Raw genomic sequence first — 122611 nt, forward strand, 5'->3', positions numbered from 1 at the left:
CATTGTCTGCAGCATTTCGGCCCTCTTTTATCCACAATTCTGCAAATGTGTGCGCAGGAAAGGATGCCACCTCTGGACCATTGACACCAATGAACAGTAGGCCATTCAAAGTGGAGACGTGCATTCTGTTTCGTTCTTCCGTGAGGATGTGGTTCATCGCACTAAAGCCACGCTCGCACTCAGCCGTTGACACAGGGAGCGTGGAGACAGTGATGAGCACTTTTTTCAAAGTCTCCCCAGTGACACCATTGCATTTCAGTTCATGAAATTCTTTGAGGAGTGTGGGCATATTTGTGTCTGCTATAGCAAGGCTTTTATGAATGGTCAGAAGTTTGTCATCCCCATAAAGCAACCGTTCATCTTCATCGGAGGGCCAATTTGAGGGGTTCAGCGCAGCCGCCGCAGAAAAAATGCCGTTGTCATCGAGCCTGCTCTGGATGTTATCGGCCAAGGAGATGAAAAAACGCTCACGAAAGGTCTCTGCCTTCCGCTGTTCTCCGTCACTCGGCTGAGACACATTAACCCCCTTAAATGTTTGCTTACTGCCCAATTCCTCCTTCAGACATCGTATGTTCACTCCATCGGCATTCCTCATAGCCCTCAGTGTCCGCACGGCAACGCCCACCTCAGCAGTAGCGGTGATTGCTGTGGCATCTCGTCTCTGAAGAAAGAGGGACAGGGCCTGCATCGTTTCGAGCGCGTCTTTTACGAATGCCATCTCCACCACGAAAAGCCACTGAGTCATCTTAGCATGCATTCCCTTACATTTGGCCCTGTCTTTGGTTGATCGTGATGTGTCTTCGGCCAGTGACGCGAAGAGTTTGACCAGGGCTGGATAGCTTTGCCAAAGAGCCGTCACAGATGTGCAAGACGAGGATAGCCAGCGCACGTCAAACACCCTTCCTATCCTGCGAGCTTGCATCTCCAAATTGGAAGCGACAAGCTCTAGCTCTCGCATGTTCTTTGGACTTTGAGAGAAGAAGGCGTACAGGGAGTCAGTGAACATCTGGAAATGACTTGCATCTGTAATTTGTTTGACAGTGTCATGGACGGCAAGTTCTAGTTTGTGATTCATGCAGTGAATGACAATCAGGTTGGGGTTAATCTCCTCACGTAGGAGTGTGGCGACCCCCTTGTATCGGCCCAACATAGCGGCGGCCCCATCCGTCGCGAACCCAATTAGTCGGGAGCGCAACATGTCTTTTGAGATACCCTGCTTCTCAAGGCACTGAAGCACAGTGTCACGGATCGCCGATCCAGTGCACGACTGCAACTCAGCAAGTTGGAAGAAGAAATTGCAACACTCCCCTTCAAATGGAATTCTAATGTAAATGATCAGACATGTTTTATTTGAAACTGTTGTGCTCTCATCAATGAGAATGCTGAACTTGTCGGGTGAGCTTTTAAGGAAGTCCACCAGACGCACTGTCATTTTCTCTGCAATAAACATCAGCATATTCCAACATGCCTTGTCAGAATGCAGCATGTTACCGAGGTTAACATCGTTGAGTTGTTGCAGTTCAACCAGGTGAGGCTGCATTTTGAATGACAGGTCAGTGAAGCAGATCATGTAAGCTGTGCAAATGCAGTACTCTGTGGTTTTTAAACTATGCTCATGATGCTTTCGCCACAGAGCTGCACTGTTCTCATTTGCCTTTTCAATTGCGGCGTCTTGTCTTTTTTGTACAATTTCAATACATTTGATATGGCTTTGACATTTTCCGTGCTTGCTGATTTTGTCATTTAATTTTTTTGCCGTTTTGGCTTTTATGCCTTTAATGAAGGCAGAGTCTATATGAAGCCTTTCCTGTGTGTGTGGGCCTAAATCCCTGACGTCGGAACAAGCTTGGCACTTGACTGACCCGTCTGTGCTGACAGCTAGCCACTCACGACCCTCTCTCCATTTAGCAAAGCGCCCCGGCTCAATGCACCCTCCTACCACATGCGTTTCAGAGTCATAGCCGTGGGAAGATGATTTGGGTTGGGGGTGCTGAAGACTGAGAGGTGTTCCGATAGGCTAAATAAAAGACAGGCATACGTGTGCGCAATATTTAAACACCACACGATGTATTTCATTGTAAACCAGATAGGCTACTGTGATGTGAACACTAAAACAAAAGGCTACTTATTTCAATAAAAAAATGTTTACAGCTTTAAAGACGGTATTGTAAATGAGCGACTTCCGAAAAAACATTAAACCAAACAAGCATCAACAGAAACCTGCAGTGTTCTCAGGGGCAGGGAAGAATGCACAATATGTCTATTAGTATCTGTTGAGCTGTGGTGCACTACTGTTGCACAGATAACGTTGCATTCGGAGGAAAAGCATACACGGAGAGTGAATTATCTTTAGCCGTACTTGGCGTATTTATTCGGTGTGCTCTGACACATCAGTCTCACGGTCAGAGCTACTACGGCATCAACTACTACTGAACAAGCATTTAGTTCAACCTTTTATAGGCTGTACCTTAGAATCGCACACAACTGAGAACAGTTATTATATCTCAACAATCTCAACTGACATGAAAAACAAAAAAGTCAGCGTCGAACTATTTACAGTACACTGCTCGGCGGCAGCTGAGCTGATCAAATCAAGCGCTTACCGTTGGGCCTTTCACAGTACTACTCCAAACACGGACTGACGCTCAGGCGTCATGGAAATAAAATCTCTCATGAGCGCATTCATGTCCACATCGTCCATAATGTCTTTGTCGACATTCATCAATGAAAGATGCGTCAGCCTCTTCTGTGTCATTGTGGACCTTAACCAAGTCTTTAACCTTCTCAAAGTGGAGAACGATCGTTCCGATGAGGCCACTGATATTGGCAGAGCCAGACATAACTGGATGACTTTCTCAACCTCAGAAAAGAGAGCTCTCGTCTGTGGATGGAGATTACAAAGACGTGCTGCTACATCTTTAACTGTGGTGCACCGAGACTCCTTGGTGACAGTGTTCAGCATTTTAAGCTGGAGATCAAGGCGGCAGTTGTCCAGCTCCATAGGAAGCTGAAGGCTGTCCAAGTCCACTGTTTCTCCCTGTGCTGCTGCTATAACTGCCCTCTCTCTTTTCCCCGCTAGCGTCAAAGTCTCTTGGTCGAACCTTCTTTGAAGCTCCCCTGAAACTAGATCGACAGCCTCATAGAATTCCCGTTTCCAAGAGGCTGTTGGTGCGCTGCGAGTGAGTGCTTCTGGCTCTGCAGTTTGCCTAAATCGTGCCGGGGTTCTGCTCTCTCTCGTTTCTGGCATTTTGAGATCCATTCTTGAGGAATGTTCTTCCACCTTCTGAAACATCTGCACAACATTTGGGTCGTCTCGAAGGGCCGCAATGCTGTTTTTCAGTACATTTGCGCACTCAAGTGTGCCAAGCGCACTCATTGTGGAGCTCTGCAGCTTCCGTGCCACAGCCTCACACGGTTCAAACAGTGCCTGGCAACAGAGCAGGCCGAAGAGAGTTCTGCCTTTACGGGCTTGCTTCCACAGCCCGACAATCTTTGCTCTGCTGTCACCTCTTGTGGTTTTGTCATCTTTCAACAACGTTAGTGTGGCCAGCAGAGTGTTGTAAGATGAACATATGCGCCTGATGGCTGTGGCCCGCACACACCACCTGGTTGGGCACAGGCCTAGGATGTTAACTGCAACCTCGTCGCAACTACTGAAAAGCGATTCATAAAGCTGTTTACGCTTTGACGACTCTCGTATCACACCAGCAACACCCCGCACAAAGTTTAATGTATCGGCCACTAGGCCAACTTCGCAGGCGACTTCTTGGAGAACTAAATCAAGTGCGTGGTTGTTGCAGTGAACGTACATGGACAGAGGGCACAGTTCTTTCAGACGGGCCTGGACTCCTGAGAAACAGCCGGACATATTACTAGCGCCATCAAAACAATAAGCAATAAGTCTTTCAATCGGAATGTTCAGTCTCAAAAACACATCCTTGATGCAAGAAAATAAAGTTTGTCCGGTAGAGTCAGGAGCATTATAAAAACCCAAAAACAAGCAATGCGCCTCCAGGCTGCTGTCAACAAACTGCAAACAACATGAGAACTGTTCTGTGGTGCTAATGTCAGTAGTGCCATCAGCAACTAGTCCATAAAACATGGATTCGGAAGAATTGGCGACAATGTTCCTCTGAATTGCATGCGCGAACTGTTGAATGATCTCGTTCTGTATGGTGTTTGACATCCAATTGTCTCGTCTCATAATCCACTCTCTTTCCTTCGGAAGATCATATGTTCGCTCCAGCATGTATCCAAACAGTATACCATCACGTGTAGTGTCTCCCCTGAACGGAATACCTTTGCTGCCCAAAAAACGAATACTTCTGAACAGTAGTTCCAAAACATGACGAGCAGTCGCCTGTTGTTTGCAAACCGCATCAGATAAGAGAGCGTTAATCGGTGTGCCTTCCAGTGCAGCAAGTCTCTGAATGGAGTCTGTGTGCAGTTTAGATTTTTCATGTTCGTTGAATTTTGAGGTAGCCTTACGCCAGTTTCCGAAACCACCCGACAGAAATGGGTTGTCTGCACGAACACTATCAGCATTGATCAGTCTTTTTTCTTTGGCTCTCAGGCAAGCAAAACACAAGACACGATCTATCTCTGGAACATAATGTAGCCACTTCCACCTGTTAAACCAGGATGGTGAAAATGTACGACTGTACGTTTCATTCCCACAACGTCGACCAGGAAAATTAAAGTTCAACGGTTGGAAAGGCTCAGTGGGTACACATCCACTGTCAGTGGCAGCAGCATTGTGCAGAGACGTGGCGGGCTTTGGAGGGCCGTTATTACCGTCATCATTTGTGTCAGTGATCTCTGCATCTTCTGAAACGGAGGATGAACTGCTGCTGCTAGCTGGATTTGTTTCCGTTTCTCCAATCTGGAGACACTCTGGTGGTGTAGACCTACTGGTTTTAGACACTGGTATTGGTAATCCACTGAAAAAATCTGAAATTCGTTTCTGTGCCATTTTAACGTTCAGGCTGCCATTTTAGCTTAAACAATCCCGTGGCTACTTCATATGACATCTGATATAACCAGAATGCACAGCGCTATCGAAAACGTTTTGAAGATTATTTTTGTAATAATTAAGAAACTGTATTAAACCATATTACACAACATAATTTTAAATTTTAGACATTTTATGCATTTAATAGTTTATGTATTTTATCGTTAGTTTTTTTTTGTCAACTGGCGGGGCTGCTACGATATTCCAACTGTCGGGACCAGACCTCCAGCAGCCCTACTTCCCACGGCTATGTTCAGAGTCGCTAGCAACATCGGCGTTTCTTTCATCAAGTGGCTGGGAATCGTCCTGCAGGCCTACATGAACGCCAACCTCCAGCGAATTTCTTGCGCTATCACTCTCAGGTGTTCATTTCGTTGTTTTATTATTTGGTCCCGTAAAGTAGGACGATATGCTGCTCTGAACGCGTTTCATGTTTGCATCAGCACTGTTTTTCCTGCAAAGTTCCCGCACTAAAATGTTACAATGTTTTTGTTTTCGATAACGTTCCGAAATATGCGCAGTCTGCCAGAAGGCTGCTGAATAGCCTACTCTGACACTGAAGATCGTTAGATTTCAAGAGTTTAAGTAGTCTAGCAGTTAAGTTGCATTCATCGCTATCAAGGGGGGGAAATCCTTGTCCCCACCGGAGATAAAAATAATTTAGCAGAGGTAGGGATAGGAAAACCAGAGGGGGGGAAATCCTCACCATCCCCCCCTACAAATCGCACCCTGGCTAGACGACTGGTGCCCCTTTCCCACCAAACCAGTTCCAGTACTGATGCCTGACTTTATAAAGTGAGTTTTTTTTACAGGTGTCGTTTTAGTAACTTTGCTCAGCGCTACTGCTTGTTACAACTTTTATGTGCCGTAACCCCACTGAACTGTTATCTCAGTTTAATCGGAGGTATTGTTTCCTGGTTCTTGTCGGGCAACCGAGTGGGTCCAGCTAGACCGGTTTTTGGTGCTTAGAGCCAGCCCCCGCTGCGGTGGAAACAGGAAGAGCCAGAGCTTATTCAGGCTCTAGCCTGGAACCGGCCCTGGAACCAATTTGATGGAAAAGGGGCATGGGTCAAAGCAGTTTTTATTTACAATAAACACAAAAAAACATTATATACCAAGAATCTTTAATTACTGAGCCTTTAAAGAGGTCAACATGAAATAAGTCAAAATGTGACAGCAAGTAATCAGGTTTTAACTGAAAACACTGACATCCAACAATGACTCATGATTTGTCCAAACGAAATAGCAAACAAGGAGTAATCATTTGGCCCACTTGATTGCTTTCAGTAGTGCTCAGCCCTCGTACGTTTTAGTCCACAAGAAAAGAAACCTCCAGTAAACAACCACGGTAACTCAAAGAAAAATAAAATGGTTTATACAAACGAATACATGCGTTGACCGAGCTAAAATGTGTGCAACTAAATAATGTCAGGTTGAAAGCAAATAAACAGCTTACCATTTAAATCCAGTGTGTGGTGTTCATTTGTGGTGTAGTTGAATGAGGTACAACTAATGGAGTTGAGAGTGCAGTGTGATTGAGTTACCATGTGTGGCTGTGGCTATTACAGTCAAAGTCACCCTGTCTTCATACCTTGGCATTCCAGACACCGGAACCAGAAACTGGACCTGAACTCCACATGTAGCACATCAACATCAACATCAACTGCACCTCCTCACTTGCATCCCTGTCTGATGGTTTCCCCCAGGGTTCAATGCTTAGTCCTCTCCTGTTCATCTTCTACTTCCTCCCACTTTGTAACATCATGGCCTCCACTTCCACTGCTACGCCGGTGATGTCCTGCTATACATTTCCACAGAACTCATCACCACTGCAAGGATTGAAACCGACTGTCTCACACTTAACTGTGATTAATCTAGTATGATTGGTGCGAAATTCCTCCAAAGAAACATTGCCTCACCATGAATACATTCTGTCTCAGTGCCCACACATCCGCAACCCAGAATGTATTATTTTTTTTTTCCATTTTATTTATGGTGATTTTAAACAGATATCAGATTACATTTTCACAGTTGTATAACGTATAGTTATGTATAACACTAAAAACAGACATCTCTCACGACACGCTACTAGACATACATAAGGGAAACAATAATAAAATAAATAAATAAACACAGATAAAAAAATAAAACACAAGACAAAACCAAACAAAATAAAAGTAAAAGGGCATCTCATATTCCAACATGAATAGGACAGATCCACAGCACATGGACAATGACAGCATATAACTACAGTTCCAGGCCAGGCAACATATTGAGTAAATTGATCCCATGTTTTATGAAATGTATTGATAGAGCCATTCAGGGTACATCTAATCTTTTACAGTTTTATATTTTGCATCATATCTCTGATCCATTGACTGTATGTTGGAGGCGTTGAATCCTTCCATTTAAAAAGAATGGCACGCCTAGCCAACAAAGAGGAGAAAGCAATGACCCGTTGCAGGTATGCTGGTGGATCTGAGTCATCTAGGCAAGGTGTAATACCAAAGATGGCCGTTAAAGGGGAAGGCTGGATATTGTAATTATACGTCTGGGAAATTGTATCAAAATAAGAGTTCCAGAACTCAGTAAGCTTTGAACAAGACCACAACATATGACCGATGGTCGCAGGGGCCTGTTTGCATCGGTCACATATAGGATCGATACTTGGGAATATCCTTGCAAGTCTCACTTTTGCATAGTGTAGGCGATGTAAGACTTTGAATTGTATTAGTGCATGTCTTGAGCAAATAGAGACCCATGCACCCTATAAAGGGCCATCTGCCATTCTTCATCAGAGAGTGGAATCCCAATATCATTGGTCCATGCTTCCCTTATATGAGAAACAGAGGGACTCAATGTGTTCATGATGTGTGCATAAATCATTGAGACTCTACCTCTATGTAGTAGATTAACCTTTAACAAAGAGTCTAAACAGGATAGTGGAGGACAGTCTGGAAAACTAGTGAATTTCTTACGCACAAAATCTCTGATTTGTAGGTAACGAAAAAAATTAGCATTTGTCAGTTGAAATTTTGTTGACAGCTGTTCAAACACACTATTCACTATTGTTGGTAAAGATGCACAGAGTAAGGCAGGGAGTGAGTGTGGCCTACTTGTGGCTAATTCAATCTGAAGCCATGCAGGGGTTGTGCCATTCCAGTCTTTTAGCCATAGAGAGATGGCATTTAAATTCGCAGCCCAGTAATATGAACGGAGGTTTGGTAGTGATAGTCCACCACAACTTTTTGGTCTCTCCATAAATTCTTTCCTTATACGCACAGATTTGTTGTTCCATATAGATGGAGAGATCGACTGGTTGAATGCCTTGAAAAATGACATTGATATGAATATAGATATGGCTTGAAATAAGTAAAGATATTTAGGTATTATGTTCATCTTTATTGAGTTTACTCTACCAATGAGGGATATTGGCAGAACTGACCATCGCTTAATATCCCTATTGGTCTGTTCCAGAAGAGGCGCAAAGTTGTTTTTAAATAAATGATGGTGGGACTTGGTAACTTTTACACCTAGATATGTAAATGAATCAGCTGAAAGCTTAAAAGGTAAGTTAGGATATCTTTCAGATTATGTATTAATGGGAAAATATTCACTTTTACTGTAATTAAGTTTGTACCCTGATCATTTTCCAAAATTGTCAAGGACAGCAAGGACTCTAGGAACACTTGTAATTGGGTTGGTGACATATAACAACAGGTCGTCTGCATATAGTGAAACCGTGTGTGTTATGCCCCCGCGCACAACACCCTCTATCCTACTGTCATTTCTTAAGGCAATTGAAAGTGGTTCTATAGCTAGAACAAAGAGTAGTGGGCTTAAGGGGTCACCTTGTTTTGTCCCTCTTTTTAGACTAAAGTATTCAGAGGAAACAGAATTGGTAAAAACTGAAGCGGTAGGGTCGGTGTATATTAATTTGATTAACCTGATAAATGTATGGCCAAAGTCAAATCTATATAGAGTATGAAAAAGATAGCCCCACTCCACTCTATCAAATGCCTTTTCGGCGTCAAGTGATATGACTGCTTGTGGGACTGATTCATCCGATTTGGTATAGATTATGTTAAACAGACGCCTCAAATTAAAAAAGGACTGTCTGTCTTGAACAAAACCTGTTTGATCATTTGAAAATTAAATAAGGTAAGACAGATTCAAGGTGGAGGGCAATTACTTTTGAAAACACTTTACCATCACTGTTTGTCAAACTGATAGGCCTGTAAGATGAGCAGTCTAGTGGATCTTTGTCTTTCTTAAGAAGCAGTGTAATAGATGCTTGCCGTAGTGTAGGCGGGAGGACATTACTTTTCAGTGCTTCCTTGTACACTGACAGAAGGAGAGGGGCAAGTTGGTCTTTACATTTTTTATTAAATTTGGTGGGTAGCCCGTCTGGGCCAGGGGCTTTACCACTTTGTAAAGACTTTGTTGCAGTGATCATTTCTTTCTGTGTGAGGGGCTGGTCTAATTTTGCCTTACAATCAGGGTCCACTGTTGGTATGTTTAGGTCAGAGAAAAAAACCCATCAAAATCTTCTTGATCTGGTTTGAATTCTGCCGAGTATCATTTTGAGTAAAATTCTTTAAACTGATTATTTATTGCTTGATGGTCTTCACTTAATGAGCCATCAGATAATCTAATTTGTGGGATAATTTGAGATGCTACTTTCTGACGAAGCTGGCTAGCCAGTAGTTTAGAAGATATCCCCCTCCTCATAGTATCGACTACGAGACTTGAATATTAATCTTTCAGCCTCAGTAGTAGATAGAAAATCAGCCTCCCAGAATGTATTTTAAAATGTATCACTATCGATTATAATTACATGAACACATCTCTACTTCTCAGTTAGTCTATTTATACCTTGAATAAACAGCAACATAATAGTGAGGTAGAAACTATACAAATTGGTCCTTGTTGTTGTGCACCAAGACAAAACAAATAATGGCAGTGTCATTTTTCTGGGTGAAATTTACCGTCTGCATCTCAGTCAATGATGTGATTAGGTAGAATTGTGTTTGTTATCTCCAATATCAAATGAAATCTGCTACTCTACACTGTAACAAATTTCTGTAATTTCTACAGTAAAAAATTACAGAAGCTTCCTGTCCTATCATTTTACAAGGCGTAACTGTATATTGCAATGCATTATGGGTAAAAAATAATTACAGTAATTTAAAGCTGTAACACATTTTAAAATTACAGCATGGTTATGTTTTCACTTGGTTCTGACTGTAATGATACATTACAGTTAAACACTGTAACGCTAATATTGGCGGTTTGTAAGAGGATAGGCAGGCATTTGATTGCGGAAGGAGGAGCGCAAACCCAACATTGAACATTCATCCACTCAATGAAGAGTATGTATTATGTTATTAGTCTAAACTAGGCAAGATTGTACGCGTGGTTATGCTACATTTTACATTTTAAAGAGAGTAATTATTTTAGTTTTTAACAATATGACTTTAGTAACCTTTTTTGAGGCTATGCCTTCACCTGGCATATCATGGCTGGAAACTAACCTAGCAAGTTTCTATCCCAAAATGTGATTCAAGTAGTAACATGCAATAAGATTTAATCGTGTGTCAGCCTGGTTTGCACAACTAAAAATAAAGTTAGCTCAAGAATATTTTTCAAACGAGTGTAATCCCAGGCTCTGCAGTTTAATGGTAGTCTAGGCTAAAATGTTAGGCTAACATGCCGCTAGCTAGTTATATGCTACTCGTTTGTCTAAACTCGGTGTGAGAAAGTTATGCGTGTCGCCGACAGGATCGAATCAACCTTGAAGGCAGGGCTGGACTGGCTATCTGGCGTACCGGGCAAATCCCGCCAGGCCCTCCAACGTTTTGGGCCTTCCCAGGGCCGGAAACAAAACATACATTATATATATTATATTTTTTATTGATTGCGACGGTAAAAACATGACACATCGTGGCCCATTGGATGCTTCTCTTGAGGCACATTTGGCTAGTCCAATGAAATTCCTTGGTTCTCGAAGGCCCGCCCCCCCCTAGAGGCCCTCACTTGACCCAAGTCATCACCTCAAATTTTGTAAGTGAATGGTGGAGGATAGAGAGGTCGCGAGATGGAGAAACAAAAGAGTGGCCATGAGAAGCGAATGGAAAAGAGAAAGCAAAAACTTAAAGACGACGCAGCAAAATGTGCAAAAATCACCGACTTATTCAAAAGCACAAGCTCGACTTCAGGTTCGGGTAGTGGGGCTGCTGCTGGGGCCGTGGGAGATGATGGGGAACCAGGCAGCTCAACCTCGGGTTCGGGCGGTGGGGCCGCCGGTACAACGACAACGAGCGCACAGGTGGTGGAGAAGGTAGAGGAGGAGGAGGCGGAGGAGATGGTGGTTCGAGCCGGGGAACCAGAGGAGGAGGAGACGGAGAGACGAGAGTCACGAGACGTGACCCAGCAGGGAGAGATTGAGGTTAGAATTCAGCTCAACACACCCGCTAGCTAGCCAATGCAGTGTAGCTATTCACCGCCTCGGCGTTTCGTTTCCCATAAATTTATTGCCTGAAACCGAGACCAAGTTGTCATCCTGACTTTATCAAATCAGTCACAAACATGTACCCATTTGATATATTTTCATGCACTTCTCTTGTAATGTTGCGCCAGCATATATAACTCTTCCATTTGTCGAGCTGTTACAAGGTCAAGTGATGTGTTTGAAGTTATGCTAGTGCCGTCCCGTCTAGAAATACCCTAGCTAGCTAGGCAGATTAGCTATTCACTGCTTCGGCGTTTTTCCCATTTATTGCCTGAAACTAAGACTAAATGTGTCGCCCCCACTCTCTCAAATCAGTCACAAATATGTACCGATTTATTTTCGTACACCTTTCTTGTATTGTTTTGACAGCTTATAGAAATCTTCCATTTGTCTTGAGCTGTCAGCTGTCACAAGGACGACATGTGCTGTGTCTTGTAATTGCTAGTGCGTGTTAGTTATGGCATCCCCCCTTTCACTTTCTCAAATCCAACAAATATCTTATTTCTACTCTACTGCTTGTCGTGTCTTGTACAACTGTGATTTTATACAAAATGTATTTTTGTAATATTTTCCTTCTGTAATGGCATGCCACGTCATTATCAAGACATCTCCTATTATCTTAAGTTTTCTGCCTATTTGCACGGTAGATGGATAGGTAAGAAGCTGACTAGCCGTGCTACTGTTTAGGAATAGCTGATAGCTGATAGCTACGCGCTCACTCCAATTTGCATGACATGTAAAAACATGGTATATTAGCTTTGTTGTTGGCAATGTGTATCTGATATTTTGTGTGTTAACATTCCATTCAGTAAGCTCACTAACAGTATGTGGATTGGAGCAATTTTAAGCTGAAAGTATAAAAACATTTAACCAAGGAAATTATTACTACAGGTTTAATTTTATTCAGTAAGACTTAAAACATACAGTAGTGTGTGTGTGTGTGTGTGTGTGTGTGTGGTGCCTTAGCTTTGGTGTCAAATATTGCTCTGACTAGATTTGGTTTCCAACTTATATTGTTGTGTTTAAAGCCAAATCAGAACGTTGAAATGGGAGTGGAAGATTTATATATATATATATATATTTTAAAAAATGGCTCTTGGCCCTTGGGTGATCAAAAGTGCCCGGGCCCTTTTCAGATGCCAGTCCAGCCCTGCTTGAAGGTGACGAGAGAAAGCTGCAAAAACAGCATTTTGGTAAGAATAATGTTTCCTTATTTATTTGTGTGACTAACAGCATTTGGCATCACTTTATTCGCCTTAGTTGCAATATACGGGGTGTGGGGCTCAAAATGTGATTCAAGTAGTAACATGCAATATGATTTAATCGTGTGTCAGCCTGGTTTGCACAACTAAAAATAAAGTTAGCTCAAGAATATTTTTTCAAACGACTGTAATCCCAGGCTCTGCAGTTTAATGATAGGCTAACATGCCGCCAGTTTAGGTATCCTAGGTGCTACTCGTACATTGTCTAAATGTATTTAACTACCTTAGCTAGCGGCATGTTGACCCGCGCATCACTAATGTGTGGTAATATGGTAGATGTGCACGAGTTCGACATTGCCACTCATGTTATTCTGTCCCTAGCTGCTATTTGTATGATTTTATTGTCACGAAATGGATGGACAAGAAGTGTATAGTTTTGTGTCTTTTACTGAAGGACCTCAACACAGTACATGTTACACATTGCTATAACTGAATAACGACAACCACGTCACTCACGCAGTGCGTGTGACGTATCCTACTATTGATTGAGACCTTATCACAATAAAAGCTATGTCTCATCACAGTTATCTCGAAGTCTCAAGGAGGATTAATTTTATGTTGGATGTATATTGAAAGAGTATGTTTTGTCATCAGTTGTAATAAGCTTCCTAATGCTTTAATGTTTTTTTTTTTTTAAAAACAATGGTTCCAAAATGTGGTTATTTTTTACACATTTGACTTTAACTACTGTAATTTGCAGCAACAATTCAAAGTTACACTGTGTGGCTGCAAGTCTTGTGCAGTCTGGTGTATGTTTATGTGAGTTTGAAAATATACACATCCGGTATACACTGTATTGAGTGTTAATAAATGTTTTGTATTGTTGCAGCACTGACTCTTGTTTTATTATTATTAATAGCTGAAAATAATTATAATTACAATAAATTACAGTGCTTGATTAGCAAAACATGACAAACAAACATATATTAGCTGTAAAAACATTCTACAATAAAATAATGAATTATAAACAAGTAACAGCTATTTACTGGCAAAAATAGTTGGCAGGTAACTCATGTAATTTGAATGGGATACAAGATAATATTGTAAATTAAAATACAATAAATTATTGTTTATCATATAAAACAATACATTGTTGTGTTTTATATACGGCAAAAAACTGTAAAACGTATCCAGTAATATGTTGTAATTAATGTTTACAGTAATTAACAACACTTTAACAGCACTTAATTGGCAACTTTTTTGCCTGTTCTTTACTGTAAATTCTACAGGAAATTTGTTACAGTGTACATATGTCATGCTGTAGTGGCTGTCTGCACCCAGTACTCCTATAGGGACAGAGTTCACATTAATACAAACCCCAATTCCAATGAAGTTGGGACATTGTGTAAAACGTAAATGAAAACAGAATACAATGATTTGCAAATCCTTTTTAGGAATGCAGACACCCCGGACTGTTGAGCAACTGAAGTTGTGCATCAAGCAAGAATGGGAAATAATTCCATCTACAATGCTTCAACAATGACTATCCTCAGTTCCCATACACGTATTGAGTCCTGTTAAAAGGAAACGTGATGTCACACAGTGGTAAACATGCTCCTGTCCCAGCTTTTTTGGAACTTGTTGAAGGCGTCAAATTCAAGATGAGTGAATATTTGCAAAAAAACATCAAATGCATCAGTTTGAACATCAAATATCTAGTCTTTGTAGATTATTCAGTTGAATACGGGTCGGAAAGGATTTGCAAATCATTGTATTCTGTTTTACACAATGTCACAACTTCATGCAAATTGGGGTTGTATCATATAAGCCAAACTTGAGAGTTATCTTTATTATTCCCAGTAATAACAGCGTAGCTGATCAAGGACTAAGGGGACTCCTTGGGCAGCAATGTGTCTGGCAGAAGAAATTAAACATAATGAATAACCAGAGTTATGGAATGAGAAAATCAAATGTTGATGAGAGCTCCATCTTTACCTGTCCTCCTTTCCACCGGTGGAAGGTCAGGGATGGTGGAGTATGTGGGCTCATTTAGGTTTGGATCATCTATTAAAACAGTTTACCAACAAGCAGTATTAACCAAATACAAGACTCTCTGATTTTCTAATAGGAAGGTGGTAACATGTGTTTATGTACCTGTAAAATCTGTCATACAGTATGCAGGTGTTGGTCCTTTCACGATTCCAAAACCTGCCAAAAAGGAACATATACATGCATGATGATATAAAATGGTGGTAAATAACATTCATTTATATCAGTACTCGTAGTGATAGAACTGTTGCTAAGCTGTCCTGTAGCACATTGAATACTATTCGAATCAAATGGACAAAAATATTACTGTACTAACATGAATGCAACCAAACATAAGTGTGAATAACTTAAAGAGGAAGTATTTAACTCATTTTCAGGTTCATATTTGTATTATGTTCCTCTACTGGGACATGTCTCCATGCTCTGATGTTCTAAAGCTCTTTATTTTTCTCATACTGCCTGTGCTGCAGCACCTGTTTTCACCCTCTGTCTGAAACCAGAGCCCAGTCTGCTCTCATTGGTTAGCTGGCCGGCTCTGTTGTGATTGGTCAACCACTTACAGATGACCCGCCCCTTAGTCTATCACGTACAATTTGTTTAAAGCAATGGCCAATAGAAACGTCAGTGTTACAAAGTGATGTCACTATGTTAAAGAAGTAAACAAAGGATTCCAATGGATGGGTTTCAGGCAGGGGGAGAGTGGGAGAGAAACCTCTCTCTGGGGGGGTAGCACAGGGATTTTAACCGTTGCAGACCATTTACATGCACCAACAACTACTGGAAAGGAGAAAACCCAAATACCAAAGTAGGGCGTCTTTCATATCATTTTACAAAGGGAACTTTTCTGACTTTATTTTATTTTAATGAACACTTATTTCTCACCGTTTGTGTTCTGAATGATGACTCCATCTTGTATCTCATCATAGACAGGGTGTGTTTCTTCATTTCCTGTGAAAAGATGTGTAAACGTCACTCGAAAAACTCCACTGAGTAATCACTGATTATATCTTAAAGCCTGACGACAAACACACAGATATTCTGAGTATAGCACAGTGACAATGATTTCTCTACAAAAAAGTACAAGTACACAGTTCTGTTATAAAAAGATCAGTTTTCATGCTGAAGGTTTAAAACTGCTTTTTTATTTATGAGCTGATCTTCTTAAATTTGCATTAACTAATTGTATACAGGCCAGGTTTTATTTACCTAATCTTTTAAACCTCCATCTCCAAGCAACGAAGGTGATGACGATGATGAGGAGGAAGAAGACAACTGTTCCTAAGACCAAACGAAGAATCTGTGGTTTGTCTTTAGAAGACACTGGAAAACAAAGTAAGAAGGAAAAACGTAAATTTTCCACAAGACTGAGGGTGTGGCACGCTGGAAAACAGAACCTCCATGTTTTCTTTGCTTTAAATGAAAACTAGCTACGTTTCCGATGCGTGCAGAGGATCTTATGGAGCAGGAAACACTTTGGCGTTTATTGCTGACCGATATTCAGCAGTGATACTTTCAGATTATACTAACAAAGAAATGCAGCTACTGCAGAGGATATGTTGGCATAGAAGGTTGCCGTGATTACTTATTTTTGTAGGTTAACCCAGAAGTTAGCATTGCAGTCTCCATCGACAGAAATCAATGGGATTTTTACATTGGAGTTTGGCAGGATAATCTCCACAAATGAACTCCAATTGTATTATTTATGAAGTGATGTTGCAATCACCAGAAGTACAAAGTAACGTCAGCTATAAATGAACTACAACTGGGTTGCATGGCTTACTTCACCACCACTAAGCTAAAGGCGGCTAATGTATGCCGTGATGACATTTAGTATTCTCATTTAGTCACTTGTTAGCAACCTCCATTTTAAGACCCATATTAGCATCAGATATTAACCAGTGAGTTATTAACTTCAGTATTTTATGTGGTAAATCCTTGACTCTGAGACAAAGGAACCAGAAGTGGGAAAGTGCTAACTCATTTGGGGGTTTTAGGACTCATTCCTGCAACACTTTACAGTATTAGTGCATTAGCTAGACTTCAATGCATCCTGCTAGCTAGCATAAATTGCATTGCATCTTGGTACTTGTAGGCACTTGAGGTGTGGCTCTGCAAGCATGAAGTCTCATTGTTCCCAGTCAATATAACGGGCGTTTAGAATTGCCTCATTTATCAAACACAGCTGAGTGTTATAAAGAAGAGTGTTATACATACACTGTATCTTAAAGCGTTGTAAATTTGGATGTTTGTACACATTTTCTGGCTTGAAAAGCTTTGAAAGTCTTAAGCCCTACCTGTTGTTGTTGTTGATGTTGTGGTTGTTGTTGTTGTTGTTGTTCTTTTTGGTTTCTTGTTACCTTCTAACCAGTGCAGAGGAACACTTAGTTAAGTATCTATTTTACCAGCTCTCTCAGATTGATCAGTTTTTCATCCATTGATTTTCATATTAAAATAATCTTACTGTTCTTGTGCTTTTTATTTCCTTCTTTCCTGCCTTTACTTTCTTCCTGTGTTGTAGTCGTATCTGTAGTAGTCGGAGGGGATGTTGAGGATTCAGGTGTTATTATCTCTGATGTTTGTCTTGATGTACTTGAAAGCAGGGGTGTTGACGTCAGTGTGGTTGGGGTGGGTGGTGCCTTGGTCGCTTCAGATGATACAGGGCACAAACAAGCATTTAGCCACAGAAAATCTACAGTTAATGCACTCATTTTACAACAGAGAACAAGCTTTGGTCTTATTTATGGCATTTGGCAAAAGTATTTTCACAACCTAAACCAGTTGAACCCAGACAATGTAATTCCAGTTGACTTAACAAGTTTAAAATACAATTAACCTGGCAAAAGTTTTATTTGGAGGTGGCGTGCCCACTTATGTTATTTTGATTCATTAAATCTCAAGATCTAAGATTAATACTGCTTTCTGTCTGTACTGGGAATATAAAGCTATGGCTGATTAGCTTTCTGTCTTCCTCTCTGACTCTCACCTTCAATCACTTGCAGAAAAACAGCTTTTCTACCACAGTAGTAGAGTCCAGAGTTACGTAGCTCCACGTCTGATATAGTCAATGTCCGGTCAACAGGAGAAACATAAAAGCCTTTCTGTTGATTCATCTCAACAGAGTCTCTGCTCATGTTGGATCGTGTGGTCCTCCATCATCCTGAGGGCAGTTCAGAGTGACGCTGGTCCTGTCTGTAGCATCGACTCTGATTGTTCCTGGACTCAGAAACATTCATGTTTTTATAACGTACACTCATTTTATTAAAACACATATTCAGGATAAAGTCAGAGAACATAAAAAGAGTTTTAGAGGTATTTTATTTTAAAATATGCTCTATGTACATGAAGTTCTAGTAGACGACTCATTTGGTGAGGTCTTTCCCATATGAAATAAACAACAGGCCTCTATTGTTGTTGCTACATGTTTATCCTTCATATAAAAATATACACATTTTTCCTGTGTGGTATGTGAGTTGGAATAAAACACACACGTAAAGCATGAATACACAATTTACAAAGACAACAACAAGTTACAACACGTTTTTTTTGTCTTTAAAGGAAATGAAAGTTGTTTGTAAATACAGAACCAGACGTAGTTTGCGGTTTCATTACTAAAGTGATAATCTGCCAAGCCCTGTGATTTATTCCCATGCTTTTGGATGGTAACACTTCCCTCATAAGGAAGTTGGAACTATATGTTTTAAATCGTAATGTGAAAACAACACGGGTGCAAAAAAAGAAAACCAATTGTAGTTTATCACTCGCGTTTTAACAACATGTTGATGTGTGTTTCTGAGGTAGGTCTTCAGATTTGTTCACACAAAATTACAGTTTCTCACGCCCTGATTAGTTGGTTCTGTAATCCTGCTCACTGACAACACAGAAGAACAGATCAAGCTGAAAACTCAACCTCCTTTGCATAATAATATTGTAGAAATGCATTTCTTTCCCACTGAATCTTTATATTACAAATAACAATGTGCTATTAACTTGGAATAAATACACAAAAAGAAGTACAGAAGTACACCAAAATGCTTTCTAACTGCATTAGCAGGAAATATGCAAAAATATGGAAATATATTCTTTAGATTTAAACACATTTTCATGAAAAACACCCAATTTCATTACAGTTAGAAAATATTATATTATCGAAGTTTAAAGAAAAATACACATTTATCTCAGAGACATACAGTATAGGAACAGTAATAGAGAGTTCATTAAAGTGTGCTCTTACCTGACGGGATCACTGTCAGCTCCACAGCTGCATCATTACAGAAATATCTCCCAGAGTCTGAGAGGGTTAATCTCTGAATGTACAGAGACTTATCTACCACTGAACTGTATCGTTTGCCCGGGTCATTGTGTCTTATCTCTCTGTCACCATCAGTTGTTAATATGTCCACTTTGTTTCCATTTCTCTCTCTGCTCCACGTCACTGTACCCTCCACAGAGTGAGGACAGCGCAGAGAGCCTGAGGTCCGTTCTTCAAACACTTCCTGGTGTAAAGCTTTAAAAGAAACAACATTTACAATAAACTCATCCAAGTTCAGGAAATCAGCATTCCTTATGTTGCAAAAAATACGAGGGGGTTTAGGCCTATATCAAAGACCAAAACACGTGAATTTGAACATACAGTACATTATACCCAACCCTGATATACAGAGGAGTGTTTTCAGTGATAATGGCAACCACATTTCATTCTAAACATCTACTGATCATTTTCACAACTCTCCTCAAAGTTTAGAAGCTAAGGTTCAGCTTAATGTTATCTTTGACATCTAAATGTGGTGCTGTCTTCTTGCTAAGGTATTTTTACAGAGGAAGTGAACATTCATCTAAATACCCATCTGAGAATAGGACTTCACGTCTTCCTGTTCTATGTGCATCGCATGTGTTCAAACAATATAGTGTGTAGCCATCTACAATGCTTTGACAGACAGGAAGTGAAAATTAAAATGAATAACAATCTGGTAATTCTGTTTTGTTTGCCCATGAGTTTAGAACATGTGTGCATTTCAAAATAAATTAAACTGAGTGTATTGAAAGACCGTGTTTCCTAAAGTAATGTGCTTTCAGGTAACCTCACAAGCCCCATGATCACGAACTGTGAAATGAAAACTATAACAAGCAGTGAGACAAAATGTAAATGTCTTACCTGAAATGGCTGTACAGCCCAGCATTAAGGCTAGAAGGCTGCAGATATTCATCCTCATGCTTATCCTCAAACAGAGCAATGACTGAGAGACCACGATTTCGTCTGACGCGAGAACAGGTCTGTCAAACTAAACTACTCCTCTGACTAAAACCAATGGATAACTAATCTTCTCTGTTCCCTCTGTGGTTAATGTTTCTTCTCATTGCATCCCACATCAAGAGTTCACTGAATGGTACATGCAGCAAGGAACGGACTAATATACTATAGTATGTTTTTATTATATACATTAATTATTTTCAATGATTTCAATTTCACTTATTAATGAATAATAAAGTTGATTTCTGGATCTAAATCAGTTAGATTTAATCATTTAGTAGAAAAAAATGATACCATTTGGAAATGAATTTCGAAGATGAACTGATTAATGAGTAACAGTAGCTCACAAAATTAAGACTTTTCTGACTGAAATGATTCACTTCATACATACAATTATTTCCGACCTCGTTTTCTCTTTGAGATGAGAACCAAAACTGTGTGGTTGCATACGTGCCTTTGAAAGAAAGACATATCCACAAAACCCTTTGGTGGTCGATCAACACTGGTGTTTGTTTTTTCTGAGAACACATGAGTACATGCATCGTGCAGGTTCACCCACTGCTGTTTTGTTTCACTGCTGCTAACCGCTAAGCTAACTGACCCCAACTTAGCTGTGAACAAACGTTAGCTCACAACACTAACCGCGCTGTGGCCAGAATATTTGCAACATGTTTCCTCTGTCTGAATGAATTGTCCTAATTGTGAGTTAGAACACTGAAACACTTTTGTATAGGACCGATTAGAATCAATGTAAGATTTACATTTATTTAAATAATAATTCAAAAGTCTCCTGTAGCAGGGGATTTTTGGATGAGCAGGATGTTTCAACTAACCCTTTTCTGAAACATTACGCTCCATCCCAAGACTTGACAGAAAAGGGTGGGGGATTGCATCTTAACCACAGGTTTTAAATAAAAGAAGTTCAAAATCACAGGAAGTAAAAGACTGATGGTGTTATTATTAAAGGTCTTTTTTCCCACAGCATTAATTAAAGACTCCAATTTTACTGTACAATTAAATCCATTGGTATAATTTAAAGTATATTTTAATGATATAAATGAAGTTAAATGAATTCAAAAAAGAGAACAGGACACAATATGGCAGTTATTATTTTATTTATTTAAAAAATACAAACTAATCTATTACTGGCCGCATTTGGAATGATGTAACTTGTACTAAACAGTATGTTTGTTCTTCATCAAAAGGCAAATGCAACCCAGGCCTGCGAGGAATCGATAATGGAGATCACTGTATGCCCCATGCCGATTTAATTAGCGAGCAATTTGATCTCGAGCTCATGCTCATGTGGGCCCCCCCTCACCAATAAGCATTAAAAGTACATAAACCAGCCCCTTTTCAGTTTCCAGTTCCTCAAAGTTGCCATGTCTTTAAGCTTTTGTTTTTCATCCATCAGAACCAAATGGCCAAGGCGTTCCCAGCGTTCCTTGCTTGGTCCTCTCCTTTTCATCCTCTACCTTCTACGACTTGGTAACATAATACGCTGCCATGGTCATATCCAGCAGTGGCTCAGTCAGTAGGGGCTTGGACTGGGAGTTGTAGGGTTGCCGGTTCAAGTCCCCGAACAGACTTGAGATATGGAAAGTGAACTGCCACTTGGAAAGGTCCCAGTTCACCTCCTGGGCCCTGCTGTGGTGCCCCTGAGCAACACACAGGACAACATCCTTCGATTCTAATTTCCTACAAACAAAATGCGCTGCCATGAGCTCCACCTACTGCTACATCATCCAGGTCCACATTTCCACAAAACTTCCCAAACAACAGAATCCTTCTTAAACCCAATTGTGATAAACTGACATGATTATTGTCCTCCCAGAAACCTGGATCAACTTCCACCTCAACACTGATTACTTCCGTCTGTCTACCTCCCCACCTAGTAACCCAGGTTTTTTTTTTTACCCTAACTCCAACCCTCCAGACCCTCTGCTGCTTTTCTGATCACACACACGTGCGGCTGTCCACAAGAACCTCCACTGACTCCCTTTTTGATGAAAGATCCACTTTAAGGTTCTTCAAAACCATTTGTTCTCATTTGGATCCAATTCCTATGCCAGAAACACAAGTATCTTTAAATGTACATGTAATAAATCTGTGCCCTCTTTTCTAAAAGCTGTTTGAATCCCGACTTTCAAAACCAATAACCTTTGTTCAACATAACTTGTTGTCTGTTTTTTTATCAACAACCAAAAACAGAAGCAAAATGCTGAGGAATAACTACAGATATTGGTCCCTGTTGTTTCCAGGTGCTTCAGGTGTCTCCAGTTTTAAATGTGTTGTCAGTCAGCTGTGACAACCCTGTGAAAGACAACATACCAGTCAACAGAATTTCTGTTTGAATTATCTGGGTGAAAATGACTAACTGTGTTTCCTACAGTATTTTAATAAAGTAAAATGTAGTTTTCTTTAAACCTTATTTTAGTTGAATCTGACACTTTGAGCCAGAATTACTTACTTAATTTAATATAATGAAAGTGTTGCTAATACATGAATAAGGAGACTCTTGGGAAATAATATTAAATAACCATAGATATTGAGTAAGAGAATGTGGTGAAAAGTTGTTGGGGCTCCATCTTTACCTGTCTTCTTCTCCAGGGATGTTGGAGTATCTAGGATCATTTTGGTTTGAGTCATCTATTAAAACATTTCACCAACAATTATTGATAACAGAATAAATAGTTTTCTGCTTTTCATAAAGGCAGGTAATAAAATATGTTAAGTTACCTGTAAAATCTGTCGTACAGTGTGCAGCTGTTGGTCCAGCCGAGCTTTCTACCAAAAAAGGACATATACAGGCATTTCTTGCATATGAAGATAGGAAATTATATTTCATGTCAGGCTCGATGATAATAGAAAAAGGAAGTGATCTATCTCCCACCATTATCAGCCTGAATGATGAATCCATCCTGTATGTCATCAACGACAGGGTGTGTTTCTTCATTTCCTGTGAAAAAGATTGTGAACGTCACTGGGTATCACTCAACTTTGGATTGATAAAACTGTAAAAAACTGCCAACACTATCTCTGATCCATCAATGCATTAAAGATGTTTAGTTGTATGTCACTAACCACGTGTTTCTGTTGATAAAGCGGCCAAACAACAGAACTTTTTCTGGAACTTCTTACATTGAATGCATTGTTTTTCTTTGAAGTGTATACACGCTGTTCCAATTACCTCGCTTTTTAAACCGGCGTTTCCTAGTGAAGTAGAGGATGATAATAATGATGATGATGAGGAGAAGAAGGACAGAGAAAACCATTCGAATCATCAAATTAAGAGTTTGTTGTTGATCTTTAGAAGCCACTGGAGACACAGTAAGAATGAACAACTTTTATTTTGGGTCGTGACACATTAGAAACACAACAGAGTGAAAAACTGACCTGTCATTAAAGGAACATGTTCCAGCTTGTATTGTGAAAAAGACCCTTTTTAAAAAATAGCATCGCAAAAGGGTTCATTTTGCAAGGTTTTATCATCTCAAAGGCCTCCCTCCACAAAAAGCAATGGGATTTTCTTTTAGATTTAGTAATTCAGACAAAAAGCCCTGTAGCAAATACACGTTTAAGATACGTACATGTTTTGTTCAGCAGGATAATCGCAACATATTATCACTACTCTGATTTTTTAAGCAGTAATGCTATCGGCAGACGTAAAAGCCCAACGCATCCTGGTATTTGTTATACTTATCATCAACACTGATAAAAGGAGGAACATGTTATATTTAACAAACAAAGCTGAGTGTTGCAACAAAGAGTGTTATTATATAAGTAGCTACAGGAAGTTAGTGCAAATGTAATCTCAAGACATTTTCAAACACTGCTCTGTATCTCAAAGCTTGTCTTGTTTTTGATTTACATACTTTAGTCCTACCTGTGCTTGCCACCATTTTTGTTGTTGTTGGTCCTGCTGCTGTTATTGTTGTTATCTTCTGAGCAGGGCAGAGAAATAAAGGTACAGTAACATTTTTTTTGTTATCAATGTATTTGCATATTAAACTAATCTTACTGTTGTTGTCCTTTTTATCTCCACCTTTCCTGCCTTTGCTTTCTTCCTGTGTCGGAGTCGTATCTGAAGCAGTCATAGGAGATGTTGAGGATTCAGGTGTTGCTGCTTCTGATGTCAGTGAGATTGGGGATGGGTGGTGCCTTGGTCGCTTCAAAGTGATTAAGAGGATATACGTAATACAGGGTAATAACATTTAACCATTAAAGTCATGAAATGATTGACTCATTTCAAAATAAAGAACAGCTGTGGCCTTTTTTGCTGTGTTGTTTTGTGTTTTTAACATCAAAACCACTGGAATGCAAAGGAAGATTGTACTTGACTTCATGTTTAAAATACAGTTAACATAGGACAAGTTTCATTTGAATTACCTCTTGTTTGATGTTATTTTTCTACATTTAATTAAAAAGATTATAGATTATTACTACTCTTATTTCTGTAAGGTAAATATGAAACTACAGCTGGTTAGCTTAGCTTAGCAAAAACACTAGAAATAGGGGAAACTGCTAGCTTGGCTCTGTCCCAAGGTGACAAAATCCACCTTCCAAAACCTCTAAAGATAAAAAATCAGCAAATATTAAATTAAAGGTTGTGGTGTAACAGGGAGTTGTTTGCATGACAAGCCTCTCAAAACTCACTGCTGCACTCTCCCCACTAATACCCATATTTCTCTGTTCCTCTCTGACTGTCACCTTCAATCACTTGCAGAAAAACAGCTTTTCTACCACAGTAGTAGAGTCCAGAGTTACGTAGCTTCACGTCTGTTATAGTCAATGTCCGGTCAACAGGAGAAACATAAAAGCCTTTCTGTCGATTCATCTCAACAGAGTCTCTGCTCCATGTTGGATCGTGTGGTCCTCCATCATCCTGAGGGCAGTTCAGAGTCACGCTGGTCCTGTCTGTAGCATCGACTCTGATTGTTCCTGGACTCAGAAACATTAATGTTTTTACAATTTATAGTTACATCATAAAATGATTGACTATTCAGGATAAGTTAGAAGTTTAAACCTAAACCTTACATTTTCTAAGTTAGGAAGGTGTTCCTTTTTAATGTGTTCTATAGCTTTAAGTTGTGACTTAGAAACACAAATATACGCTAGGAAAAAAAACGTATCGTAGTCTATTGCTGTTATAATAACTCGTAGGTTTCATTCAGATTTCATTTAGATAATTGAAGAGATTTTCAGTTTTTTTCTACGACACAAAATACATCAGTAAATATCCCTCTGGTGAGTGTCTGAAACTTTGATTTGTCATTAAAACAACAGTTCTTAACAAGCGACTAAATAAGACAATTAAACGCCATCAAGCTGAAAAATTAGCAACCTTTAGCTTCACTTTGGTGTTGTGAAGTCATGTGACCAAGATACAGTTTGTTTATAGCTTTATAATCGTTGTACTTCTAGCAATTGTATTTATGCTACAAAAATCATAAAAGATGTTAATATGTGGATATTTTCCTGCTGAACAAGTATAATAATGTGATTGCAAAATGTCTTATTTTCTGTAATATTCTGAAATGCCATGGAAAAATCCTCATTGTTTTTGGTTGAGAGAGTCCTAACGATGCTAATATTTGTCTCAGCCTACCAAAATACGCCACACTACCCCACTCATGCTCTTGATGTGGTTACACCAATGTTTTAAGCTTCTTTCTTCACCTGATCAACACCCTTCAAGTTTAATGAAAATCCAATACTTTTCTGTAATTTTGCTGATTGATAGACAGGTGGAGGTAAACTGTAGTAATGTATTTCATTTTGACTGAAGCATGTCGAAATCTTAAATAAAATACAATTACTAACTTTAAATACCCAGAAATGCAGAAGTACACTTTAAAAAGTAAGTCTAAAAATATAAAAGTACACATTTACACTATGAATACACCATTTCATAAATGTTTCAATTGTTTTCTGTCATGGATTCAAGAAAAGCAAAGAAAAAATAGAAAGAAGAAGAAGAAGTGTGCTCTGACCTGACGGGATCACTGTCAGCTCCACAGCTGAATCATTACAGAAATATCTCCCAGAGTCTGAGAGGGTTAATCTCTGAATGTACAGTGACTTATCTACCACTGAACTGTATCATGTATCATCATCGCCAACATTTCTTATATTGCAAAGAGAATAAAAGGGGTTTAATATCACAGTCAAAATCACACTGTAGGTGTTTGAGTGAACAAATTTGAACTGTCATTGTTAGGTTTTAATGTAGCCACATTTTTTGCAACATTTTCAGGACATAACTCAGAGTTTCGAAGATAAAGTTGAACTTAAACTTGAACCTACCTTGAAACTACAGGTGGAAATAGCCATGTGCTAAAACCATGTAGGCCTACATTAGGCCTACATCTCTTTCTGTTCTACGTACATTTTCAGTGTTCAAATAAAGAAACAAGCGACATCTTCACACAACAACATACAAGGCTACAAGCAAATATCTGTGCAAAAGAGGGTACGCTTATTAGAAAACCTTTGTTTCTTTATTATCTGATAGTAAATACAAATATATTTAGTGTACACTACATCAGAATCAGAAATACTTTTTTTTTTCTTTCATTGAAATAAAACTTTAAAACTAATAAGACAGAATTAAAAGTCCTAACCTGAAATGGAATTACAGCCCAGCATTAAGGCTAAAATGCGGAAGATATCCACCCTCATCTTCGTGCAGACTGAAATGATTCAGTTCACAGAATAACATCCGACCTCATCTCTAACGAGAACAGGAACCTTTTTTAAATTTATTTTTAGCAATGACATATTTTTGTGGTCGATGAACACTGATGTTATTTTAAAAAGTGAGAACATACTGTTTGCATCTTTCCATAAATGTAAATACTATGATGTAATTGGAAAGTAGTACATGTTTAGAAGGCCAACGCTTTATTCACTGACATTTAGAGTTAGAAAAGGACACATTATTTTAAACACGTCAGGAAGAATAAACATTGGTGAGAACTTGAGATGGCTATTCACGCTTTTATCTCGTCCCAGCTTGACTACTGCAACTCTCTGTTCTCCTGCCTCAACAGAACATTTATAAACCGGTTACAACAGGTCCACAATGCTGCAGTCAGATTACTCCAAAACAGTGACGTGCGGTGAAGTTCATGGCTGGTGAGGCACTGACGTCATCACAATCAGATTTGAACTGGACTCACTAGCACCCACTGCCATGAGGCAGGAGAACTGCGTGCCTCACCTAGTCTCTCTTCGCAGCGGTTTTGCTCAGCACAAGAGACACGTTACAGACATACAGTTGACAAAAAACACTGTATATTATATACACCAGCTAAAGTATGGAAATTAGTTAATATAGCCAGAGTGTTTGAACATTTTAATAGCGACATACAGACAGACAGCAGTTACAGTCTCACTGTATAGCATGTCAGCAGGTTGGTGCCTCACCGAGCAGCCGTTCTCAGTGTTTGAACGTGAATATGAAAATTCAGCGATTTTGGATCAAAATAATGTAAAACTGGTGAAATTAAAAGGAAAATAACTTTATAATACAAACAACTGGATAAATATGATCATTACATTTATTTCTTCATTTTACTTTTCATGATGACAGGTGAGGCACGGCCTCACCTGCCTCCCCTCACCGCATGTCACTGCTCCAAAACGGTCCAAAAAAACTTGCCACATCACTCCGATCCTTTCCGCCCTGCACTGGCTCCCGGTCCATCTCAGAATGCAGTTCAAAGTTCTGTTTTTTACATATAGAGCTGTCCATGGCCAAGCCCCTGCCTACATTCACGACCTGGTCCACATTTACAGGACAAACCGCATCTGAAGACTCACCTTTTCAGACAAGCTTTTGCGGTGTCGGGGGAGGTGGGTTTTTAGCTGCCCCTACACTGGTGTTATTTGTACTGTTGTGTTTTATGCCTTTTATTGTACATTTTACAGTTGTTATTTTGTATTTTACTGTGTACTGCCTGTAAAGCACTTTGTACATTCGTGTTGAGAAGGGTGCTATATAAATAAAATTGTACTTACTTACTTACTAACATTTTATATGATATTCTTCAAATAATATGATGTTGTTTGGCCGCTGTGGTTTGTCAATAATACGTTTTTCTGTGTTTGGAAAAGATAGTGGTCAGTAAAACTGACACTACTACTTCTAGTAATTTACGAGACATGACATGAACAGGGATGCCTGAGTTTAAGTCTTTTGGATAAATATGCAATATAGGCCAATGATGTGGGTTCATTTGGTGGCACCCAACCTGATAATATGTTCATCTGTGTTGCTTGAGGTTGCAAAAGCAGGCTATATAGCATGGTGATAAATTACAACAATTCAGAATTTTATTTCCTTTAATACAGTAAAAGAATGTTAAGAAGTTACATATTTCTTAAAGAACACAACATACCCTTGTTTTCTCACTTAAACAGACTAAAAGTAGGAGGTTTATTTAGGTTTTAAACTTTTGTTATGTGGTAGTTCGTCTTTGGGAAAATACACTAATGTGTCCTTATGTGCCCCTGACTGACAGGTACCGTGTGTTATAACTTCCCCTTCTTCGTCAATTAAGAATATAACATACTAGAGCCAGCAACATCCACAAACTCTAGCGCTTTAAAAAAGAAAACAAAGTTCATCTGTTGTAACGTGGTGTAGCTTTTATGTTTTTGTTGCAGTGATGAGATAAGCTGGACAGGCCTAGCGCTCATGTCGATTCAACGCGGACCCGGAATTCCCTCACGTCTATTGGTCTTTTTCTCCTGTCTATCAAAATGTACTGTTTCGATTCGGCCAAATCACCTTTAAACTCCTCTCTCTGCATCAACATCAACAATAGGCTGGCTGGCGTCCCAATTGCAGTCTTTGAATCACCTCATTGGTTGTTTGCCCAGTCAGTCAGACATTTCTTTGCCGTCATTGGCTGATCTGTCACTAGTAGGTGGTAACTTTCGGGAAAATGCATTTCCTTGTCTGTCATATGCGAAGCTAAGGGAACAAGAACCGATTTATCGTCAGGATAAAATAAATATACCACTTTTATAACGGAAGAAACACGACAGGCATTTGGATTATACATGATATACAGCCTCAATTTGACCCAGGTAGCTTAATGCTAAATTTAGCCGCCCTATCGCGTCAGTGTTTGTTAAGCTAGCTGTTATCACGTCGCTATCTGACTGCAGCCCCCTGCTCTCCAAACACACTGCCTTTGTGGCTATGAGTACGGATTTACTTTCTGATTTGGACAGTCGTTTCTTCGCTGATAACCTCCTGACAAGCGAAGACTGGGGTGAGTTTACGTTTAATCCCTTTTTTGATGCAACACATGTGTTAAAACCATACAAAGCTAGACGGGTGTGATAACGGGCGTTTGTGGATGCCCCACAGCAGTGCTCAGAAGCTGGGGAGTATAAACTGCGAACCTCCCTCCCCCACAGAAAATCTCCCTTGTGAAAATAAGGGTTTTATTTAACAACGAATGTATGAAACTATGCAAAAGATGCCCGGAGCTCGCGGTTGCAGTGTGTAAGTGTGCTTCCTCAGTCAGCAGACCCGGATATGCCTGTTTATCTTTAACACGGTGGGGGGAAACCAGATCACACATTTTTAGAAACACTTGTTTCTTCTGGTCTGTTTTCTTCCTTTAACTCTGAAAGACCCGCAGTTTATTGTCTTGTGTTGCTTGTTAAAACTCAGTCATTACACAAGCATGATTTCATGATCATAATAACGAAGTGGTTATTTTGAGATGCATGCGAAAATAACACAATCAAACTGAATGTGTTTGAAACATTACTCCACACTCAATGTAGATTCAGCAGGTTACTGCTTGTTTTAATATGAACCAACAAGGCATGGAGCTGATACTGTATGTCCATCATGTTTACATATTAGATACGATCCAACTGATTATCATTGCACAGAAGTACTGAGACAACCAGTGATGGAAGAAGTAATAATGAATTGCTTAAATAACAGTACAAAGGTATTGACATTAATTAAAACATACTTTACCAACAGTAAAGGTAGTTATTATGCTTAATGCTCTATTTTAGAATCATATTACATTACTGGATTATGGTGTGTTAGTGTGCAATTATGAACTAATTTATATTAATGTATATACTGTTGCTGGATTTCATAATTCATGATGATTTAATCATGTATTTATATCTGATATTAGCTAATAATCAAAATCTTTAAAGAAATTAGCAACTAAAATGTTTCAAATAAATGCAGCGGTGTAAAAGAGAACAATATTGGCTTCCAAAATGTAGTGGAGTAAAGCATAAAATAGCATAAAGGTAATGGTACCTTTTTAAAATTGTAGTCGGGTACAGTACTTCCAAGGAGGACACAGGAGACAACCAAAAGCAGTTAAGCATCTAACCAGGAGTGCACAACTATTTAGTGCAGGGTAAGAGTAAGAAATATATAAAAAATAAAGTGTGGAATCAAAAATAAAGACAGAAATACAGTACACAATATGAGCAATATTAACAGTGTGTATGGATACAAAGTAGGAAGTGGAACAAAAGTAATGAGCAATATGGAGAACACATCATTTTTGACCTAATACCTTAATGTATCATTGTTATTTTAGGGTCGATAAATGTTGCTTTCGCCAAATATTTACCCGAAGAGATTTTAAAAAGGTAATGTGGATTTACAGACCAAGTGGGTCAAGGAAAATAATACAACCGCCGGTTAAATTCAAGAAATGACATACAATTTCTGTAATGTGGGAGGTTTTTGAACGCCAAAAGATGCAATATTACAGTATTTTCAAACTCTTAAGACAAGATTTAGTCTCATATTATAATTTTACCGAACCTTAAGTGCAGGAATAAAGAATATAAAAGATTTTGTGCAGCGTATATAAGTAATGCTCATAAGTAGCCGGTAGGATAAACAGCTGGAGGTATGATAGGAATACTGTGTATGGACAGTCGTAGCTATTCTATAGGTTATACAGGATGGACGGTAGTACAAGTGTGTTTAGATGAGAGTGTTTTATGCATAGTAGTAGCTTTTGGTATTCAGAGTACATAATAGGAGACAAATCATAATGCTTCATTTTGTGCAAACCAATCAGAGACATACAGCAGTGAGAAATAACCACCAGCTGCTGTCACTGCTTTGTTTCTACATTTGGTGGGCGAACATTGAGATTTACAACCTCTGGTGTCTGTTTTACTGTTCGGTTGTTCTTTGAGGAGATTAGAAGAAACTTGAATGATTCCCGTGAGAGACGTGGGTCAATGCAGCAGCAATAGGGAAGGTACAGATGGAGGCCAAAACACAATGGATATTGACAGCAAAGAAGAACACTGAGGGTATTTGGGAGGAAGAAGAAACCTTTAAACAGGTTGCACTTGGCTAGGCTGTATCATGTCATTAATTATCAACAGATTTTATGACCTTAGAAAATTGACAGACATTTATTACCTTTTGGATTGTTTTGCCGGCAGCTTGTACGATTTTAATAATAATAATATTGGAAATGATTAGATTATAATGATCTGTTCTTCCCTTGGTGCTGTTGGTAAAGGTGGAGCTAATTGTATTTACTTTATAATACTGGATAGCTAACGTATGATGATTTAGTATAGCTTAGTTAAATATATTTAGTTTGAAATATCAATCTAAATCTGCAAAATGTCATTAAATAACAATATTATCTTCAGAGATGTGAAATAAAGTATCTTAAACATTGGAAACTCAGGTGAAGTACACATAGCTCAAATATTTTTCAAATTACTAAACTACTAACTACTTATTTTTAAATCAATAGATACATTTGTTCATGCAGTGTTGTGAAATTTGAATACTTGATATCTCGAGTACAGAGCTAATATTTGCTGCTACACCAGTGGTTCACACCTGCTCTCTTGGACAGGATGTGGGTTCAATAAAGGCCTCCCTGTTTGTCTCAGTCTCAAAGTCCGTATGTGTTTTTTCATCTCTGCATCATCAAATAAGGCAAAGCAGGACTGGAGTCAGACAGGGTCATGGTGAAGTCCTCTATACCGTACACTTCTTAGAAATACCTACATTTTTTATCTGTAATTTTGATGCCATATAGTATGATTTAACAAATGAACTAGGCATTTAACCCTTGTGTTTCTCCTGGTTCAGGTCCCATCTTGAATGCTGTGCGTTAAATTGAACCGTCACATTTTTTAATGTGATTTGTACTTTAAATGGGCTGAGCTACAAATAATAAAGTTTCAATTCAAATTTTAAATTAATATAATATACATATATTTAAAAAATATATATATTTATATTATATTTTGATTTAAAATATAAACTACACTATCAAAGTAGTAAAAAAACAAACATAAAATGTTCAAAAAGTAAAGCAACAAATGCAGGAGGAGAAGCTTCTGAGAAAGAGAGTCCTAAATGATACATTTATTACCAATGTACAAATGATTTATCCTTTATTTGATCACAAATACATTTTCAGTTTCTTGTTTATTAATAAAATAATTATTTGCAAACTTTAACAGTGTTTTAATACCTCCTGCAACATGCCTGAATGATCGATTGAGTTTAAAATACTAAAACTGGTCAATTGTTTGTCTGTTTTAACTTATCCTTTAAGTCTTCTCCCATACACTTTTATTTTTAAAAATGAAAAGCTGCTTTTGTAAGGAAAACCTTGAACAGTGATGAAGAACAGCAACCATTACTTATTCAACCTTCGAGTCAATTGTCCTAAACATTTTTTAATGTCTTCAGTGAAACATTAAAAAGGTCCGAACCTAAAAGGTAGTAAAGGCAGACTGCTCGTGAATCCTGTATGTGATTTGTAATTTATTTCTAAGTGTGTTTTATGAGTACTCACACACATCCTCAATGATCCAAACAATGTATTGTAATCCTGTAACAAAGGCTCGCTCAATGGAATGCGGTTGTAGCTTGGTTGTCCATCATGACACAAAATATGGCAAAAAAGAACAGTACAGTACTGAATCATTTTTTTAACTTGGGGTCATATTACCGTGTCTGTAAAGCAGTAACGTGTGCATTTGATTGTAAAGCTTTATCATTGTTGCATAAACCAAGCACCTCATAAACTTCAGATTTTAAAACAAAATAAGTTCCAACGCCATCAAAGATTGTTGGGCGTTTTACAGCCGCGGAAACAATTAAGAGACCACTTCAGCATTATCAGTTTCTCTTGTTTTATTTTGCATAGACATATCTTTGAGTTGGATGATTTAAAAACAAATGTTTTATTGTATTCTATAAACTACTGAATTGTTCTCTGTGTTGGAATTCAACAGACCCTGGACTGGCTGCCATACATGTAGAGATAAAGATTGAAATTTGGAGTGCTCTCTTATCTTTTTCCCGAGCTATGCCAAGTTATGCCATTTCCTGTTTGCTGGAGAGAGGAGAGATTGTCCCAAAACGTTCTGCTGTATTCACCCCCTCCACCTGAAAGAAGGGAGCCCCGTTCAGCTCCGTCATGGAGAGGGAGTGCGTCGGAGGTGGTTTGGAACGGGGCCTTAATCACAAACCCTCTTTGGTCCGACCAAACACCACACTTCCTTCTCCGATGTTATGTGATGAAGTGTATCCGTCTCATATGCCATACGTACTTCACTAAAAAGTATTTGCAAAATTCATAAGCGCTACCGGCCACTGCTTCTTCATGCACCACCATTGCCATAGCGACCTCTGTTTGGTGGCGTTTGACGTTAAAGAGTGGAAAGGGACAGAAGGAAAAATACAACTAATACTTAGAACCCTCTGGACACTTTCTCCATTAGATATCATTGTAGCTGGCTTCTCTCGTGCATATTGAAATGTTGAATAATAATAACTTTCCCTCTTCAGATGCCTGTCTGTACCAGTGTGAGAGCATGGAGGAGGGCGAGGACGCTGACTTCAGCAGAGGGGTGAAATACGAGTGGTCGGTACGTACAGAGACAAAAAGAAAGTGATACTGTTCAGAGCTCTGGTTTCTGTCCCGCACTGAGAGGGAAACCGATGCTCTGCCTCGGCTACAAACACTCCAGTCATTCAGTGACACAAATGAAACACTCTATCTTTGATTTTGGACTCTGAACTATGTTCTCTTGTGGATGTTTTTTCTCACCTTTGCATAAGGAACCTGCTGATAACAGTAGAGTAACAGGAACGTGTTATCTGCAAAAGAGCCCTTATACATGCTGCAGAATAACATTAATCTCATATCCAGGGCTATATTCTTCCTCTGTGCTCATCTTGAGGGTTTAATAATATTTGATAGTTTATGGGCCCCTCTTTTGGAAATATGATTATGATGAGGCCCTTCTAAAGCATTCAGCCACTTAAAAAAACACTCCTGTACTCTACCTCTGCTTGCATACTCCTACAGTACATACATTCTTTGAAGCGTTGTCCATCATTTAAAGTGAAACTTCATTTGTGTTTTTTTTGTTTTAACAAAAGGAACAAGTTGCTTCAAGAACGGAGTTGTTATAAGTGTCCCTCAGCATGCATCTTCAACATTTTTACTGTAACTACAGTCATTGCTTCCCATAGATAAAAAAAATCGCTTCTCTGCACAAACATGGCAAGTTAAGCCTGGCAACAATTAACCACACTTCTACTCACATCTCGGTATTTTAGACGTTATACAAACTTTTAAATGTAAAAAGTAACCTATTCAAAATAATGTAGTGAAAAATAATTACAATATTTTCCTCTGAAATGTAATGGAGTAGAAGTTTAAATCAGTATGAAATTGAAATACTTAAAGGGGCCCTATTCTGCTCATTTTCAGATTCATATTTGTATGTAGTGTCTCTCCTGGGACATGTCTCCATGCCTTAATGTTCAAAAAGCTCTTTATTGTTCTCATACTGTCTGTGCTGCAGCACCTCCCTTCACCCTCTGTCTGAAACCAGAGCCCGGTCTGCTCTGATTGGTTAGTTGCTCAAGCGCTTGAAATGTCCAGCCCCTTAGCCTATCACATACCATGTGATTGAGATCTAGCCAATATAAGCTCCCTTCGATATTTGCAGGCCAATTGAAGACCATTTACATGCACAAAAACCTACAGCAAAGACAAAAATACACTAAACGCGCTATGGGGCCTCTATACAGGAAACAATTATGAACAATTACTTTATTAAAAGTAAGCATTGAGTATCAATGCAGCATGAGTATTCCAAATATTTATATATTTATTTATATTATATATTATTGTGTAACAGCAGCCATTGCTTTTAACAGATTTTCCCAATGTCCTTTCTGCACAAAATTGGCAAGTTTAGCCTATTAATTAACAAGAACCGGAAAAATGTTTTGCAACAATTATTGTGCTCGTCACATTGCAGTATTTTACATAGTTTATACTAGATTAGTTACATTATTACAATTTTAGCCTCTGAAATGTAGCGGATTAGAATTATAAAGTAGAATGAAATTGAAATCCCCTTTTTTAAATTGTAATGATGGAATATTGGTCTGTCATTGACCTTGTGTTGGCAGCAGCATAAACACTGCAGTTAACCCCCCCCAGTTAGTTTAGATGAGGGGTCAAAGGATAATCAGGCTAACTCTGTGAGATGGGTTAAAGTTAAACACACACACACACACACACACATACACACACACACACACACACACACACACACACACACACACACACACACACACACACACACACACACACACACACACACACACACTGATTTATCCAGCGGTTGTTTTGCTACATTTTCCGCCTGACTCTCCCTCCTTCCTCCCCCCCTCACAGTTTGACAATGACCTCGTGCTCACCCTCGATCCTGACAACCCCACGTCGCCATGGCAACACCTTGACGACAACCTTCTCACAGGTAACAGACCGGCCTATCACAGGCCTTCAGTGGAAACCTGAAACTAGCTGCGTCAGTGTTTTGCTTTAGAGTCAAGCAGGAGATTTTTCCTCCTCACTGCTGACCCAGCAGTGAGGGTGGAACACATTTAATAAGATTAAAAGCAGCAGCAGTATTCTAAGACTACTACTAACTATATATTTTATTTTAAAAATGTTGTACCTGGATATATCAGAATGTTGTCAGATCCCATGGAAAGACCAAAACCAACACTTTCTCAATGTTATGCTACTTCCTGTCTGTCTCAATCAGTTCTAAGCCAATTGGCGTCTGCTCAAGATATTAAGAAACATCATTTTTTAATTTAAGGCACCTTACCAATCAAACAATCAAAAATGAGTTCCTTGTTTCAAAGTCCACAAATGTATTTTTTGTTAAACATCATTTATAAACGTGGATACAAGCGGCCGAAATGGGATTTCTCCGCAGGGTGGCTGGCATCTCCCTTAGGGATAAGGTGAGAAGTTCAGTCATCCGGGAGGGACTCTGAGTAGAACCGCTGCTCCTTCGCGTTGAAAGGAGACAGTTGAGGTGGTTCGGGCACCTAGTGCGGACGCCACGATGGATGGATGGATGGACCATTTATAAATATCTCATTATTCTTTGTGTAAATATAACCATTCAGTTATGTTTCAACTTAGATAACTGCACAATGAGAACCAACCCTTATATCCCTGTAGGGTTTTATCCAAGCATTTCATCATTTTATACTATATTTATTGTTTTTCACTGTCTTAAAGTGATACGGCTGAAAGTCAGACTGTTGCTTCCACAAACTTTTTGTTAGATGAGGTACTTATTTAATGAATTAGATTGTTTTAGTACCACACATTTTGGTGGGAAAATGTTGTTAAAATAGTTTTCGCAAATGAAAAGTCCCCATTCCTCACAAACACTCCATCTCCAACATTAATCTCGATAATGTTTATTTAATTGTAGACTGCTTCTCCTCGTGTTATGCCTTTGCAGATGTATTATTATTTTAGTAAGCCTTACACGCTTATATCTGAGCCTGGGTTTGGCAGTCAGAAATCATCTCTCTTTGTCATTTTTCTCTGAAGGGGAGGCTCCTGTGATAAAAAATGAAATGACCATCACTCAGCCGTTACCAGTGGAAATGTGTAAGTTTTCCGAGTTCTAATCTATTTAACAGAAACAGATGTGCTCACAGCCTCAGTGTTTCACTAGTTGATGTGTCTGGTTGTGTGTCCAGTGTTCCAGGTGAAGGCGGAGCCTCCCTCTCCTGCATCCTCACTCAGTTCAGACTGCTCTGCAGCGTCCCCAGACCCACAGGTGTGTGTTAAATAATAAGTTTCATATGTATTTGTCTCGTATTTCATCATAAACATTAATGAGTGAAGGTGTATTTACTCTCTGTAGGCTCATGCAGAACAGGGAAAAGTCAAACACGACTCGCATATTCTCAAATTTAAGTGACAAATCGCAAAACAACTGCAACTGTGATTAAATCAACCCAGACTATTCTCCTGTGTTGCACTCTTAAAGGATTTTAAACTACCAGAAAAACAACAAACATGTCTTTTCACATTTCAAATTTGATAATTGGAAAGCTTTAAGACTTTTAATGTGAAAAAGCTGGAGACAAATGTGAGGGAATCATATTGAATTTATCAAGAGATTTTAAAACGGTTTTAACATGCTGAAGTTTTTAAACCTGTATGAACTTGGGAAATAAATATGTATTTATAACAATATAAATAAGTGAATATGGATATTTACTGTAAATAATGTCTCTAATACAAGGGTCTGAAAAAACCCTACTACAATACCATCATTGATAAATGTCGTAGTATTTCTTTGCATGTAACCAAACATAAGACATCATAGTGTCGTCATAGAGATTAGGGTAATAAATCATCATTGTATAAAAATCTGATTGCGTCTCCACTTCCAGATCACAGTTAAAGGTGAAAACCCCCCCACTCCTCCCTACATGTACGGAGACGTCCTGTCCCCTCCACTGGGGACCTTGGAAGTCACCGTGGCAACTTCGGCTGTACCCAAACCACAGACCCAGCTGCAGGCGCCCTTAACAACACAGATCCCAGCAGTGCTCAGCGGGATCCAGACGCAGGCTTCAGGTAGCCTCACACACCCACATGTGGTCTGTTCTTCCTGAGCGTTATAGTTCAGGAGGGGAAGTTTCAGTTTGAGGTTCTGTTTGGAAACCAAGTTCTCAGTTCTGCCTTCCTGCTGCTTTAGCATTCTGCAAAATACAACACATTGTTTGTTGTAATAAAAAAGAAAGGAAATTAATATATATATATATATATATATATATATATATATAATAATTTATTAAAGATTCAAAACGAATACAAAAGGCACCCCAAAAAAGGTTATAAGTTTAGTTTACTAATAACACTCTTTCACATGGTCATAAAATGACTGTAAATCATTTTTAATTTAAGGTAACCAGGTCTGGAGATGGTGTGGAATAAACAGAATGTTTTGAATAAGTTTTAAATATAATTTGTTTTGCTCTTGTTTAGCATTTGTTCATAATAAGTCATGTTCTCTGTATTGTTACCATGCATCTGTTACGGCATAGAACGCTGATTTAAGAGCCTAATTATTGCACCTTTATAATATATATTTAGGCATATCTTTAGCCTATGGAAAAGTTGAATGGGTTCCATGGGAACCTTGCTTTTTAATGAAGTGAAAAATCTATAGGGCCTGGATAAATGTCAGAAAAGGAGTAAAGCAGCAGCAGTAGTAGAAAGTCTGCACAGGATAAATTAAAATAACAAATTGTCTAAACTAAAAAAACTTTGTGCACTCATCATATGAGAACTTGAATTTGCAAACCAAATCCTGTAAGTCCTGTAAACATGTCCACACACCGGGGATGCATCAGTCCTACGGCCAATACACATGACTAACCCATGCCAGAGTTTCACTAATAAGCTTCATGCTTCCCATTGTGAAAGTGACAGCCATCATTCATGTTTCCAAGGCAACATTAAGTCTGACATTTTCTTATGTTGTTAAACAAATTACAACCAATAAACAAAAAGATATACTTTTACTTAATTAATATCTGTGTTAAGCTAGCATTGGCACTCATTCTACCTCGTAACAGTATAAAAAAATGAGAAATAGTCTGATTGGGGCATCTTCAACACAAAGGCAGTGTGATTTATCTCAATATATCTTAATAAAGTGGCTCTGCTTCCTGATTTTAGGAAATATGTCCAAACAAACGTCTCTAAATTAAGGGATATTTTTGTTTCTGTCTCAAGTTCTGCCGGGTCCGGCCACGTTAAAGGCCAACTCCATCCTGAGCACCAAACATCCCATCCAGCCCAGACCGGTGTGTGTCTCCAACCACCCCGTCACCCAGACTCCCACAGCACCCAAGGCCCTCATCCTGCAGGGCCTCCCCTCCATGGACCAGAGCAGACCCGGTAAACCGTCTTTGTGTTTTATATAAATTCATTCAATTCAGATTCAAAGGCTTTACTGTCATATGCACAGTAGCTCCAGTGTAGTCAGCAGCGACGAATAACTTCCATTCAAATAAATCTCCGAGCATTCCTGACCCCCCCTCTTCCCTCTTCCAGTGGTCTTGTCTCAGTCCGTCTGCCTCGGTTCAACTCCGGCCATCGTCAAAATGGAGCCCGTGTCCCCCGGCATCCCACAGCACTGCCCCAGCCCCACAGCCCCGCCCTGCAGCAAACCCATCATCCCTGCGACCACAACGTTACCTGGCAACCACTGCAACGATATTGATGTGAGTAGTCTGGATGTTGAACCTCTATAGTCGAATAAGATTATTTTCTCATTATACCGGAGTGGAATTTACTTTGAACTGTGAATGCTGTGATTGCAAAGCATAGCTGCCGTGATAGTTTAAAGTCCTGTTACGTGTTCACATTTTAAATGAAGTCTGTAGCTGAAAGTAAACGGAAGCAGTAGCATTTAAATTAGAGAATTTAAAGATTGCTCTAGTTAGTGTCATTGTAAAACAAAAAGCTTAATATTTTAGAGAGTATACCATTTACAAGTAAAGTTTGATTATCCTTAAAGAGCTGATCCGTTGATAACGGTGATTACCCGGTCGATACCGGAATACGCCGCTACTTCCCATGATGCTCACTGAATTTTGTTGAAGCAATTTATGGCAGTTTTCTGGGATTTCAATAAAATTATGTTATCTTTGGTTTGATTAGTTCTAAAATAGAAGACTTAAATTGGTACTTAATTCAAATAAACACGTTTCTTGTTTTGGTGAAGAATGTTTAAAATAGTAAAAGAGTAAAATGCTTGCCTTGATTAAATAAAGTAATTGTTAAAGTCATTCAACGATGAACAATGAAATAAATCAAGGTAAACTAAATGTATTCAGCTTTGGAAAAAATAATCAGATCCTTTTCTCAACTAAAATTACTCATTAGCACAATTTTTCTAAAGGTGCGAGACAAAGTGATCTCAAAAGGCTTTCCTAGATCAATGCATGTTTTATCTTTTTTTAAAGGATTTATGTTCCTTTCTTTCTTTCTTTCTTTTTCTTTGTCTATAATGCCTTTAGTTCAATAGTATTTTATTTGTTGGATGTTTGTGTTGGAAGAGTTAAAAACGTTGACGCTCTCAACAACGCCGTGAACCATTATGATCTGGTTATGAACTGATCTGGTTTCCGGTAGGGATTGGGTAGTGACAATAAGTTCAATGGTTTCTGTGACTAAAAGAATGCAGAAAAACTTTATGGATTGTTTATATATATATATAGTTGAACTAGAATACGCAATTGAACTTTAAAGGTCTCCTATTATGCTATATTTTAACAATATATTGTAGGGCAATATCTATACAAAACTTGTGTTTTGCTCAAAATACCAAACAGATCCCCCATTGTAGCATGCCTCATCCCCCTCTATTTCAGCCCTGTTCCTGAAGTGCTGATTCTGTGACTGTCGCTTTAAATTTGAGCTGAGCTGAAGCTGGCCACGCCTCTTTAGAGCATCATGCAGCTCTCTGTCTGAAGAGAGAAGTTTCTAAGGAAGAAACTCAGCTAATTGCTGCCGTGATTAAACCCCATATTATGTTCCAAACCACATCCAGCATTATTTCTGAAACACTTCTCAGTGTTTACCACTAGAACAGAGACATTATATGTATTATATATACAACAACTCTAAGTCCCTCCTGCAGACATCCTGCACAGACACACAGAGGTGCTGCGGAGGGGATTCAGCTCGCGACTGTATATGGGGGACGATAGGTTGGGACGTGTCACGTGGGCTGGACGTTGCCAGGAGTTCAATGTAAAGCCAGCCCACATTTCGGTTGTGACGTCATATCAGCAGCAAATCTGGATCAGTTCGTTTGTACCCCTGTTTTTAGAGATGTGGGTAAGGAGGAAAAGAGAGAGGGACACTTTATGAGTCCTTACACCAGGGACACATATTGATGTATAAAAGACCGCAAAAAGTACATTTTGCATAATAGGGGACCTTTAAGGATAAAATTGTAAGGATGCACCACCGGTAGAACAAACTCATGGAATTCAGAAGTATTTAGCCCCAATCATGACAGAAGGACCAAATTGCTTTTGAGCTTGTCTTAATGTTCGCATTAGATCTCACCTACTATGACTCTCAGGAGTAAGAAGTGCGTTCACTGTAGGTACAGCAATGTTTCTTCTGTCAGTTCTGTGATTTAAAGAGAAACACAGTGGTATGTTCAGTGCAGCTGGTTCAGTAACATCCCCCTGAAGCCCTCAGTGTTTCACCTGACACCTCTCACACTGTGATATATGAGGACTCAGCGACCTCAGGGTGTAGCGTCACATAAATGCACCTGTAACCCTCTCTATTTGTGTTCCTCCCGTGTCTTTTCTTCTCTTCTATCCTTCCTTCCTCTATTCCAACATCCTGATCATCCTCCCTCCTCCTGTTCTTCCTCCTTCTTCTCTCCCCCGCCTGCCCCTGCTGCAGATGAAGGTAATGAAGCGGCAGCAGAGGATGATAAAGAACCGGGAGTCTGCGTGCCAGTCCAGGAAGAAGAAGAAGGAGTACCTGCAGAACCTGGAGGGCCAGCTGAGGGAGGCCCAGCAGGAGAACGAGCGCCTGCGCAGAGAGAACCAGGCGCTGAGGGAGAGGCTGGCAGGCAAAGAGGTGAGGGAGAAGAGCCAGGGAAACCGTGGTAACACTGTACATATACAGCGCCATGTACTTTCCACACTCGAGAAGTAGTCTTGACAAAAACTACACTTCAAAATAAATATTTCTTTGTGTACATGTAGGTGTTTACAGGCCTTTACCAACATATCTTGACGGACATTGTATTGGGAGAACAACTTTCACAACTCTTTGTACTTTTCTATAGATTGACGTGGCCGATAGAATGCCAATAGGATGCTTTTTGACCTTGAAGTTAATAATTGTTCAACAACTCTCTACCTGAGCTGCTGTTGTTTATGTTAGCCCTGTCTCCGGTTCTCTGCTGTCGGTGTTCTAGTCTAGTGTAACCGGAGTTTGAGCAGATAGTGCATGGCTGCAGTGGAAACATGAAAAACTAGTTTGAAATCAGGGACCTTTGTGGAAAAGTGCTAAAAAAACAGGGCTGAGATGATGGCTTTCTGTTCCTTTTGACATTGAAATGTCAGTATTTTCCTCACATTATTATAATAATAATAATAATACATTTATTTTATAAGCGCTTTTACCGGTGCTCAAAGTCGCTTTACAGAGGTTCATAAAAAAAAGACAACAAATAAATAAAGTAAAAGTCACATTAAAATCAGGCAATATAACAACAATCACACAATAAAAGCCAGTTTGAAGAGGTGAGTTCTTATGAGTTTCTTGAAGGTGGTGAGGTCAGTGTAGAAAATGACAACAAACATTAATCATGCCTAACCTCCCCGTCCTCTAACCGGTCTCACTGCTTATACCCAATGTTCCGCAAGAAATGCGTCTTTGTATTTTGAAAAATAGAAAAAACTTGATTTGAATATGCAGCATTGGTTAACATGCTGTTTTTGCTTTTCAGGGCAGTGACTCAGCAAGCAACAAGCGAGCCGTGTGTGTGATGGCCGTGCTGCTCTTCATGACCTTCAGCTTCGGACCCGTCAGGTATCCTGCACACTTTGTATCCAGCGTCTTAACCCCTTACTGCTTTTTCATGCCTTCTTAAGAGTTACTTTTGTGGTCAAGGAACAGCTACTGGCCATAAAGTGACTGAAAACATGCCAGAAGCATCTACATGTTGAAAGAGAATGTTCATTCATTCATGTACATACTCCCCCGCCAGGATATCAAAAGCTGTACAATGCTACAATGACTCAAACTATAATCCTCATCTCATTAAATCTTTCAATTCGAAGAGTAATTTGAGCTCTGTGTCTGCAGCATCACAGACAGGAAGCTGACGGGTCTACAGGACGGGGTGGTGTCGTATACAGGCCGGAGACTGCTGGAGTTTGAACAACAACAGAAACAACAACAACAGAAACCCCATCAGCAGCAGGCAGCCGCCCCCCCTCCCAGCAGAGTGGAGGACAGGACAGAGCTGGAGGAGGAGGCAGGGGACGAGGCTCCAGAGTCATATCAGTTCAGGTAAACATCTGATTAACAACACTTCATCTGTTCTGTGACAGTTAGTCCATTTAAGAATAAAAATAAAAGATATAAATGTGATGATAAACGTAAGAAGTGAAAGTAAGTGTGCAATAAAAAGATAAAATAAAGATATTCATACAAACCTCATCAGTTAAAGTAAAATATCCAATAATAGATCAAATAGAGTAAATATCTTTTAATAAGTAAAAGGGGTTTTAAAGGGATTTAGTTGCTGATGATGAAGAAAGTCCTGAGCCCAGTCACGAACTGATATTGTTCAGTTCATCTACTCTACTAACAGTCACAGTGTCTGAGTCAATAAAAAACATGCATTTTTACAACAAGCAGAACTCTTTCTATTTTAATAAACTCAATTCCATAATTTCAACTAGGGCTGGATTTAATTTAAAGTATATTATCTGTAGTGAATGAGAACGTTTTATGTTCAACAAGTTCAATAAAACAAAAGGGACAAAAGTAGGAAGTCCCAAACAAGATCAATCTAACAGTCCTTTCATATTAAATATCCGTCAGAGAGTCTGATAAAATACTTAATTTAGTCTGAATGACACAGCTGCACACTGAAAATAAAATAGGATAGAACTTAATTCCTCCCGAGATCATAAAATAATAATAATATGAAGATCTAAAATATTAGCTGTTTAATCTGAACAATTATGAGCTGCTTGATCAAACTTCTGAAGTTAAGAGTCCTAAATTACTGATCTGATTTTACGTGGTAGTTTTACTGGGGAATGATCCTCTAGAGCAGGGGTATTCAACTAAAATTCACAAGGTCCAGTTAGAGAAATTTCCTCTAGCAAAGGTCCGGAACATCAAAATGTCTAACTCGCATTATGAATGAGTGTGATATACATTAGCTGTGACCTAGTAGCTGTATCAACGTCTGCATATTATCAACAGCTGACTGTCTCATCAAACAAACAAAGTACAATTCAAAAACAACAATATTTATTGTCCCTTGAACTATACAGGTATACAGAATAATACTGTAGATATTTATAATGTTCCACTCGGGCTGCATTTAAAATAAAATAGAGAAAATAGCTTTTGAAAATGTGTGCATCTTAAAAGAGCTTACTTTTAGAAAGATTAAATAAAGAGCAGCAGCAGCAGCTTGAGTTCCCTTTCTTTGTTAATGTTTCACATAACACTTAACAGTTTCAGCCAATTATAGAACATATCAGTCCGAACACATCATAACAATTGAACAGTTTTAAGGTTTGTCTTTCTGTCCCTCTTATATTCCACTCCCTCACTGACTGTCTTTAGTTCAGTGAGAGGACTGAGCTCTAGCCTGTCCAGCCAGGATTTTAAATCGGGGCTGAAATGGTGTCAGCGTCTTCTCTCTCTCTCTGCCACTAACTCATCTCTCCCCTCACTCTTCTATCCGCCTTCTCTCTCTATCTGCCGCTAACTCGTCTCTCCCCTCACTCTTCTCTCTCGGTCTGCCGCTAACTCGTCTCTCCCATCACTCTTCTGTCTGTCTTCTCTCTCTGTCTCCCGCTAACTCATCTCTCCCCTCACTCTTCTCTCCGTGTTCTCTCTCTGTCTCCCGCTAACTCATCTCTCCCCTCACTCTTCTCTCTCGGTCTGCCGCTCACTCGTCTCTCCCATCACTCTTCTGTCTGTCTTCTCTCTCTGTCTCCCGCTAACTCATCTCTCCCCTCACTCTTCTCTCTGTGTTCTCTCTCTGTCTCCCGCTAACTCATCTCTCCCCTCACTCTTCTCACCGCCTTGTCTCTGTCTCCCGCTAACTCGTCTCTCCCCTCACTGTTCTCTCTGTGTTCTCTCTCTGTCTCCCGCTAACTCATCTCTCCCCTCACTCTTCTGTCCGTCTTCTCTCTCTGTCTGCCGCTAACTCCCCTCTCCCCTCACTCTTCTCCCGCTGTCGGCACCAGTTAAAATGGAATTGTCCCGTCAAAATGAAAATCCCTTATTAATGTATTGATTATAGGTCTGGGTCCGTATAAGTCGGCGTCAGGGTCCGGACACGGACTGCGGTCCACCTGTTAGTGAAATATACTGTATGTAGTTCATTACCCGCCGCCGCAGCCTTCAGGGCTGTTTTTCCTAGAAAGCAAAGAATGTAACTTCCCTGGGGCCCTCCCCTCTCACCGTAAACCCAGGTCCACCACACTCGCATTATAAATTGAACTGGAAAATAAGTAAAGCTGGCTTTTTAAGTTTTAGGTTTGAACACCTTTTAATTATTTGATATAACAGTGCTTTTTCCCAGTATAGGCGTACTAAATGATAAGAGGGGTAATAATGGAAACAATTTCACAAAATACCAGAACCAGAGGATAAAAATTTAATTTATGGGTTACTGTTTTTTATTTTTAAGCAATATTTTGACTGGCCCGGTTGCGTAAGTGGAAAGTACGATCTGCTGGCCCGCAATGTTTAAATAGTGCTGCCGGGCCAGTGAGCCATTATAATATCAAACCCAGTAATATATATTTAAATTAACAAAAGAAGTTAAAGTAAAAACTCCAATAAAAGATTAAATACAATAGAGTAAAATATTTGTATAAAGCTAAAAATGTAAGAATATCACAGTATGTACAGTGCTGTATCAGTATATGTGAATACATGATTATTGTGCACAGGGAGACAAACTTGGTAAATGGTAAACACACACACACACACACACACACACACACACACACACACACACACACACACACGAAGGTTGAGAAGTGTGCGATGTTGGCTAAATAATGCTGCTCTTCAAGCTGCACTTAATATTTAAAGTGATTAGTCATTAGTTAAGCTCATAAAATAAGAGAGCCTGGCTGAGCTCTTTACTAACTGCATCTTTTGTGTGTAAGAAACTCCCCATTGGTAAGGACGGCATGCGACGCACAGGGTGTTGTGACTTAGTCTGGTTTTTAAATCAATAGCAAAGTTCCTGTCTTCTCTTACTACATGAGCGGCCAGTGAGCCTGGGTTTCCATTGTACGCGGTCCTCAAACACACACTCAAAGGAAACTGTCCCTGAATGACTTTAAAACACATTGCAATATGACATTTCTGACATTTATTGACATTATATTAAAAACAAGAGACAAGTTGTTGTCAGGCCAGAGGCTGAAGCTGGTCGTAAACCATGTCTTCAATTGTCAAGGCAAGTGCAGCACACCAGTCTCTTCCAGAAAGAAGGCTGCCTGGCGTTCTCTTTCTCATTCTAGGAAAGTAATACACAAAGAGAATCAGTACAGGAAGATAAAAAAAAAAAAGTTATTACTTTTAAAATTCATGAAGGCTCTGGACCAAGAAGCCAGATATATAAATACAATATTTCTGATGCTTTGATATCCGAGAGAGAATCAAGGGAAGGAAAAGAAGGAAACAGAAGAGAAATTCAACATTGATAACACCTCTCTGCTGGTCTAAACCAACATCTTAAATCCTATCTGATCCGGTCATGTCCACTCTCTTCCTGGGTACTGTTTAACGTGTCTGACTAATCAGAATATAAGTGAATACCTACCTTTGAGAAGATACTGCGGAAGAAGTGGGAGAAGGGATTGCTGCTCCTCTTTGCCTTGTTCTCCTCCACATCGACTGTGTTTTTGCTGAGACGCTCAGAGTCAGGCTGACACTGCAGCACAGAGATCTGGCTGAGGGTTTCATCATCCTCATCATCAGAGTCGGTAAACTGATGAGCCGATGTTATAGAGCTGGTAGAAGACAGAGATGACTCACTACTGATAGCTCCTGGTGTCTGGTCCTCATCCTCCATGTCCACTAACACTAGCGGAATGGACCTACTAGCAGCACTGCAAGATGTGGTGGAGGTTGTTTCTTGAGAACAGAGAGAGCCCTGTTTGTCCTGTCCTCTGCTCCTACATGTCAAGCCAGCACTAGCCAAACTGACGGGCTCATCTAAATGTTCCTTTGGCTGAGTCTTTCTCCTGCGCCATATACTGAAACTTCTCTTCCACTGAGACCTTTGTTTCTTTCCTTTACCAGTATGTAGCCTCATGACCATTGTCTGGGTAGGCTCGGGGACCTCCAGTGCCTGGGTAGGCACAGGGACCTCCACTGTATTTGGATGCTCAGTGACCTCAGGTGTCTGGGTAGGCTCTGGGACCCCCAGTGCCTTAGTAGGCTCAAGAACTTCCAGTGCCTTAGTAGGCTCAGGGACTTCCAGTGCCTTAGTAGGTTCAGGAACCTCCAATGCCTTAGTAGGCTCAGGGACTTCCAGTGTCAGGGTAGGCTCAGGGACCTCCAGTGTCTTAGTAGGCTCAGGGACTTCCAGTGCCTTAGTAGGCTCAGGGACTTCCAGTGTGTTGGTAGGCTCAGGGACCTCCAGTGTCTTAGTAGGCTCAGGGAGCTCCAGTGTCTTGGGAGACTCAGTGACCTCCAGGATCTTGGTCGGTTCAGTGACCTCAAGTGCCTTAGTAGGTACAGGAACTTCCAGTGTCTTAATAGGCTCAGAGAATTCCAGTGCCTTAGTAGGCTCAGAGACCTCCAATGTCTTTGGAGACTCAGAGACCTCCACTGTGTTGCGAGGCTCAGGAAACTCCAGTATCTTGACAGGCTCAAGGACTTCCAATGAATTGGCGGTCTCTGTAACCTCACGTGTCTTGGGAGACTCAGAGACCTCCAGAATCTTGGTTGGCTCAGTGACCTCCCGTGTCTTAGTAGACTCAAGGACCTCCAGTGTCTTGTGAGACGTAGTGACCTCCCGTGTGTTGGGAGGCTCAGTGACTTCAAGTGTCTCGGTAGGCTCACTGACCTCCAGTGTCTCGGTAGGATCAAGAACTTTAAATTGCTTGGGAGGCTCAGGGACCTCCAGTGTCTTGGCAGCATCAGTGTACTGCAGAGGCTTGTCAGTTTCTTCAAAATCACCCAACTCTGTCTCCAGATCTTCTGGAAACAAGTAGCTGTGGCATACTTCAGAGATCACCTGGTTAAGATAATGATTTTCAGGGGCATTAACCTGCTTGGGAGACTCAGGGACCTCCAGTAACTTGGGAGAGTCTGGGACCTCCACTGTGTTGGCAGGCTCCACCATCTCTAATGTCTTGGGAGACTCAGTGACTTCCAGTATCTTGCTGTTGGTAGGCTCAGGAACCTCAACTTTCTTGGGGGGCTCAGTGACCTCCAGTGTCTTAGCATGATCAATGTACTGCGGTAGTTTGTCATTCCCCTCAAAATCATCTTCCTCTGTCTCTAGATCTTCTGGAAACAAGTAGCTGTGGCATACTGCAGAAATCACCTTGTTCAGGTCTTGATCAACTGGTGGGATCATTTCTGAGATCTCTGAATCACTGTCGTAACACCAAATGTCTCCATTGCTCTCCTCGCTCATGGTTGAATGGGACCATGGGCTGATGATAGGATAATCACAATTCATCAGATCACCAAGATACGCAAGACTCTGGTCAAGGGTTTCAGAGTCAGGAATGTGATCTGATGGGTCTGAGAACACAGGAGAGATGGAGAGTTCTTCCATGTTCTCCTCTTCGCTGCCCATGTTGTCTGAATGAGGAATCTGTGGAGATGTAAAACAGTGTTCTTGCTTGTTTTCATTTACTTATAAGCAGATGTGATTTTTGGACACACTAAAACTTTATACATGAACTCGTCGCTGCATGCATTTCCTTTGTTCTTTCTAATATTTAGACTAAGGGTGTGTGTCCAGCAAGGCGTTTTTTCCTGGGCCGGTGTTTTTTTTTTCAATGGGAGCGCGGCGTTAAAGAAACATATATAAACATATATATATTTATATATTTATCTCTCTCTCTCTTATCTATTTATTTCTATAGATAGATATAGATATAATATATAATAGTTAAAGAAAGTAACGAGTATAGCAATAATATATATAATATCCGCGAATTCTGAGAAAAAGTGCACCACACCTGACAGCGAAATCAGAACTGCGAAAATTCTGTATCATAGCAACAAAAATGCCGGGCGCTTTCAGAATAACGCCGGCGTTTAAACGCCTTGGTGGACACACGGCCTAAGTGCATTAAGTTTACTTGTTCTACAATCTGCTATATAAATACAATTAATTAAACCGTAAGATGTTTAGATCACTTTGTGATAAAAATGTCTTGAACAATGTAACTGCTGTAACTTCACCCTTTTATATTCAAAATGCCTTAGGCTACATCATCACATATTGATTTCCATCACTAATCATGTCTTCATCACTCTTTATAATCTTCTAACTGTGCCAAGTAACCTCTAAACCAGTTGAAGCCTCTTTAAGGTGCCTTTACTTACCTGCCTGTTTTCAGGCATTTTCAGTTTGGTTGACTTTGTCTTTCTGTTCTCTTATTCTGAGCTTTCTTTCTCTGGGGTTTCTCAGTGAGAAGGTTGTAATACAGTGTGTATAGGTTTGTGCAGATAATCTCTTTGAAATGTTCTCTGTGGAGAGTTAGTCTGAAGTGAACCTGTCTCAAGCTGCAGTGTGACTGTGATACACCTGAGATAGAACTCTCTCTGTTGTAGGACTTCTAGAACTACAGAATAGATTCATGATATTCCAATCCATAGTTACCAGTAGCAACATCACCTATAAATGCACAAAAACAACAAGACATATTTAGAACAATGAAAAAGTGTTAACAATACATGACGTTGGTTTAATTGCTACACTGCACAGATGAGTTTTCCTGTCATGTCTCCGGGGATATTCCAAAGCTTCATAGTCCAGGATGCAAAATAAATAACCTATCCTAACTTACCCATGATAATCTACTGTTATTCACTTTTTCTAAAGCTGGTCTTTTTTTCTCCAAATGAAGAATCTCCTGTTCTTAAATTCTCCATTTAGAAATATAAGTCAGAACAAAGCGACATAAAGAGGTTATGCTGAAGTCTTTCCTCAAATACACTCAGGTTTCTGCAGGTCCAGAAGTTCATTTAGAAGTACACTGAAACACTTTAAAAGTGATATATCTTCAGCAAACTTGAAGTTAGACATTAAAGAAAGCAATAATCCGACACATACACACACACACACACACAGACACAGACACAGACACACACACAGACACACACACAGACACACACAGACACACACACACACACACACACACACACAGACACAGACACACACACACACACACACAAACAATTATTTCTTGTTTTGCAGCTCAATGAGTCTCGAGGGGTTTACTCCCTCTTTGATAAGATATGATAAAATGATGGAATGACAGAAACAGAGAGTTCAGCAGTATTTATTCATAAGGAAGCAGGGTTTGTGTTAACTTTGGAAAGGTTATGCATTTATTTAACAAAAAAACGACAGTAGATTTCCCTGATTTTAAAATATGATTCAACAAATACGTTTTACCTTCATGTGCATCACATTTTGTTTCTGCACTTAGCCCTTAGCTCAGTTACATCTGGGTCAGTAATGTCTACAGAACTGAGTCCTGCTCATTATTTAAAGGATGTTTTACAGTTAGTGAGAGCAGACTCTGCTGGCTGCACTGCTATGAACCAGGTGATTGTCACACATGTGGGAAATGAAGCATTTTAAAACAGTTATGCAGTTAATAGTAGAGCTCACTGAGAATCAGAAGGTCTCTTGGCATTTTGAAGCTCACTAAGCAATATTTGCCAACCTGCGTATTTTAATTGGTACATTTAATGAGAGGGGACAAAATCCACACACATCTCATGCAAAGTGAGGACCACGCATGGAACTGTTCTGTTTGGAGCAGAGCTAGAGAATGTTGACGTTGCCGTCTTGGGGTAGGAATACCGTGAACATTGCTGAACACATGACAAGGAAAAAATACACTAACACTATCAGCATTGCTTCAACCGGAAGTGAAACTTTTACTGCCCATGTCCGTTTATCATGAGAATACAGGAAATGACTTTTAGTATAAGAATACAAAATATCAGAAGCATATCTTATAACTCAACACCTCCACTTATACTGTACAAATGATCAACTTAAATCAAACATAAAGATAAGACAAGATGGAACTTTATTTAGGAGTGGAAAACAGAACAGTACAGATTCACACAAGGTAAAAAAGAATATAATAATACAAAGATGACAATAAAATGATATAGTAACTGTTGAAACAAGATATCACAGTAAAACATTGATCATTGGAATGAACATGTGTACTTATTTGGATTGTTAGATATATTTACATAAGTATGCAGAGGTGAGTGCAGGTCAAAGTCATTTGTACAAACATTAAATCATAATTAATAACGTTTCCCTTTGTTGCAGGGTTAGTCATAATATCAGCAACCATATCAGCTGCAGGGCAATAGTCAATGGTTATGTTGTTATCACTCAGTACATAGTGATACCTGATATCCACATGTTTATATCTTTGACCACAGACTCGGTTCTTACACCCTGCTTATCCTTAGAGGTTTTCCCCGGAGTATATTGACCCTTACTGTCCATGCTCTCTATTAGCTGCACAAGATATAAGCTCTGTTGTGTTGTTGCAGCCAGCGCCATGTACTCTGCCTCACACGTTGACAAAGATACTGTTTGCTGTTTCTTTGATTTCCAAGAAATAACAGGCCCATTGCTAGTTAGGCAAAAACAGTCAGTGTTGGGTGTAACACGTTACGAAAGTAACAGAGTTACAGTCATGTTTTACTTTTTGCTGCAACGCAGTAATATAACGCATTCCTAATGAAATCTTGGTGATATTATACCCGTCATCGTGAGACATTCCGGCACCGGAGAAACAACTGTGTGGGTAGAATAGTAACTCAGTAAGCCTATTTACTATAGGTCAAGATGGTTTCAGAAACAGATTCCACTTTTGATAGATGGAGAGCTGCAGGCTCAGAGAAAGTTACTACTTAAAAGACAGTAATAAGTAATATGTACTGTATTACACTTTGGAAGTAACTTGCCCAACACTGAAAACAGTACCCTGTTATACTCCGTCTCTCATGTTGATCTGTTGGCCAATCTGCATCATGGTATGCAATACGTTTTTTAATTGTTTTCATCTTGATGTTTAAAACATAACTCCTGATTTATTGTGCCCTTTAAGTGACTTGTTTAGCAGTAAACCAGTGTTGTTCTTTTGGCTCTGAAAATACTGTGACAGTTCTCTGACTCTCCAGCTTAGATCAGGCCTCGTAGATGTCATCAAAGGTATTAAGCTGCCTACCACGTCACCATCTTGTGTTGCATCAGCTCACAGAACAGATCTTCCAGGTTCTGCAAAGCAAAACCGTGGACATTAAAAGTGCCAAGAACTGATCAAGAGCACACTCGGTGTTCTCAAAGCCATCAGATGAGGCATTCAGTGACATTTACAATCAAACAGTCTCTGTAGTCAGAGAACCTGTACCCCGGAGCGACCTGGAGCAGCGCGCTAACAAGCACCAAGAAGGAGATGAGGGCACGATTGTATCTCTCTGACGACTGTACTTCCAAAGTGTTGACGGTATCGTGCTGCACATGACCCAAACGTTTTTAGAATCAAACATTTCTAGCTAGGAATACGTATGATTTTATATGAAAATATTTTTAAAATAATTATAATAAAGTAGTTATGCGTCCACCTATCACTTTGTATATCATCATTAAAACATGTTTTAAAAAACTGAGAAATGTGGACTTTATTTGATCATTTGAGTAAAAAAGTAACGCTCATATTTCGCCTTTTGATAAATACAGAGTTGAACGTTCAAAACAAAGCACTTAAGAAAGTTACAGCATAAGTTTTAAATTGCTTAATAAATGATAAATGCATTTCATGAAAGTTATGGTACTTTCATGAAATGCATTTATCGTTCACGATCGGCTGTTTCCGTGAATGGCCAAATGTTGTGTTCAGGCAAATGTTGCGGCCGCAAGGCATTGTGGGACAGCATGTTCTCCTTTCCTTTCGTAAAGGAAAGTCCAGTGTTTCCTAAGCTAAAGCAGGTTATAAAGGAAGGTCTTCTCTATTACAACTCATAGCCTACAGGCAGGTTACTGCTGTATTCAGCTCAAGTTAATGTACTTCTACTATTACACTCATACTCACTTAACACAAAATACATTGCAAGTCTTACCTTTACGTTACCTTTTCTTATCTTTTTTCTTACCTGATCTTTACCTTTGTTTTTTATATAGATTATGTGACTATCTTTGTAGACACTGATGTTGTTGTAGAAGTCTTCTTTATTTGCTTTATTTGTCAAAGTCTCTCATTTGTTGCTAGCCCCAGCCAACAGGAGGGACAGCAAGTCCATTGTACGTGGGATTAAATTACGCTTGACTGTAATGTCATGCTGTCATGTCCTGATTCACTTGCATCCCAACGGCTGTTTCAGCAATCACTGGACAAACACAGGGGCGACCTCTGACCTCTGATTGTGCCTGTGCCCAGAGACAGAAGGCAGGAGGAGAAGAAGGACGTGACACCAGTGGCCCCAGCCTCAGTACCTATTCTCAGATCCTTAACAGTTTGCACACCAGCCAGAGCTGAGGATAGACACACAGCTCTGTGTAATTCACTTCTATTGCTCATCCTCTGTTATCTTTGCTAAACTCCAATAAACCTACAGCGTCAGGTTGGTCTCCTGCAGCTTCTTCAGTTCCAGTACTCGGCTCATAAAGATTCCCTTCACACTCTTATCCGTAGATAAAGGGTGCCACTCTGCTGGAGCATTCCTTCCATTCATTGAGGCTTTTCACGGTGGCGGGGTTATAGTATGAACTAGTACGGTTATTAGTAATGGTAATCAATAAAAATACAACTAATACTATTCATAAAATCATGAATAGAGGTTAATAACATGCACTAAAGTTTAGTGTTAGCATTAGCTTAAAAATACATTAAAATCTCATTAAACCGTATCATAAAGAGTACTACACGAGGAATTTAGAATGAATTTCTGAATCTTTTGCAGGTAGAGGTTGGCAAAACTCTTGTACAATTTAAACACACCAGCATATACGGTATCTCTTTCTAATACACAGAGGTGAGGGTCTGTACAGTATGTGTGTGTGATGGTGTGTACACCTCTCGGGGACAGAGACAAATGATAAGAGTTTTAGGTCTTTTTCAATATGTGTGATGTCACGTTTGTCCGGACCCGGACCACGGTCTGCCTGTTAGTGAACTATGCTCTAGAGAGAAGATGGCTCACTCTGTTTATAAAAACGTTGCAAAAAGAACCTCCATTCCAGGTCACAGATAATCATCTGTTCTTCTTCCATGAGAGAGAAATGCAGACACATGTTTTCAGCGTCTATCATGACAAGTTCCCCAACATCTGTCACTTTTACGTGTGAGCCAGATTGTTTTTCAGTTTTTTCTGTGTTTGTCAGTTCATTTTTCTTCAAATCCTGATGTGTGCTTTAAAACGTCTTTTTTTCTGTGATTTTATAAAATAATTGCTCTTTTCTTGCACAATTCCAATTTTTTTTTGGCAGAAAATGATCTTTTTCAGGAAAATGTGATTTTATAACTTTGTCTGCCAAATATATGGGCTTTTATCTAAAATGATATTTATTGATCTTTTATTTTACAAAATCATTTATAAACAGAATTTATTATGTTGTGCCCCGTGCGTGACAATAAATTATATATTTTATTTGAATATATTTTTCTCTAATGGTCTGAAGTTGCTTGATTTCTCACTTGCCGATTTTAGGAAATAAAGTCCAAATTGTCTCAGCCTCCGTGTGTATGCAGAGAGTTCCAAAAGTCCGTTTGTTCATTTCAGGAGACATTTAAGTTGTTAAAATAAAGATTAAATAAATGGCTAAATAAAACCAGTAGACAACGTATAAAATAAAAGTGTGTGCGTGTGTGTGTTGTGTAGGAACCTGAGTGATGTGTTCAGTGACATGAAGGACCTGGTGCTGCAGGACATCGATCGTTACTTCAGCTCGTCAGACTGTAGACAGTTCAACCGCTCCGAGTCGCTCAGGTCAGAACAACTCTTCTGTCAGCCTCATCATCTATCTATCTATCTTATCTATCTATCTATCTATCTATCTATCTATCTATCATTTTGTTATTTGTTTATGTCTGGTTTTAATGTTTCCTTTTTTCCCACGTGTTTCAGGCTGGCAGATGAGCTGAGAGGCTGGGTCCAGCGGCACCAGATCGACAGGAAGAAGTCCGGAGGGAAACCAAAAATAGCCAAGAAGGCAAAGATTGCCCAGGTCCGTCTCCTTCCTGTTAATCAGATTATTTCCAACTGAATACATTTTTTTTGTATTATTGACATCTGTATTTGACCGGTCCATATTCATTGTGTTTCCGTCTGTCTCTGCTGTAGCAGAAAGCTCAGCTGAGGAAGACTAACTTCTCCAGGTACCTGCCCATCCAGGCTCACCGCTCCATAGAAAGGTACGCAATACAAGATGACGTGTTTTCCATTTCTTCTATAATAAGCTGTTTAAGTCTTTAGATAACAGAGGAACGCTGGCTTTATTAGTGGAAAAGTAGCTAAATGTGCTGTCTAACTGAAAATGACCTCATTGTTTCATTAAAAAGTGAGAGCATACGTACAGCTGAGTAATAAGATATCCTTTGTATTTAATGGATGGAATTCATTAAATGAGTTGGAAATATTGATCAGAGAGTGTTCACTGCTCCGCAGCCAGCTGCAGGTGCTTCCTGGTCCAGAGGTCACCTACAGCGACTTCCTAGACGCCATCGACCGGAGGGAGGACACCTTCTACGTTGTATCCTTCAGACGGGTATGACACCAAACCAAAGTCACACACACATTACACTTGACAGTATGTGTTGATAGATAAATATTGACTATGTTCAGGCGTTAGGAATCACAGTGATGGTTTGTGTGTTTTGATTGTACCACCATACCGTTTAAAGTGAATGTAAAGGAGGTAAAGATGAATATGGTCTATTAATCCAGAGTGTCTCTCCCTACAGGATCACCTGTTGCTGCCGGCCATCAGTCACAATAAGACCAGCAGACCCAAAATGTCTCTGGTGATGCCCGCCATGTCTGTCAACGGTGAGTCTCTGTTTGAAACTGCTCTGTGATGTGGATTTATGGATTGTAACATAGTAAGCTAGAAGCTACAGGTCAAGAAATTAATTCCTGCTGAGGTCAAACTTAAACCAAACACCTTTTGAAGTCACACACTGACGTAAAACATATTATTTATTTTGATTCGTAAAAAGCTGCAAAATCCCCAGAATAAAAACATTTGCTTGTGTTTGAAAAAAAAAAAAGTTCAAGTCTTTTGGGTTCTTTTTGCTATACTCACCAGATGCTTCACATGTCCCTCTTTATATATTTCCTCCCACAGCTAATTCTTAAATAAATCAATAATTTGACAAAACAAATAGATTTGAACCTAATTTTATTTATTTTAATTGGAAACAGTACTGCTTTAAATACTGTAGAGTGATTTAAGTTTATTTTCTTGTCCTTTCTGTCTGCCTCCAAAATCGCCTCCCTCCCCTCTCTTGTTCTTCCCCGTTTCCACCTCTCCTCCTCAGAGAGCCTGTATAACTCCTCTCAGGGCTACGAGATGATGATGCAGGTGGACTGTGAGGTCATGGACACCCGCATCGTCCCCATCAAGTCCTCGGCCGTCCCGCGGTCTCTCCGCGACCCGCCTCGGCCTCCCCCCTCTGCCTCCCATCATCACCACGGCAACCACACCTCACTCAGAGGGCGCCACCATCATCCCGCCTCTTCCACGTCAGCACCATCTCCCAGGCAACCTTTACCCCCACGCGGGCGGACGGCAGAATATTTAATCAGCCAATCAGAAGGAGTCTGATGAGACAGATGAGAAAAAAAATCATTCAAGACTTGAGACGAACATCTTTAAAACATATAACTTCCTCCTCCCTCTGACAGGTAACTAACTGAATCATTTTCTTTCTGGAGAAACTTTCTGCAGTTTTCTGGAGAAAAAAACATCCAATTAAAGATGTTATCCAAGCTGTTAACCTTTACAAAGCATTAACAGAGCTGTATGTCACTAAACTCATGGTTCAGATGTTTGGGTTAACTACTAAAATAAAAGAAGATACTCTCCTAATATATACAGATATATTTCTAAACGTTAGACGCAGACACACCGCACTTACAAACAATCCTGCGTTTTAATAATTCATTGTGAAAGTGTACAGTTTGTATGAAACGGGGAGGGGGGGTGGTATGTGTGGTCAGTTTCTGTTTTAGCTCCGGAAACCAAGCTGTCATTGGCCTCCAGACTGACAGGGGGCGCTGCACAGTCACTCAATGAAAATGTATTTCATATTTTTCAACAAATTCATCGAGAGAGAAATGTTTTGAGATAAACAACAGAGAAATACAAGCAGGGACTGTGCAGTTTGATTTCCGGGGGAGTTAGTGTTTGTATATTTGTGAACAGGAAACTGCTGACAGCTGCTGCATGAAGCTGGATCTTCATAAGGCTGGACAGAGCAATGTAATGAAGTAAAACATCTGAAATACAGCATAAGAGCTGCATGAATTTGAAAAAATGATAGCGTTTATTTAGACTGGTGATTCACAATATTGGGGGGCTTGATAATTGTTCAATCATAACTCTCATTATGATTAGAACATATTTAAAAAGATCATGACAAAACAATATCCCTCTGTACATTTTGATATTATTAAGCAGTGAGCGTGACTTTAACATTTCCCCGTTAATCGGTGACTAACATTCAGTCAAAGTTTCTGTCAATATATCTGTAATCCACTTTAAAATAAACAATATGTTTTCGTTTTTTAACGCATACCAGCTAAAACATGTCATCTCCTGTTGAGCCTCTGGATGCTGACCCTCAGCTGAAACAAGTAGACAGTTAATTTGTTAATCAGTTGGGGAAGCTAAATATTTTTAGGAATGTCAGGCTGTAAGTCTTCAGTACTATGTGATCACTCAAAAAAAGTTGTGTTCAGAAACAGCTCACTGATGTTACTCTGCTAAAACAGGTTATGATAAAATAATCCATTATAGGGAAAATGTTCAGAATTCATTAACTATAGTATTTTTTAGATTTAGTTTGGTTCTTAAGGATATCATTACTCCATGAATATGCTTAAAGTTTCAACAAAAAGCTTTTCCGCAGTATCAAAGTGATCCAGGAACATCTGTCCGTATGTCCATGTGCACACAGCTCATCTTTAAAAATGACTTTATCATTTGAAATGCAAACTAACTAGGCTTTGACATATCAACCTCACTGAGATCCCTCGTCATGTGACAGCTGTCAGATTTATTATCATGTTTGTTTTTTTATAGGCACATGTTGTTGTTTTTGAATGGGGATTATTTAAAAGTTGTAAATATCAATGTTTCCTCTGTAGATATATTGTTTGTTTTTGTCACATTTTTATACATTTTTTTTATTTCAATGTTTTGATCTTTTTGACAACAAAAAGTAAAAAGAAAAAAACCGAGACTGATGTTGAATTCTATATTTTGTATTCTGGTGTTCAGTTCAGTGGACCAGTCACCTTCACTCTGTGCTCATAGTATAAACTCAGACACATTATATTTATGAAATATATCCACAGATTTTTTTTATTGTACAGTAAAAAAACTTGTAGGAAGTGTTGTTGAAAAATAATTCTAAACCATCCTAGAGACAAGATCATATCTGCCGAGTCAAGACAAGCTGTTTTTCAACGTAATATTGAGTTATTATTGTAGTTTTTTGCTAAAGTCTTTAATATCAAATATATATGATTTTCTTTGTTTCAAACAAAAACATTTTTTATTCTATCAATCCTCAAAATCATAAATAGTCACTTCAACAATTACTGTAAACAGCTGTTTACTCTGCATTATGGGTAATGTAGGATCTTTTGTGGATCTGGAGAGAGCTTTACAACATCTGAAGAAGTAAACCTGATGAGGGTTTAACTAAAGATGCTGACCAGTTGCATCATGGGTAATGTAGGATGCAGTGTTTTGGCAGATCTTCACACTGAAAGTCAGATAAGTCTTTACTTTAGTTTCCATATGGTTCTCTTTGAATCCTTTTAAGAGTTTACTAACCCATGCAGCAAAACAGTGACCCATAAAACAAAACGTTTGACAATCAAAGAAATAAAACCTTTATTTTCCATTTTTATGTTGTTGCTAATGAAACTTGAAAAAAAAGATTCAGCGCATAAAGTTTTAGATGCTTATTGTTATGTTGCCACAATTTTCCAGGCAAACATTATACAGTCCGACACATAACTCCTCCATAAATCGTAGTTGTATATGTTTTTTACTGTTGCATTCTTGTACGTTAAACTATGCTGTAAAATCGATTCGTTATCCTCTGTTCCCATGCTAAGCTAAGCTTAACCACCATGTTTAGCACAAACACAAGATAGGTATTAATTTGAACATTTCCCAGAATGTTGGATTATTAACTTCCACTAACTTTAACAGTCTTTGTCTTCTGCTCTGCTTTCTGTTTTTGTTTATTTGTTTACTCTGTTGTCTCCAACCCGCTGCACTGCATGCTCCTCCTGCATGCTCCTCATGCATGTCTGATTTTCCATCATTTTTCTACTTCTTCATAATTGGTTTCATAATTGTAAAGTAATGCAACGCTGGAAAAGGGGGGGGGGGGGGGGGGTGGACTGCTGAGTCATGTTCTTCTGAAACAAGGATCTTAGTTTCACAGATGTAAACGAATGGTTTGGGGCGTTACTGCCAGGATGTCTTATCTGAATATTGAAAGGGAAATGTTTCTTCCTGCATTTTTGTGATGTTTGAGTCACTTTGTCATCACTTAAGGTAATTTTCTTTGCTTATTATTCCACTAAATGGGGATATTTCAGTTGCTATATTTTTTACAAATATTGAAAGATCAAATTGACAATAAAGCAAAAAGAAAATCATCAAATTTGATTTTTGGGCTCTTTGTTTCAGAAAGTAACTTTAGTAGTGACAACATAATACAATAGGTAAGTATTTATTACTTATCTGTTGAAATAAGTGGAAACAACTACTAATCACATTGTCCCTGTTCAAAAACATGATAAGAACAAGAAGGCGGTTTCCTTGGATCAGATATCTCTAAAATCATAATTTTCTGATTTGTAAACTGGAGTTTTAATTCTCTTCAAAGAAGACAATTCTCACCAAATCAATACAAATGTGATAGTGATTTTTTTCTTGATTAAGGAAGATTTAAGTTTCAGGTCCAGTTAAAAATCAGAGTCCAGATATTTGTTTCATGTTTGTCTATCCGACCTTTAAAAAGGTTTTGCAAATCTGTGACAGCATGACTGAAGCTAACCATGTACATAGAATGTTTGTTTTTTAATTTAAATATGTAAATACATCTTTCTATTCCCATCCTCTGACGAAATGACACATTTGAATTATGCCTTTTGTTTGTAGGAAGCATTGAATTTGATAAAGATATAATAAACTAACGCTCAGTTCTCCTGTCGTTTCTCACCGTGTGAAATCAGCTGGAACCATAAACATACAGTGGGGCAAAAAAGTATTTAGTCAGCCACCAATTGTGCAAGTTCTCCCATTTAAAAAGATGAGAGAGGCCTGTAATTTTTATCATAGGTATACCTCAACTATGAGAGACAGAATGCGGAAAACAATCCAGGAAAATCACATTGTCTGATTTTTAAAGAATTTATTTTCAAATGATTGTGGAAAATAAGTATTTGGTCAATAACAAAAGTTCATCTCAATACTTTGTTATATACCCTTTGTTGGCAATGACAGAGGTCAAACGTTTTCTGTAAGTCTTCACAAGGTTTCCACACTGTTGCTGGTATTTTGGCCCATTCCTCCATGCAGATCTCCTCTAAAGCAGTGATGTTTTGGGGCTGTCGCTGGGCAACACGGACTTTCAACTCCCTCCAAAGATTTTCTATGGGGTTGAGATCTGGAGACTGGCTAGGCCACTCCAGGACCTTGAAATGCTTCTTACGAAGCCACTCCTTCGTTGCCCTGGCGGTGTGTTTGGGATCATTGTCATGCTGAAAGACCCAGCCACGCTTCATCTTCAGTGCCCTTGCTGATGGAAGGAGGTTTTCACTCAAAATCTCACGATACATGGCCCCACTCATTCTTTCCTTTACACACGATCAGTCGTCCTGGTCCCTTTGCAGAAAAACAGCCCCAAAGCATGATGTTTCCACCCCCATGCTTCACAGTAGGTATGGTGTTCTTTGGATGCAACTCTGCATTCTTTCTCCTCCAAACACGACGAGTTGAGTTTTTACCAAAAAGTTCTATTTTGGTTTCATCTGACCATATGACATTCTCCCAATCCTCTTCTGGATCATCCAAATGCCCTCTAGCAAACTTCAGACGGCCTGGACATGTACTGGCTTAAGCAGGGGGACACGTCTGGAACTGCAGGATTTAAGTCCCTGGCGGCGTAGTGTGTTACTGATGGTAGCCTCTGTTACTTTGGTCCCAGCTCTCTGCAGGTCATTCACTAGGTCCCCCCGTGTGGTTCTGGGATTTTTGCTCACCGTTCTTGTGATCATTTTGACCCCACGGGGTGAGATCTTGCGTGGAGCCCCAGATGGAGGGAGATTAGCAGTGGTCTTGTATGTCTTCCATTTTCTAATAATTGCTCCCACAGTTGATTTCTTCACACCAAGCTGCTTACCTATTGCAGGTTCAGTTTTCCCAGCCTGGTGCAGGTCTACAATTTTGTCTCTGGTCTCCTTTGACAGCTCTTTGGTCTTGGCCATAGTGGAGTTTGGAGTATGACTGTTTGAGGTTGTGGACAGGTGTCTTTTATACTGATAACGAGTTCAAAAAGGTGCCATTAATACAGGTAACGAGTGGAGGACAGAGGAGCCTCTTAAAGAAGAAGTTACAGGTCTGTGAGAGCCAGAAGTCTTGCTTGTTTGTAGGTGACCAAATACTTATTTTACCGAGGAATTTACCAATTAATTCATTAAAAATCCTACAATGTGATTTCCTGGATTTTATTTTCTCATTCTGTCTCTCATAGTTGAGGTATACCTATGATAAAAATTACAGGCCTCTCTCATCTTTTTAAATGGGAGAACTTGCACAATTGGTGGCTGACTAAATACTTTTTTGCCCCACTGTACGTATATACATTTCAGTCACCAGGCATATGTCAATCGATACCACTGGCTTTTTTGTTTCAGCTGAATTCAGTTTCAGACACGCTCATCTTTACATGGAAATGTGAGCTTGTTATCAATACTTATGTCGGACCTTTCCTTCTTATTGATGTCACTGAAAAATTACAAACAAAAAAGAATCGGACTGTTTACCTTCTGCTAATCACAATCCAGGACAAAAGGTAAATAGGCTCAAGTGAATTACAGCTACAAAGTTTCCATATTGATTGTGTATGTGTGTGTGTATGTATCATTTTGTTTATGAGAAATGTTTTTTTCCCTTATCAATCAACCTCATAATGTCAGGCAAAACAGGATGTATATTCATTAAGAATAAAAAAAAATGACAGGTCTAAATCCGGAACTTAGAGTTAAGCTCAGGTGCCCCCATTTCTGTTGATGATCTTTGAGTCGTTTCTGCATTTTGATTTGATTCCACTTGTGGTAAAATCAGTAATTGGACATGATTAGGGAATAAACAAACCTGTCTGTGAAGCCTGCAGAGCTCAGAGACAGGAGTGTGTTCTGAGCAAGGACACAAAAACCTTTCTTCCTTTGTAGAATGTTCCCAGAAACACAGGTGACGTGAAGTTGGGAACACCCAGGCAGTAGGTGACTGGTTAATGTGGAGAACGGAGAAACTGGGGGAGAAAACCTTTGAGCACCAGAGATCCAGAGTGACGGTACAACTCGTCCTGTGACAGCTAGAGGGCGACAAAGCACCGAAGAGACATGGTGGATCATCTTGCTGCTTCTGGAAGGTAAGGTAGGGGACTTCCAGTGTCAACGCAAGTAGGAAAAAAGAAAAACTGTCACATTTGAGCAGAATTTTGCAAGAACTATCCAGATTTCAGGCAGTGTGAGGGACAAAGGGAAACCCCAGGGTCTGGAAAAGAGAGCCAATGCACAGAGGCCTTAATGTACAGTCAATGGTGAGGGGCAAATAAAGGTTTGGACTTCTGATAGCAAGTAAGAAAGACATGGACGATTCAATTCAGCAAAGGATCTGCGTCTCACCCAGAGGCGGCTGGCCCATAGGGGGCGCTGGGGCTCTGCCCCACCAGCTGTTGAGGGGAAAAAATATTTTTTGCATATTTTTTTTTAAATCAATGTCAGTTTTACTTAATAGTGTGTGTGCCTACATGCAATTTAAATCATTTAAACAACATTTCCACCAACTAACACTCATTAAACAGTGAATTTCCACTGACAGACAGTGTATCATTCTCTCATGGGGCGATCGGCAAAGTGCCCCTGACCGGCAGCTAAACAGCCAATCCGGTTATGGTTGCTAGGGGGAAATTATGAATAATTGGCCTATTAACGTCGCCAAATTTAACGCCGGTGGGGCGCTGGAAATTTAGCCCCAACTGCTATGTAAAATGCGTGAAGGTTTAGGATTGCTGTAGCTACATAAGGAGCCAGCGATAGTTTTTTTTCGTAGTGCGACTCCCAGACTCTGTCCTACGCTACGTGGGGAAAAAATACGCGCGACGACGAAGAGAGATGATGGCGATGGCGGTGACAACTGGAGTTCAAGAGCAGCTTCCACCAAATTCGGTGAAATCGTTAATAATATACCCTTTTGCGAGACGGACGACGGAGGAAAAACTTCTCGTTAAGGAGCTGGGACCCGACAAGCCTGAAATCAGCATTTCCCAGCAAATCAAGTTGAAAGATAAATCTTACAAACAGAGTTTTTGTCGGAGCTGGTTCAACCGTAAGACGTGGCTGGCAGGTTGTGGAGCAGCCAATGCACTTTTCTGTTTCCCCTGTATCCTCTTCAGAAGTGACAAATGTGATTCGACTTGGACAAAGACTGGACTAACTGACTTAAAACACCTCTCTGAACGGATCAAGAAGCACGATCGATCCAAAGTTCACATGGAAAACTGCGTAAAGCTAGCTGTGTTCGGAAAGATTAGCATAGCAACGCAGCTCGATGATGGGCACCGCATCGCTGTAAGAAGGCACAATGAAGAGGTAGATAAAAACCGCAATATTTTATCTAAGATCATCGATTGTGTAAATGTTTGTGGTGCTTTTGAATTAGCAATGCGGGGACATGATGAAAGGGATTCCTCAGACAACGCCGGAATATTCAGAGGTTTAGTCAACCTAATGGCATCCATTGATCGAGACTTGAGGGAGCACCATGATAATGCGACCGTATTTAAAGGCACCTCGAAGACCGTTCAGAACGAGCTCCTGGACTGTATGCTGGCAGTTCTAAGAGAAAAGATCGTGGATGAAGTGAAGACAGCTGAGTTTTTAGCTATCCAAGCGGATGAAACTACCGACATTTCCACACACTGTCAGCTAGTCCTGGTCCTAAGATACATCGATGGACGCAACAACATACAGGAGCGCTTCTATGAATTCATCAAGCTACCCAACAGCTGTGCGGATTCAATAGCCGGTGCCTTATTGGAGAGCCTGCACAGCATCCTTCCTGAGGGACAAAAAATAAGTTGATCGCCCAGGCATGTGATGGGGCAGCGGTAATGAGGGGTGCCACTGGAGGAGTGCAGCGAAAGGTACAGGACATCTATGCAAACGCTCACTACATTCACTGTTATGCCCATCAGTTAAACCTGGTAATGCAGCAGGCGACCTCCCACATCCCTCAGATCAGTCACTTTTTCACCGACATGGGGGGATTTGCTTCTTTTTTCTCAAAATCGAGCAAGAGAACGGCAGTGCTAGCTGAGCTGGTGGCGCACCGACTTCCAAGTGCATCCTCAACACGTTGGAACTTCAACAGTCGTGCAGTCAACACAGTCTATGAGCACAAGAATGATCTGGTGAAGTGTTTTCAGACCATCCGGAACAGTGAAGCATTTGATGGCCAAACGAAGAGAGAGGCTGGAGGCTATGTGAGAATGCTGGGAGATGAAGCTTTCTGTTTTTTCCTAGCCTTGTTCCACAAGATCATGCCACATGTAGACATGCTGTATAATTAGCTCCAGAAGAGAAACATCGATGCTGTCTACATCGCAGGAATCACCCAGGCATTCATGAACTGCATGCAGGCTATCAGGTATGTTAAATGCATTATTATGTAGCATAGCCTAATTGTTAATTCTCTGCATATATTATGTGTAGCCTTAAATGCTTATATGTCATCTTGTTCAAATAATTTATTTATTTGTGAAGTTTAGATGAAATATAATTGCCAGTAATTATAACAACCTTGGGTTTGGTTAATATATCCCTAACCAGTTTTCTTATGCATTGGATCAGGGAGGCTCTTCCTAATCTGGCTGAGGATGAGGAGTACAGGGGACCTGTTCAGGATCCACCCACAAAGAAACGGAGAACATTGGGAGAAGACACACAGCACCATTTGGCACTAGAGGTAAGCACTTGCTTAGACACACACACACACACACACACACACACACACACACACACACACACACACACACACACACACACACAGACACACAGAGAGGAACAGACACAGAGAGGAACAGACACACAGAGAGGAACAGACACACAGACACACAGAGAGGAACAGACACAGAGAGTGTCTTTTATGTTTATTTTACATTCAATGGGCAATATGTAATAATATTATAGTATGTAATTGTAATATAGTTGTGGAGAATGCTTTGTTGTTTCTCTCAGGCTGTGACATGCAATGACAACTGTATGGCACTGATGCTGTTTTCTCCAAGTAAATGCATTTTTCCTTGAGAGAGGGTATTAAAATAATCTGTTTATGTAAAATGTTTTGAAAATAACTTGGTTCTAAATTCTTTGTATATGTTACATTTTAATAGGAAAGTTCTGTTTCATTCTCTCTTCTCAACCCACACTCACTCATTCACTCACTCACTGTTGATTTGTATAGATTCAGCTGAAATCATACCCTTGTTGTTCATTTATCCCTTGATTGTATTGTACAGTATTTGATAGCATAAAGTCTAATATAGCTGTAAATTGTTACTTTTTCTGTGAAGCTGGAAACTGTGAAATTAAATTATTATTGTGGAACTGTAGTCATTTTCCGACTGTTCATTTGAATGCTTATGCTAGATTAGGCAGGGAAATCTGTTGGCACACTAGCCCCACCAAGATTTTTTTTCACCAGCCGCCACTGGTCTCACCAGAGATAGAAATTAACTTTTTTGCCCACCGGCCACTGTGGCTGGTGGATTCTAAAATGTAGCAGGCACTCAACTTTTTTACCAGCCACTTTTTATACGTAATATATATCTATATATATATATGTGTGTGTTAATTTTTACAATAATAGGGTATATTATTTTTTTCTAATCAGTAGTCCTACCAACTAGTTTTTCATCAGAATTGATTATACAATAAGTAGGTGCTACCAAGGAACTGAGTTGCAAATGTTACACTCTTACTGCATATGATATGATAAACAATACACAAGTATCTGCCATGTTAAGTGTTGGGAAATATTGTGCCATTAAACTTCATAAATGTACCTATTTCCTCAGGAAATGGTTAACACGTTCAGTCACAGACCATAGGCATCGACAGTGCATCAAACCATCCAAGATCCAAGATGCTTCATAGAAAAGGATGATCTCCAAAACATCAGCGAGAAAACTTTGAGAGAAGTTACCACAGTTCAGCATGTTAAACCCTGAGTCCACACAACAGTACAGAACAATTCCGTCAACCTCAATGTCCCAGTTCCAAATGTTACATAACTAGCTATTTTCAGGACGTCAACATGACATTTAGATGACTCGTGGTCCTTCACGGCTTCCAATTTCAGGTTTTTTGTCCCCACGATGAAGTTGTTTGACCTGTGAGCGTCCGATGCATACTGACGACAGGCTGAGCAGTACATGGTCTGGCTCGTTTCCTCGTACACCAGCCTGTCGCGATCTGTTGTTCGCCATCTCTCATTAAAAAAGTGCTTAGCCTTTTTTTCGGGGGTAGGTCCCCCCCCCTCCTGTACACTCTCCTCGGCGGGTCTTTTCACCCCGGTGATGTAACGCCACATTTTTGGTTTAAACTAGCAGCTATCCTGTGATGGCCGCAGGTTTAGGTAGCCTCCTGCAACATTCTTTATCTCTCCGCAACAAATAGTTCCACTTTGATTTAAGAGCGGAGTAATAATTGTGGATAAGGAGTCGGAGTGTCATTCTCACCCCGCTTCGGCCCAATCAGAAACACATAATTTGACCGGATCTGACTGTAATGGTTGTGGTTAGCGCAGCTGTCATGCGTATGACCAGTGGTGTAGTCTATGTGATACGCTGGTATACGCTGTATACCCACTAGAAAATGCCAGTGATTTCCGTATAGCCTACCCTCTTAAAAAATGAGCAATGATACGTAACAACATCATTTTGTGACTGCGCTTTCACACTTGCGCCCCTTCTGTGTTAATACTTTTGGACGTCTGGGGCTTCCGTTGCCTGTAGCCTGTTGCTAAGCCACAGCAACACACTTTGTTCGGCTCTGACAAACCCCGCGTTTCTCTAACGTTATCACAATTTGATCCGTCCACCATTCAAATTCGCAGAGCGCTAAACAGGAAGCAAACATGAAACGAAAACAGACGACAATATTTCAATGTTTTCCGAAGTTTTCCCCTACTACCACTACAGAAGAAGAGCCCGGTCAGGCGGCTGTCCTAGAGGTGACAGAGAACGAGCCCGGTGCTACCGCAAAGTTACCCTGTATGTGAAATAAGCATGGTTCTCATTAACGTAACTGTAGCAGGGGATAGTTGGTTAGAACTAGCTAACTTGATCAACGTTAGTGTGGTGGATCAATGGAAGAGAAAGGGTGTGTGTGTGTGTGTGTGTGTGTGTGTGTGTGTGTGTGTGTGTGTGTGTGTGTGTGTGTGTGTGTGTGTGTGTGTGTGTGTGTGTGTGTGTGTGTGTGTGTGTGTGTGTGTGTGTGTGTGTGTGTGTGTGTGTGTGTGTGTGTGTGTGTGTGTGTGTGTGTGTGTGTGTGTGTGTGTGCATGCAGTCATTAACAGAACACAATGTTTATAGTATCTCCTTGTTTCAGATGATGACACAGATGAGAGCTCCTCCAGCCTTGTGGACTGAAAGTCAGGCTAGGGAATTTAAGAACAGGCATCCTTGGTTCGAGTGGAGGGACAGAAAGTTAGGTAAATGTCAGCACACATGCAAAGGAAAGCTGATCCAAACAACAGAAATTCATAAAGTCAATGACTATGCAAATGAGAGTTAATTCATGGTCATGTTAAAAATGCATTTAAAACATTTGCACCATTTAATTACTATATGTTAGTTATCAGTAGTTGTCAAATAATTAGCTATTGAAAAAGTGGAACCTTTTTCTCCTTTTATCTGCTTTTCATGCATTTGTTAGCCATGATGTAAATATTGTAAGCAGTTTATTAAATACCTTTGAGTAAATATTGGCTCTTTTCTGCAGATGTTATTGGTAAAAACGTGTATTATGCTAATTAGTCATGGTTTAGTTTATTGCCAGGTTGTTCTCTTTGCAGCACTACAAAATCAACCGGTGTCCTCACAGAACAACGAGTGTCTATGTCTGAGGAGTGGGTGCACTTTAAGATCTAGTCCTCAGATTCAAGCAGATCAACATCTCTGGCCTCTTTGAGAAACAAGATTAGACGGCAAGAGACGTCCAGAGCACACAAAATAGCCCATGAGCTCACGGAGAAGGGTGGACAAGATTTAGTTGGAAATTTGGTGAGAGCTGTGTCAGAGACTGTGTTTGCAGAGACAGATTCTGTATTCAGAACAGCATACTATCTTGCGAAGATGAACCAAACTTTTTACTAACCATGATAGTCTCATTGAGCTTCAGGAAAAAAATGGTGCCAACATGGGCACTAGTCTGCACTCAAGGTACAGTTCCACAAAAATTGTAGAACACATAGCAAAAGAGATGCAGAAAAAAATAGTTCACAGTATTGTGACGTCTTCAAGCAAGTTGTCTGTCCTCATTGATGAGGCTACATCTCTTAGCCCCAAATCTGCCATGATTGTCAACTTGAAAGCCTCAGTGGATGGAGCTACTCCTGAATTTTTGTTCCTGGAGCTGGTTGAGCTGGAGAGCCAAAGGGCAAAGGATATAGAAGAAGCTCTGCTGAACTGTTTGGACACTGCAGGCTTCACCGAAGAGTGGCTTCAAAAGAACTGGGTGTCATTTGTTTCTGATGGAGCCAGTGTCATGTTAGGCAAGAACTCTGGTGTGGCAACCAGGTTGACAGCGAGGTACCCTAACCTCTTCACATGGCACTGCATGAACCACCATTTGGAGCTGGCTGTATCTGATGCTGTGGATGAGGTTCAGGCAGTCAACCACTTCAAAGTGTTCCTAGAGAAGATCCACAATCTCTACAGTCAATCAAAAAAAATTCACGAGAAGAAGTGGGCTCGCAAGTCCTGAAAATTGACAGAGTTTTAAGTACGCGATGGGTGGCCAGCAGTTTCCGTTCTGTAAAGGCTGTGTGGACATCATATGAAGCACTCTAATAGACACTTTGAAAATGCTGCAGGCGACCAAACAAGAAGCAGCAAAGAGAGACAAGCTTATAGAGGCCTGGCACGTCGAATGCAAAGCAAGGAATTCCTGTGTGACCTCGGACTCATGTTTGATGCACTGTCTGAACTGTCCAGGCCCATTCTGTCACACTCTTGAGAGCAGACCATCTTCTAAAGCGCACCATCAGAGTGCTGGCATCATTCAAAGATACCCAAGGAGAGAAATTAGAGGAAGCACTGACTGCACAAGCTTTGGGACATTTAGGATCTGTTCCCTTGGAGTCAAATGCAAAGCTCACACCAATCAATGCAAAACAATTCCTACAAAGTCTGATCAACAACTTGGAGAAGCGCCTCTCATTTGATGGTGAAATGCTTCATGATCTCAGCATTCTGAATACAGGCAACTGGCCATGAACCCCTGGCATATGGCATGGTGAAACGAATCTGCAGGCGGTTCAATCTTGGTGAAGAGCAAGCAGTCAATGGTATGAGAGATTTCCTTGAGCACCCAGACAGTGAGCCTGAAAGCTTAAAACCACTCATACAATGCATGAAGACCATCCCTTGCAGCACTGCTGAGTGTGACAGGGGCTTCAGTCTCATGAACAATATATGCACAGACATAAGATCGACACTGTTGTTGTCAAATGTAAGTCATTTGATGATGATCAGCATCAATGGGCCCCCGTAACACTTTTTGAGCCAAGGAAGTACGTCACAACATGGCTGAGAAGCCATCGCTCTGCCACGCAAGCAAGGAGGCAATGCACACCTCAGAGGCCTGAGTACAAACATATCTGGAAAGCTCTGTAGACTACCAGACTATGTCTAGTGTTCCATCCTTTTCTCAGGGCTTGTGGACTAACACAGTGAACCCAGTATGGACATGTTGAGTGCTTTTTCAACCCTCATTTATTGAGGTGAAGCTTATTTGTTAATTTGTTTAATGTTTGAAGCTGATTTGTCTTGTAGCACTTCAAGGATGTTTGCTTGTTCATGTAAGCTGATACAGTACATAGTTTGACAATGATTTATGGAAGATAATAGGGCTGAACAAGTTTGAATAAATATATGCATTGAAAAATATGTTTAAAATGATTATTGTGTGATATTTGTGCAGATCTATGTGAAACAAAGTGTAGAATATGATGTGTGGGTCAGGTCTGTAGCATGACCATATTTATTGTATATTACTTGAAAATTGCAGTAGGCCATACTGAGATTTTGATAAAGATTTCGATTAATTGTTCAACCCTAGAAGATAAGTGGGCTTTTTCCATCATTGTTCATTCTTTTATTTTTTTATTGTTAATGTCACTGGCAGTTAAAAGTCACATTAAAATGCTTATAATACATTGACATGTTGATAACACATAACCAGTCTCAAGATGCATACTCTATGCAGTAGTGAGTGTGATGGTGTTCATGAGGTGTTGCTTCGAGACAGGTGTCGCTCCGCGATGCATCGCTTAGGATGGATGAGTACAATTATTACAGTATACACACTACAAAAAAGTAGACTACACCACTGCGTATGACCCATGTATGATAGGCGAATTCGATCGGATATGACTGAAAGGTATTACCCGCCACAGTGGCTGGTAAAGTGACACAATATACCCGCCAGCATACAAATCCACCCGCATATGGCGTGTGGCGGGTGCTAATTTCCATCCCTGGTCTCTACCAGTTTGGTTTGCTTGTGCCTCTTGCAGTGGTGTAAAGTAATTAAGTAATCAAGTAATGTACTTTTTTTGCAACTTTGTACTTTTACTCCACTGTATTTACTTAATATATTTAGCTACTTTACAGATCTGGATTAATGATGGTAAATATAATCAGCCCTTAAATCAGACTTTAGTTCACCTGGAGTAAATTCAGCAGCTACCCTGCAGTATACAAAGCCATTAAAACTAGCTGCACCTTTACCAGCTCTGAGAACACTTCAATGATCAATAATTATAAAACATCTCAGAGATATTATTCGGAAATGGACCAATGGATAATCACCTGAGTCATCATCAGGGGAATAATAGCTGTAAAATGACAATTCATCCAGTAGTTGTCAAGTTATTTCAGTCTAGATCAAAGCGGTGGACACTGAAGCTTCAGTCTCACAGTTCTAGTCCCGCCCACTGTGTTTGACTGACAGCTGAACTCTGGGAAGTGAATCCAGACAAACCATATCAGAAAGCGGGAAAAGTCAAAAATAGGAGACACGATTTTAATAAAAGACAGACGGCTTTTTAACACCTGTCTGCCTCTGTCTTTACAGCTCTTTCCAGTCGTTATCTGACTGCTGCAGAGTACATTTCAGAGGGCTCCTAGCTTTTGATCTCATGCTACACACACACACACACACACACACACACACACACACACACACATTCACATCTTCACATCATGAGACTGTGAAATGACCTGAGGGACATTTATGTGAAAACCCACAAAGTACAGACCCAGTCACGTGTTTTCCCAGATCCAAGATGTGTGTGCAGACGGCTGTGCTTTCTGTTCACACCAAATGACCTTTAAAGGGGAATAATGTATGCAGATTTGTGATACAATGATTAAAATCATCACCTTTTGATGTAATACACAGAGACTTTGGTGACCCAGATACATGTTTCCCCAAGTAAGTTCACTAAATAAGTATCAAAAACTCTCTGAAATGCCTCTTATCATATTTATAACGTAATTTAAGCCAAACAAATTAGTATAAGTATACAAATTCATGCATGCCTTTAAAGGTTTGAGTAAAAAGTAGAGTTAAAAAGTAAAATATGTTTTTAAAAAAGGTCAAAATTCATTTTTCTAACAGCTGAGAAAAAAGTCTAGCTTTTGGTATTTTAAACAATAAGTGTCAGAACTTGAGAGGGCAACCCTTTTTCCATAAACTGAATATACACACTCACCGGCCACTTTATTAGGTACACCTTGCTAGTACCGGGTTGGACCCCCTTTTGCCTTCAGAACTGCTTTAACTCTTCGTGGCATAGACTGAACAAGGTGCTGGAAACATTCCTCACAGATGTTGGTCCATATTGACCTGATAGCATCACGCAGCTGCAGCAGATTTGTCGGCTGCACATCCATGATGCAGATCTCTCGCTCCACCACGTCCCAAAGGGGGCTCTATAGGATTTAGATCTGCTTACTGTGGAGCCCAGTTGAGAACAGTGAACTCATTGTCCTCTTCCAGAAACCAGTTGGAAATAATTTTAGCTTTGTGACATGGCGCGTCATCAGGTTCCACGTGTTGTGTGTTTAGAGATGGTCTTCTGCATACGTCGGTTGTAACTAGTGGTTGTTTGAGTTACTGTTTCCTTTCTATCATCTTGAACCAGTCTGGCCATTCTCCTCTGACCTCTGGTATCAACAAAGCCTTTTGGCCAAGAGAACTGCCACTCATTGGATATTTCCCCTTTTCTGACCATTCCCTGTAAACCCTAGAGATGTGCGGGTGAAAATCACAGTAGATCAGCAGTTTCTGAAACACTCAGACCAGCTTGTCTTGCTCCAACAACCATGCCAGGTTCAAAGTCACTTAAATAAACTTTCCTCCCCATTCTGATGTTCTGTTTGAACTTCACCATGTCCTCTTGACCATGACTACATCAAGCAAATGCGGCTGCCTCCAGAAGAACAGGGGCTTTGTTGTCTGTTTTTTGAGCGCCGCAAATTGAGTGACTTTAACTTTTCATAACGTTTCTGGAGAGAAGATCAGCTGTGGTTGAGTGTTTTACTTTTATCTCGGTACGCAGATCGTTCTTCTCGCTCCACAGAGGTCACACTGGGCGCTGAAGCTCTTTCATGCAAACTGTGAGAGAGAGCATCTACCGGTTGATGTTTATGGCTAAAAAAACAAGGTCACACAAATGTGTGGTAGCACAAAAGGATAATAAAATCCATATGCTAGTAATCCATACAACAGCAGTGATATGTTGTCAATATATCGTTGTCATAGAAACACAAAAAAGCACTGGGACAGTCTTTTGGATTAAACGCTGGATTCAGAGCTTTTCAGTTTAAAAAAGGAGCTATGTGTGTAAAATAATTTCTTGAATGGTTTCATCAATATGTGTAAAATAGTAAATCATTAACTCTTAGTTGCACTACAGGTATACAGTACATCAGCTCTGCCTCAAACCCCCTGCTACTCAGAATCACGGCAGCTGTAATGTTTCCCTAACCTCCTCAAAAGCTTGTAAGTGTTTATCGCTCAGGAGCAAAACACCTCCGGATTTACACCATGTGAGCGTATCTCAGTTACAACATTTAGATGTAGTTTTTGTTCAATGGCCAAGAAGCTCCTGCAACCTCAAACAGGAGAGAGAAACACAAAGGTGCTGTGTGATTCAGGTTAGAGAGATTTTAGCCTTAACAAAATGTAAATCTTAAATGTAATGCAGAGAAGCTACCTTTTATAGAAACACAACAAGCATTGTCTCACAGATACACTGCTGCCTTTGCTTACCTTTGTTAAAGAGACCACCCCTTTAATTGCTTTTTATTACCCAAACAGTCGGGTAATTAGGACCATTATCTGTTTATGAACAGCCATTAAGGAATCGTCTTTAAACAGAGGACCTCATGTAAAGCAGCGTCAGCCTGCCTATATATGTGATATACAGTTATTTTAAATCTTTGTATGTATGGGAACCTTATGTGCAGGTATTTTCCGTCATTAAATGCAACAGTTTCACAAAACAAGCAAATAAACATCCAGCCTTCCAGGGCTCATGGGAGCTGTAGTCGTTGGATACAGACAAAATAATGAACACCGTATCCTATTTATACATCAATGTTGTTGCCACGATGACAAAACACACAAGGATACAACAAATGATAAAACCCCATGCGCTACTCCTGCGTCATAGTGTTGCGTATATTAAAGGGAAACCTCCGACTGATTGTTCATATTTGTTTGGCTGTATTTTTTTATATCAGTTTCTAGTAGGAACTGGTCGTGCACTGGCCAGATGTGCTAAAGAAAGGACACGGAGATGAGCGTTTACAGTTTCATTTGTTAGTTAATGTGCAGCAGAATAATATTCCTATAGGGATTGGGAGTAGCGGAATAATGAAGATACAAAAAAATGTTACTGTAACTGTTACAATTACACACAAAAAAGCTGTATCAGATTACAGTTATACAGTCTGGGGATTACGACAATGATCACAATGCTACAATCAGGAGCGTTTCAAGACATTCTGGGGGCCCCAAGCAGAAGAGACCCGCCCCCACACACACACACACACACACACACACACACACACACACACACACACACACACACACACACACACACGGTCCATTGTCCCTCCATTGCTTGCTTTTGTGACATTAAAAACTCTTTAGCAACTTCGAACTCAGCGTCAATTATAGTCGATTGTGACAGATCGAGAATATGCTTCACAGCTGGTGGAGGGGCATCAATGACCGCTAGGGGGGGCACGGCCCTCGAATGCCCCCCCTTAGCGCAAGCACTGCCTCGAGGCATGGACTCCACTAGACCTCTGAAGGTGTGTTGTGGTGTCTGGCACCAGGATGTTAGCAGCAGATCCTTTAAGACTGTAAGTAGAGAGGTGGGGCCTCCATGGATTGGACTTGTTTGGATCGATAGATGGATCGATGGATTGAGATCTGGGGAATTTGGAGGCCAAACCACTCCAAAATGTTCCAAATCGGCCAAGCCATTTTTAAACTATTGTCTGCAAAGGCTATAATGTTGATGAATGCAATTAATGCTAATTGTGCTGATTGTTAGATGTTTGATTGATGTTGATTGCTCAACATATGCAAGTTAGCATCCGGCAGTTTCTATGTGCTGGGGACCCCTACTATACATTTCTGACATAAAACGTTGGGGTACTCAACATTTTGGGGTTCACAAAATGACTCTATGATTTCAGACAGTGAGGAGGACAGGACACATGTGGAGGGACAGAAGAGGAGGAGGAGGATGACCGAGAGCCGATGAAGATGGAGAGAAGTGTTCCAGCTTCTCAGCAGCTTCTGTGAGTGTACACCACTTACAAACACCCTTCAAGTGACTAATGAATTACTAATTATTGCATTTACTTCGTCTATTCAAACATTTTAGGCTAATTTGCCTTTGTTTATAAATTGTTTAAGAGTTGTTTGAGTTCCATTTTTCCTAAAAAGTATTTTATAGTAATTTACTTTATTCTCATAGTGTTTGAAAGCTTAGTGAACCCCGAAATGAAGGTGTACCCCAAAGCGTTATGATACAAATACATAATACAGGCCGCCAGCACATAGAAACTGCCGGATGTTAACAATTAGCATAACTTGCGTACATTAAAATGAATATACTATAGTTTAAAAATGGCCGGTTTGGACAGGTTGGAGTGTTTTGGGGTTTTTTTGATGATTCTAAATCCATTTCTGACATTTTCAGGATCAAAGCAGTTTAACCAGAACTTGGGCACATTGTTTACTCATGGTGGGCTGAATTAGCAACCATTGGATATAGAGAGCAAAAATGATTGCCTCTACTGTGGACAATCTTTTTTTAAATAAATAATCTGTCCAATCCAAATGATCCAGTGTCCCCTTAATCTCTGAAAAAAGGTTTATGGTTACCAGTAAAACTCCTTCATTCAACATCATCACAAGTGCATTGCCTGCCATAAACCCCTCTGTTGCAGCCCTTTTTCAAAAGTGCTGACTCTGTGTCTGTAGCTTTAAATGTTAATGATGGGACCGTATGTATGTATAAAAAGCATGAGCATTTTGCATAATAAAGGTGACCTATTATTTTGACTGTGGTGTTCCAATCCGAAAAGAATAGATGTATTGTGCCAGGGTTAGCCTCGGAGTTGTTCTACTGTTGCTTCGGCATTTCTAACTTCATGCAAACACATAATGATTTGAATGCTATAGCTGATACTAGCTGTATGTAACTGACATGCATGCCATCAGTATGCTCATTCTCATGCCATTATTTATGTTACTAGACCTGTCCTAAGAAACAAACATAGAAGAAAGATAAATACAGTATTAAGCAATACAACAGTGTAAACATACTCAGTTACCAGTAAAACTCCTGAATTCAATATCATTTTGAAGTTTAAAAAGTGTAAGCAACAAAATGGCGACACTGCTGCAGTTTGATAGTCACGGTTATTTATAATGAGTCGATTGTGGTCATGAAAAGTACTTCAGACGTCACACACGTCAAGCAATTATCGACACAATTAGATGAAAATGTATTTATTATTGTTTTTCTAGATTTAGTTAGATTTAGGTTAGTATTCAGAATGCTGCAACATCCCCAAGTTCTCCCACACCACACCTCTCCTCTGCTCCCTTCACTGGCTGCCAGTGGCTGCCAGAATCCGCTTCTGGTACTGGCCTACCGAGCTGTGAGGGGATCAGCCCCTTCCTACATCAGGCCTTGGTTGAACCAGACAATACTGCTTGCTACTCCAAATCTGCGAGTGGGACCCAGGTAACCCAAAAAACATGCCAGTTTGCTATCCTGGCTCCTGATTGGTGGAATAAGCTTCCCATTGACATCAGGACAGCAGGAACTCTGCATATCTTGCATTGTAAACTGAAAACATATCTTCGATTGTATCTTGGCAATTAAATTCTTGCAACAAAACAAACTAACCCTTTTATAGAGTTAGCTTAGGTGTTGTGACAAATTCACCATCACTTACAATGGTAGGACTTGCTTTAAGTGAATATATCTGCACTTGTTGTTCGGAGTTTATTCTGTATGTTTTTTGCACTTGTTGTAAGTCGCTTTGGATTAAAGCTTTAGCCAAATAAAATGTAATGTTATGTACTTAAATTCCGTTTATTGTAAATACATAGTATAGACTTTCAACCATAGTTGCAGTATCATACTCCAAAACATCTTTACAATATCAAACTGTCTTACTGTAAAACATATTGACAGTAAAGGTACGATTAACGGTTGATTGGGAATATACAATGAAATGTCTAACATGGTGATACAAATTACATCACAACATATAGACTTAAGGAGCCAGTTCAGTGATAACCTTTTACCTTTGAAACTTTTGTGACATTCACCTAGTTATAATCTCAAAATGTTGGGCTTTTACCTATGCAAAGTAGTATTATGAATGTGCGGTTGATCTCGTCCAAAGAGAACAGATGAATTGTGCCAGGTTTAGCCTCAGGCTGGATCTATTGTTGAGCTGCAGTGGCCTTTCTAACTCCATGCAAACACATAATGATTTGAGTAGCTGCCTAAAACAAATTGTATGCATAACAGCAGTCTGCCTATTCACATGCTATTATTTATCAAACTACATTTGTATCAAAAATATATAAAGCAACTATTATTTTTTCTTAAAGTTTCCATTTTTTTTTATCTAGAACGTTAAGCCGGAGACATGGCTCTAGAGATCGGAAAGTTAGATAGTCTTTGTTCCACCACTTCGGTCCAGACTTTAATATCTCAACAACTATCAGATGGATTGGATCGAAATTTGGTACAGACATTCATGATCCCCAGAGGATGAATCCTACTGACTTTGGTGAACCCCTCACTTTTACTGGCGGGCCCCCAATGGGTTTACATTGTTGATTCAGACTGACATATCTTGAACGACAAGTGCTAATTAGCAAATGTTGGAATGCTAACACAATACCTGCTTATTATCAGCATTCAAGCCTAAGTACAGCTAACAGAGCTGCTAGCCTGACTATGGACTCATAATGGCCGTCCACATGAAGAATTTGTATAAATATAACAATCAATTGATTCTTTAGAAAGATACTTTAATGGTTTCATTTTTTGTCTTTTCAGTAATGTTGTATTGAATGTATATGTAATCAGGACAAACCGTTTTAGATATGCACACTTGAAAGCATTGTATGAAGCTTTCTTAATTTAAAGAATCTATGATTGTAGTGACTATTTGTTGCTATAGTAACAAAAAACTCATTCTAAAAAAAGCTGAAGTCTTAAATATGTGTTTTCAGCTTCATGCTCAATATTTGCCTATGCAAAATAACTGTTGCGTCTGAAATATTTGCATGAAGTCAGATGATAATGGCTAACTGTATGAGATTTATGTGAAATATCATCATTTGTAACAGCAGAGCAAACAAAGATGGATGTGGTTCTGCTGCTGAGCATGGCAGCTGCAGGCAAGTGTTTAAAATAATTTAATTTCTTTATTGATTATTTCATGTAAACCTGAGGGGTCATGAGAAGATTACCTGGAAAGGAAATTTCTGAATCTTGATTAAAAATAACAATAATTGTTTTGCAGGCTGTACATTTGTCATAATGTTTTTTAGGGTCATCTCTTAAAAACAACTAAATGAAGTGCAGTTAGAAAGTAAAATAGGAAATTGTAAAAAATGTATAATGATGACACAACCTATAACCTATAATGTGATTTAAAAGTCAAGTTATAGCGTTAATGAATGAATGTCTATGTCTCTTCAGGGCTGAGTGCTTTTCCATCACATGCTGAACGTCATTACCATATTGTTAAAGAACTAAAGAGCATAACTGAAGCCCGGAGCCACTGCAGAGAGCACTTCACTGACCTGGCCACTGTAGCCAGCATGGAGGATGTGGCACGACTGAACCAACAGGCAGGCAATGATGTCGACGTGAGTTCACCTTTCTCTCTAAGCTATTCTGACTATTAGGTAGTTATAACAGTATACAGGTTTAAAAGTTTTAAAATCGGACCCTACATAAAACACCATTACAGTAGTGCAAAATATCCCTCTTAAATGTAGTGGAGTAGAAGTGTGTTTCTCCAGACAGAGTTTTGTCTTAACCAGCAAAGATAACAAAAGGAGGACATTTTGTATTAGAAAGACTGTAAGCCTCATATGTACTTAAAATAAAGGTTTGTATATATTGTTTACACAGTACAAGGACTGGTAAGTGAGGATTGTTCATCACTTCTAAATGCCTCACAAGGGGATCTCTTATAATCCAAAAAAAAGTTAGCAGGTGAAATGATAACAGAAAAAGCTAAATAAATCAATGATAATAGCATCTGAGTTTTAAAACAGAATTGAAAAAAACCTTATCACAGGACATTGACTTAGAGTTGTAGAGGATCAGACGGGAAGGCAGTATCAAGGCTGAACAATACAAATTGTACGTGTTATGCACCATGTACCAAGGCTGATGTCATAAAGGTAAAACTAACCCTTCTGGTAAATGGGTGTACTTATACAGCACTTTATCAGGTCTTTAGGTCCCCTCACTGAAAAAATTGAACGTTGACTTTACTTAATTGTATTTTGTCAACATGTTCCACATAACTGTATTAGGTTAGTTGAAAGCAATAATATTAAGTTGAACCTAATGTTTTACATTCAAACTTAATGTGGAACCTGTTGACATAATACAATTAATTAATGTCACTGTTTGAATTGTTTTTGAGTCGAAGTGCTTTACATCCTACAAGTCATTCACCCATTCATACAGAGTGCTACTAGGGATCTAACATTTGTACACAGCAACTCAGGGTTAAATATCTTGTGCAGGGATACATTGTCATGTTGACGGGGATCGAACCCCAGCTTTCTGGTCGAAAGACGACCGCACTCCCTTGCAAGCCAGTTGCCCTTCTCTTATATAGATATACACATTTGCTTGAGCAGCTTTGAAAGCTACATCAGGGTGTAATTATTTAAATAACACAATGAAATGTTCCTTTCAGTACGCCTGGATAGGGCTGTACAATGATGTGGACAGCTGGAACTGGTCCCTCTCAGACACAAGCTTCTACAAACCGGGGGAGATGGAGTTCAGAGAATGGATGACAGGAAAACCAGACAACTTTATAGAGGAAAAACTTTGTGCCTTTATATTGACTCCAAATGGACTATGGGATGATGATGATTGTAACCAAAACTATAGTGCAGTCTGCTTTGAAGCCGCAGGTAAGAATATTAACTTAAGATTATTTGGAACCTTTAAAATCATATCAAAGGCTTCTCTTCTGTTCAGAAAGGGTGGTTCCCACCCTCTTTTTGTTTGTGAAAGACATCAAATGATTTCATTAAATGATTTTTCCGAGTAATTAATAATATTCATGATGTTCACATTTTGTTTTCACATTTGTTTCAAATTCGTCATTTGTCTTTGTCAACAGCAGCATGACATGGACTGAGGCCCAGAGCTACTGCAGAACACACCACACTGACCTGGCCAGTGTGAGAAACATGGTAGACAACTATGAGGTAGTCAAGGTGTTACCTGGAGGAGCAGCTTGGATCGGCCTCTCCAGAGACACCTGGAAGTGGTCCGATCGAAGTCACTCCTCCTTTAGGTACTGGGAACAATATGAACCTAACTTCAAAGATCATGTAGAGACTTGTGTGGCTGCAAATTTTGGCAACTCTGGAAAATGGAACGACTGGAAATGTTGGTTGAATAAATATTCCATTTGCTCCCGTGAGTAAAAATCACACCTACAATGGAACAATTGATAAGACTCTGCTGAAAAAGATGCCACCATAAATGTTGAAACTGATGAAGTGTCTTTGTGATTTTAGAACCTGGGCCTGTTTCAATGCAAGTGCTAAAAGTTAGGTTGCAGAAACCCAACTCTGATGTGGGTCTGAATGACCAAGCTTTCCTGGACGAGATGTTGGTGAAGGTAAATTGTGTTTTTAACTTTTATGGCATCATCATACATTCAATAATTTGGCAAAAGATGAAAGTATGTAAGCATCTTCTATTATCTCTATTTGACTGATCATGATGATGAGTTTTGTATGTCAGATGAAAAAGAACATGAGAGCCCAGGGATTGGATGACAACATCTAACTGACCTGGAGGAAGCAGCCGAATGGACAAGTCTTCCAGAAGGAGAAGAAGAAGAAGAAGAGGGATGAGTTTTAAAGTTGAATTGCTGTGTCGGCGTTTATCAGGGAAAAGTGTACTTTCTTTCCTCAAAGTCCTTGTGTAACATAATACAGCTGCAACAATGAAATATTGAATCTATTATTAGCGTGATAAAATAAGAGATGTAATGTTTTCTCTTGTTATATACAGTATATGTTTGAAGTTAATATGTTTGGGTTTCTGCTGTTGTATCTGCTTGGCCTGCGGAAGATAATAACAGGCATTTTTTGCTATTTTGTGACTTTGTATATGTTTATTTAAGATATCTTCAAAGGAGACGTAGACTCTACATCTCATTTGAAGTAGAATTTACTGGTAAGACCAACGGGTAACAGCTAATAATATCTAACTAACGTCAACTAGTCAACGAATGTCATGTGTGAGTAGCATACTTATCAAATTATATTTGCATGCAAAATACCACTATTAATTTGACAAATGATTATCCTAACAAAGGAATGAGAACCTGGACAAACAATTAAACCTAACAACAAAGAGATATAAACATTATAGTAGGCTAAACATTTTTAACAGCATAAGAGTTAGTAAAGTAGTGAACGGCTCACTTTTTTTCCTTCATCATCATTACATTCAGTATTGGAGTCCAATACTTTGAATAGTTATGCATACTGCCTGAACTTGAAAAGACGCTCTTTTGATAAACAAACACAAAACACTGAGAAGAGGTCACATTTTTGATACAGAATACATTGGTTTCTTCTTTTCAAATGTTTCATTTTTAAGTTGTCTTCTCTTTTCTGTTATCTAAGTAGCCTTACTAACCCTGCCTATAGTACATAGAAATAATAATCATTAATGTCTCCGGTCATCGTAGAACTATGGGGATTGGTGATCTAGAGTAACGTAAAAGGCGTGAATATAACTGATACTGGAGGTCACACAACAAATAAATTACACCTGTTTTGAATTTTATTCTCTTAGCTTTTTAATGGATGTTTTTAAATGCCTTTTCCCTATTTATTTTTGTTCTTAATGACTTTCATTTTTGCAAACAGCTTTGAATTGCCTTGTGTTGAAAAGTGCTATATAAATAAACTTGCCTAGCTTAAAATCAGAGTTGCGAAGATCCGATTGCATGTTTGTTGGCCTGTTCACAAACAGAAAATAACATATGGGCCACTGCACTCTGTACGTCTCGACAAGGAGCTTGAGTCAGCGTTAGTTAGGTCTGAAGTAAGAAAAATCAAATGATGTGGAGGTAGCAAAAAGACAGCTTTCAGATCTTTGTAGCCCGCTACTCCTCCCTGCTGCAGGCTAAAGACTCCAGCTAATATCAGCAGCTAGTCAAACCTACCTGAAAGCTGTGTGTCAGATTGTGCTATTTTGTACTTCAATTTTCTGTTTTGTGTGTGTCCCAATGGCAAAATATGCTAATGCAGGTGCACTCATAACGTCAAAAGTTTGGAACACAGGACACGATTATGGTTTCTTTGGTAAACACAGCACCACATAAAAAAAAGTGTGTTTTTTTTCTCACTATTCAGATAATTCAGCACAATACTGATTTTAAAAAGCAGCCACCAATAATTGATACGTTTATTTGAGCAGTCAGTAATTATTTGGTAACGCCAACGATTGTTGCTGGATAGCTAGCTAGCAGGAAAGATTGTCATTTCCGGAGAGGGTGCAGCTGCCTTGTGTAGTTTGAGACAATTAAATGTACACGCTTATTAAGTGTGGACATTGGTGCTCACACTTATTTTAAAATGACAGCATTCAACTACTTACCATTCAATGTTGTCACTGATGAAATGATCATGGGACTACCGAAAAATGTACCATAGGTAGTGACTGCTTCGTTAGTGACGATTCTAGCTGACTTTGAGCATAACTGAAGAATGCTAACAAGCACATGGCTAGCATATATGTCTTTGAAGAGGTGTACACGCATAAAAACACACAACTTTGCATAAAACACAAAAAGGTTACTTAATTGAATTGAATATATGAAGAGAAAATACATTTCCCTCGAAATGTCATTAACTTTGCACTTCTTTTGTATAGAAATATAGTTTTACGAGACAGAATTGTTTTCACATGTAGAGTAGAAACTTAATTGGTGGAGTTCTTGTAACGATTTCTTAACAGAAAGTGTAGATAATCTGTTTTGGCCAACCAGTGGGGTTTCTTTGCTGGAGGAGTATTTTTCAGGGGTATTTTCTCATAACCTCATGCTGAAAACAACACAATGGTCTACTGCGTGGAAGTTTTACAGTTGTTATTAACCAGAGGGAACAGTTTGTCTTTCCTGAATAAAATGTATTTTATAGAGGCCTGCGAGCTGGCCTCTACCTCACTGTTTTTGCATGTTAGTTTTTGTTTTGACATCTTACACCCATATCCCAGCTTTCAGATGAAAAACACATCAACTGACCGGAAGGACAATTCTGAGTTTCCAAGTCCCTCTTCAGTTTTGTCCAACAAGTAGTTATGTGAAGTTTGGAATGAAGTGATGAAAGATTAAACAGGTGATACACAAGTAAACAACAAATCTTATATCTTATGAAACACAGCCCATGGAATATGCATTACAAAATAAAGACAACTCTTCATATAATTGCCCTTTTTGCAGCTACTTAGTGATCGTCAATGATAAGAAGCTCCAAAGAGTGCATTACCTATTTTCATTATATTGTTGATTGTCTTTTCAAGCAGCTCCAACAGTATTTTACCGCTCCTTTTCCCATCTGAATTTAGTGCAAATTTTTAACTATTTCTACAAAATTGTGAAGAAAAATGTGAATTACTACAGGTTTCCATCCACAACTGTAGCAGAAAAAGAGAAAACAACAAACTTGATTTAAGAGCTCCAGTCAAAGCTTGGTGGAAGATGGAAAAGCATGTGGAAACATGATGGAATTATGACCTGTTGTTAACAAGGTAACAGTGTCCTCATCCCGACACATCTCATGTTTCTAGCTTTGCCATCAGACTTGATGAATGAAGGATGACGTACATGAAGTATGTGATTTAAAGCACTTTGTTGGACTTTTCTCTTATCAAGAGACCAACTTCTCCATGTCAGCCAAGAAGACAAACTTTATAAGATATTTTTGAATGTTTTTTTTGTTCTGCTTCGTTTTTTGGTGCAACAGGTAGATTTTTACAAAATGTGCTAAAAAGTGTGGTATGAGAGAAAGTGTTTGAAATGTATATGCTTTCCTATCGACAATTTTTTTAATCAATTTCATTACAGAATCAGACCATCAAACTAGATAAAAATACTGGTAAAGTGAAATAAAAATCTAGTCTGTATAACAACAAATGAAGTCAAATCTGACCAAAAGAACAGAGGTCCCCAAGAACACTACGGTAGATTTTTCTGAGAGCATGAACATAACGACAAAAAAAGGAAAAGAAAAACGTAATCTGGACATTGAAAACAGTAGAACCATCCCTACCTGTGGGGTAGAAGTAAAATAATATATTGACCCTACCATCTATCAGTCAAGTCAGATTCCAACCTCAAGTGATGACAGCTGGCGGCTTTCCTTCCGCAAGCAGCAACAGTGAGATCGGTCAAAACAAATGAGAACTTCCACATGTTGGCAGTATAATTTGTTCTCTCTCCTTATGGCTTTTTGCAGTTCATGTGTAGAAGGAGGGAAAAATATCTCTCTCTTCTGAGTAGAGGAAACACCAGAAATGGCTTGCTAGTGCACCACCCAACAGTTAATGAAGAGTTGCATGAAAGGTGAAAACTGGAACTTGGATTTTGAATTAGTTATTCGTCTTAGTTAAGTCCAGAAAAATGTTAAAGGGGCCCCATTATGCTTTTTGGGGTTTTCCCTATCCTGTAGTGTGTTCTTGAGACAAGGGACAAAATGGGTTTTTAATTTCTAAAAATAAAATGTTGATTTTTCCAAAATATATCTATATATTATATTTGTCCCAGGTGCTGGCCTTTTGATGCTGTTGAAATACAATCTCCCAGGTTTAACATTTTAAACATTTTTTTCATGTTTGCTGGACAAGCCTGGGATTTTGTCAACACCGTAAGACACAAAGAAACATAGAAATATGTATTTTGAATAAACTTATTGCAGTTATTTTGACTACTGGAGGTTATTTTAATCTGTGTTATTCAATCCATGTTTTTAAACTAATACTATTACTTTAAAATATATATATTATCAAGCTGCCAATTATTATAACTGGGGAAATATACATGTTCACATTTATTTTTTAATCTCAAAAACAAACAATGTTAGTCAGCAATACAGAAATTACACATTTATTTAGGAAATGCAGTGCTTTTGTTGAGATAATGTGAGAAAATGTAATAAAATATCTTTTTAAAAACAAAAATGAACAGAAAACTCATCTTATGGAGTTGACCAGCTGTTTACGGTGTTGACGCACATCTTACGGTGTTGACGAATTAGAAGAGAACTGGAGATAACTTCATTTAACATGGCCATTGAACTTCAAAAACTCAACTTTTCAACTGTAACATTTCAGGATAAAAGGCCATTTAATATCAATCGTTATTTTTGCACTCACACCCACTTTAAAAACAGGAACTTGGCAGTAGGCATATCGGATCTCTTGAAAAGTCCATAAACTCATATCTGATCTATTGAACAGTCCATAAACTCATATTGGATCTTTTGAACAGTCCATAAACTCATATCAGATCTCTTGAACAGTCCATAAACTCATCAAATTTACAGATCATGGAGAAAAACACTAAGAATATTCATTAATTCAGCCTTTGGAAATGGAAAATTCTCTGTAAATCTTGAACTCATCTTATATCATGGCATGAATTTAAACACCTGGCAACAACCGATTGAAAAGGTCCTCATCTAGGAAGTCCATGACCTCTGAGGAGAGCTGGTAGATATCCCTTGTGCGGCTTGTGCGGACTGGTAATGATGGGTGAATTTTGACTATGATGTCAGTAGATGGAACATAGCAGACATCCTGGCACCCTTGTTTCCTTTGGAAACGACTACATGGCCCATGAGGGTGGAAAAAATCCACTTGAACATCCCCTTGTTCTTGATCTGTTTTAAGCACTTTAGCCAGCCACCAATTGTAGTCATAAACCACAGCAAGCCAATCCTCTGTGTTGATGTCACTCGGCCCCACTGCTGACATTAAGCCCTCAGGTGCTCTGGTCGGCTCCTCCTCCATTGCCTCCACTAACATGGCAAGAGGACTCTGAACAGCCCGATGCTCATCTGCATGCTGTGGTGTGTGTGGTGTGGTGTGCAACTGGATTGTGGTGGTGTGCAACTGGATTAAAACAGCGGCAGATTTGTGGCTCATTACAAAAGCATGAACTATGCCTACAGTAGATGGTATTGCCCCGAGCCACCACTTGATGAACCTTTCTTGTTCCTGAGATGGGTCGTAGGGACTTGGGGAGGACAGCATCATAAGCCAGGAAATCATCAGTGCTGACATAGTGTAGGTGGACTCCACTTAGCCTGCTGGACACAAGCTGATGAAAAGTCATGCCATTGACGATGTCCACTCCTCCAAGAACCATTCTGTCAGCACACCGCTTAACTGTTGCCCCAATACCATCTGGGGCGCCCTTTCCGTGGGATGTAGGGAAGAAGTTCCATGTTACATTGTTGAACCCCAGTCGAGGAGGGATGGTGGAGAGGAGGAGAAAGTTCTTTTTATTTTTGTATTGTTTACTTGGACCATCAGACCAAAAGTGAATTGTGTCAATGTGGGGGAATCTGGTATGAATGTCCTTCAGAACTTCATCCATGTAGGTCCATATTGCTGCTGCGTCTTGGCGCTTGGACTCGGAAATTGTGCAAAAAGCTTGTTTTTCTTGCTTGGTGTAAAACATGCCTGTATGGAGCGTTATCAGTGGGAGATTTTGGCCATAGTGGCAGGATTGTACTTCGGAGCTGTATTTGCATTTCCATGCTTCAGAGAAATCGATATGCACAATCACTGTTCTTTCATTGCAATTTTCAATCATGTTTCGGTACTCTTTGGATTGATTTTGAACAAGATGGACATGGGTGGTTGTTTCGTTTCTTAATTTGTCTTGGTAGAGATCCATCAGCTCCGACAGAGTACCCGTACGTTTCTGTAGTCTGGTATGAAAGTGAACTCCATCCTCTGTTTTCTCTTCGACCCGTTCCCACTGCTTCCAGTCCACTTTTGTTTTCCCTTGCTCTAAAGGCAGACTTGATGATTTGTGAAGGCATCTTGCACAGGTGCGCAATAGACACGATTCACTTGGTGGAGAACAACAGACAAGCTGAAAACTCTCTTTAAGCTTGCTGGTTGACACAGCCTGGAAAGATTTCAAAACATCAAGCATGAGCGTGGCGTTTTCATGGATCTGGCACTGACAAGTGTTTCGATCTGAGGTTTTGGGTGGTGTTATGTAGAAGGGACGTAGTGCACAGAAAGAGGAATAACTCAGGCGAATGCTGGGGTTTTGCTCAGTATATGACTGGTGGAGATTCTGCATTGTGTCTGTCATTACCATCCTTTGACGTTTCACTTTTTTTCTTGTGATGGTGTCTTGCTTGTCTGTCGTGATTCTTGAATTGTTTTCAAAAAATGTGTGAACCACTGAGGAGATTGTCTGGAGGTAACTGGGCTTTCTTTGGATTGGTGTGTTTTCTCTGAGTGTTTTGTAGCTAAGGCCAAATTCACGAACCTGATGCATCAGGCGATACTTTTTGAGGATTTTGCCAGACAATGTGGTGTGTGGATGCCGTGGTGTTGAGTTAAATGGGCAAATGATACATTTAAATCCCATTTGTCAACACCATAAGGTAAGTGGTCAACTCCATAAGACAACATTTCTTACGGAGTTGACGTCTGATGGAGTCTTACGGAGTTGACGATATCTTCAATTTTTCATCATAACATGTGATTTCTTTGCAGAAGCCATCTTGTTTATCACTAGCTGCTAGTGGCCTCAACAATAACGTTAGATTAAACTTTTATTTCTTGATAAAATCACATAAACCTTGAATTTTATCGACCATGGTGTTGACACTCTATGGTTGTGACATAGCTGGTTTTGTAAAAGAAGATAATTAAGGAAAAATATGAGAAATATTTACTTACCAGAGCAGTGGCCTCATGGCATGTCCACCAAACAGCAAGTGGAAAAGGGGTCCTTAGAGTATGAGTTGGCAAATATAATGCCTGTTTTTTTGCATTTTTAGAAAAATCTTATGGTGTTGACAGAAACTCCGGACGCGATTTCAATCACGTAAAAAGTACATAAATATATATTTTTAATTGTAAATTTCTATATAGTTTGAATAATTACTTAAAATACATGATCACAGTAGCTATTGTGTTTGTTTTATTTTAATTTTAACAATTATTTAAGTATTGTAAAGTCATGGAACTTGCTTTCGGACAAGGGTATTTTGGGGTTCAGGCAGCACACTAGGTGATGTAAAATAAAATATATGTGTAAAAAAGCATTAATTCACATTTTGTGGTATAAATAAGTTCTTGTTTTATTGTTTAATCAAATTATTGGACATTTTTTAAACACATTTTAAGAATTACAATGAGTTTTATCTCTCGGACATGTTTTGTCCCTCATCTCAAGAATCCCTGATAGGTGTTTGTGCATGTTAATGGTCTGCAAAGAGTAACTTCTTGTGACATCACTATGTAACACTTGCACTCCAATACATTGTATGTGACAGGCTAAGGGGCAGGGCCACTTCTAAACGGTTGACCAATCACAACAGAGCCGGCCACCTAACCAATTGGAGCAGACTGGGCTATGGTTTTAGACAGAGAGTGAAAAGAGGTGCTGCAGCACAGGCAGTATGAGAAAAATAAAGAGCTTTTTGAACATTAGAGCATGTAAACTTGTCAAAGTAGAGGCACAAAATACGTTAAAATGAGCAAAGTATGGCCCCTTTTAGTGACACTATCATTATCGATCAAAACGGTGGAATGGACTCTAAACATTTACTATCCTTTTTTCATAGGGCCCTCTGTAAATTACCCAGTGGTTAGCATGAACAGGTTTAAAATTGTACATTTTTAAACCTCTTACCATTTAAATCTGCATACACTCTGTCAGAGTTGTGGTAAAGGACACAAATGCAGAGAAACAAGGGGAGGCAGGTATGGGGGTTTGAACTAAAAGTGAGCTTTATCAAAAAAAGCTGTTAACGAAAATATACAGCTAGGGGAATACAGGACATCAAAAATACTTAACTTGACACATGAAGGACGACGACCGGACAAGAGACAAAAGGGGAACTAAGATTAAATACACATGGGTAATCAAAAGACAAGACACAGCTGGAGAGGGGAGAAGAAACACAGGGGCAACAGGTGAACACAATGACACAATCAGGCACAGGAGGGAAACGCAGACAGGAAGTGAAACTAAACATGGCACAAGAGGGGAAAATATTTCAAAATAAAACAGGAAACAACAAACAAAACAAGGATCATGACACACTCCAGTGTCTGTTACCAATGATGATGTATACTACTCATATTAAAGTGTTACTCAAAAGATATATTTCTCTGTCTCTTTCTCAAAATACATCGTACAAAATATTTATAAAGAGGACTTTCCACAGGTCAATTCAATTACAAAAAACATATAACACACCAATATCATCTCAGCTCAGTGTGGACAGGCACGTTCGTAGGCTAGAAAAGGATGCAGTTTATCACATTATCCCTGATGTTTAGAGCCAAGCCCCTATTCAGTAGCCCCTTATTCTGAAACCATAATAGTCCACCAAATGTCCCATTGAAGCAAAAGTCCATTAATCTCAAGGCCTGTTATACCCCAAACAAATGTCCACTGCTGCAACAAATAGAAGCTCATTAGGCTAATTATTATGGAGAAGGACAGTGAAGGCATGTCCCGCCCTAGGCTAACCATAACCCTATTATTCTTACCCTAACCCTAACCAGTCTAACAACCCATGCCTTAACCTATAAACCTAACCAATCAGAGGCAGAGTAGGCAGGACATTCCTTCGCCATAGTAGAGAAAAAGCTGTCAATCAAAGTGGTTGTGTTTGTTACAGGGAGAGTTCAGTCCTTCACAACAATGGTTATTTATGTTTGGGATAATGGGGCTTTAGGAAAAAAGTGCTTTGGGTTATTAGCAGTCCCTATTTGTGTTATATGTGCTTGTTAGTGATGCAGAGATGTTTTATATTGTCTGCAACACATTTGGAAGGTTCTTTACTTTGAATATCTGAATTAAGGAAATTAGGAGCCGACCGAGTGTATAGATATGTTCACGTCTGCTGCACAAAAACATGATTGCTTTGGTTTATTGGTAGTTTAATGACGTTTGACTGCTAACCAGCACGCCATATTGTTTATTTGGCCAGCAGAGACACTTATTTATGCTTGTAAGGAAATCTTGCTCAGTATTGAGAGTACAGTATAGAAACTAAAGAAATGAATCCTAAAGTGAGTAAGCATTTTTGCACTTATCAGGATTTTTGCATATTTTTTTAAAGTAGATACCTCAAGTTTGTTGTTTTTATTCTAAAACATGAAAATTGTAAGTGAATACCCCTAATTCTGAAATATTTACTTGACTCAAAAAGCTACCAAGTGTCTAGAAGAGACAAGAGAGGCTGTCAGGGTCATCATATTTTAACACTACTGAACCGTTGTGTTTATCTTGCAAACTATTGTAACTCAAACTTTCCAACTTGAGATAAATCATTTTATAGTATTTTCCAAATGTAGGATTCCTTAAATCTAGTCGCGTAATCAATTTACAAGTTGTATAGCTCAGAGGTAGTAACGTTAAAGTCATTCAACAATGGTGTAGTTTTTTTTATGGCCTAACGTTAGATTTTTACTAGCGGTAAATGCATTTATGCTTCCAAATGGAAAAATATCGTTTGTCGATGGAACCAGGGTGATGCTATCTTCCCAGTTTGGCCCACAAAAATAAGTCACCCTGCAGCAAAGGACAGAATATGCTATAATCATTTAATGCCTTAAGTCATACTGCAGAACCTCACCTGCTGATATGTGAGTCTTCTCGCAGCGTGACACTAACAGGGACAGTTTGATCCTGGACCTGGATCTCGTCAAAGCTGCTGACAATCTGACCTTTCCTTCGACCTGGAAATAAACGCATGACACCAAATTCTAGCAGCAGTTAAAACATCACGCAGATTCATGGGGTGGAAAACTTTGTGACTTTATCCATGACGGGCAGGTGTTTAATGTGCTGCTGTATGAAAAAGAGAAAGATTGTGGTCACAGCACTAAAGAAAGTGGAGGGACAAAGAGAAAGAAAGAATAGGGTGTGGGGGGGGAGTCAGTGGCAAAGAGCAGTGACTGTCTGGCAGCAGAAGCATGTAAATCAGTGGTAATCGCTACCTAAGGCTTTTTAAAGGAAATTAAGTCAGATTTTTCCTGCCGTGTAGACAAAATAATCAATGTGCATCTGCAGGAGATTGAACTGGTACCAAACTCCAAACTACTCAGTAATTCTAAACTGGTTTTTAGTCTGTATCTTGTGCTTAAACACTTCATTTTTGAGTGGAGTGCTGTGTTTCAACCGCCAGAACTAACTGAGGTGTTTCTTCCCAATTATAAAAACACAGTTGTGGTAGTAAAGAACTCAACAAAAAAAATCTCCTCTTTTGATCGTTTCGGGGATTTTCTTTTACTACAAAAACAGTGACATGCAATCAGGAGGAAAACAGTTGCACCTGTTGGCGACTGTAAAGATATGCACAGCCTAAGGAACACTCTGTTTAACTGCAGATAGTGAGGAAAAAACAAACACATTATGCCTTGTTTGTGTGAGAGTGATCTCAGTTTGTAGAGATTATTGTCGAAATGTGATAAATTGTCTTTGGCCGTACCACAATCAACAAGAGTTACAAATAAGATTTCATTGTTTCCTCATGGTAGAAAAACATATTCATCTTACATTTTAGGTGCGTATAAAATAAAATGTTTAGTTTGAACAACAAAATAAGAATGAAACCTACAAAATATAAAGTAAACATTTCTCTCCAGTTGAGCAGTTGAGCCCTCTGTGTCTTGACCTCATCCAACCCATTTCCTGGGTCAAAGACATCGTCCAACTCCCACAATGCAACATTCTTCAAGCGGTTTTCAGGTCGCCGCGCAACTGAACTCTAACTGTTTAGTGAGGAAACTGACTCAGAGATTCTGACAGTGGAGGTTGAAAATGAGGGGAAAAAAGGCTTCGTTAGTTCAATGACGTCAAAAAACTTTAGGTTTAGCTCAAATACACGAAATAGAAACATGGCTATCAACATGTGAATTACAAAATGTAGTGCCTCCTGCTTCTCAGTCAGGATAACAATGTTAGGGATGCTAATGATAGCTCATGAAAGCCTACAGACTGTACAACATGCCTATAGACATTGTCTATAGCTAACTTCATGAGTTGAACAAAATGTAGGCAAGCTAGCTAAACACTTCTGTTTTACCTAGAGCTTTTTATTGCAATTAAGTCAAGTCAAAGTTGGTCTTCATATATTTCACTATAGCCGCACATATTATTTAGAAATGTTACTAGATATTTCGATTTTGAAAAGGTAGTAGCTTGCTAATGATAGCTAGCTTAACAAAAGTGCAGAACTTCAGTCACAATTCCTGAATTCAAACATGTGAAACTCACTAAGAAAACTGAAACATTGACTTTAATTAAATATATTATTTCAACAGGATCCACATGATTGTATCAGGTTAGTTGAAAGCAATAATATTAATTTGTACCAAATGTTTTTTATTTAAATTTCATATTATTGCTTTCAACTAACCTAATACAGTGCTGTGACATTTGTTTACATAACAAATTGAATTAAAGTCAACGTTTCAGTTTTTATTATTAGCTCAGTTTGATCTTAAATACTGTAGCTCACAAATAAGCTGAAGCATTATTTCACAGTGTTTTCTGTGTGAATGTTTTAAGAGGTTGCACTCTTGGTGAAATTCAATACATTTGCGTCACTTGCTTCATTCAAGCCGAGGCATTCGCATCACTTTGTTACTATTTTGCGATTTTCACGATTTTTATCCAGGCTCATCATTCAGGAAATCCTACCTCTTAAAATCTTTTTTTTTTTTTTATTATTATTAGTTTTGACTGGATTGTTGTTCAAGCAGTAGCCCTTTTTATTCCATCATCAGGGAACAATCCACTTTATTTCATGACTAGTGGATCCATCCCATTAAGAATACGTTTGAAAGCTCATTCCCTATCAACTGCATTATTATGACATCTAGTCACCAGCAATTCTTCCAAATATCATGCACCATTAGTAGAATGAGGAGGGCATTTCCAAACAATCTAACAGATCCATCCTTTTTCCACTGCGGTTCCAACCACCGTGAGCCCTTCAATGTTCCCCTGAAAAAACATCTACTGTAATCCCAGAGCTGCTCCATTATATTTCACTACTATCTGGAAATCACATCTGCCTTTTTTTATTACATGTGAAAATGAGCTCAAGTTACCTGATTTAACATAACAATCAAAAAACGCAAAATGTTTCATATGTTAGAGTTTAGTCTTCACATGAAAATGTACCAGAGGTGATTTTTCTTTTGACAAATCTATAAAAAGACAAATAACTTGCTTTAGTGGAGCAGATAAGTGAAACAATCGTTCAAATAGTGATACAAGCACCAAACTTGGTACAAGACCATATCGGTAGCATTTGCACCTTCCATGGCTTTCTGAATGGCATCCACACTTGGTCAGTTGTTGGCAACTCTCTGCAATGGGTGGAAGTGTTGTCCATAAGACCTTCCATGTATCTCCACTCTTTGTCCATCCCCAGTCAGCAGGACTCAGTGTTTTTGGTTGGCGTAGTATTGTCTGACTCCATATGCAGCCTGCTTGATAGGCAGCACGCTTGCCATGCTGAAGTGCTGCACGAGTTGGAGGAATGGCTTCATAAGGCCTCTGTTACCGAGCAAACATTTCCAGTCTGGCATCATCTACACATACAACTGTGCTGGACCTGTCATACATTGTTACCACAAACTTATCGAGGACCTCCAGATCATAATCACCTACTGTTGGTGGGTACTGGCTTAGCTTGGCCAAGACTTTAGATGCCTCAAAACACACATCCCAGGTTTGCCATGCAGACTTTTTCCCTTTGCTGCGGAAGCCTAAAACAACATCGCAACCAGTGAAGGCAAGAAAGAAGAGTATTCCTTTGCTTTTTTCCAGTCCGATAGAGGTGTAAAGGTCATATATAGGAAACCACCTCAGGTTGCATCCTTGGCCAAAGGACCCCCACAACTGCAGCAAACCAATCCGTTGAAGGAGAGGCAGAACACTGATTGCTATGATGAGGACATCTGTGTCACTGGCCTTGACCATCAGGACCTTGCTCATCTCCTCCACTGCATGCCTGGCATGTACAAATATGTGTGTGTCTGCTTCCCCGGACTACATGGTGCTATCCCATCCAAGCTGATCGTGTCGTTGCAGGCAACATCTTCATCTTTGTTCACGATGAACAAGTTGGGTGTAGACATATGTGCAATCTTGTCAGCCAGGAACCTGAACAGCTCAGCTTTGCACAGGACGACTATGTGGAGGAGAAGGCTTTTTCTTGGTGAAGAAGGTTGGGCGTATATTGGTGAAGGAGTCAGGCAGTTCTGGAACTGTCTTCACCTTCTCCTCTCTAAGTCTCACAGGTTCACGGTATTCACCCTGGTTGTCTTTGGTTGGATGTTGGAAAGCTGAGATGCTGGTTGTTGCAGTTGTTGCAGTGGGGTTGTGTTCAATGTTATCCATGGCTGTTGTGGTGAACAACCCTCTCCTCAGAACTTGTGGGCACACCACCCCATCCTCTCTGTACCTGTTGACCGTTGCGTCTCAAAGCTGCGCAGATACAGTATGTCCAGTACTCATATGAAATACTGTCATATGAAATGCTAAGGCCATGTTCATGAAGTATTGTCACCAGCATCCTCTTCCTAGTCTTGGCATATATTGACATTCCCATGTAGATGGGGAATGGTGTTTCCCGATCTTTGGAATGCCTGTGAGTCGATGCTCCTTCCTTGTGTCTTGTGTAGCAGTTATACTGCAGGAGCTGTGCAATTGCAAGGACTGACTTGGAGGCACCAAATCTCAGTTGTGATGTGATGTCAGCCCCGTGTTCAATCATGCCTACAAATTGAAGAAGGCTGGGTGGAATGGAATCCTCAATACATCCCTCGTGGAAGGTTCCATCAAAGGAAAACTTGTGGTCCAGCATGTGTCTCCTCAAGATCTTGGCTGCTTTGGCAAGTGTCATAGCATCGTTACAGTCAGCGGTTTGTGACAGGGCAAAGCCTACATCGTTTTGGAAAGCCAGCAGGACATCTCTTCCCTTCATGTGAGCTTCCAGCTCAGGTATTTCAACCAACAGTGTGTCCTTCAGTCTGGTGGCGTTAACATCCGGTGTCTCCATACCCAGCTGTCCTAGACGCTGTTTGTGTAAGTTGACCATATCTGCAAGTCTGAATATTGCAGGGCCCTCGGAACTTAATTTGGTCTGCACTATGTAGGTTATTAGTTCTGAAAATGGCAGTGGGTGGACATCCCACTGCTGGCTCTGCTCACTCTTTTCAACATTTCTCAGGTAGGCTCTCTCTCACATGCACCACTCAGTACTTTCAGGAGTCTTCCATCATTTACTGTTTTAGCACAGTCATTGAGTCTTTTGTCTCGGTTCTGATGCTGGCTCTTTTTGGTCACAAAGGAAGCACTCAGACTCCAGACCCTCATGGCTGGTTCTTTAAAGTTTGTTTTGCCCTTCTTCTGATTGAGCACTTTGAGGTCCAAGCCTTCTCTTTCTTGCCCTGTCCAGTTTGGTGTTCTTGAAAAGATATCGGCAGCTCTGGTGGTACTGTGTCATGTTCCTCCTCAGTGTTTCTTCTATTCCACCACCCTCAGCCAGTCTGGTTGGATCCAGAACAATGGGCATCTCATTGAGGGTATGGAACAGGGGGATATTGGTCGCAATCATGGTGTAGACATCTTGTTCAGATGCATAATGTTTAGGTGGGGATTTTAGATCCTCATTATCTTTGTCCTCTTGGCAAATACAACATTTGGCCCAGTCAGTTTTCCATTTTGATAATCCTGGAGCTGAACTTACCGTCTTGTTCGGTAATGAAGGAATTAATACAGTAAGGACGAGGGTTTATCCTTTTACCACCTTTACCACAGTATGACTATACACATTCAGGTATTGGATACAACTTGGTTCAGACATAAATCCTACACCTAGCCCGATCGTTCATCCGGTGCCATTTAAGTCCCGTGCGATCTGTACACCTTCTGGGTGACTACATGCAAAGTCATGTAAAGCCCCGTCACCCTTGGCTCAGCTCTCCCGCGCTGGTACACCCTGTCGATTCAGGTGCGGCTATGTAACTACATATAACTAATATCTAACTACTAGCTAACTGTTGTGAGGCTTGAATTAGATAGCATTTGGGACACTAAACTATAATATTACCACTACTACTAGTTACAGTAAAGCTTGTTTAGCCGACACTGAACCCCATGCCGAGTTTCACAGCAGTGTGATGTCACCAGTGTGCCCTGGCTGTGCCTTGACATCCACTCTTTTCTGACTCTCTCTCCCCCCTCACTGGGGGTGCATCCAATTCAGTTCTCATTCCTGGGATATGTTCCACATCAATCAGCTGTGGGAGCTGTCTTCATGCACAATGTGTTAGAGTCTGAAATGCTTAATCACACACAGAGACCCTCACCTGGTTTAGCCCGTGAGCCAACATAGTGGATTATTTTTATCTAAAGCCAGAATAAGCCAGAATTTAAGGTTCCCAGAATTGGATTCTACATGGTAAAAAATGTATATATTGATGTCAGAATCATCCATATTGGCCAGGTCTGTGCATATTTATTACTGCTTATGTCGGCCATCTTGAAAATGGGCGGCCATCTTGAATTTCAAGTGGCCCGCGTACTTTTTGAAAAGAGTAATGTCTAACGAGTATTAGTGCCAATTTTGGTGCTTGTATCACCATTTGAACGATTCCTCTGAAAATATGATGTTATCTGCTCCACTACTTTAAATGACAATAATTCGAATTCAGACTTGGGATCTGAAAAACCCAGACATATTTGCAGCTTACAGTTGCAGTACAAAGTGGGAATGAGTGCAAATAGAAAGAGTGCAATTCAACCAAATTTAGACAATAAGGTTATAAATAAGTTGCAAAAAACATGTCAACAAATCTAGAAATGTAAACACGTTTACGGCAAATTCTATCAATTTTAAGTCGTTTACAAGTTTAAAATATTACAAGTAAAAATAGTTAAGTATCAGGTTTATGGTAAGGGCAGCGGTTTGGACTTAGGTCATATTTTTTAACACATTGGACTTCAGATTAGCTGTCTTGGCATCTTGTCTGGTGTCAATGAAGATGAGGAGATATTTTTTTTAAGTTTTAAAGAATACCACTTTTCACAGTTTTTTCAACTCCAACGTTGATAAGCTGACTTCTGAATGCTTTTCTTAGCATTGCAATTTGAATCTGTGGTAGTCCGTGCCCACTTTTGTCCCCTTTAAACCTCTTACTGTTTGTTTTTTATTTCGTTTTTTTATGGCTTTATCATCTCTTTTCTTATTCATTTTTACAGAATTGTCTTTTTATGGTAACCATTTAAAAAGGTTAATTCATAAGTACAAAATGAATAAATATTAAATATTAATATGTTGCATATGCATCTTATTGCTTCTTGTTCTCCTTCATTCCTTCATATTCACCATGTGTAAACCTCTATACTGAATTCAGGAAAAAAGGTAAACAGAGAGACGGGGGAAACCTTTCCACCTGGGAGCCATTAACCTGACAGATGTGTTTCAGGATGGGTTAGGGGGGGTGGGGGCGATGCAGTCATGTGTCACCAACAGATCCTCCCCCCTCAACCATATGTTGAGGTTTGCACTCATAGTTTTAACAGCTGCTAGTGAAATATGCATCTCTAATGTAACACAGGAGCCTGCACACTGCTGCCTGTGAGCAGGGAAGACCCACATCAACCCGTCCGATCAAGACAACACCAGGTCCAGTCTATTCCAGGTCCAATCCAAGCTTAAAAGCAGCTGAGATTGAGTGAAGACCAGAGCAAACAGAATTTTGTTCTGGATATTGTGTGTCTCTTTGAGAACATCTGTGTTAGCATAGTTATGTTGGTCACTTTGTAGTCATCTTGTGTCTCATTGTTATTATTTTGTGTCTCTTTATGGAAATCTATGTCTCTATGTCATCATTTATATTGTTTCCATTGCACTTTCTTTCACATTTTGTTTTTATCTATTTATAAGCCAATAATTCAAACTTTTTTGTAATACTTTTAACTTTTTTTCTATGTTTCCACTCACCCACAAAATGTGAAATGTAACATGTATAGAAAACCTGTTGAACGGTTCTGGTTACCTGGCCTGATCCTCAGTCAGTCCTCACTGTGGATTTTTTTTTTCCCTTCTACTTTCTACAAAAATAGTTTCCAGTGAAAATTGCCTAAACTAAATATTACTAACTGGATTTTATTGATGTGAATGCAAAATATAAGATCTATATCTACAGCACATTAGTTGATCAACATGTTTTTAACACAACCATTCCTTAGTAGATTTCTTCTTTTAGTTTTCTCGTTTTATTTTTCAGTTTTAATTATGGCATCTTTGAATATTTTAGGGTTTTGGGCTTTCACTCTGGTTCTACATTTGGCATTTGGAAAATACAATAGGCCAATAATTGCTTATTAAAAAAATATATATATTGACCAACAAATTGCTGATGTATTCATACAGTTATGGAGACATGAGAGTTGTATCTATTTTTGCGTTTACTTAATGGCAAGAGGTAAATAAGCATCAAGAATGTTGAAATTTGGAAATCCAAATCCCCAAATTCCTTTGCTTTAGCCACATTTGAAATGCAACTGTTATTAAAAGTATATGTCACACGGAGGTTTGGCTCCTACTTTGAGAAAATGATATTTTTCAGGATTTCTTTCTGCAAAACTGATCAAATCAGTGACTGTTGACCTCAAAGTGTGAGAGGACCCTGCAGTTATCAGCAGAATATCTGACAGAGGATCAGGATCCAAGGCCCTGGCTCTGAGGACAGAGTGTGTAGGCGTGTATCCCCCGAACAGCAACCTGATGATGAAGGTGATGAAGCCTCTGGAAAGCCGCCTGCTGGACCTGCATGACATCACTGTTGCTCTAAGTCCTTCCAGCAGAACTCAAAGTCAAATATTCAGTTACCGTTTCCCCCGATGATAAAATAAACTCACATTACAGATGTGACTTCAGAAGCTGTTGATCTGGAGCGGATCCTGTTGGCCCCAACAAACACCATTAACTCCTGTGTGTTTAATGGGTTCAGTCTCAGGTGACAGACTGTGTTTCACCTTAGATATCAGACTGGAACCATTAAGGAAGTCAATATTCACTCAGATGGTACACAGTGTTTCTCATATGTTTCCTACATTTCTATTTTCACTGCATTTAAAAGAGGACATATTAAGCTCAATTTCAGGTTCCCATTTGCATTTCCATGCTTTAATGTTCAGAAAGCTCTTTATTGTTCTCATACTGTCTGTGCTGCAGCACCTCTTTTCACCCTCTGTCTGAAACCTGAGCCCAGTCTGTGCTGGCCGGCTCTGTTGTGATTGCTCAAGCACTTAGAGATGCCCCGTCCCTTAGCCTATCACAGATGTGTTGGAGCGCTAGCCAATAGAAGCGTGGTTGTAACATAGTGATGTCACTATGATACGGAGGTAAACAAATAACTCCAATGGAGGGGTTTATTCAAGGCCGTTAAAAAATATTTCATTACCATTTGACCTATGGGTTGTATAGTTTTAGGTGCATAACAAACGTGCCTAAGCTTTGACAAATAATATGGTTGAAAAGAATACAATACTGTCTGTCATATTTCTCATGCAACATCTTCCGTTCCTCTGATTCTCACCCTTATTGTCAATGCGTAAATCACATTCTTCTGCTCCATTTATGACTGAATAGTTTGAATTCCAGGAGGAGACTCCTCTTCCTCCTCAGCACTGACACAATGGGAGCTTTCAGCCAACCACTCCTTTCCTAAACCGCTTCAAGACCTGCATGATGCCGTCTCATTTCTTCTCACATATTAAACTAACTAAAAGGTCATTTCATTTTTGTATAAAGCAGAGTAATACAAATACAATCCCCCAAAGAATAAAGGTTATATTAGTTAAGCAAAACACTGAGATACAATTGCAGTTTTGAGGGGACTCCTGTTCTTGTTGTTCTGGTTCATCTCCAGTTTGTTCCTTTAATTTCTGCTTGTATGTTGGCTAGTTTGAAGTAAAAGTACTTGCAGGTGTTCCGAGTTTGTATTTTTATCATTGATTGTATTTATTGTAAGTCGCTGTGGATAAAAGAGTCAGCTAAATGTAGATGTAATGTAATGTAAACATGTTTTGACTCAGAAATTGAGTTTAATGTGTTCACATGGTGGATAATTAGCCTTTACCGGCCACTACTTTCATCTCAGAGCTATAGATTAAGATCTGTATTCAGAATAGTTTATTTAAAGTGTTCACAGACAGGAACACCAATATAAATACTATTTTCTTGGCTGTAGGCCGATTTCAAACCTTCAAAAATGCTGAAAATCACACGGGGGCTGCAAAGCACTTCACACTGCTGACTTCCAACAAACGTCTGTGTTTCAGTGACAGATGAGGACATTTTACAAGCATCCCCATGTCGACCCACAGGAAGCCTTCTCCCGAGCATGACTCAGCAGAAACAAAGGCTGCCCACGTCACTGCTGTGCGTCCAATGGTGACATCACTGAGAAACAATGATGCTTTATATGTCAGAGAAATAATTCATTTGCACTGTCAGACATCTGGGACAGATGTTACTCTGCTAGGGCCATATGTTATACTGTGAATGGAGAACTACAAGGGATAATAAAAAGTATTCTTTGCATCAGTGCATTGATAATAAATTACGACAATCCAGTAATGTCAATATTCTAAGGATCATTTATTTTGTTCAGTTTTAAAAATATATATATTTTTAAATGCCTATAATGACTAAACAAACAACCATCCAACAACAGAAGTCTGTGCACAAAAACTCCTACATATAACGTAATTTATTTTACGTTAACCACATTAGCGTAACACAAACAGAGCTCTAGAAACAGGAACAAAGGATTCAAATCGAACCCTCTTTATTTGTCACACACAGCATGTACATGTACACAGCACACACAGTGAAATATGACCTCTGCATTTAATCCGTCCTTGCACTAGGAGCAGTGGGCCAATACTGTTCAGCAGTGGGTTGGTCAATACTGTTCAGCAGTGGGTCGTGTAGGAGGTGAACTGGGACTTCTCCAATTATCAGTCCACGGTCCCTCCTTTGGTTTGTTGGACTTGAACTGGTGACCCTTCGGTTCTCAAGGTTCCCTACAGACTGAGCTTCCGCTGCCCAACTTTGCACCCTACAAGAACTCTTTGTCTTTTATTTAAACTGAGTAAAAAGTGTTGTCTGATAAATTATTATAAGCTGATGATAACCATTCCTTTGTGGTTTGGAGACTTGCAGTTTACTGTTACTTTTGGAAGTTATGTTAGAGTTGTAATGCAACAGCGACATCATGTTAAATGTCCTGCTTAAATTGGATTTACACATGACTAAAGTCTAACCTAGCTTACAGAATGAAGAAATTTCTCAGGTTTTAGAGCTGCAATCAGATCAGTGAGCTCATGTAACACCATCTACAATGGAATTTAAGGAAGAAATGAAAAAAAGTTGTCTTAAAAGTACAGCCCAATGCGAGAAAATCAAGCAATTGAGAACAGATTAGAAACTTAACCAGCAAATTAAGTGGATTTAAATATTGTCAGTTTGAGCACTCACCAACCACAGTGTCTAAATGCTTTTAGAGACTCAGAAAGACTTAACAAAGAGCCAGTGTTTAAACTGGAACTTTTCGCTCTGTTACATGAATACATGATTAAATCCGTTATGCATCTCCTTCTGTTTCGGTATATTTCCTTCCTCAGGCTTCTCCCTCTCTCAGAGGTCATGTCTTCCACCTCTGACTGCTCCAGGGTTCTGTCCCCCGGCCTTTTATGAGATGAGGGGTAAGGAGCCCCATATGGGGAAGGAATGATAGAGAGGAGGAAGAAAAGAAAGGTAGGCAGTCATTATTTGGTTGCCTTGTAAAACCTGCCCCCACATCCCTCTCCTTACCTGCGCCCCTCTCAGAGGAGTAATATCTTTGTTTCTTGATGTTCTTCCAGTCTGAGTCCGTCTCTCTCTATGAGATGGATAATCCAGAGTATCAAGGCCGCTTATTGGCCAATGTACGAGGTAACTACAAAAACAAAGAAGCCACAATAGCTCCAACAAATGCAGGTTGTCCCTACTGTGATGATGTTAAAAAAGAAACTGTTTTTAACACAAAGCAGTGACAAAGTCAGGAAAACAAATCACAGTATCATGATACTGCTGTTCATGTGGTACACGTATCAACAGGCGTATGTGTTTGATCGTTTTGGATGTTTAACCATATCTAACACCCAGACACAGTTAAACCATACACCCCAGCACCATAGAGAACTGGATACAGCGTTGGATGGATGACGCGGTGCGAATAACACCACTGAAGGGGGCTGCCTCAAATTTGCGTGACATGTTGTTGCTATCAGCAGTGAGGATCACAGCCTGCTGTCACTGACGTTGAATAAGAAAACCAAAACATCAGTCGTTAGCCCTTAGCACACAGAGCCCCCAGCTCCTCATATCTGTACACAAACTGCATGACGTTGTTGTGAGTGCGGACGGAGCAGCTACAATGTTACCTTAGCCTGATCTCCATTCAGAAAACACACATTTCAAATGGATTTTCGTCTTGTAAGCAGACTCGTTAAAGCATACATTCATGTTTTTTTAAAAACCAGTTTCAGTGTGTTGTTAGTTCGGCATCATTTTGAAGTGTGTAGTCAAATTTAATCACGGTAAAATATGTTAATGTTGTTGTAGGTTGTATCTACCATAGTATTTGAATGACGCGAGTAAACCCAACTGACAGCTGCAGTGAAACTCGAGTTATTAGAGCGATGCGATTAGAGCGATATAATAATAAAAAAGCCAAAATGCTTTGACTCGAGAACAAGAATTCCCGGGATCTTCCGGCCATCTTCTGCATCCATGTGGCCCACAGAGCATGCGCACTTGCGCACATCCATCTTCATCTGTTAATTCGGAGTCAGGTCACGAGGCATCGGTTTCCTGCTGAGAAGCATGGCCTTTTGGTTGCCTTAACCCTTTGATACACAACATGGGTCAAAAGTGACCCGAGTGAGTTTTAATTGTAAATATGAATGGATGAATTACTTGAATAATTCAGAATTCCAGGTATTCCTCAATTGTTTTTGATCATCGCAAAGCCTTATTTTCATTTTTACTTTCTTACTTTTCAATAAAAATCAGGCACATGGAGGGCAAGTGATTGTCATTTGTGATAGTACTGGATCCCTTCTGGTTTCTTCTTCACACTGTTGTTGTCATCCACTGCGTAATCATGCATGGTGCTCAGGAGAAACAGCCTTCCCCTTCCCACATAGCTCACCGTGGTCATGTTGCCACTGAATCCCCATTCTGAGCTATGCTTGTGAAAAACAGTCAACAGTAAAATCAAACGTTCTTGGTCCAAATCACTGCTCAATCAATTATTTTTAACAAAATGATTATTATAGTATGTATTTTTTCCCTTTTTATTGTACTTGGCACACATGGGTCATTTTTAACCCATGTGTGTAAACCTGATGTAGTGATACAAAAACTGTTTTAGTTCATAAATTAAGAAAGGGACAATGAAAATAATGATTTATGTTAATCAGAAACAAGATATTTAATGGACAATTGGAACATTACATTATTAAATACATTGATTTCCAAAAATATAGCAAAGAAACCCTCAGCCATGCATGAAATGACATTGTAGGTCAATACGGGTCTTTTTTGACCCATGTAGTCCCTTAGAGGGGTATGCATAGCTTGTGTGTCAAAGGGTTAAGCCCTGCCTCCCAGCTACTAGGTCACATCCAGTCTCAAATAAAGTTGAGACTAAATAAGTTGATGTATGTCAAATAAAAATATACGCTGTTTTACACATATCTTTTTCTCAATGTAAGTCAATGGGAAAAAGTATTTTTGAGCAGAATCACGTCACAAACTGACACACAAGTTGTAGTAACACCGTTTGGCCACTACGTAAATTTGCTTCAGCGCGCGGCTCATTCCTGGGGGCCAGAAAAGGTTAATGCTACAAACAAAGCCTTTCAATTTGTCATATAGTCATACTTTGCAGCATTCACTCTTTTAGAATTGTCCCCCTTATCACTTTTTCGTTTCCAAAATGGATCCACTTCATGTCACCAGAACTGAAGTAACATACAGTAAGTTAGATAAGTAGTAGCCTACTAGTTAGTCTGCCTCAAGGGCGTCAAACTCATTTTAGTTCAGGGGCCACATTGGATCTCAAGTAGGCCGGACCAATAAAATCACAGCATAATAAGCTATTAATAACGAAAACCTCCAAAATATTCCCTTTGATTCAGTGCAAAAAAGTACTTTCTGAAAATGTTCACATTTAATTAATTTTTACAAAACATTATGAACAACCTAACATATCTTGTGCAATTTCAACACTTTTATGCCTGAGTGTGTCTACATAAACATTTAGTGACTTGTCTGGAAGTGAACAATACAGTATTTTACTTTTTGATCAAAACAACTTCAGAATCAGAAGTCAACATCTGTATAGTAATCCTGAAACACCACAGTACAAACTAAATTGAGGTTATTAAGGAAGAAGGTAAAGTTATCCCCCTGCCTTGTAAATAAAATGTTTACATAAAAAATACGTCAAAGTTGTGGCAGTGTTTGAGCAATAGGGCTCCACCAAACAAACTCTTTTGGACTCAAGCTGCCGACTTACATTTTATTGCACAATTACATTTTAACACTTTGTGAAGTCCTCCCGCGGGCCGGTATTGGGCCCTCTGGCGGGTCGGTATTGGCAGTATGTTAGACACCCCTGGTCTACGTGATGAAATGATGATTTAGAATAGCTGATCGAGGGGACACAAATTCTGTATTAGTCAATTTCTTGAGATGGATCTGTTTGATGAAGCATTTCGAAACAGTTCTTGAGAAAGCTGCAGCCTGTCATACAGAGGCCATGCAACCAGCCCGTTCCAAACAGGTACATTTTGTACTGCACTAGTTTGAATAAATCCATATTCTAGGTTCAAAAACAGGTCTAGCTACTTAATGCTGAAATGAATGTGAAAGGGACCTGTGTTTCCACATCTGCCCAGTCTGGCAGGCAGTGCTCTGCATGGTTTTATATGTCTCTGTGTGTATGTGTATGTGTTCATGTGTGTGTGTTGTACGTACACATCTGCCTGCGGGACCAAAAGGAGGAAGCTGGTTGTGTGTCAGTGGAAAATGTGAGTCAGTGGTCAGACACTCTCTGTGTGGCCAACATGTGCCCATCTCTCTCCGAGTGTATGATGGCCCACATTAAAGTCATACACTGCAGAATGTGCATCCGGGGTACGCTCATGTGTAAGATTCCAGATTGAGATTGTAAAACCTGACGTGTTTGACCTCTCTACACATGCTTCGTAATTCTTTCAAATAGAATCAATGCTGTGCTTCTGAACCTAAAAATTATTCAAATGGTATTGAAAAAGTGTAGATTTGGGTTCGACAAATGAAATAATTTCACAATTGAGCTGATGTGGAAGAAATACTCAGGTCTTGTACTTAAAAGTACAACTTAAAAGAACTACCAAAGAGTAGGAATACTCTGTTACAACTACATTACAAGTCCTGAAATCAAAATCTTACTCAAGTAAGTATTAGCATCAAAATATACTTAAAGTGCTAAAAGTAAAAGTTGCCCATTTCAGAATAATAAATATTGTATTTTGATTATGATTATTGATGCATTTAAATGTCATCAAAGCTGGTTAAAGCGCAGCTAATTGTATTCACTTTTGTATGCTGAAGGGCAGCTAGTGAAGTTTACTCCAGGTTTACATAAAGTCTTATTAAAGTGTTGATCATCATCATCATCATCATCATCATCATCATCATCATCATCATCATCATCATCATTAATCCAATTCTGAAAAGTAACTAAAGGTATTACATTATAGTTGTGGAGTAAAAGTATAAAAATGTAAATACTCAAGTGAGTCCCTCAAAATGTTACTTAACTACATTACTTGAATAGACGCATTACACCACCTCAAATGAGACATTACAAATTAAATACATGCTCAACCTGTATTTAATTAGGTCGACCTGCACAGTCTGAGGTTTATTTTTGACCTTCACAGGCATTGTTTTTTTTAATTCTAAATATTCGTAACTCCAGGTGGACTTTTTTTTGCCTTTTAACAATGTTTAAACATATCACACATTGTTCATCCGCATCATTTTCTACAGTTTCATACAGGTCTATTGTCACAGATTTAAATGTATATGTGAATGCCAAAAGTAAGATGGTGTCCTGTGTGTTTGTCCGAACAGCTAAAGCCTCCATACTTGTGTGTGTTGTGTTAGCTACATGTTGGCTGTGTTTATTTTGGAAAGGTGTTAAAGTGCTACAGTGCATGTCCCATAAAGCCGACACATGACTCCTTGCATCGTTGTCAGATGGACAGTTTAACGGTCGGACGACAGTGGACCCGTTACAGCGCCACTGAAGCTTCACACCGACAGCACCTGGAAGACGTGTCAGCTCCAACCTGTTCACACAAGACATTACAACACTGTCATATAAAGCACATCTGGGGACAGACTTAGAATGTTCACTACGCCCCCATGGTGACCATCTATACATATGCTCTCACCCTGTGGTACTTTAATTCACAATGAAAACTTTTAAAAGTAATTTAATAATAATGTACAGTTATGGTACAAGAAAAGAGTTAGTTGAAGTGGACAGCAGAAAGCATAGCTAATAAAAAATAAGAAAACATTCATTATTATTCTTCAAAGAATGAAAAACCACAAACTTTATGATAAATAAGTTTCAACATGTATAAAATGGACAACAACAGCATAACCTTATCATTACGTTACCAAACCCTCACACAATTAATGCAGTAAATTCCAAATATTTATTTTCAGTTTGCTTACCTCTTCCCTAAGACAAGCATTGTATTCTAAAAAGCATGCTTCTTCAATGCAACGATCATTTTATCCATTTTTGGATTCTTAACAACAAAGCTTTCTGTGTGGCTCCTAGGTGGGGAGGAGTATGTCTTTACTATGTTGATGTTCCAGTTATACAAGTGTTTTTTGGAGCAGTGCTGGTGGCTCGATCACTACCTAAAGCTTATAAATAAGGGTTGAATGAAGATATACTTGTAAATCAAAAGCCTTGCCAATTGGCTTAGTCCCTTCTTCCTGATAACTCTCGGGTACAACAGCCAAATTAATGCTGATGCTGCATCAGCCTGCAGACGTTCCATTTTACACTATCTTGTGAACAAAACCAAGAGATACTAGAAGTGAACCATAGCTTCAAATATGTCATGATGGGTTTCTGCTTGCTGTCACTCACTATGGTATGTTCGAGATCATACCAGATATCAAAGGCAGGGTTCTCATCCTTTGCAAACCTAAAGCCAACTTAAATGATGTAAAATTCATTCAGTTATAGAAGTGTTTGTTGGAGCACTCTTTTTGGCTCAATCACTACCAAAAGCTAATAAATAGTCACTTCTTCCACTATAACTATAGGGGTACAGCGGTCAAATTACTGCTGATCGCTGCACCTATCAGCCTGTAGACTTTCCCGTTTACAGTAACTCATGAACAAGACCAAGAGATACTGGCAGTGAACCATAGCTTCAAATATATGGTGATGGGATTTCCCCACTGTTGGAGAACAAACCGGTTATCAGAGGCAGATTTCTCAACCTTTGCAAATTAAGGCTGACTTTGATTATCTTAAATACATTCAGTTATATTCATTTTTCTTTGAGCACTCTTGGTTGGCTGGATGAATACCAAAAGCTAATAAATAAGGATTGAATGAAGATATACTTGTAAACTTTCTAACCTATCAGCCTGCAGATGTTCCATTTTACACTAAGTTGTGAACAAGACCCAGAGTTACTATCAGAGAAATACATTCAGTTAGAAAAGTGTTTCTATCACTAACTGAAGCTAATGAATAAGGGTTGCTATGAAGATCAATTTGCAAATCAAAAGTATGGCATATTAGCTCAGCTACTTCTGCCACCATTAATGTTGGGTACTCTCAACCATGGCTTCAGACATGGAGGTACTGACTTTCATCCCAACCTTTACATTCAACTAAAAAGTATCACCAGTGTGCTGAAGGACACGGATTAACGTCGTCTTTAACAGTGTCGAAAAACGCAATATTCTGCACACTTTTCTATAATGCAGTTTTCTTTCTGCAGGATCAGTGTTTTCAGGAACAGCTAGGAAACTTGGTCATCTGATCCCACGCTATAGAGATTAACATATATCGTCTTGTGTCTTTTAAAATCACAGAGTGGGACCCCAGCAGTGTCAGTCAACAGCGTAATGCACCATTAGGTAAGAGGGGCTTGGCAGGTAGAAGGCAGGCATGAATCATGCGTGTTTCTGTGGGCCGAGTTTCCCTTTGCGTGTTTTTCTGCTTTAGGTTCGGCAGAGGAGAGCGCCGGTGTGCAGCCAGACAGACAGACAGGTCCGGACGGGCCTGTTGTACATGAGCTACTCGCACTAATGAAAACCTGATCCCTCCTGAGGTAATGCTGCAGTCACTTTGGGTTGGAGTCCTAAGGAGAACGGGGGGCGAGCTTGATCCCCTCGTCGCTAATAGATTCTCCGTCTGGACCGTAGTATTTCACAGCATCTGGCAGTTTGGGGAATACAACAAGCACCCTTGTATACACACACACACAGACAGATTTATGTCTGTATAAGTGTGAACAGTTAATATTTATGTGTGTAACATGTTGGAGGTCTTTCAACATGTTGCTGCATCAGCTCAGTTTAACTTAGAATTACGATCATATTATTGGATAATTCTGCACAATGCTCAGTTTCCTTCGAGTGCAGGAAAACACACTTTGCTTCTTTTTGTCCATGTTGGGGTTCTGGTACGAGCAAGTCTGTTAATTTAAATTTATTATGATAAATAATATATTAAACTATTAATATTTATGAAATCATAGAGGTTTGTATAACCAGCAGTTCTGTAAAGTAGAGGCGTTAGCTTGAAAAACACTAAAATGTCAGTCACGACTATTTCTAATTATAAATTATTATGAAAGAAAAGAACCAATTTGCTATTAACAGTAAAATGCCAGTTAATTTAGTGTCATAAAGTTTAAATCTATCTAACCATCCATCCATCCATCCATCAGTCCCTCCATCACCCACCCACCTGCCTACAGTACCTATACCAATTAAATCTGCTTGTTAAAAGACCCACAACTGACAGCAAGTTGCTACTAATAATTAAAAGATACAAATGCATCTTGATAGTAAAGAAAGTAATGATTACTAAATTGACCAACTCATTACCCTTAGCTACCAGCCTTTTCTATAGTAAAAGGAACAAAGTGAAATATGTGAAAGCTTGTGAGCTTAGCTGGTGCATCCATTGTTCAAGTTGGAGAACAGAGGAGACTGTCACTGTCTGTGTGCAGGTATCTTTCCTAACTTGTTGCTGTGGTAAGCAGTGCTGGCAACTTAAAGATTCGAGCAGGTAGTGGTGGTGCATAACTAGTTGTGGACAGGGGGGCTGTGGCAGGTTTGCCAACAGGAGGCAAAGAGAAGAGAGAAGAGACATTAACTGTAGGCTGCAACAGTTTTTAAATTGGGATAGTTGTTCACCTCCTTATGAAACTGGGACATCACATCAAAAACGCCTGTGTTGCATGCTCATGTGCATCTTTTAGCATCGTTTTTCTTACGCCTCACCGAACCAGCCTAACTAAAAAGTAGTAGCCAATCAGAGGCAGGGTAGGGAGGGTCATGACTTTGGCAAATATACAGGAGTTTCCTCATTAGGTGCATGTCCTAGCTCAGAACAGAAGTTATTTTCAGATAAATCAGAAATTCAAACACACTCTTCGTTGGCAAATACATTGAGAAAATCATGTTCAGATAGGTAACAATATTTAAACATATAAATTCTTGCATGTATTATAATAATATCAATCTTTTATGCAAAGCCGACAGAAGCTTTGACACGGAATAGGGAAAAAGACAGAGAAAGGAAAGAAGATGTCACTACAGTCAGTGGAAAAGGATAGAATGAGGAGTATCATTAATGAGGACCAGCACATGGTTGAGAGAGTTTCTTCGGTTTTTAGAAAGGGCTGGGAACAATTCAAAGACCACTTTTCAAAGACATATTAGCCCAGCGTTGCTGGCTGTGCATCTGGGAGTAATACAAGCCAGAGAAATTGAAAAAAGAAGTCTTATCAAACACCTCTCTAAAAAATAATCTTCAAAATAAATGTCCAGCTAGATGTATTTAATGGAAAAGCCACTCTTAATGATTTACTTAAAGGTGACACTTCTAAATGTAACAGTTATCTGATTGCATTCCTTTTTTATGTAACTAAGGGAATACAGTTGGGTTTTTTTATGCCCTGATTATGTAATAACCTTACATGTTATCACTCACTCCCAATGTCTGGTAATATTTGAATCTTAAGGCAAAACATGCTGTTCAAAAAATGACTGAACAGTGAATAAAATACGTACTTTTGAACAATTCTGATACAAAAACGACCATGATTTTTGATTCTGACATAAAGTAAAGCGTCCTGGAACATGGCCCATGTTGGGACATCTCAACAAATATACTGTAGGACCATGCTTTAAACGCAAAGAACGTACATTTGTTGTGTTCAATGCAAGAAGGAAAAAGAAAGGACCCTAAAAGAAGTGATATTGATTCTGCAGACCAGCTGCTCTCTGGTTGGACGCTCATTGACACTCTGCGCCAAAGAGCTAAGCACGTTAACCAGCTTTAGCCAAAAGCACAAAGACTTTACAAGCCTTTACTTTCCTCTTCTAATGGCTTTTTTTCCTCTCCTCTATTTTATTTTGGTTCCTCTTAGCTCTTCGATTAACTTCTCTCCTGCATTAATCTCCTTTATTCTTCTTGCTCTAACGACTTGGCTGTTGTCACGACCTCTCCTCACTCATAATGACCAATTTCCTCTGTTGTCGCAATGACTTCACCTCAGATTCTATACGAATGGTTTCCACACTCATTCCTTCGTCTTAACTTCAAACGAACTTCAGATTGGTGTGATGATTTTTGGAGGAGTGTTGGAGCCAAATCACATATCTGCAGTCTGTATTTTGTTTAAGTTTATGATAATTGCATAAATAAAGGATTTAAGGAGTTTCCGATTCAAAATGGTTACACATGTACAATATACTCTGTGAGAGTATCCTTACTAAATGAGGATACTGTATTTGTATAGTTACATAATGTTACAAATAACCTTTCCTGTCATAGTTGTCATGAAATAACAACTATGACAGTGCCTTATTAGTCATTCTCAGAGGGGTTTGAATTCCCATTAACTACCCGTTTTTCCAACTTTAAAGTTTTGCAATGCCTGAACACAATGCTGCTACTGTTACTAAATACTTTCCCAATTCTGGATATCTCTCTCTCTCTCTCTCTCTCTCTCTCTCTCTCTCTCTCTCTCTCTCTCTCTCTCTGTCTGTCTGTCTGTCTGTCTGTCTGTCTGTCTGTCTGTCTGTCTGTCTGTCTGTCTGTCTGTCTGTCTGTCTGTCTGTCTGTCTGTCTGTCTGTCTGTCTGTCTGTCTGTCTGTCTGTCTGTCTGTCTGTCTGTCTGTGTCTGTCTGTCTAAAAGATACAAATGGATCTTAATAATAAAGAAAGTTATGATTACTAAATTGATCAACGTATTAGTCTTAGCTACCACCCTTTTCTATCAGATAAAGAATAAAGTGAAATATTTGACAGCAGGCCAACTGTACACCTTTCTGAGAAGTGGTCATGCATTATAGTTAGAATACTTAAGACTTCAAAACTGAAGTTTCTTTGAAGTTAATCATCATTTTAAACAGAATCCTATTTATTTTGGTATATGGAGAGTAAACTCTACATATTTACAGGCATATAATTTAAACTGACATCCATTAGCCTCAGTAGAGTGGTGCAGGAATGGGTCCTAAAACCTGCAAATTGGTCAGCATTTTAACATTTCAGATTCCAAGGTCTAAAAGTCACAAAAAAAATTATAAACGTGTTTTTGGTTAAATGCCTGAAATAAGGTCTGTGGTTAACACAAGTTGAAGAGATGTTCACGTTGTGATATTAAATATGTCAGTAAATACCCCACTGGCGAATGTCCGAGGCTGCGTATCAGAGTTGTTTTTTAACGGAAGACTAAATGAGGCTATAAAACGTCATCACACCAAGTGTTAGCCACCTTTGGCTTAGCCGTTGTGATACATAGCAACCGAAGCGTGATGTAGTTTGTTAACTTAACCAGGATGTACACACTTCACTTTTTTAGAACAGTAAATGAAAGAAACTCTCAATGACAGATTGTATTTCATAGATGTATCACGGTGGTTAAAGTAAGCATGTGGTTGATAACATTTTTTTAATAACCTTATCTAAAAAAAGATTTGAGTCACCAAATGTTTTGAGGATTTGTAAATGTGTTTTAAGTGGAACTACTGATTTATTTACCCTTTGTGGTACTTTTTTTTTTCTCTTTCCATTTTGTTTCAGTCAATTACAAACACAAATGGAGGGTGGCCTGTGCAGTTTCAGAGTAAAGGAGCTTGATAAATGCTAGAACTTCCCACCTGCACATACTGCATTCAGAATGACATAAGGGAAATAATGTGATAGTCCATTTTTATTACCCGTAGGACAAAGAAAGGAGCTGTTTATTATGTGTGTGTGTGTGTGTGAAGGGCACACAGTCTTGATTGCTAAATTTGTCTGACTGCTCTCACTCACACAGCATTTATCAAAAGCAGAGAGGTCTGGGCTTTTGGCTCAAAATGAAACGAGCCTAACAGACTTTTTCCTTCCTCTTCGTCTTCATCCCTTCATCTCGTTGTTCCCTGACAAAGGCAACATTTCCAAGAGGTACGACTTTGCCTCTAATGGGACTCTGGGGATTGGGTCTGGGGTTTAAACAAGCTGCAGAAAAAAAGAAAAGCACATAATCATTTATTGACGAAGAGGAGGAAGGAAAAAATATTATTTTTATTTTCCCCAAAATACTCAACCCACAGGTTAACATCTGTGTGCTGGACAGGAAGTAAATAAAGTCTGGGGAATGATTAAATATGAAATATGACAGATAGATAATTAGCTTTGAGTTTGATATGTTTCACATGGGATAACAACGTCATGTGATTGTTTCTCTGCTTTGCACCTGTTTGTGAGATACAGACTTGCAAAGTGTCTTCCTGTAAGGGTGGTGTGATGTCCTGCATGACCTCAAACGTTTTAAAATTCAGAAAAAACCCTATAAGTTGTCTATGTTTCCAGAAATAAAAGTCCTGTTTTCAAATGAGAATGTGTGGTATACTTATTAGCTTGGATTAGATTGAACTGTTTTGTCATTACACAGAGTACTGAAATGAAAAAATGTAGTTTATCATCCATCTAACAGGAGTAAAAACATCAGTAAGATCAGCAGAAAAGTAATATACAGAATAAACAGTGCAGCACTGAGGAATAGATGCTACCAATGCTAAGAATGCTAAGAATGCTACAGAAAATATGTTACGATGTATACAGTTGCAATTATTGAGTAAAATGCCAAATACGGTTGCATGACTTTGAAGGCACCACAACGTAACTTAAACATTAGACATTAAGTTTAGGCAAGTAATGCCTCTAGCAATTGACTTTTTGAGGACTCGTAAAAGCTTTACAATTAGCCAGTTGGGTATTTACTGGCATCATTTATGTTCTTTAACAACAAAAAACAACACGCTGTTCTTCCAAGCATCTAAATAAATACGCACTTAAAAAACTCAGTGACTTTGAGACGAGGAACTGGAAGAGCAAAATAGAAAGTCGATATGGTAACACATTTCAGTTCCGCCTGTATATGTTGCATTGATTACTTAACATACAGTTAGGAAGTGAAGTACAGGATGTGTTTATGCAGCTGATCTAAAAAAAGGGTTTATTTGAAAAAGGAAATAGTAAAATCATATTTTTGGGCTGTGGAAATGCCAGGTTTATAGAGAGTAGTTATGAAAACTAAATTCATTTTATATACCTCTTTGTCAGGGGGTTTTGGAAGAGAAAAAAGACAAGGTTCTTTGACTGTGAATATTATTGAATAGATCTTCAGCCACAACTTGACTGTATTTGCATTATTATTTGTGCATACAATATACACAAATCAGGTAGATGTCATTGATTACAACACTAGGCCAGGAACATGTAGGAGGGACTAATGACCATGACTGACTACAAACGGGCAACGGGGATGCTGGGGGATTGTCTGTGTGTGCATACAGAGCCCTGCCCTTTTGCTTCAAACAGGGCAGAAGTGTGCAGATCCTTTAAAAGGGTTAATCCACACAAGCCTCCTGGACCTTTGTGAAGTTTGCCGACGACGCAACTGAAATCGGCCTGATCCCAGAGGGCGACGAGACGGCGTACAGAGAGGAGGTCAGAACCCTGATATCTTAGTGCCAGGATAACAACCTCCATCTCAACAGCAGCAAAACCAAGGAGCTGATTGTGGATTACAGGAAGAGGCAGAGAGAGGAACGCCCCCATCACCATCGACGGGACTCCTGTGGAGAGAGTCAGCAGCTTCAGGTTCCGAAGTGTCCACATCACTGGGGACCTTATATGGACTCATCACACTAACACCATCACCAAAACAGCTCCGCAGCGGCTCTCCATCCTCCGCAGGCTGCAGAGGTTCAACATGGACTCCAGGATACTCTGCAACTTCTACAGGTGCACCATAGAGAGCATCCTGACCTTCTACAGGTGCACTATAGAGAGCATCCTGAATGACTAAATCATGGCCTGGTATGGCAGTTGCACCGCCCTCAGCCATAAGGCTTTACAGAGGGTGGTGAAAACTGCTCAGCACATCACCAGACGGAGCGGCCATCCATGGAGGACCTCTACTCCCAGCAGCTCAGGAAGAAAGCCCACAGGATTATAAAAGACCCCCCATCACCCCAGCAACAAACTGTCCTGTCTGCTGCCATCTGGCAGGCGGTACCGCAGCATCAGGACAAAAACCACCAGACACAGAGACGGTTTCATCCCACAGGCAATAAGACCGATAAACGCCTGAGCTTTACCTATTTTTATTTGTATTGTTTTTTACATTTATTTATATAAATTCCACTGTTGAGGAACACCTAGTTTTTGATATATTACATAGTTATTATTTCTATTCCTCGCTTAAAGTTTGAGAGGTTTGTTGTCCAACACTTCTGTTATTTGTGGCTCAGACTACAACTTCATCCGTCAGCGAGTAATTGACATGCAAATCAAGACGTTGGTGTCAACCTCAATTAACATGTTCCAGCTTTACACGATCCATGCTCTCGTTATTTATGCACTCTTTAAACGCTCTCACAGACTCACCATGGCTCTGTTCAAAACACATATGGTGCAATTAGCCTCCGCTTCGTGTTGCATGTGGTCCTGGTTTCTGAGGCATTCCAGTCACCTCAGGGCTTCCAGAGAGACCATAAAAGTCCAGTTGATGGGTCTGCATGGTGAAGACTAAAGGCTTTTGAGCCTGGTGGCTAAAGTGAGAAAACATGAATCCTCCCAGAGAAATATCTTCACACAGACCCTCGCATGTAAAGAGGACTGGAGGAATTCTTATATTGTTGATCAATGACTGATTATTTGAAAGTTGAAAGAATGAGGCAGTAGTTTTTAATAATTTAGATTTAGTTTTTAGTTTTTTTATAGGATGTGTAATTGTGTTCGGTAAACTTAAGCATATAGAAGAGATCAGTCCACTGTTGTCAGGAGCCAGACATGCTTGTTGGTGTGCTCTTTCTCTGGGGAGTATCCAATTGTAGGTCAACATTTTGACTGATGCCTGTTGGACCAATCATTTATGAGAAAAGCGGGGACAGGCAGCCCGGGGGCAAGACAGAGGACGAGGAGGGTGTCTCGGGCGGATGGCCCATGGGCATGGCAGAGCATGAGACAGAGCATGGACAGGGCTTGTGGCAAGGGAACTCCGGAGGCCGGAGACATGGGCGGAGATAGGGGCGGAGGCAAGGGCATAGACCATGGTGAGGGAACTCTGGAGGACGACCTGGAGGACAGTGGAATAGCTCCGGAGGGCAGCGAGACAGCTCCGGAGGACGGCCTGGAAGGCGGCGAGACAGCTCCGGAGGACGGAGAGACAGCTCCGGAGGATGGCCTGGAGGACAGCGGAATAGCTCGTACTGGCGTTGGCGGGACCCCCGAAGAGGCAGGTGCAGGGGCCGGCAGCACCACGGACGGGACATGAACTAGAGTGGGCGGGACATGAGCTTGAGTCGGCGGGGCCACCATCAGAACAGGTGACGGCGGGACCCCCAACAGAACAGGAGCAGATGTTGGCGGGACCCCCATTGGAACAGATGACGGCAGGACCCCCAACGGAGCAGGAGCAGGAACAGGTGTGACTGGAGGCAACTGGACAGGCGAGACTGGAGTCGACTGGACAGGCGAGGCTGGAGTCAAGGCTGGGGTCAACAGGCGAGGCTGGAGTCAACTGGACAGGCGATGCTGGAGTCAAGGCTGGAGTCAAGGCTGGAGTCAAGGCCGCGGTCAAGGCCGGAGTCAAGGCGAGAGGAAAGGCGAGGCTGGTGTCGGCCGGGCCGCCGACAGGACAGCAGGGGCTGGAGTCGGCCGGGCCGCCGACAGGAAAGCAGGGGCTGGAGTCGGCCGGGCCGCCGACAGAACAGGAGTAGCTGCAGTGGGCCGGACTGCAACTGGGAGCATGGCGGCCAGGGCTTGACCTGGAAACATGGCTGCTAGGGCCAAAACTTGAGCCGGAAGCGTGGCTGCAGAAGGCTTGGCTGCAGAAGGCTTGGCTGCAGGAGGCTTGGCTGCAGGAGGCTTGGCTGCAGGAGGCTTGGCTGCAAGAGGCTTGGCTGCAGGAAGCGTCACTGCTGTGATACGAGGTTTAAGGAAAGGGTGCAGGCTTTCTGGGGAATTGACTAATGTCCTTTAATAGTCCGGCAGTGAGCTCTCTAACCAGGGCTTATCTGCCAATTCCCGCGCATGAAGAAGAGCTGCATCCTGAGCCTCATTATAACCTGCTCTCTTCCACTCTCCATAAATACATAAAATGTGGTATGAATACTCCGCAATAGAATCCTCAAAAAGTACTGCTGGATCCATATCGGGTTTGGTCGTTCTGTCAGGGTTGGGGAAACAGGACCCAAGTGCAGTAAATCAAGGGGAAGCAGGTAAGGGTCCAAACAAAAAGCGAGCTTTATTCAAAAGCTGTTGACGAAAACACGAAGCAAGGGGAACACAGGACATGAAAAACACTTAGCTTCAGACATGAAGGGCGACAGGAACAGGCAGGTAACATGGACAAGATCAGGGAAGAAATGACGACCAAACAACAGACAAAAGGGAAACAGGGACTAAATACACATGGGTAATCACAAGACAAGAGACAGCTGGCAGGGGGAGGAGAAACACAGGGGCAACAGGTGAACACAATGACACAATCAGGCACAGGAGGGAAACGCAGACAGGAAGTGAAGCTTAAACAAGAGGGGAAAACATTTCAAAATAAAACACAACACAAGGATCATGACAGACACGGAACAAGGATCATGACAAACAGCGTCTCTGTTTACAGTTGCGTCAATCGGTAATTGCCTGGCATAATTAAAAAGGCCCCCTTCAAAGCCTTTATTCAACAAAAGGTTACATATTTGATAACCCAGTAACATAATAACAAAGACCACCCATCATCCCAGCAACAACCTGTTATGTCTGCTATCGTCTGGCAGGTGGTACCGCAGCATCAGGACAAAAATCACCAGAATAAGGGACAGTTTTATTCTACAGGCCATAAGACTGTTAAACACCTGAGCTCTAATGCGCCTCCATAAGCATTTATCTGTTGTCATCTTACAATTAATTTATCTAAATAGTTATCACTGTAATAAACAGAATTTTATTTAATTTTACTGTACAATATTAATCTTTACATTCTGTTTGTGTATATATCATATTCCATTTACCTATATATAAAAAAATAAGAAAATGTCCTTTTTATTTTTATTTAATTGCACATTTTGCAACATTCTCCATTATATTATTTCTTTTTGTATTGGTTTTATTTCTTATGTCCTATATATATACATGTTGCATAGTTGGAGCCTGGGACTTAAGTTTTTCATTGCCATATCTACACTGTTGCTACTGTGCATGTGACAATAAAGCCTTTGAATTTGAAATATGAATTTGAATTAGCTGCCTTTAGCTTAGCATTGGTGAGGTGAAGTCATGTGACCATGATGGAGTTTGTTTATAGCCTAAATCCCATTGCTCAGTCAAAAGAGCCCTTGTGATGCTCATTTCTAGGTGGATTTATTAATTCAGCAATCAGAAAAGAAAGGTCATCCGTACGGAACCTCGTCTACTTTACTGAGCCTCAATGAGAAAGAGTTCTTCTGTTGTTAGGAGGACATTTCATTAAAAAATCTGGAAGAGTAAACGGAGGCTGTATAATAGCTGCCCACTGCTCCTTGAGGTTACATTTCACTGTGTGCTGTACCTGTATGTGTGACAATGAAAGACGGTTTCATCCTTCGATTCTAAACAGGCCGTGTTAGCAGGTCTGTGATGGTGATGAACAAACTGGTGTACAGAAGGGATTCAGCAGCTTCTCTATGGGGGGGACATCCCCACACTGGGGGGGGGTGGTTCAGCTGATCCCAGGAACATGAATATGGCATAGGAATTCCTCTTTGATGTCACATGGTGAGCCAAATCTGATATGCTTAGGATCGGGAGATCTCTAAGAGGTTGACCAATCACAACAGTGAAAACAGGAAATTACATCCTGCTTAATGTAAGAACTTTTGCCAGACACAATCTTTGCAATGTGTGCTTTTGATATTATGGTTATACAACAAGCTAGCTACCAATGAGCAACCCCTTTATTTTTTGTCAGAAGATGCCTTAAGACATGTCCGTCAATAGATTCACATGCAGTTTTGGTTGGTATGCTAGCCAACTGAAGAAAAATATATTTTGTCTCTTAGCTCGTCCTCCCAGATGTCCCGTCCAATAAAATAATAAATGTGTCTAAGAAAAATTTGCTGTGCAAATGTCAGAGGGCAGTTAGTAAAAACAAACACAACTGCCCCTCTCTGGGCCTCCCTTCATCATTGTTAGCGATTAATGTGCAAGTCATTGGAAACAGTTTGTTGTATACTTGGAGAACTTGGAGAGCATATTGTTTATTCTCCTTTTAACTTATCTTTAACTGTTAGCAACTGCTCTCCCTGTGTTCCATCAGTGAGGCTCTCCTGCTCCACATGTTCTTCACATGATAACAGTAATGAGGAGGTTCTGTTTCTTTTCAAACATACTTTAATGCTTGAAAGACATATGTTTGTTTTTTTCTGTGTCCTGTTGTGTGTTAGAGGTTTTTGTGCATGTAAATGGTCTGCAAAGGCTAAAATCCATGTGTTCCCTCCAGAGGGAGTTTCTCTCCCAAGTGTGAGTTTCCAGTTTGAAATCCACTCAGAGATTATGTAAATGTTTAAAGCAGGAGATGATGGTGGAAATAAATCCTCAGTGAGGGAAGTATGCAGGGTGGCCTGCCAGCTACTGTCTGGAGGTCTGTCAGACTTTAGGGCCAGGCAGTTAACTTGATCATAAAGCTGATTGGCCTTCGGCCCCACATCAGTGACCCTGAGACCATACTGTGGGTGAGAAACCCACAATGCAACAGAGCTGATGAACCATCAACCAAACAAATGATAACAGGTGATTTTATTGACAACAGTAATATTTTTATATTCAGTGCCGTTTTAAAATACACTGCAAAATGCCAACATAACAATGAACAACAAGATAGTGAGCCTCAGACCGCCTGTGGCAGAGGTCACTCACAGTTTAGCGTCTGCTTGTAAAGTTGATGGTTAGTAAACCTGATTGGTTTCAGACCAAAACATTTCATCTACATCCTTCCAACCAAAGTAAAACAACACGTTCATTAACTCCCTAGAAATATTGTGGTGTACACTTCACTACTGATTTGTGTATTTACAGACACTTAATCTGCTACTAAATACAATAAATAAAGCATCCAAAGACTTTTTACCGTGTGTAATTCAGCATTAATATCTCATAAAGAAAGACAGTGTTGTATATATTGTAGTACAATGTGCACATATTTATTGTGGCTGCTAATATTTAAAAAACGTTGTTGTTATTGTTTTACATTTGTTTTCCTTCCTATGCTTATATTAAAGCTTCATTTTAATTATGTTTTCTGATTTTAACTTGTTGTGTTTTTATAAATATTTTGTATTGATTTTTATTATAAATGTTTTATTTATTTCATTCTAAAATGTAGCAACTGTCACAAAACTCCAGGTGTTTCAGATGTAAAAGCAGCTACCAGAATAAGATCGAAACACAGGATAGATAGCACAGAAATAGATATTTTTCTTTGGTAGCAGACTGACCCGGCACAGGATCTCTTATTCATGTCCTCAGTGTATAAATCTTTCTCCCCTGGATGACCCCTCCTGTTCTGCCTGTCCCATGTTTTGTCTTTGAAAGAGAATTATGTTTCACTCCTAAACTATGCCTTCAATCATCGCACAACTTGACTTCCCTTTGACAGAACGCATAAAAATACTTCATCTGCTAAAGAGAAAAGAGTCATTTACAGTCATTCATCAAACAATTATATATATCTCAATATCTTTATGTTTACTGCATCTTAAATCTGTAAACCCACAAAGTAGTGAGAATCAGATGTAAGGCCATGTAGGTTTTACATTAGTTGTTTGCTCCTTTGCATAATGGTCACAATAAAAATAGTAAAAGGTGAAAAAGGTTCAAAGTCATTTACTAGAAAAATGAAACCTAAACACAAAATCTGTTAAAACAAATATCCATTTAAAATAAAAAGAGCTGTAGTGCTCAAAACAAAGCGGGTGGAATGTGCAGAACGTGGAGCCAAATCACTATTTGGCGATCTTTCCTCTGGCAGTGTCAGAACCCAGAATCAGTTCAGCTTAAACACTTCTGTATCTGTACACCTGGAACTACTACATCCACACCGAGTGAGATCATTGTTTGTGTATTTCATCATAGGATTAAAGATAAAAGAGACAGATGAAATGATAGAATGCATGTTTGGTGTTTGAGCACACATTACATCATCCTCCAGTTCTCTGGAGACTATACACAGGACCTCACCCTCTGGTGGAGAGGATCCAGCTCCAGCACAACGCAGGGAAGACATAGGAGCTGGTGGTGGACTTCAGACGTGGCCAACACACTCCCCCAACACCAGTGAACATCCGGGGAGCGGACATTGCGATTGTGAACACATTCTGTGCTAGATAGAAGCTAGA

General features: G+C 39.7%; 4 protein-coding genes across 17 annotated transcripts; 2 read left to right on the forward strand and 2 right to left on the reverse strand.

The window, feature by feature from the left end:
- Nucleotides 1-13611: 13611 nt before the first annotated feature.
- On the reverse strand, nucleotides 13612-20058 carry LOC134874524 (uncharacterized). Of its 2 annotated transcripts, XM_063898554.1 has the most exons (10): nucleotides 19926-20058; nucleotides 19005-19277; nucleotides 17757-17986; nucleotides 17235-17417; nucleotides 17068-17133; nucleotides 15980-16093; nucleotides 15656-15721; nucleotides 14879-14932; nucleotides 14720-14788; nucleotides 13612-14638 (listed from the first exon to the last, which is right to left on the reverse strand). In XM_063898554.1, exons 3-10 carry the CDS (start codon nucleotides 17902-17904, stop codon nucleotides 14610-14612), a joined length of 729 nt encoding a protein of 242 aa, XP_063754624.1. In that variant the 5' UTR covers nucleotides 17905-17986; nucleotides 19005-19277; nucleotides 19926-20058; the 3' UTR covers nucleotides 13612-14609. The 2 variants fall into 2 exon arrangements, with proteins under 2 accessions (XP_063754624.1, XP_063754625.1); XM_063898555.1 differs by lacking the exon at nucleotides 17068-17133 and having other exon boundaries at nucleotides 13614-14788.
- A 1068-nt stretch (nucleotides 20059-21126) lies between these two features.
- On the reverse strand, nucleotides 21127-26704 carry LOC134874415 (conserved oligomeric Golgi complex subunit 8-like). 12 transcript variants are annotated; one of them, XR_010167056.1, is made up of 8 exons: nucleotides 26015-26704; nucleotides 24732-24962; nucleotides 23908-24190; nucleotides 23212-23340; nucleotides 22915-22980; nucleotides 22761-22808; nucleotides 22616-22670; nucleotides 21127-22334 (listed from the first exon to the last, which is right to left on the reverse strand). XR_010167056.1 is itself a non-coding variant. In XM_063898412.1 (8 exons), the coding sequence occupies exons 3-8, from the start codon at nucleotides 23921-23923 to the stop codon at nucleotides 22288-22290; spliced, it is 357 nt and encodes a 118-aa protein (XP_063754482.1). In that variant the 5' UTR covers nucleotides 23924-23962; nucleotides 24067-24190; nucleotides 24732-26704; the 3' UTR covers nucleotides 21127-22287. The 12 variants fall into 12 exon arrangements, 8 of the variants coding, with proteins under 8 accessions (XP_063754482.1, XP_063754486.1, XP_063754485.1 ...); XM_063898412.1 differs by having other exon boundaries at nucleotides 22761-22804; nucleotides 23908-23962; nucleotides 24067-24190; nucleotides 24732-26704; XM_063898416.1 differs by having other exon boundaries at nucleotides 23212-23234; nucleotides 23908-23965; nucleotides 24067-24190; nucleotides 24732-26704.
- Nucleotides 26705-28979: 2275 nt separating this feature from the next.
- On the forward strand, nucleotides 28980-60850 carry atf6b (activating transcription factor 6 beta). 2 transcript variants are annotated; one of them, XM_063899277.1, is made up of 17 exons: nucleotides 28980-29305; nucleotides 33868-33947; nucleotides 35777-35858; nucleotides 36959-37018; nucleotides 37111-37190; nucleotides 37813-37999; nucleotides 39164-39328; nucleotides 39485-39654; nucleotides 41861-42040; nucleotides 42918-43000; nucleotides 43277-43483; nucleotides 55289-55396; nucleotides 55535-55634; nucleotides 55751-55821; nucleotides 56075-56174; nucleotides 56371-56455; nucleotides 56947-60850. In XM_063899277.1, the coding sequence occupies exons 1-17, from the start codon at nucleotides 29233-29235 to the stop codon at nucleotides 57231-57233; spliced, it is 2118 nt and encodes a 705-aa protein (XP_063755347.1). In that variant the 5' UTR covers nucleotides 28980-29232; the 3' UTR covers nucleotides 57234-60850. The 2 variants fall into 2 exon arrangements, with proteins under 2 accessions (XP_063755347.1, XP_063755348.1); XM_063899278.1 differs by having other exon boundaries at nucleotides 55754-55821.
- An 18689-nt stretch (nucleotides 60851-79539) lies between these two features.
- Nucleotides 79540-82826, forward strand: LOC134875489 (hepatic lectin-like). Its single transcript, XM_063900098.1, has 5 exons — nucleotides 79540-79657; nucleotides 80728-80950; nucleotides 81163-81464; nucleotides 81566-81669; nucleotides 81795-82826. Exons 3-5 carry the CDS (start codon nucleotides 81167-81169, stop codon nucleotides 81837-81839), a joined length of 447 nt encoding a protein of 148 aa, XP_063756168.1. The 5' UTR covers nucleotides 79540-79657; nucleotides 80728-80950; nucleotides 81163-81166; the 3' UTR covers nucleotides 81840-82826.
- Nucleotides 82827-122611: the final 39785 nt, after the last annotated feature.

This window comes from Eleginops maclovinus, chromosome 13 (assembly GCF_036324505.1).
Source record: "Eleginops maclovinus isolate JMC-PN-2008 ecotype Puerto Natales chromosome 13, JC_Emac_rtc_rv5, whole genome shotgun sequence".
In the NCBI taxonomy this organism is placed as follows: domain Eukaryota; kingdom Metazoa; phylum Chordata; class Actinopteri; order Perciformes; family Eleginopidae; genus Eleginops; species Eleginops maclovinus.

Coding starts and splice junctions, on each gene's coding strand:
- LOC134874415 (XM_063898408.1), bottom strand. CDS start 24,118: ATGACTGCTTCAGATACGACTCCGACACAGGAAGAAAGCAAAGGCAGG. Junction 23,341..23,907: donor AAAAATGGTGGCAAGCACAG/GTAGGACTAAAG, acceptor CTGTGTCTCCAG/TGGCTTCTAAAGATCAACAA. Junction 22,981..23,211: donor ACGCCGGTTTAAAAAGCGAG/GTAATTGGAACA, acceptor TCTTTTTCACAG/GAAATGAAGAAACACACCCT.
- LOC134875489 (XM_063900098.1), top strand. CDS start 81,167: ATGACATGGACTGAGGCCCAGAGCTACTGCAGAACACACCACACTGAC. Junction 81,465..81,565: donor TAAATATTCCATTTGCTCCC/GTGAGTAAAAAT, acceptor TTGTGATTTTAG/AACCTGGGCCTGTTTCAATG. Junction 81,670..81,794: donor TGGACGAGATGTTGGTGAAG/GTAAATTGTGTT, acceptor TTTGTATGTCAG/ATGAAAAAGAACATGAGAGC.
- LOC134874524 (XM_063898554.1), bottom strand. CDS start 17,904: ATGAGCAGAGACTCTGTTGAGATGAATCAACAGAAAGGCTTTTATGTT. Junction 17,418..17,756: donor TTTTCTGCAAGTGATTGAAG/GTGAGAGTCAGA, acceptor TATCATCTGAAG/CGACCAAGGCACCACCCACC. Junction 14,933..15,655: donor CATCATTCAGAACACAAACG/GTGAGAAATAAG, acceptor CCTTTTTGGCAG/GTTTTGGAATCGTGAAAGGA.
- atf6b (XM_063899277.1), top strand. CDS start 29,233: ATGAGTACGGATTTACTTTCTGATTTGGACAGTCGTTTCTTCGCTGAT. Junction 33,948..35,776: donor GGGTGAAATACGAGTGGTCG/GTACGTACAGAG, acceptor CCCCCCTCACAG/TTTGACAATGACCTCGTGCT. Junction 39,329..39,484: donor CATGGACCAGAGCAGACCCG/GTAAACCGTCTT, acceptor TCCCTCTTCCAG/TGGTCTTGTCTCAGTCCGTC.